Source organism: Hemiscyllium ocellatum, chromosome 30, assembly GCF_020745735.1.
Source record: "Hemiscyllium ocellatum isolate sHemOce1 chromosome 30, sHemOce1.pat.X.cur, whole genome shotgun sequence".
In the NCBI taxonomy this organism is placed as follows: Eukaryota; Metazoa; Chordata; class Chondrichthyes; order Orectolobiformes; family Hemiscylliidae; genus Hemiscyllium; species Hemiscyllium ocellatum.
In genome coordinates, this window is record NC_083430.1 from 28,812,135 (window position 1) to 28,952,065 (window position 139,931).

At 39.8% G+C, this 139,931-nt stretch overlaps 1 protein-coding gene across 3 annotated transcripts; it reads left to right on the forward strand.

Moving 5' to 3' along the window:
• Nucleotides 1–22,258: 22,258 nt before the first annotated feature.
• On the forward strand, nt 22,259–120,429 carry LOC132829878 (grainyhead-like protein 3 homolog). 3 transcript variants are annotated; one of them, XM_060847277.1, is made up of 17 exons: nt 22,259–22,424; nt 59,278–59,464; nt 60,423–60,503; nt 63,155–63,225; nt 64,297–64,618; nt 67,315–67,379; nt 68,539–68,695; nt 80,746–80,857; nt 82,701–82,795; nt 96,222–96,380; nt 99,682–99,760; nt 100,502–100,641; nt 101,961–101,998; nt 109,306–109,394; nt 113,148–113,233; nt 115,212–115,276; nt 117,543–120,429. In XM_060847277.1, the coding sequence occupies exons 1-17, from the start codon at nt 22,408–22,410 to the stop codon at nt 117,655–117,657; spliced, it is 1,878 nt and encodes a 625-aa protein (XP_060703260.1). In that variant the 5' UTR covers nt 22,259–22,407; the 3' UTR covers nt 117,658–120,429. The 3 variants fall into 3 exon arrangements, with proteins under 3 accessions (XP_060703260.1, XP_060703261.1, XP_060703262.1); XM_060847278.1 differs by having other exon boundaries at nt 82,704–82,795; XM_060847279.1 differs by lacking the exon at nt 60,423–60,503.
• The last annotated feature ends 19,502 nt before the right edge of the window (nt 120,430–139,931 follow it).

Below are 139,931 nucleotides of genomic sequence, written 5' to 3' on the forward strand. Positions count from 1 at the left end.
ACCTTATCTCACCACCACCTTGTCCAGAGCAATTACAGATGGGCAATAAATGCTGGTTTAGCCAGCAACGTCCATGTCCTATGAATGGACTTTTTAAAAATTCATTGTATTACAGTGAGTAAAATAAAGAAGAATGAAGAAATGGAAGGTCCAGAAAGATTCCATTCCTTTTCATTATAAAATGTCCCAGTGTGGTAGGCCACACTGATAGAGGAAAGGAACTACAGAAGAAGAAATGAACAGCATGGATAATCCTGTGCTGTTCCATCATATAGTGCATCTCTGCTGATTTAATTTCTTCCTGTAGACTTTATTGTTAGACTGTTGGAGAGTTTATTGGCTTACAGTGCCACAGATGTCAGAGCTCGGAGGATGTAGATTCACGATGGTTAGTTTCACAAGGGCTGAATAAACACAGTTCAAAATCACTCTAGGAACTTTGTTCAACCATATTGAACCCTGTATGTGTGCTACATAATGTATGCCATCCCCACTTTCTAGTTTCTCAATGATATGCAGAATTTGGTGAAAGAAGGAAAGTGCATGGAACAACTCCTTTAGATCAGTTTCAGTCCTCAGGCTTCATTTTTTAGATTCAATTACAGGGCAGATATGAGGCTGAAACAGACACACATGTCCCAGATTGACTCAGCTGATAGCAACCTTACAACTGAGATTGATTCAAGCAACCACCCAGGATTTCAACTCTTTTTCTAACCTGCAGAGGTACTGCACATTGGAGCTGCTGAGACCAGATAAGATGAGGCTTCATCTGCCTTTCACTGGATATAAAGATTCCACAAGGCACAAGGGATTTCTGTCTCTCTATCAGTTCTGGTCTTGTGTGTAGCTCTGATTTTACTCACTCTGCTACTGTTGGTCATATCTTCAGGTGCCCAGGCCCAAAGCTCTGTAATTCCCTCCCTAAATTTCTGTGTCTCTTTTCTTATCTCTTGCTTTAAACTTGCTCCTCAGACCTATTCTTATGAACAATCGTTTTGGTCACCAGTTCAAAGTCAATTATCTGGACTGAACATTTGTGATGGAGAAAACAATTTTAGGTTCTTTTTCACTCTTTATCTGTCCAGGAAGCTGCTAAATTGAACTTCCCAGTGTCGAGAGTATTAGATACCTTGAATACTCAAACATAGCTCCTAACACTTGTTTAAGGATCTGGCATCAGAGTTTGCAGATTTGCAAATGTCTACGTGATGTTTGCACTTGAGAGTGAAAAACTTTCCTTAGAACAAGGGCAGTTAAGGTCATTGTTCAAAATTATGAGGGATTTTGACAGAGTTAGTCAGTAACTGAAAGGTACAGGTAACTGGTAGAGATTTGGAGAATTTTGTTTCACACTAAGTTGTTAAGATCTGTGGCAAGTGTCCTGAATGTTGGTGGAAGGAGATTCGCCATTAAATTTGAGTAGACAATTAGATAAATACTTGAAAAGGCTGGAACAAAGAGCTTGGGAAGGAGGGGATGAGGGGTTTAGGGGGATTGACCGAGAGGCAGAGCTACCCCATCTTGGATGGGTACAGGTTTGGTGGTTTAGTCGTTGTGAATAGGGAGGCTAGCGGGATAGGATGGGGGACTGGGTCTGGGTGGAATGCTCTTCAGAGAGTCAGTGCAGACTCAATGGGTCGAATGATTCTAAGATTGAGTGGCTATCCGTGCTCTCAGCTTCTGGCCATTATTCACCACTGTAGCAGTTACCCTTTCGAAAGAAAAATACTGGAATTAAAATTTTGATACATTTATAAGTCATAGAATAAAAGAGATGTACAGCATGGAAAGGAATGGAATCTTTCTGGACCTTTCATTTATTCATTCTTCTATATTTTACTCATTGTAATGCAATGAGTTTTTAAAAAGTTCACTCAAAGGATGTGGACATTGCTCGCTAAACCAACATTTATTGCTTTAGTTCAACTTGTCCATGCCTACCAGATATCCTAACCTAATCTAGTCCCATTTGCCAGCACTTGGCCCATATCCCTCTAAACCCTTGCTATTCATATGCCCATCCAGATACCTTTTAAATGCTGCAATTGTACCAGCCTTGCCCACTTCTTTTGGCTGCTCATTCCATATACGCACCACCCTGTGTGTGAAAACATTGCCCCTTAGGTCTCTTTTACATCTTTCCCCTCTCACCCTAAACTATGCCCTCTAGTTCTGGACTCCCCCACCTCAAGGAAAAGACTTTGTCTATTTATCCTATTCATGCCCCTTATGATTTTATAAACTTTTGTCAGGTCATCCCTCAGTCTCTGACGTTCCAGGGAAAACAGACCCAGCCTATTCAACCTCTTCCTATAGCTCAAATACTCCAACCTTGGCAACATTCTTGTAAATCTTTTCTGAACCCTTTCAATTTTCACAACAGCCTTCTGATAGGAAGAAGACCAGAATTGCATACAATATTACAAAAGTGGACTAATCAATGTGACGTACAGCTGCAACATGACCTCCCAACTCCTATACGTAATGTTCTGACCAATAAAGGAAAGCATACCAAATGCCTTCTTCACTATCTTATCTACTGGCGACTCTACTTTCAAGGAACTATTAGTCTGCATTCCAAGGTTTCTTTGTTCAGCAACACTCCATAGGAAATGCACTTTGATGGTTTTGATGGGTTGTCATTACATATAGTAGAGAAAGTGAGGATTGCAGATGCTGGAGATCAGAGTCAAAGAGTATGGTGCTGAAAAAGTACAGCAGGTCAGGCAGCATCCCAGGAGCAGGAGAGTCAACATTTCATGCATAAGCCCTGTTGAATGTCGACTCTCCAGTTATGACACATGGTGGACTGAATAGTCTCTCTGCATGCTGCATGATCCTATGGACCTCTTTATGTTATTGTTTAATCCTGACTTCAGAAGATATTGGAAGTTGCCAGCATGGACACATCTCTATCCTGCTCGCCACCCAGCCTCCCAACCTCTCCGACGATCTTGCTCTGCTCAGCTTCATGGTAGAGCCTGTGGAACTTCCCACAGCTTGACTGGTGCACTGAATCGAACCACTTGACTGACATCCACCCCTCACTATTTCAGTTGAAGCCCTGCCCAAAACCTAATGTTCCAATTTGTTGGACATGTGATTTAGACATGACAGCCATTTTGCTTTTTGGTGCTGCACAGATCTCTCCTTCAGAAACTTCAATCATTTCTCACAATTCACATTGTTTGAACAGAAACTGCCTGCTGTGATTGTTAATATCATAAAATCGCGCTATCTCGAATTGCAGGAGTCCCAACCAAAAATCCATGTTAAATAGCATTTTGAGATAGCTGGGAGGCTCTTGTTCAATTCAGTTTTGCCAATAAACATAATTTATATCAAAAATAAAACAAACACAGCCACATAGTAAATATGTGGAAATTTTCTTTGTTATTTGTTCAAACCTCATAATGGTCTGACCTTTTCCAGTAAAGGCATTGAGAAACGTTGGAGCTGGCACTCGCTGAGGGTGCTGTCTACGGCGAACATGATACAGGTCACACCATGTCATGATTGCAACAAAACGTTTTTTCCCTGTGTTTCTGAGCTGAATCGAAAATCCCAGAGCATCTTTACAATCTTTGAAGGTTCAGCTAGGGGCAAACAATGGGTGGGTTCACTGTCCTTGGTCTCCTCAGGCTATTCTGTTGAAGATTGTACCTCATCTACAGCTGTCCTATCTGTCAGTTCCATTGTGCAGTGCACAATGTCAACCACCATGGTGTAAGATTGGAAGGTAGTGCCACGCCTTGTCTTGAATTGATCCAGTCATCCATCACCGCAGTCATCCTTATGGGCAACTCCCCTTTCCTGTAGGATGGATTGGAAGTGGGAATATTCTTTGCTCAAACTGCCTTCAATCGCTATAGCAATGCTTTGTCAATGCTGGGATAGCCAGCTATTCTCATCCTCTTCCTTAAGGAGAAAAAGCTTGCTTGTCAAACTGTTCCAAATTCTCCCTGCACTTCCAAACAGTTGACAAACTTGATGGTGGAATCTCCCAGTCCTGAGCAATGCCCATTGTTTGCTTCATGCCACGGTTTTCAGCTTGTTGTTGCATACCACTCTCTCTCCAATTAACAAGATGGTTAACATTCTCCTGGATTTAGTCCCAGTGCAGAGAGATCTTGGCATTGGCTAATGACTTACCCATAATTTCCCACTGAAATGTGTAATTAGTTTAATTGGTTGGTATGGTCGTATGAAAAGTGTGCATGAGATTAGTAGGTCCAAAATTACCAGTCCAGAACTTTATTTCTTCATAGACAGCCTTTGATTGGATTTTCTATTCTGCCTGTGGGAATGGCTGACAATTTCAACACAGCTGGAGGTTTGTTATCTGATTTTTGACTCATTGCAACTTCACTGCATGATGAAAACAGTGACTACACTTTGTAAATCTCTGAACACCAGTCTCTTTTTGTTCTCTTCTCCCTCAATATTGGAATTGTCCTATTTTTAAGGATATTAGCATATCCTTTCTGCAGTGATAATTAATTATTTCTGTTGATGTTCTTATTGATGCGATTGTTGCATGCTCTTCTCGAAAATAAGACAAGGCTATTTTTAGGAAATCTGTGTTGACAGGAATTAATGTACAAAGATGTAAATGTTTTAAATGAATACCTGGAATAGCCAGTTATCCAGATCATTGTTGAATATCTGGCAAAAGAACCAAACAAACAAAATTGTCTTCATTCACTTCACTAGGAGCTGACCACATACATATACAACCACTTCAGGAATAGTACCAGATCCACAACATTACACACATTAAAATGGAAAAGAAACAAACAGAAAGTAACCAGGGAAGGTGTTTCCGTAAATTGTGGAGATGATGATATGGGGAGGACAGTACTAGACCTCATGGAATTCTCTATACAATAGCTTTATTGATTCAAGCACCATACAGGTCTCCAATGTGGTTTGGCATAAACCCAGCCTTTGGAATTCACAATAGAAAACATTCAAATGCATAACCTTTGTCATCTTGAAGCTTGTATGAAATTCTATTGAAGAGGGTGTGGAGATGGTGTTATGGTAACAACTTTGAAAATGCATAGTTGTGGAGTCACTGCTAATTGAGACCCCAGTCCTATTTCCAAATGTCTACATTTGACCCAGTTCCAATCACCATGCGACCATGAGACATAGGAATAGAAATTAGACCCTTCAGCCCATCAAGTCTGCTCCACTATTCAATCATGGCTGATAAGTTTCTCCACCCCATTCTCTTGCTTTCTTCCACAAGCTCTTGATCCCCTTTACAATCAAGAAATTATCTATCTCCATTTTAAATGCACTCAATGACCTGGCCTCCACAGCCTTTTGTGGCAGTGAATTCCATAGATTCACTGCTGTCTGGTTGAAAATGTTTCTCCTTATCTCTGTTCAAAAAGGTATTCTCTTTATTCTCTTTATTCCATTGGGTCCTCATCTCTCCTACCAATGGAAACATCTTCCTAACATCCACTCTGTCCAGGCCATTCAGTATTCTGTGTGTTTCAATTAGATGCCCCCCCATCCTTCTAAACTCCATTAAGTATACACCCAGAGTCCTCAAAAGTTCCTCATATGTTAAGCTGTTCAATCGCGTGAAGTTCATTGTTAATGGATGTGAAATAACAATTCAACACCGTGCAAGTATAGCTGTGCCTAATTTCTCAATGCAATTTTATTAACTGAGAAATAAAGGTGTCAGGCCTTTAAGATAGCAGGAAGGTGCAGAAAATTAAAATAAATGACTTATATTAAATGATACAAAACCTGGGTTTTAAAGGCCTGAAACTTGTAAAAGGAGAAATAGCCTGAAGGAGATTAGAGATTCATAGTGATTGAGATTCCCTCAATAAGACTCTACAACAGTGGCACTTCTTCCCTTGTCTCCAATAGCAGCCTCAAAGTCTTATGGATCCATTCTTAGCTCTATTTGTTTTATTACTTAAGTACTGTTTCTTGGTATCATTGAAACCGTTCATATGTGTAACATGATGACTCCTAGTTGCTGCCTCAAAACCGCTATTGCTTCTGGACCATCTGACTATTTGCCCAAAATCCAGTCCTCTGGGAGCTGCCTGTTTCTCCAGCTAAATTTTGGGAAGACCAAAGACGAAGTTGGTGACCCTTGTCACAAACTTCCTACTGTTACATTATCCATTCCCCTTGCTGAGCAGTGTCTCAGGAAGAAGCCAACTGCTCACATCGTTGACAACTTGCTGCCTCACAGCACGGGGACCCGGGTTCGATTCCAGCCTCGGGCAACTATCTGTGTGGAGTCTGCACATTCTTCCCATGTCTGCGTGGGTTTCCTCCAGGTGCTCTGGTTTCCTCCCACAGCCCAAAGATATGCCGGTCAGGTGAATTGGCCATGTTAAGTTGCCCATTGCTTGCAGGGATATGTAGGTTAGGTGCATTGGTCAGGGGTAAAAATAAGTCAGAGGAATGGGTTTGGGTGGGTTACTCTTTGGAGGGTTGATGTGGACTTATTAGGCAAAAGGGCATGTTTCCACACTGTAGGGATTCTATGCTTCTATGATTCTATAATCTTCTATGGCACTTGATCATTGAGAGGGACCATATTTCAACCTGGCTGGTCATCAAATTAACTCAAATTAGGCCCGACTGTGAAATTGACGCAGAATATCCTGACTGACACTTTTAAGTGGTTTCACACACAGTATTCCAGCTGAAACTCTTACAAATTTTGACCTTAAAACGTTAGCAAGTTAGCTTTGTGCTCATGGGCTGCAGTAACCAGAGAGTGGGGGAAGATTTTCAAATGAAGTGAGATGGCCTCTTTCAGGTTCTTTCCTGCATAAGTCCAAATGGTGAACTTACATTTATTCTGGTAATTTTGTGCTGCTTTGTCATTAGAAGCTTAATTACATTGTTCTCTTCTATTTTACACAAGCTCTACTGACTCTTAATTATTCTTTTTCTCTAAACCTTAAATTAGGGAAAATGTTCTACCCAAAGTGGCTGGCCACTGCTGCTGGGTCTCTTCTTTCATTTGGTTAATATTTTTTCAAAAAAGTCTTTTTACATCTAGCTTTCTTTCACTGTTTGAAGATGAAGGATTTGCAATAATGCAGTAACTTGAAGGACATAGCAAAATGCCCCAATGTTAATTGATTACTTTGAAGTTTATTCACTTTTCATAATGTAGGTTATGAGCAACCAGCTCAGGTATTTACAGGGAAATAAAAATGGCTATTCAGCCCATCATGTTAACAAGGATCTGACGGTGTTATTTTCCAGTTTTTGAACTGGAGACAATACAATGCAACCTATGGCAATACAAGTGAATAATGTTATGAGTGTTTCTGGATCAAACTGACTTCGCGGTGCTGAGTTGGAGGGTTGAATCTGGGATAAGGTGGGGGGAGGGGAGATGAAGAAACTGGTGAAAATGACATTGATTCTATGTGGTTGGAGAGTCCTAAAGTGGAAGATGAGATGTTCTTCCTCCCTTCTTCCATCGGGTGGCTAGGATTTGGCAGTGGAGGAGGCCCAGGAGTTGCATGTCCTTGGCAGAGTGGGAGGGGGAGTTGAAGTGGTTGGCCACAGGGTGGTGGGGTTGTTTAGTGCGTGTGTCCTGGAGATGTTCTTTGAAATGTTCCGCAAGTTGGCATCTTGTCTCCCCAGTGTAGGGCAAACCACATTGAGACGCAGTAGATGAGGTGTTTTGATGTGCAGGAAAATCTCTGACGGGTGTGGAAGTATCCTTTGGGGCCTTGGATAATCTCAGATCCAACTCTCCAACTCAGCACCGCCCTTTTGAACTGTCCTACCTGTCCATCTTCCTTCCGACCTATCCGCTCCACCCTCCGCTCCAACTATCACCATCACCCCTCACCTTCATCTATCCATTGCCTACTCAACTAACTATCCCCAGTCCCTCCCTCCCATTTATCTCTCAGCCTCCTTGCCACCTTTTCTCCCCATTCCTGATGAAGAGCTTATGCTCTAAACATTGACTCACCTGCTCCTCAGATGCTGCCAGAGCGGCTATGCTTTCCTAGCACCGCACTTGTTTACAAACACCAGGAGTCCCAGCATTGAGCCCTGCATAACCCAACTGGAAACAGACTTTGAATTACACAAATACCTTCTGCTTCTTGTCTCTTCACAAATTTTGGCTCCAATGTGTCCAACTGGATCCTTGGATTTAACCAATTCTTATTTCCTTGAGGGACCTTATCAAAAGTCTAGCTAAAGTCAATATAGATGGCATCAATTGCAAATACCCCTATTGACACTCTAGGCTACCAGCTCAAAAAAAAGTGATCAAATTGTCAAATTTGGTCCATCCTTAACAAATCGATGCTGACAATCCCTGATTAATCCAGCTCTCTTCAAGTGCAGGTGTATTCTGTTTGTCCGAATAAGTTCTAATAGCTTCCCCACCACTAACACTAGACTCACTGGTTTGTAATTTCCCAGCCTATCGCTCCCTCACTTTTTAAAATAACAGGATAATGTTAGCTGTCCTCCAATGCTCTGGCACCTTACCCGTGGTCAGAGAGTATTTGACAATTACTACCAGGACGCATGACATCTCTTCTCTTCCCTCCCTCTTGCCTCCTTCAACATTTCAGTTAGACCTCCAGATTTAGTCACTTTTAAGGCTGCTAAACTATAAACTCTCTCTATGTTAATTTCTTTTAACATTTCACAATTCTCCACCCTGATATCTATACCTACATTGTCCTATTCTGTTTTGAAAACCAAAGCAAAGCATTCCTGAAGGACCCATGTTTTTCATGTCTGTGCACAGATGACCTCTATGGTCCCTAATGGCTCTGTTCTTTCGCTAGCTATTCTCTTGCTCTTTATAGATTTAAAAAAATCCCTTCGGGTTTTCCTTTACTCAACACCTCAACACTTTCTCATGCGCTCTTTTTGCTTTCCTTTTTTTTAAGTTCCCTCTGGCACTTTTTATCCTCCTTTGCAGACTGTGCTGTGTTGAGCCCTCAGTATCTGCATGAGCTTCTCTAATTTTCTTAATCCTAATCTTTAAATCCCTCGGCATTTCAATCTTACCCAGCCTTAATTCCACCCTTTGTCTTTACAGGAACAAATTTGCTCTGTGTTTATTCTATTTTCTCCTTGATTGCCTCCCACTGCTCTGACATCCTGAATTACGGCCTTTATCTCCAAAATGTCCCTCTACTGATACGTCTACCACCTGCCTGGGTTCATTTCTAAATATTAGGTTCAGAACTGTCCCTTCCTTTGTCAGTCTTTCTATCTGGTGTCTAAAAAGGTTCTCCTAGATGCATTTAGGAATTTTGTCCCCTCCCTACCTAAAGCTTAAAGTTAATATCCCCTATTACTGCTCCCTGAAATTTGATTACACATTTGATCTTCTGCCTGCCTGTGACTGTGTGGGAGTCTCCAGTAACTGCCCAACACGTTTTAGCCTTTTGTGTTTTTCTATTTCCACCCGTCCAGCCTCATTTGATGATGATTCCAAGATGTCATTCCTCCTCACTGCTTTTAATTGATCTCTTAATCAATATTGTAAACTCCCTCTTCTTCTACCCCCCCTCCCCCCCATCTGTCTTGTCCAAATACCCCATAGCCAGAAATGCTGTACTGCTGAGTACTCTTTGGCACTGCATTGATATATCAGCCTAGATCATTCATTCAAGCCTCTGGAGAAAATGTTGAACTCATAACTTTGTGATGCAGAGGGAAGGATGTTTGTCAAGCCAAGACAAAAACATCTTCATTGAAAATGTGTTGCTGGAAAAGCGCAGCAGGTCAGGCAGCATCCAAGGAACAGGAGATTCGACGTTTCCGGCATAAGCCCTTCTTCAGGAACCTGAAGAGGGGCTTATGCCCGAAACGTCGAATCTCCTGTTCCTTGGATGCTGCCTGACCTGCTGCGCTTTTCCAGCAACATATTTTCAGCTCTGATCTCCAGCATCTGCAGACCTCACTTTCTCCTCCAAAAACATCTTCGTCCCATTTATCTATTCAATCTCACTCCCTTTCTCACTTGTCATCTTCACGCTCAACAGATAAAGTTAATTTGATCAATTATGGAATGCCCATATCACATTGACAACTGACTTATTTTTACAAAATACTAAGATGTCTGTGTGCATTGTTTTTGGGAAGATTGTATGATCTAACTCTGCTAAGTCTGTGAATTTAGGTGTTGTCAATGACTTAGCAGAAATTGTGACAATAAAACATTACTCTAATTCTAATTCCAATTCTAGTTGTAATAGTGTGTAATTACAAGAAATCCATCCATGCATCTTTGACAGCTTTGTCATTTTAAGTGCATTGCATCTTGAACAATATTTTCAAAGTGATGAAGATGTAATTTTAGTGCAACTTCCAGGTGTACTGCTAAATCATTGGTGTATTCATATAGTCATTGCTAAAGAATGATATGTGATTGACCTGAAAAATCCCATTAGTTCTACAATAGCATTGTGTGCAAAGTCAATGCTTCACTTTTGAAAGAGTTTAGTTGATATGTTAAGTATGTGCACAAATGGTAATAAAAAGTACATACTGAGAATAAGTACCTACGCTGATTGAGTAACGATTCCACAGAATTTGCAGTTCAATACCTTTTGTAAACAATTTGTTAAAGGGGATGTTTTTGTTAGTTTTCTGTCTGGCTTGAGTACTGTTCCTTTCACTGACATGTTTGTACATCAGTGTATTTGCACTCCTGTATGTAATATTGAAAGAGATTATTAAGTAATCGTCCAGGGGGCTTAAGCTATGTTTAACAAAGTTAGCTAAGGCGTTTGCTCTCTGACATAAATGCTCTTAAGGACAACTTAGTGTTAGTTATGGTGGTGCCAATACGACAAGATCATACACACACAGTTAGGATATTTATACACCTATTATTTAAGAAGAGAGTGAGAGAGAAAGCAGGGAACTTCAGAACTGTCAGTCTTATATCAGTATAAGGGAAATTCGTAGAATTTATCACAAAGGACAGGATAAATAAACACCTGATTGGTAATGATCCGATTGGGTATCACCAGCATGGATTGAAAATAGAATACAAAATCATGTTTGATGAACTTGTTGGAGTTTCTTGGGAAATGTTGCATTCAAAATTGATAAAGGAGAGCTGATGGATGTATTATACTTCAATATTTACAAGGCATTTGATAAAGCCTCCCGCAGGAGGCTGTGTAAATAAATTAAAGCACATGGTATATGAGGTAATGCATTGGCATAGATTCATGATTGGATTGAAAATGCAAGATAGTGATAATTGGGTCATTCTTGCACTGATAGGCTGTGACTAGTGAGTTACCACAAAGATTGGTATTCAGGACCTGTTTACAATACATATAAATAATTTGAACATGAGGACTAAATATGATATTTCCAAATTTGCAGATGATACAAAACTATGTGTGGTGTGAAGAAGAAATAAAACATTTTCAGGATGATTTTGAAAAGTTAAATGAATGGGTAAGGACATTACATGAAATATAATGTGGCAAAATGTTAGGAAGAATAGATGGGCCACATATTTCTTCAAAGTTGCAAGGTTATGAAGTGTAGATGTCCAATAAGTCAATAAGTCTTGGTCCTGGTCTATAAGTCACTGAAACCTAACAGACAACAAGCAATTAGGAAGGCTAATGGAATGTTACCCTTTATTGCATGAAGATTTAAGTACAGGAATGGTGAAGTCTAGTTTCAGTTGCATTGGAGATTGGTTAGATTGCATCTAGAATATTGTATGCAGTTTTGGAATAAACATAGAAAGTGCTTGAGAAGCTCAGAAGATCTGGAAACGTCTGTGGAGACTGAAACAGAGTTAATGTTTTAAGTCCGGTGTCACTCTTCCCCAGAAGGGCTTGTAGGGCCATTTCAGAGGGCAGTAAAGAATCACCCACATTACTATGGGCCTGCTGGTCAGCTCAGTAGAATGTCTTTCCAAAACAAATCACTAGTGGGCCACATAGATTCTGGTATTTTCACAGTGACCATTACTGAGAATTTTTTTTTAATGGCAGATTTATTTAATTAGCTGCTATAACTCACCCAGTTGTTGTGGTGCAACTCACAGTTCCAGATCATTGAGTTAGTCTTCTAAACCATTAGTGCCGGAACACAATTACACCACTATACCTTACGTCTCTATGGTATGATATAAAATGAAGTAACCAACCAGTTCCAATTACAATTTGCAGAATTATCTTTTTATTGCCTTTTTCTTTGCAGTGCAATGGATTGTTTCACTGCATTTACTTCTAAATGTGTGTTGATCCAACCAACACCAAACATTCTTCCCCATGTGACACAAGAGATAAGTGAATGTTTTATAACTCTCCAGCAAAGTTATTCATGAAATGGTCACTGAGAGAATGTACAATTAACCTGGGACCAGATACCCTTTCATTGTCATTCGATGTTTTTTTGTGAAGCTTCCGCTTCCCTTCACTTGAGAGACAAATAAAATGTATCTCCTTGAAAGGTGTTACAGTGGTTGATGGATTAGATGTCATCAATATCCTCTTGACAAGGTGGAATGATTCAAATCAATGGAATTTATATTCAGAAGGATGTAAATTGTTTTGAGGAGCTTATATTAAAAGAAAAGGAGACAAATGTAGAAATATGAAGCCTACTATTCAGATATGTGCCTGAGAGGACATACAATACAAAAGTGTGCGGACTGTGAGGAAAGAATTTTTGTTCCTGACTATCAGCCCCTATTTCACAGTTATGTCCACAGTTGGGTGTTCCTGGAGAGGGAGAATTGCGTGTTCACACAAATGAAAGTGATCTTTAGAGACTGGTGTTCACTACAGGAGTTAGGGTACATCATCACCCGGGATGATGCTATTTTAATTGAGTATGTTTTGTTTCATTATAGAAGTTTCTGTTCAACTGTTAATTTGTGTTATTTGATGCAATGCCACAGCAGGGGTGGTTTAACTATTTTGTGACTTTCTGTTCACAACAGTAGAGGGATCTATAGCCTTATGCTGTCCTTGTCCTGGCTGCCTCCAATTAAACCTGTTGGATTATAACCTGGTGTTGTGTGTTTTTTAACTTTGTCCTGGGAGCATTTGATGGGGATAGTATTGGGGGTGTTTTACTTACATCATACTTGCAGTTTAAAAATGTAGAGCAAGCATTACTCTGTATCTAACACTGTACTGTCTCTGTCCCAGAGATATTTGATGGTGACCGTCTATATGAAATTGCTTTCTGTTTAAAAGAGCACAGAGAGCTTTACTTTCAGTTTAAAGCAACAAGGGAATTTACTGTTGTTAATGAAGGTTAGAGAACCAATGGGAACTCTGTGGCCCTTCTGTCTATGAGGCCATGTGTTAAAATGAGAAAATCAGGTTTGCGTTTTCTACACAATTTCACATCCATTTGAGTGAAGTAACAGGCCATTTTAGACAGCTTCTGTTCTGTGCTGAACATTGCATGTGTGGTTGCTTGGATTTGCTGTACAATTTCTATACAAGTAGCGGTGAGCCTCATTGCTATTTCTACCACAAGATCTGGCCTGATGTCAGACAATGAAGAATATTTAGAGTTAATGGAATTCTCTTTTATGACTCAGTTTATTAAAGAGCCAGCAATAAAAGAAAATATGTTGATTTCATCATGAGTAATTGGAATGATCAGCTCCCCAATACAAGAGTGGGTGAGGCTTTAATTAACAGTCATCATAGTGTAATCAACTTTAACATTATAAAAATTGCAGAGACCATTGAATCATGAAGAGTCACAGAGAAAGACAAACAAAAATCTTAATAAAAACAAAGTTTCACAGGACGAACGTCATACAGTTGAGACACCTTTTGAGAACAGGCCTCGAAAGGTTAAACATGGTTAGGTAATTGAAGATCCAAAGGAGGTGATTTTCAATGAAATGGACTAATGTTTAATTGTGAAAAGCAAAGGTACTTTGTTTAAAAGCCATCACCCACTTCACTGAACAAGAGAAACCCATAAAGGAAAATAGTGCCGAATTATGACATATGATCCATTTTATCCAGAAGTATGTCAGCAGGGTCCAAACAAATCAAAACGATAACTAAAATCATTGAATTTAATACGGCAAATAAAGGGAAGGATAATAATTTTTATATTAAATATTAAAAGAGAAAGGAAAACAAGATTTATACCTGGATATTATGGTCACAAATCAGGTGGTCTACCTCATGTGATGACACCGGCTCACCGATTCATTCGTCTCAAATATTGTGGATAGTGAGGTGTGGAAATCAGAAGACTGCTCGCAATATTCAAATAACCAATTAACAAGTTACTGAGGTTATTATTAAGCTGTTCTATGCTGTTTTCTGTTACTCACCTCATTTCTCAGGCATCAGAAGGAAAACGGTTTTGGAGTAGTTTATGACAGGTATAATGAGGCAGGCAGGGCCCTGCCATTGGAGCCACAGATTTATGTAGCAACAGTTCTGGCATTTCTTTACTCCAATTATTCACTTTTTTGAGTCTGTCTACAAAAGATTGGACGAGCAGGTAATCACAACTGAACTGTTGTTCGGTTTAATTTCCAAACTTAGTAGTCCAATTGGACATGGGCTTCCCTCGACACAAAATGGCCGTCTTTCAGCCAAGTACCAACCAACTGCCACCCATCACTGAGATGGTGAGGCAAGAGTGATCAGGGCACTCATTCCCCATTCTGTCCCCTTCGTCTGACTGATAACTGTAAAGTCCAGTCCAACAAGGGGGTGCAGTGAATGTTGGATTGAGTGTGGACATCACAATAGGTGCAAAAATTCATTCTGTGCTTCTGTTTTTATCAAGAAGCAAAGAGGTAATTTACTTGAACTGGAAAGAGAAGCAAAGAATTGTGCAGGTTTCCCCATTATTACTATGTTTAAAATAATTAAGGCAAATAATTCTCAATTCAACCCACAAATCCTTGAGGAACCGAATGAAATCTGGCTTAAAATCACTGATCACTGGAGCATTGCCAGAAACAGGATAAGGGTGGATATTATTCTATTTTGCAAAAAGGGTGGCATGACTAACCCAAGATACCACAGTCTAATATATTTCATATTCAGCATGAATGACTTGCACAACACTTATTGAAGATAAGATCACGGAATACCTGGATAGAAATAGAATTTTGAACGATTGCCAAAATTGGTACATATGGCTGTTTTGTTAACTCATTGTACTACATTTCTTTAAGGCTGTGACCAGTGACCAACATTGTTAGGGATCAGGCAGTGGATATAATAACTTGGATTACATCGATGTTTTAACAGAGTTCAAGAATGGAAATTGGATGTAAAATCAATGCAATCTTCCAGCTTAGGGAAAGAAAATAACACTGCTACAGTCATCAATGTCTCAGAAAAGTTGAGAGAGAGGCTTTTACTGAGATTGGAATACAGAGAGTTCCAAGCATCTCACAAAAAGACAAGGTGCAGTCAGTCCAAGTGTGGGTATTCATGACAACCTCTTTTATTTGGAAGAAGTGAGTGAAATTAAATGAATGTGACGACGTGTTCAGCCTGGTGGGTGAGGTTGGTGGAAGAGGACTTGGCAGGTTTCCATTCAAGGAAGAAGCAGAGAGTTCTAGGGATACAGAAGGATTGGATGTCCATGATGAGAAAGAAGTGGTTAAGGTCAGGAGACTGGAGAGTATTAAGGTGATAGAGGCCTTTGGAAGAGTCATGATTCGAGGTTGGAAGAAACAGAACAAGAGAAGAAAAAAAATAGGTTTAGCTCGGAAGCGGGAGAAAGTGAGGACTGCAGATGCTGGAGATCAGAGTCGAGAGTGTACTGCTGGAAAAGCACAACAGGTGAGGCAGCATCCGAGGAGCAGGAGAGTCAATGTTCCTGGAAAGAGCCCTTAAGGGGCTGCCTGACCTACTGTGCTTTTCCAGCACCCCACTCTTGACTTAACTAGGAAGCAAACAGATCAGTGAGATAGAAGTAGGCTGAAATGAAATGTCTGCCAGGGCAGTCTTGTTTGTGTATTATGTGAGTGCATCTCCATATTGAGGGAATATGAGATTGAAAAGAAGATCTCCAGAGTAGCTGAGGGTGTGAACTCTCCTGGGAACAATGTATTGACGTTTGGTGGTGGATACATAGTTCAGGGGAGAGGGAGCAGGTTTAGGTAGAAGGAAGTCAGAGAGTTGGCATTTGGCTTCTGCTAGGTAGACATTGGCATGATAAACAAAACCAGTAGCACACTTGTCAAAAGGTTTAATAACAATGTTGCGGTTGGACCTGAGAAGACAGAGAGCTGCAAATTTAGACAGCTTTAAGATGGAGTATATGAGGGGTGGATAAAAATTAAGTCATCCAATGCAATTGCTTCTACCTCTCAATGGAAAGAGAGAACAAAGCTCCAAGTGGAGGGGAATACACAGGAAATAGGTAAAAAGATATATTTTTTTCTATTCATTTGTGGGATGTGGGTTTTGCTGGTTGGTCAGCCTTTATTGCCAATCCCTAGTTGCCTTTGAGAAGGTGGTGGTGAGCTGCCTTCTTAAACCATTGCAGTCCACAGTCTGTTGTGCAGCGGGAGGTGTAGCTGAATACTTTGCTAATGTCAGATTGTTTAGCACCAGAGAGGGGAGGGTGAATTGCAAGAAATGACATCGAAAGAACCATGTGATATAGTTGGCATATTTAACATTGTAAAGGAATTAGATGACATAGACCATAATAAGCTATTTCGCCTTGTCCAGAGCTATAGAGCCAGAGACATGGCCTATGCTTGGAGCATAGTAACTTAAAACTAATCTTCAGACTTGCTATTGCATTTAGTTTGTGGTGAATTTGTGGAAATAGGTAATGGAAGCAGTTGATTCAAATATAAATTAGATAAATACATATCAGTAAATAATATTTTGAGTTATGGATGTGAGTAATTGGAGACATGTTATATGGTAAGTGTAGTATCCTTTAGGGTGAAGAAATGGCTTTGGACCTATTGTTCTCAAAGCTTTCCCCCACTGGATGTTTTCCTTGGTTCATGTCTGGGTCTGTTCTGAATTAATTGATAATGATTGATTGCTATGGGTAGTCAACTACTTCACTATTTTCTTTATCGTCTGAGTAGGAGAATGGTTGAAGGAGATCTAGATTGACCACAATTTATTTTCCATTGTTCTTAATCCAGGAAACAAAAAAAACATGAAAGTTTTACTTCACTGTTTGTTACATTTGGTTTTTGGTTGTATGATTACATTCTGAAGTTATCCAGATGTGTGAGTCAAGTATAGTGTCCTTTTCCTTAGCTTCAGTGCTAAGGAAATCTATCATGGCACTGTGTGATGTGCAAAATATTTCACAAGGGACTGGGCTTCATCTCAATATTGACATTTGGAAGCAGGCGAATAGTTCATTTCACAGCTTCTGCATATTCAGACAATTAAGAGCATTCTATATTTTATTTATAATGGAATGTACTGATACCTGAGACCAAGTGTTGCATTTATTTTTGGTAAGTATATTTGTGGAGATTCAGAGGCACCAGGTAATGTATTTAGAGACACGCCAGTACTATGACACAAGCAGTTTCCCAGCATATTTTAGTGTTTGTCAAAGGCATGATGAAGTCTTTTCATTTATCAATCGGACATATTTTAGAATGGGAACTGCAGACATGTCAACAGAAAATCTGAGCAGGCACTTATGTGAAATGCAGAGCGAACAGAGGTCTATCAAAAATGTTATCTCTCCAGTGGGAGGTCAAACTTTTCAGGAAGTTCTTAAGGAAGGTGCTATCCCAAAAAAGCAGGGAGTCCTGTGAACGGTATACTTGCAAATATTTACCTTTCTGCAACACAAGATGAAAAAAAAACAGAACACAGAGTCATGGAGTTAAACTGCATGGAAACAGACCGTTCAGTCTGACCAGTCCACGTTGAACATAGTCCCAAACTAAACTAATCCCACCTACCTGCTCCTGGCCCATATCCCTTTGAAACTTTCTTCTTCATGTATTTATCTAAGCATCTTTTGAATGTTATAACTATGCCCATATCCACCACTTCCTCAGGAAGAACATTCCACATGTGAACCATCCCCTACAAAAAAAAATTTGTTCCTCATGTCTTTTTAAGATCTTTTCCCTCTCATGTTAAAACCATGCCTCCTCATCTTTAAATTCTCCGTCATAGGGAAAAAGTACATATCATTAACCCTATCTATACCCCTCATGATTTTATAAACCTCTCTAAGATCAGCTGTCAACTTCCTATGCTCTAGTGAAAGAAGTCGCAGCCTATCCAGCCTTTCTTTATAACTTGAGCCTCCCATACCAAGCAACATCCTGGGAAATCTCTTCCGAACCCTCTTTAGCTTAATAATGCAGCAACCAGAACTGGACACAGTACTCTAGGAGAGACTTACCAGTGTCTTGCACAACCTTAACGCAACTTCCCAACTCCTATACTCAAAGGACTGGGCAATGAAGGCAAGCGTGGACAATGCCTTTTTAACCCCTTGTCTATATATGATGCAAGCTTCAAAGAATGATGTACCTGAACCTCTAGGTCCCTCTCTCCTGAAACACTACCCAAAGCCCTAACATTGATGTTATCAGTTCTGTTTGCTGTACCAAAATGCAATACCTCGCATTTATCTAGATTGAACTCCATCTGCCATTTTTCAGTCCATTGAACCATTTGATCAAGATCCTTTTGTAATCGTAGAAAACCTTCTTCAATGTACTATGCTACAAATTTTCATATTGTCCACAAACTTATTAACCATGCCTTCTACATTCTCATTCAAATCGTGCATATAAATGATAAACAAGAGAGGACCCAGAACTGATTCCTGTGGAACACCACTGATGACAGCTCTCCAGTCCAAAAACTAACCCTCCACGACTCTCTGGCTCCTGCCATTAAGCCAAATATGTATCCAGTTAGCAAGCACATCTTGAATCCCATGTGACCTAACTTTATTAATTAGGTCAGGCAGCATCTGAGGAGCAGGAGAATCTATGTTTCAGGCATAAGCATTTCACTAGGAATGAAGCTTGTGGGTTAGTAGGGGCTAAGAGATAAATGGAGGGGGGGGAGGGGCGGTGTTGAGAGGAAGATAGTTGAGAAGGCAATTGATAGACGAAGGTAGGGGAGAAAGTGATAGGTAGGAGAGGAAGATGGAGCGGTAGATGGGAAAGATGGTGGACAGATCAAGATGGCGGTGCCAAATTGGAGGCTTGAGGCTGGGATAATGTGGATGGTGGGGAAATAAGGAGACTGGTAAAATCCACATTGATCCTATGTGGTTGCAGTGTCCAAAGAATATGAGGCATTCTTCCTCCAGGCATCAGTTGGTATGGGTTTGGTGATGGTGGAGGCCCAGGACTTGCCTGTCCTTGGCAGAGTGGGAGGGGGAATTGAAGTATTCAGCCATGGGATGGTGGGGTTGGTGCAGGTGTCACAGAAATGTTCTCCAAAATGATCCGCAAGCTGGTGTCCTGTCTCCCCAATGTAGAAGAGACCACATCGGGTGCAACAGATACAGGAGATGACATTTGTGGAGGTACAGGTAAATTTCTGTCAGATGCGGAAGGATCCTTTGGGGCCTTGGATGGAGGTGAGGTGGGAGGCATGCACGTCTTCCGGTGGCAGGGGAAGGTGTTGGGAGTGGGGTGTGGGCTGGTGGGGGGTGGGGAGGCGTGGATCTGACGAGGGAGTTGCAGAGGGAATGGTCTCTCCGGAACACTGAGAGGGGTGGGGTCCATTTGTAGGTGGCGGAAGATGATGCGATGTATACAGAGATTGGTCGGGTGGAAGGAGAGGACCGGGGGTTCTGTCCTTGTTGTGTTGGAAGGGTTGGGTTTCAAAGGCAGAGGTGCAGGAAGTGGAGGGCATGTGCTGGAGGGCATTGTCGACCACGTGGGAAGGGAAATTGTGATCTTGGAAGAAGGAGGCTATCTGGGATTTTTAAAAGTGGAAATGGTCATCCTGAGATCAGATGCAATGGAGGCGGAGGAATTGGGAATAAGGGATGATGTTTTAACAGGAGATAGGGTGGGAAGAGGTGTAGTCTAAATAGCTGTGGGAGTTGGTGGGTTTGTGGTAGATGTCCGTGGTTAGTCGGTCACTGGAGAAGGAGATGGAGAGGTTCAGATAGTGGAGGGAGGTGTTCAAGATGGTCCAGGTGAATTTGAGGTCAGGGTGAAAGAACATCTCATAATCTGCCTTGGGACCCTGCAACCACGTGGGATCAATGGGGATTTCACCAGTTTCCTCATTTCCACTCGCCTTACATTATCCCAGTCCCAAGCCTCCAACTTGGCACTGCCATCTTGACCTGTCCATCACCTTTCCAACTTATCTGCTCCACCCTCCTCTCTGACCTATCACCTTCTCCCCCACCTTTATCCACCTATCGCATTCTCAGCTACGTTCCCCCAACTCCACTCCCCTCCCATTTATCTCTCAGCACCCCTGGACCACAAGCCTTGTTCCTGATGAAGGGCTTATGCCCAAAATTAGATTCTCCTGCTCCTCAGATGCTGCCCGACCTGCTGTGCTTTTCCAGCACCACCATCTCGACTCTAATCTCTAGCATCTGTAGTCCTCACATTCTCTTAACTTTACTAACTAGTCTACCATGCCGAACCTTGTTGAAGGCTTTACTAAAGTCCATGTAAATGATATCTACTGCTTTACCCTTATCAATTAGTTTGGTAACTTCCTCAAAAAACTCTTTCAGGTTTGTGAGACATGATATTCCTAGAACAAAACTATGATGACTATCCCTAATCAATTTTTTCCTCCCTAAATGTCTATAAATGCTATCCTTTAGAATCACCTCCAATTACTCACAACCAAAGTCAGACTCACAGGTCTATAGTTCCTTGGTTTCTCCTTACAAACATTCTTAAACAAAGGTACAACATTAGCCACCCTCCAATCATCAGATACCTCACACATAGTTATGCTGTAAGTGGTCTTGTAATTTCATCTCTTACTCCCTTCAGCATTTCAGGATACATTAAATCAGGTCCTAGAGATTTATCTACCTTAATATTCTCTAAAATCTCCAGAACTTCCTCTTCTGTAAAGTAAACTATTTTTAAAATATCAATATTTATTTCCATGAGTTCTCTAGCCTCCATTTCTTTTTCCACAGTAAAAATTGATGCGAAATATTCAGTTAGTGTCTCTCCTAACTCCTGGGCTTCAAAACAAAGATGACGTCCTTGAACTTGTAAGGTTCTTACCCTATCTCTAGTTACTCCATTACTCTTAATGTAATTGTGCAACCTCTTTGGATTATCCTTAACCTCGTCTGCCAATGCTATCTCATATCCCGTCTTTGCTTTCCTGATTTCCTTCTTAAGAATGCCCCTGCATCTTTATATTGGTTAAGAGATTCATTTGACCCCATTGTCTACATATAAAATAAGATTCTCTTTTATTCCTGATTAGAACCTGGATATCTCTCTTTGTCATTGTTCCCTGATCTGACGAGGTTTACCTTTCACTCTAACAGGAACATAATGCCTTCTAATCCTTGCCATCAACTCTCTTGAAGGTTTCCCATTTGTCAGTCGTCTTTTTTACCTGTGAACTATCTACTCCAATCAACTTTTGTATGTTCTTGTCTAATATCATGAAAATTTGTCTTACTTCAATTAAAAACATTAACTTTTACGGAAGGCTTATCCTTTTCCACAGCCATTTTGAAACTAATAGAATTATGATCGTTAGATCCAAAGTGATCCCTACTTTTACTGCAGTCACCTGGCCTGCTTATTACCCAAAAGAAGATTAAGTGTTGCTTTTTCTCTAGTTGGAGTACATGTTGACAAAGAAAATTTTCATAGCAAAGATGGTCTAATTGCAGAATTGAATCTAATGTTGAGAATTAAATCTCAACCAGCTCTGCTGCAGGTTTTGCAAGTGCAAGTTGGTTCAGTACAGTCAAGTACCTGGCTGTATGTGAACAGCCAAAGGGTATGCAGTGCACAAGTTCTGTACAACCAAACAACTTCTTTAAGAGGAAGAAATCTTCTGTAAAACACTTTAGGGATTTGAAGTCCTGGAAATGCACTAGAGAAATGCAAATTTTTCATTCTTCTTTTTTGTAAATATGTAGTATACAAAAGTCTGGGAAGGTAAATTCTCTAGTGGTGAAGGGGTTAAGCTGTTGCACCTGTTATTGTACACCTGTCTGACTCACCTGCAGGCGTACCTCTATCTGTGGAGACCAATCAGAAACAGGGCAGGAGAATCTACCTGTCAGCAAAATTCCTGCAGTGAACCTTAAGGGAAATAAATAGAGATCCATCACTGACACAGCTAGCTTTTAACTAGAAATATCACACAAAACCACCTGGATGTTTTTTTGACCTGGGAGAGTAACAGCAACTGTTATAAAAATATATCACTTGTGAAGGTGACTGTGAAGAGATAGACTATGTCCAAAGAGCTTGGGTAAGTGACTGCTCTGGCAGAGATAAGTGTCATCAGTTAAAGTTACTTTCTTCTGAGATGCTACTTTGCTCTTGGATAAGGAGTACATGTGCCAATTTAAACTATCTGCTAACGTTCCACAGAAAATGGGTGCTCAGTTTCTGCTGCTGTTTGATGGGTCTTTACTGTGTCTTTTTGCTTCTCAGCAGAAGAATTGAAAGTCACTCGAGTTTTCTCACAACTGTTTCATTCCTCAGGCTGTCATCTTCTTTCTTTGCCACTGTAAGAAACCTGAATGATGCAACTGAAAGGTTAAATCTGACCACATGGTAACATCAGAGCATCTTGCAGCTACAACTTCAGCAAATGTTCAGTTCTATGTTCGCAATAGTGATTAGAATTGAAATGTCAAAAAGGAGAATTTACAGGGAAATTGGACAAGTTTATACTTGATTTTATATTGACTCCAGGCATGTGAATGATCTGAGTTACTATCCACTGACAGATCATTCATGATCTAACTTGATAATCATGTTCCAGAATGTGCTTCAAAATTGGAAAACATTTCTTCTCATTCATTTCTGTGCCTGGTAGTGCACAAGGCAACTAATTGATTTCACTGCAGCAGAACCGTGCACCAGAATTTTTTCCATAATAAGTTTCTTTTTACCTGGACATTGTGTTGGCCTGACTCACTGTCCAATCTAGAACACTATTTAGACTCTATTTAGATGCAAAAGAGATTATCACCCCACTCCTGTCAGACACAATTATCTTGCTGAGTATAGATTTTGCATTCAAAGACTGGAGTTTTATTTTTTGTTCTCTGGGATTACATTGAATCCCTTACATGGACAGCATATATATATATAATTTGTATCTACTGTTGTTTCAGCTGCACTATATGGCTTGCATTGCATACTAGCTATTCATGAAAATGTAATTAAATGTGTTTATTTCAGAATAGGTATAATGCAATGCCACAAATATGAAATGTCATGCTAACTCTCTTAAGTATAAGTCTCTTCTATTGCACCTGTATCTTTGATATAGCTGTTGTACTTTCATTTTGCCACCTAGTTGCTAACCAAAATAAAGAAAGGCAGCAGGCAAATCTGAGCAGTAAGAGGTTAGAAAATGAATTCACATCATGGAAAACATTTGGACATTGGACGAAAACAACAAATCTGAAATTTAAAAAAAATTACTGAATTCTTTAATGCGTCTAAAAACAATGTGTGGTCTAAAGTGTCCTGGTGCATATCTAACTGTGCCATGATGCCTAATGTTTAACTTTGGAGCAGTTGTGAATCTGAACAGAACATATATTTTCCATTGGCTTGGGATTGGTATTCAATGATAAGGAAATAACAGGGACATAGACTAAGGTTGTCATTGAGACATTGTTGATCAAAGCAGATGCTCATTGTCAATAGGTAAGTGTCCCTTTAAGGCATTTGCTTTAGCTGACATTGAATGTTTGAACAGCAATGTTTTGTGTTTTTTGGTAAAACAGTGCTTTTTTAAAAAACATATTTCAGACCTCCTCCATCATGGGGTGCATGACATTGACACCAAAAGAATGTGATATGTGTCAGATACCAAGGAAACCATCGAGAGTTTTATGTGGCTTTATTGGAGAGGAGTTGTGTTTAGCTAAATCAAATCATATTGAGAGGTACATACAGTACTGCAGCTATGCAGAGGCAGAAAGCAAAACAGTAACTTTCCCCAAGTCATGTACTTCTTAAGCCATCATGTATATTAGAAATATTTGAATATTAATTAATTTCTACTACTGTACATCAGAGAAAAATAAATCCTTTGACATTAAAACCCTAGTTAATTTTGATCATTTCAAAGTTTAGTCTCTTCAACCTTTGTCTGAACCATGTTAAACTCTGGGACAGTTTTCAGTACCTATTAATCAAGAAAGAATGCCAATTTTTGCCTAACATCTGTCATTGAGAAAAAAATGCTTGAATCTATTATTAAGGAGGCATTTAGCAAAATCAGACAAAATCAACATGGTTTTGTGAAAGGGAAGTCATGTTAGACTAATATATTAGAGTTCCGTGGAGAGGTAACAGGTGGATGGCTCATGTAGATAGAGTGTGTTTGGAGTTTCAAGAGACTTTCAATAAGATGTGCGTAAAATGGTTACTCCACAAGATAAGAGCTCATGATGTTCAGGGTAGCATTTTAACATGGATAGAAGATTAGTTAGTATGAGGAAGCAGAGAGCTTGGGCATGTTGTTTGAGGTCAGCAAATCCTAACCAGTAGAGCATCACATGGATCAGTGCAGGAGCTTCAACTATTTACGATCTACATTAATGATTAGGATGATGGGATAATTTGCTGATAACAGGTCAGAAAGACATAAAGAATTTCCAGAGATAAAGATAGATGAAATGAGTGAGAAACAAATTCCTGATGGATAATAATATGGGAAAATGTAGGTTTGTCAAATTTTAAGAATACAAAATGCCAGAATTTTATTTAAATGAAGGAAGTCTGTAGAAATTTAGTGTAAGGGCAGATTTGGGTGCCCTGGCAAATTAAAATATATCCAAGTGCATATACCTGGAAAGTATACAACTTTGACAAAGAGCAGAAAGAGCAGCATTTATCTCTCCCACATTTCTGTGTCACTGTCTGTGCTGTCAAGAGTACAAAGATCAGGAGAATTTTCTGTTGGGTATTTTGTTATGCCATCTGCTCTTCCCATTGTAAATCTTGATGTGCTAATCACTTAATTGCCTTGCTGTCTGGTAGAATACAACCATTCTGTTCCTTAGTCTGCTCCCAGACTCGCCATTAGAAATGCAACTTATCTCATAAAATTGTGTTTTTAGTAAGTGGTGGGGGAGAGATGTTAGGCAGGTGCAGCCTGTATAAGCTGTTAGCAAATTTGAAATCATACAACTCTTCCAACACATATCTAGATTGGTGAGAAAATAATTAAGATATTTTTCACAAAAATGGGCTTTGTCATGAGAATAAGAATTGAGTTCAATTTTCAAGCCAATTTATGAGCCACATCGATACAAGCAATGCATCAACAAACAGGTGTTCTTAAAATCTTGTTCTCTAAATGTTGCAGTTCAATTCAGACCAAACTCTATAGCTTGTCAAATTACTGAACTGAAAATCACTCAGTATTGATTGGAGTAAAAGCTTTTGCAAATAGGAAATATCTTTTGGATCCAGGTAAGTTTGGAAGCAAATAAAATGGTGGATGATAGGCTCTTGCGCACCTTCTGATGCTGCTCAGAAACAGAAATTTGCAAGACTGTCTACAGCAGAGGCTGAAGAAACTTATTGCATATGGAATACAGGGAGAACTAGCCAACTGGATATAGAACTGGCTCAAAGGTAGAAGACAGAGGGTGGTGGTGGAGGGTTGTTTTTCAGACTGGAGGCCTGTGACCAGTAGATTGCCACAAGGATCAGTGCTGTGTCATCTACTTTTTGTCATTTACATCAATGATTTGGATGCAAGCATAAGAGGTACAGTTAGTAAATTTGCAGCTGACACCAAAATTGGAGGTGTAGTGGACAGCAAGAGGGTTACCTCAGATTACAACAGGATCTGGATCAGATGGGCCAATGGGCTGAGAAGTGGCATAGAGTCATAGAGATGTACAGCATGGAAACAGACCCTTCGGCCCAACCTGTACATGCCGACCAGATATCCCAACCCAATCTAGTCCCGCCTGCCAGCACCTGGCCCATATCCCTCCAAACCCTTTCTATTCATATACCCATCCAAATGCCTCTTAAATGTTGCAATTGTACCAGCCTCCTCCACCACATCCCCTGGCAGCTCATTCCATACACGTACCACCCTCTGCATGAAAAAGATGCCCCTTAGGTCTCTTTTATATCTTTCCCCTCTCACCCTAAATCTATGCCCTCTAGTCCTGGACTCCCCAACCCCACGGAAAAGACTTTGTCTATTTATCCTATCCATGCCCCTCATAATTTTGTAAACTTCTATAAGGTCACCCCTGAGCCTCCAATGCTCCAGGGAAAACAGCCCCAGCCTGTTCAGCCTCTCCCTGTAGCTCAGATCCTCCAATCCTGGCAACATTCTTGTAAATCTTTTCTGAATCCTTTCAAGTTTCACAACATCTTTCTGATAGGAAGGAGACCAGAATTACATGCAATATTCCAACAGTAGCCTAACCAACGTCCTGTACAGCTGCAACATGACCTCCCAACTCCTGTACTCAATACTCTGACCAATAAAGGAAAGCAAAGCAAATGCCTTCTTCACTATCCTATCTACCTGCAACTCCGCTTTCAAGGATCTATGAATCTGCACTCCAAGGTCTCTTTGTTCAGCAACACTCCCCAGGACCTTACTATTAAGTGGATAAGTCCTGCTAAGATTTGCTTTCCCAACATGCAGCACCTCACATTAATCTAAATCAAACTCCATCTGCCACTTCTCAGCCCATTGGCCCATCAGATCAAGATCCTGTTGTAAGTTGAGGTAACCCTCTTTGCTGTCCACTACACCTCCAGTTTTGGTGCCATCTGCAAACTTACTAACTGTTCCTCTTATGCTCGCATTCAAATCATTGATGTAAATGACAAAACGTAGAGGGCCCAGCACCGATCCTTGTGGCACTCCACTGGTCACAGGCCACCAGTCTGAAAAACGATGGACTTTCATTCAGATAAATGCGAAGTGCTGCATGTTAGGAAAGCAAATCTTAGCAGGACTTATACACTTAATGTTAAGGTCCTAGGGAGTGTTGCTGAACAAAGAGACCTTGGATTGCAGGTTCATAGCTCCTTGAAAGTGGAGTCGCAGGTAGATAGGATAGTGAAGAAGGCGTTTGGTATGCTTTCCTTTATTGGTCAAAATATTGAGTACAGGAGTTGGGACGTTATATTGCGGATGTACAGGATATTGGTTTGGCCACGGTTGGAATATTGCATTCAATTCTGATCTCCTTCCTGTTGGAAAGATGTTGTGAAACTTGAAAGGGTTCAGAAAAGGTTTACAAGAATGTTGCCAAGGTTGGAGGATTTGAGCTACAGGGAGAGGCTGAACAGGCTGGGTTTGTTTTCCCTGGAGTGTCGGAGTCTGAGGGGTGACCTTACAGAGGTTTACAAAATTATGAGGGGCATGGATAGGGTAACTAGGCAAAGTCTTTTCCATGGGGTCTGGGAGTCTAGAACTAGAGGGCATAGGTTTAGGGTGAGAGGGGAAAGATATAAAAGACGTAAAGGGCAACTTTTTATGCAGAGGGTGGTGCGTGTATGGAATGAGCTGCCAGAGGAAGTGGTGGAGGCTGGTACAATTGCAACATTTAAGAGGCATTTGGATTGGTATACGAATAGGAAGGGTTTGGAGGGATATGGGCCGGGTGCTGGCAGGTGGGACTAGTTTGGGTTGAGATATCTGGTCGGCATGGACGGGTTGGACTGAAGGGTTTATTTCCATGCTGTACATCTCTATGACTCTATGACTCTTGATACTGCAAGTTTGTGTTTTCCCCTTTCAAGAATACACAAGGTCTGTGGTTAAAAGTTAGCGTCAACATTGGACTGTGTGCTGGTGGGCAGATGTAATTGTGGTCTGAAGTGGGTTGGTGTACCAGCTTGGTTTCATGCACTCATGTGTAATGAAAGTTACAGTCAAACAGCCATCCCATGGTCACCTCTGCATTGCAGGCAAATTATTCTATTGCTGTGAGTGCTGGATTCCAGTCAGAAAGTCTGTGAAAAGAAAACAGAACAAAAGAAAGTCAATGAAACTTCAAAGCCAAGATTTACGCTTCACAAGTGAACTAAAGACTAATTCATATAACTTAGAATATTTTGGAATATATTTTTGTTGCTAATCTGTGTGTATGTGTTACATCATTATTTCATCTTTCATTCAGTAATTATTAAACATAGTCTTTTGTTAATAGAGGATGGCCTGGTTAAATTATCTCATTTTGCAACATAAATTCATTTCTTCTAGTAGAAAGGTTTCTTCAAGGGAAAGGATCTTTGGTAATTAATCTTTTTGCAAACCTTCAAGGGTGTAGGGATGGGGGGGGGGGGGGGGGGGCAGATTGTGGGGATGGGAAGGGAAAGTGGTTAAAGAAAATGGGTTTCAATTCATCCTTCCTCATCCCTCCAGGTTGAACACTACCTGGGATAGAAAAGGCAGAGAACAGACCCTGGGTGGAGAATGTGAATGTCTGTCAGCAGGAGAGGTTCAGCACTACCGATATTCACCAAGCTGGTTGAGTCTTAAAGGACATAACTGTTAATGTGGGTCTGCATCAGGTGGTAAAGAATCCAAATATATTTTATTTCATCTTCACCAATCTGCCAGCCACAGATGCATCTGTCCAGGACAGAATCCATAGGAATGACCACCACAAAGTGCAATAGTAGCAAAGTCTGGATCAGTCCTGGTTCAACGAACAATGCAGAAAACAGCAGCACCCCAACCATACCAAAAATGAAATTATCAACCTGGTGACACTATAAAACTGGACTATGTGTGTACTGAGCAGCATGTGCGGCATGTGATAGACAGGACTGAGCAATCCCACAGTCAATGGATCAGATTTATGTTCTGCAGTCCTGTCATATCCAGTTGTGAATGGTGGTGAACCACTAAATATTTCACTAAAGTTGGAGTCTCCTTAAGTATCCCGTCTTCAATATTGGGGGAACCCAGCACATCTGTGTGAAAAAATGCTGAACTATTCCAACAATTTTCAGTCATAAGTGCAGCGTGGATGATTCACCCTGGCCTGTACCAGTGGTTGAGAATGTGTTGCTGGAAAAGCGCAGCAGGTCAGGCAGTATCCAAGGAGCAGGAGAATCGACGTTTCAGCATGAGCCCTAAGAAGGGCTCATGCCCGAAACATCGATACTCCTGCTCCTTGGATGCTGCCTGACCTGCTGCGCTTTTCCAGCAACACATTTTCAGCTCTGATCTCCAGCATCTGCAGTCCTCACTTTCTCCTGTACCAGTGGTTCCCAGCATTATAGATCCCAGTCATCTGCCAATCCGATTCACTCCACATGATATTAAGAAACAGTTGAAGGCTTTGGATACGTCAAGTATCATGTGCCTAGACAATATTTAAACAATAGTAAGACCATTAAACCATAAGATTTAGCAGCAGAGATTAGGTCATTCAGGCCGTGGAATCTGCTCCACCATTCAATCATGGCTGATCATTTTCTCAAACCCATTTTCCCACCTTTTCCCCGTTACCATTGATCTCCTTTGATATTCAAGAACGTATCTATCTCAGTCTTAAATATACTCAATGACCTGACCTCCACAGCATCCTGTGGCAAAGAATTCCATAGATTCACTGGGTCTTTGCTTTGCTCTAAGGCTGTGCCTTCAGGTGCTAGTCTCTCCTACTAATGGAAACATCTTCCCAATATCCATTCTGTGCAGACCATTCAGCATTCTCTAAGTTTCAACTAGATTCCCTCCTCATCGTTCTAAACTCCATCAGGTATAGACCCAGAGTCCTCAAATATTCCTCATATGTTAAGCTGAAAACATGTGCTCCAGACCAGCTGTGCACCTGGCTAAAGTTTTCCAGTACAGCTATTACACTGGCATCTATCTGACAATGTAGACAATTGCCCAGGTATGTCCAATGAAAAAAAGCAGGGCAAATGTAAGCCAGCCAATTCCCATTCCATCAGCCTACTCTCAATCATCAGTAAAATGATGGATGATGCCATCATTAGTGCTGTCAAGCAGCACCTGCTCAGTAATAATTTGGACATCGATGCTCAAATTGAATTCTGTCAGGCAGCTCAGTTCATTATAATGATTCCACAAGCAACGGGTGATTGCATGTTCTGTCATCAATTGTTAGTGGTGATAGATAATTAAACAACTCACTTGAAAAGGATGTTCAACAAATATCCCCATCCTCAATGATGGGAGTAACTAGCACATCAATGCAGAAGATAAAACTGAAGCATTCACAGCAATCTTCAGCCAGAAGTGGAGAATAGATGACTCACCTCAGCCACCTCCAATCAGAGATTTGATTCTTCAGCCAATTCTAATCACTCCATGTGATTTAAAAAAATTGGTGGCTGCACCAGATACTGCAAAGGCTATGGGCCCTGACAGCATTCCAACACTAGTAATGAAAACATGTGCTTCAGAACTTTCCACACCCTAGCCAAGCTGTTTAAGTGGAGCTACAACGTTGACATTTCCCCAACATTGTAGAAAATTGCCCAGGTGCATTCTGCACACAAATCCAATCTGGCCAGTTACCACCCCATTTGTCCACTCTTGATCATCAGTATAGTTACGGGAAGTATCATCAACAGTGCTGTCAAGCAGCACCTACTCAGCATTAACCTAATCACTAAGACTCAGTCTGGCTTCTGCCAGGGTCACTCAGTACCTGACCTCATTGCAGATTTAGTTCAAACAGGGACCAGAGAGCTAAGTTCCAGAAGTGTGCAGAGTAACTGACATCGGCATCCAGGCTATGGCGTAATATCAAGGAATCATAGCAAAACTGGAGTTAATGGAACTAGAGGGATATCTCTCTGCTGGTTGGAGTCATACCTGCACAAAGGAAGCTGATTGTCGTTGTTAAGGGTCAGTCATCTCAGCTCCAGGACCATCACTGAAGGAGGTCCTCAGGGTAATGCCCAAGACCCAAACACCTTCAGCTTCTTAAATAAAAAGCAAAAAGAGCTGCCAATGCTGAAAATCAGAAACAAAACCAGAAATTGATGGAAAAGATGGCAGCATCTGTGGAGAGAAATGAGGAAAGGTCACTGAACCTGAAACAGTAACTGATTTCTCTCCACAGATACTGTCAGATCTGCTGAGCCTTTGCAGCAATTTCTGTTACTGTATCTTCAGCTTCCTTACTAATGACTTTTCCTCCATCATCGAATCAATAGATGAGTTGTTCGCGGATGATTGCACAATGTCCAGCATCATTTGTAACTCCTCAAAAACAGAAGTAGACAATGTTCAAATGCAGCAAGTTTAATTGGAAGCACTAGTTTACGGAGTACCACTCCTTCATCAGGTGGAGTACTCAAATTATAATTTCAGTTACATCACACTGTAAACTTTTGCTACAAATTCTGTGTCTTACAATTGTGTACTCCACAACTACCTGATGAAGGAGCAGTGCTACAAAATCTAGTGCTGCCAATTAAAAGTGTTGGACTATAACCTGGTGTTGTGTGATTTTAACTTTGTCCACCCCAGTCCAACACCAGGATCTCCAAATCACAAATGCAAAAAAAAAGAGAAGGTAGAAAAAAATGCATTCTTACAGCACCATTCATAACACCAAGCCATCTCAAAGTGGTTTTTAGCCAATTACATATTTTAAAAGGGTAATAACTGTGTTCTGTTGGAGCTGAGGGAGAGGCATGGGAAATATATTTTGTATAAAAAGAAGCTGAGACCATTAATATTCTTCTCATGGTATTCTATTTTTGAGACAAACTTCCATACTCAAATAAAACCAGAAGATACTTGATGTTCCCCGACAACGTGTGGAAAAATAAACAGAGTTAATCGACTGAGTGAATGGCAGTCCATCATGGCAGAACCATGGCACCCAGACCCATTTAATCCTGGGCGAAACTCATGCCAGTCTACCAACAGTGGCAAACTCTCCCCTCATTACACCAGAAGAGAGAAAGGGCTGGTGTGGGATTCACAGCTGCCTGGGGTGGGTTGTGAGTTAATCTCATCAATGTACGAATTGACACCCATTATCCATGAACCCACTACAATTCTGTGCTGGCTCAGGGATTATATAAGATCCATACAGACTTCCTGAGGCTATCACAAATGGAAGGATCCCTCGTTTTCTGACATTCTGGGCCACAGTGTCCTAATCCTTATCTCTGACCTCCATGTGATTATTGTTCTTCCCTCACCTATCTTTGACTTGGGGGTCCCTTGGCATTCCAGACTCTGGTGGGTGCATTCCCATTAGCCACCATTTCTTCACTAGTGGCATTGGGTAACAGTGAAGAGCTCCTGTCCATTTGGAACTTTTTGACAGGTTATAGAGTGGAGCTTGCATTGCCAAGTTCCTGAATTCCAGAGGGCAGCCACTTCAGTACTGAGGGACACTTTACGGTTTGGCGTCCTCCACGGTAACTGAAAGGTGATTTCCTGTCAGTGCTCTGACCACTGGAGAGAAACCCGCACCAAGCTACCTAAATCCAGACTGATCTTTCAAGCCTATGACCTTCCATGCAAATGGACTTGAAACAATGGCCAAAATTTTCTGGTCTCCAGATCAGCCAAGATCAACTGTGTGACTGAAGATGAGCGTCAAACGCTGTGAAATTCTTGACACCCTGACCTATGTAGCAGTGTCCCCAGTTAACTCTGAGTTAGACTTGGAGACTTCAGACAGGTCTGAGGTACTTACCCAAATAGTTACCTGAAATGTTTAACAGATAAAAAAAGTCTAACTTCTGGGTAACTCAAGAACTGACACTTCTGCTATAGTTTCTACGCCAAATACCTCCCCACTCATTATCTCCTGTCCTTTCTAGTACCCCCAACTACTGCTCTGACCCTCTGACTACCATCTGACATCTGGGTGTTCTCTTGCCCCACTGAGCCCTCAACCTCTCCCCTGACCAGTCACTACACCTGCGATCTGATTACCACCTCCGCCACATGCTACCCCAACACCGTGCCACCTTCACCTGCCATCCTACCAACCTAGCACCTCACCCACCTTCCTCCATCATCTGCCACCCTAACCATCTACTAACTTACCCACCTGCTACCCCATCCACCTGCTGTTCTGTTTATCTCTCCCATGTACCATCTCAGCCTTTGCCATCCTACCCACTTATTAGCTCACCCACTCTTCCCACCTACCCATTTACTCACTTAACTCACCTACCAACCCACATTATCATTCCATCCATTCGTTGATTCATCTCCTCACCACCACCACCACCTTCATTCTCTAATTGACCTTAAACTTACCATATGGCTGTTTGTTGCCTATCCTTTTTTATCCTCCAAACCTATCTTTTCCCCAGTGTTGTCCAACCATGATGGAGCCCTTTGAGGGACTCTTGGCTTCACCCTTCTGGTAAAGCTTGGCTCAGAAGACAGAGCAAGATGTGGAGCAGCATCAAGTTGGGAAGAGCTTTGGGTGGAGTGGCAATCTATCAATGGTAGCCACTCTTCAGAGGAACAGAGCCATGAACTCCCAAATGATCCTGCCAGGCTAACTGCGTATCTCTAGTGTTCTTTGTATTTGTTTCGGATTTCCCACATCCACAGTACTTTGCTTCCTTGGTCAAAATTAATTCTGTAGGAAAGAAATTACTATTCCTTTGCTTCATTCCAAATTCAACAAACAGAAATAGCCGATGTGTTTTGGGGAAAAAAAGCTGCTCTATGTTGTAATGTGGTTGAACTTGATTGCGTGAGTTGAGGAGAGAAGGTTAGGAAAATCTCCCTATTGTCAATAAACGTTTAGTTTCCTTAGTTTCTATTGTGATGTTGTAAGTCAAGGTGATCACAGATAACTTGTCACATTGTCAGACCAAGCCCCATTTGAATTAAACAAGTTTAAAGCACCCTGCTGTCACTTGCCGATGTCGACAGCAGAACTCTATTTTGCCAGAGGCAAATTTTTTATGCACACAGTTTTCTTCCTTATTGAGTGGGTGTTGGGAACTTGAAGACACTCATTAAAATGAAATAGCATTGTCTGCGTATGTGATTTCGACATGTGTGAAGCACTCAAAATTTAATAAGGTTTTTTTTCAACTGCTACAGGGCCCTTTCTAACAAAGTACTGTGAGTGGCTTTACCTGAGCAATACCAATGAGAGGGCACCTGTTTGCTGCTGTTTTTAGGGCTGGTGCCTCTTTTGCATGAGGCAGTTAGGCCTTGAGATGGACACAGATGTGCTTAACCTAATAATGAAGCTTAAAGTCAGAAATCACACAACACCAGGTTATAGTCCAACAGGTTTATTTGAAATCACAAGCTTTCGGAGCGTAGATCCTTCATCAAGTGACTAAGGAGCTATACTCCAAAAGCTTGTGATTTCAAATAAACCAGTTGGACTATAACCTGGCATTGTGTGACTTCTGACTTTATCCACCTCAGTCCAACTTTGTCATCTCCACATTATATTGTATGCTTAGATTGTTATCAGTTATTAAAACCTATCTTCCAGTTGCAGATTTATTTTATGGAGTTTTTGTATTAGCTTCAAGACACTTTTTAAAATCATGCATATTGCCTTGTTGGTGTGTACGTAGCAGACTTCCATTACATTCCCCACAGCCTCTGCCCGCGTTTTTATTGAACTCATTACCCAGCACTTAGGTTTGGTTTTTGGAGGTCCTCAAGACAAACTGGGAGATCTGATCCACACTTGGGGGATCCTGACACATAAGAGCAGAGGGATTCAGAATTTCAGGCCAATTACCTCCTTCAAAAGGAAGTAGTAGGAGTGAAAGAAAATAGATTTTCCACAATGGCATGTCATGTTTGAGCGAGTTGTGGTTCTGCATGTGGTTCAATAAATTAAAGATGACGTTCACATGTTGCAGCATTATCAGTAGCAGCAAGATTTGAAGCAAAACATAGTTCTGTTAAAACAGAAAGCCGAACGTATTATTTAGACAGGGATATTGAACACTAGAGGATACTCAAGATCCCACAAACTAACTCAAGAAAAGGTATGTATGTATGTGTGTAAACTAAATCAGGACAGTAGTAAAATCTGTGTATAACTTGTCTGAAATCTCACAGTAATGCATTTGTCAGAGGTGAACAAACAATTACAGCACAGTGTATTTACTGCATACTGAACAAGATGGGAACGATATGCAATTATGGCTTCTATTTTATAAAAGCCTGATTAATAATGCTTGTTCTTATACAGTACAATATCATATCACACAGTGAATTACTTTATAAGTGTAAAGAGCATTGCTGTGCAGGTAAATTTTAACTGGAAATAAATTCTTGTATACTGTCCAGTAAGTACTCTTTAATAGATAACCTGTTTTGTGGAAGTATTATTGACAAGTTAAATTTATTTGAAACCTTGGCTAGAGCACACTCGGAATGCCATGTGCAAGTTCTGGTCTCCATATTATAAAGAAAACATTGAAATCCTGGAAAAAGTGCAGAAAAAAAAAATTGCAAGCATGTTGCCTGTATTAAGAGGGTTCAACTATTAGGAAATATTGAACAGGTTTGACTCTCTCTGAAAAAAAGAGAATGAGGAACTTGATTAAGTCTTTCAAAATTTGAAAGAATTCAATATGAACAAGTTTTTTCTATACGTGGGTGAGTCTAGAACAAGAATATCAACTGAGATTTCCACAAACAGATTATAAAAAAAGAATTTAGGATGATTTTCATGCAGAATTTTGAGAATGTATAACGCAGTTCCAGATAACATCAACTCGCTTAGAGAGTATCTATGAGGGAGAAGGGCATAGGGCAGGGCGGAACAAGGTAATCCTGATGAAAGAAGGATGATGTGAAGTTTAAACAGCAGCATAGAGCTATTGAACTTTACTACCTGCATATGTGCTGTCAATTTACACAAGTGAAGGAAAGTTTGTCAGCATTTATTTGCCAAAATTTTATCTTAATATTTGTACCCTTGTCTTTATCAAATGCAATTTTTGGTTTCCATTTGAAAATATGAAATTTACAAATAATAAATTAAACATTATCTGAAAATAAATACAACATATTATAAAAAGATATTAATATATTGTGTGAATAAGCAAAACTGTGTCTAATAGATCTCAATGCACACAAATGTGAAATCATTCATTTTAGACTTAAAAGGTACGAATGTTACAACTAGACTTCTGGTGAAGTTCTCTCAGTTATGATGGTTTTAGACAGATAACAAATAATTGAACTCCTTAGTGCAGAGGGATGAGCTGCCTCCATTTGTTTACTCATCTCCTATTCAGTTAGTTGTGATAAAAAGCTTTAAAGGAGCCAATATAACCATGTTTTCCCCCTTAAGCAATAGAATGGTCTTAGCATGAAGTGGGTGCAAAAAAGATAAAAGTCAGAAGTTATATTATTCTAATTATATTAATTAGAAGTTTCTCTAGGTCATTCATGAAGAGTAGATTTAGAAATATTGATTGTTGGACAGTCAATTTTGTGATTTGGGGCTTTTACAGGTTAGTTGAAATCCTATTGTTTTTGGTTGATGCTAGGCTGGCAGCACCCAGAGTAAGAGTGTCACCTACTGACTCGCTGCTGGCTAGCTGTCTTCTAACACTCAGACAAAGAATATTTTTTTCACCTGAGGGCTGACTGTGACCTTCACAAAACCCAAGCTTCTCAGATCCAGGATAGTACACATGGCTGCCTTAGTTCACTTGCACACCTTCTCCTGTTAGTATAACTTCTACAATTAGCACATGCCAACTCAGGGTCGCAGTCAGTTTCTAAACACTCTCTTTATATGTTTCTGCAAAGCAAAACACCAAGAATGGCTGCAGGAGGTAGATTTTTCCAGAGGGGTGGGAAAGTAATCAGCCTCTAATTGTAAAATCGATAATCAGAGCTGGAGGAGGCCATTCAGCCTTTTGAGCCTGCTCCACTATCCAAGATAATCATGACTGATCATCCAACTCAATATCCTATCCCTTCTTTCCCTCAATCCTGTTCGATCCATTTAGTCCGAAGGACTGTATGTCACTCCTCCTTGAAAACATTCAAAGCTTTTGCCTCAACTCTTTTCTGTGGCAGAGAGTTTCACAGGCTCACTAATCGCTGGGTAAATTCCTCCTCAATTCAGTCCAAAGTGACCTATCCTATCTCTTTAAACTGTTACTCCAGCTTCTGTACCCGCAGTCGTCAGGAACATTGTGCAGTTCTATCAGAAGTTTATAGGTTTCCCTCACTCTTCTAAACTCTAGTGAAGATTGTCTTAACTGATCCAATCGCACTTTGTACATCAGTCCTGTCATCCCAGGAATCAGTCGGGTGAATTTTTGTTGCACTCCCTTCATAGTCTGAACAGCTTTCCTCAGATAAGGAGACCGAACAGTACACAATACTCCAGGTGTCATTTCACCAAAGCCTTGTCCAATTGCAGCCAGATATCCCAGCTCCTGGATTCAAATCCTTTCACTATGAAGGCCAGTATGCCATTTGCCTCCTTCACTGCATCCACACCTGCATGCCTAATAATCATTTTCTCTTCCTATTATGTCCCTTTCCCTGTTTTTGCTATTTGCCTGACACTTTACAGGTGCAAAATCCCATTGGTCTCATGCAGGACATTGCCAGAAAGCACTGATTTTACATTCATTTCTTTTATGTTACATTTTTTTTTGTCTGTAGCAGTTCATTTTTTCAAAACAAACTTTGGATCAGAAGTTCCAAATGAGATTCATTCTCATTTCATCACAAAAAGTGGAAAGGAATTAAATATATACAAAAACAAACCATAAAACAGGAGGTTGTTGAGGTACAGTATTAGGTAGGTCTACCATGATCTGGTTCATCAGTCTTTGAAAGGTGGCTGGGTCATTTCAGAATCTGCATAGCATGACTTGAAATGGGTATAATGTAACCAAAGTTATGAAAGCAGAGATTTCCTCTGCATGGGCAATTTGAGTAAATCTACCTTGGAAACATAGGTTGCTTTATCTACCCAATCCATGCAATTTCTCAGCCAAGTATTGCGTAGAGTTCGTCTGGTCACTGCGTTAACTTTTGGGTTGTTAACTTTTGTGGAGCCACCCAGCTTGGGCCCATGGACAACTGGGAGATCCTGGTGCTCTGCTAGGCTCCACTGTTGGTGTTCCACAGCTAATCTCTCCTGAACCTGGGATAGCTTTTCTGCTCCTATTGATGAGGATGTTGTCTTATGGGAAAGGCCTTCCCACAACATCTACATGTAGAGCTGGGGTGGTGCAGCCTGGCTTGTCTCTGTACAAGTCCTTGGATGTATTGAGTAACTTTGTTACATCTACTCTTTGTTCCTTGTCGATGTGAACATTTAAGGGGTCTAAGTTTGCTATTATTTTGGAGTTGGCTAACTGGATGGCAGGGGGAGTTCGATGTATGCCTCCACTACATCTCTTTCCAATTTATCCCCCTTATTCTCATGGAAATGGGGCTGAGCATTACCCATTCCTTTCCATCTTGGTCTCGATCTTGCTTTATCGTGTTGACATGACATACCCTTTGCTTTCCTTCCTGATCTGGAGTCTCAATCTGATATTTACTCCCCTAAGTTTTTTGCTACTCTGTACAGACCACTCAACTGCGCATTTATGGGTTCACCTGATTTTGTCCTAAAGTCCTAACACGTGGTCTTCTGGCTGAAAGGTTTGGGTCTCTGAAAAGTTTATCTTTGTTTCATCACTGGCTGGGAGAATTTCAAGTGTTCCCAGAATGCTTCACAGACTCTGAAGACTCCTCTTAGAACTCTGTTGTGTAGTCTAATATGGAGATTTCCTTCTTCTGTTCGAAAAACATTACCTTCACTCACTGTGAGGCCCTCATACTTGGTGCCTGCAAAGTAATCCAAATGGAATGAAATTAACTGAACCATTGGGTGAGTCCTTGATGGTGAATATAAGAAAATCTAGACCTTTATCCCAGTCATGGCTGTATAATCCAATCTTTCAGGGTTTGCTGGTACTGTTCTAATACCTCTGTGACTGTATGTGATAGGCTGAAGACTATAGCTGGAGCACGCTCAGATTAACTTTGACATCCTGGATGTGAAATGTGGGCGCTGGTTCAAATGTATCTCAGTGGCAAGATCATACTGGGTGAAGAAGTGGATCAAATCCTTCACTACAGTTTTGGTCGATATGATCTTGAATGGAGGCAAGCCCCTGAGTAGTCATCTTCATGCTGGGAAGGATCTACTAGTAGCACCCTTTTGTTTTGGCGGAGGTCCCATACCGTTTACTAACACCTTGCTGAATGGCTCCCTAAAAGCCAGCATAGGTCGAATTGCAGCTAAGCGTTTTCCTGGCAGCTGTGACACATTTTTAAAAACCTTACTACATCCTTGTGGAGCTATAGCCAGTAAATGTGTTGACTGATGCTTGCTTGGGATTTGCATTTCCCAAACACTGGCATCTTGTGAGCTTGTGGCAATATTTCTCAAAGACATTTCAGCAGTACCACTGCCTGGAGGATCAATGTTCACTCTTTGTTTGCAGGTCTTTGCAAGGCTTCTCCATTTCCTCATCAGCACCTTACCTTTCACATAGTACCATTCGGGGACTGCTTCTGCCTCAGCTTCAGTGTGAACAGGCTGAGCTAGAGTTTTTAACAGAGGGTCAGCTTTTTGGACTGCTGCCAAATAGGTCTATTTATTCCTCTCTTTCGGTGTCCTCAGATTTGTGAGAAAGGTGTCAGATAACCAGACCTGAAAATGACACTGAAGGTAGTCTGTGATGTTACAAATACATTCCTTTTTCATTGGTGGAATGGTCAATTTGGAGCACAGAATCATGCTTCAGAAATAAAACCCCAATCCATACTGTTACTGCCAGCCCTCTGGCAGGATTCCCCAGTTGGTTACATTTCTAGACAGGACACCTCCAATCATTAAGCTTCCAAGTAAAGAGGTATAAACTGGCTCCCTTTCTTTAGTCACCCCCGCACCCCCCCCACCCCCACAACTCAGTGGGTCATAACAAGATTAATTTAAAATAGATCACTTCCCTTTTCCCCAGATCAAGTGAATTCAAAAGAAATCAATTTAACAAGACTATCTTGAGTCAACAGAAGAGTCAATTTATTAATTACTATACATGAAAAGAAATACAATGCAACACATAAATGCAGCAGAATAAGAATATGAAGTGTGTCCAAACTTGCAATTTCATTTTTAAATTGGTTCAGACTGTCCATTGTTTATGAAGGGTAGATATTAGAAAGTTGTACCTATTACATTGGATGGTACTGGTGGGGTATATTAGTAGGAGGGCAATTGCTTGTGTGATTCTCAGCTTTGCAAGTTGATTAAAATTATTTTGCCTTGATTCCTTTCACCAGTGAAAAGCTGGCTACACCCAATTTGAGAGAGTTAGATTTTTTTCCTTTCTTTACCTGCAATGCAGAAATTTCAGTGTCTGCTCTAAACTATGATACTCACATCACACTAGTCCACACATAATCAGCTCCAGCCTACTTCCACATACAGAATAGAAGGTTGCAGTCAGTTTTCAAAGCCTTATTTTCACAAATATGTCTGTGGGAGATAGCTTCCTGCTGAGAGTAGTTTGAATGTCAGTATATTACAATCTCTTTCTTTTTTCAGTCTTCTTGCTTGAAGTTTCCCTAACTATGTACAGGTGTAACATTCCAAAGGGACACAAAAGACTGCCAGACAGTAACTGCCAGACAGTACCTTCAGTCATCTTTTGGTTGTAGCTATCCTCTTGTAAAAATACACATGTTGGAATTAAAAATTGAATACATCCAAAAGCACTCTGGTGTTCTGATCCATCGTTCTGACCATATCTTTAATAAGAGTCTTATCTGGTTGAACATTCTTGAGAGAAAATATATGGTGCTGTTCAATTTTGTGTTACTATTAATGCAGGATATACAATGCAATAAAATAGTATGATCATGAATCACAAGATTCCAGATTTCTTGTCCACTATCTTATTTAGAAGTTCTTATTTGAAGTCCATAATCTGTTGTCTGTGATTAGAAGTAGTTTTGACCATTGTACTAAATTGCCACACGATCATATGAATGTAAATGCAATACCTTTTCTATTTTGTGTTTATACCTGGATATTATACTTATGTGGTCAGCTTACAAATCGATTTGTAAGTAAACAGAGAGCACAACCTTGTGCAAGACTTTAGAAGGAGAAAAGTCAATGCGATATTCAGTTTATTAACAAATACACAATACAAGTAAGGAAACATCATATTATTAATTTTGTTATGAAACCGCCATTAATAACAGTGCCTGTACATTCATCACTATTATTAATTACTGGATTTATAACTGCCCTTAACAGAAAAGACCAAAGAAGCTGACTCTGAATATCAGGATTTTAAAGTTATAAGGAAGAGAATGGTTTTGCTTTCATTGGAAAGGACTTTGAGATTACATTATTTAGGTTTTCAAGGCTATGAGAGGGATTTGATGAGTGTGGTGAGAAGAATCAGTAGTCTCAAGTTAAGAATTGCAGAACTAGAAATGTAAATAGTAGAAACATTTTATGAAAAGGATTAAATTATTAGAGAGAGATTTTTGATGCAAAAATAATTCGAAGGTAACAAATGGATTCAAGGCTTAACCACGTGTTTTTTTTTATGAGAGAAAAATGATACAGAGATAGGATGCACACACATAGGTGGTTAGATATAACTCAAGAAGGACAGGTTTGTTGACCCACAACATGTTTTTCCCCTTTCCTCCATTCCTAAGACCTCTGTGCTATTTTTCCTCATTTTAGCAACAGCTATTAGCAAAGCCTTCACCCACGAATCAAGTTAAAATTTGTAAGATTTTAAGTTATTTGTAAGTTATTCACTTATATATAAATTAGGTTTTCTTCAAATTTGCACCTAAACATTGTGAGTATACGATCCTGTAAATAAAAATATTATTTTTCACAAGCTACCTTCTATTTTACTCCATTGATTGTTTTGAAATAGTTTCTGATATTTCTCAAAAATATTATAAATTGCTCACGTACTCAAAACCAAAAACAATTGAACACCTTGACATGCTGTGATGTCAGTAAAAGACTATCGATGCATATTTGGTGATAAGAATACTGGAAAACAAATGACCTTTTACCTGCTAATGTGATTGAGAAGACACACTGATTAATAGAACTGAATTAAAATCAGTAGGAGCTCACATTATTTGATGACTCAGTGTGTTGTGAAATCTTCTTGTCTAAAGTTACAACTTTCAAAAACTGATACACTAAGAAACAACTTTGTAACAATTTTTATTTCATTTGTACACTTTAGTGTACCTGCATCTTTATTAATAGGCACCCATACACATCGGAACGATTAAAGGAAACAATCACCATTGGAATGTGGTTTGGCACCACACAATAGCTGGAAGTAAATAATATTAACAGGGCAGACAAAATAGTATTGACTGGACAGACAAAATAACACTGATGAGGTGAACAGGATCTTTGTATCACCAATTTCCTGCTCCTTCTCAGGGTTGTTTCTCTCAAATATTTTCTCAGGATGGGAACAAAGCTGTTAAAGCTTTCATTTCCCAATCCTTGTTACCATATGCCATTTTTGTACTTCTGGGTGTTGGTTATACTCCCAAGCTGGTGACTGTAATGACCGTTTTATAACTGAGTGTCTTTTAGCAGGCTTTAGAGCCAACTATGTAGTGCCATATCTAGAGCAGATTGGGTAGGGATATTACCATCATTGACTGACATAGTGTACCAATTTCCTGATTATCCCAAATTATTGGATTTAATTAGCAAAGGTTTGTGATTAATTTAAAACCCTAAACTTGAAATTACTAATTTAGCATCATTACCACTAGACCATGATGATCAACCCTTTGGGAACTTCATAGATGCTGGTCAGCAAAATACCTAACTCATAACATTTCATTTGATTCTGATCACTTGCAAGATATACACCTGATCTGAATATTGTGCTTGGTGTTTTACTGCAATATTGCTAAATCAAATTAAAAACATCTAATGTGCTACCAAATGTAAGTCTTAAAGATAGCACTAAAACCTTGAGTTAGGAAATTCCTGAGAGCTGTTCCTGCTTTGCTATCTCAGTTTTGATAGAAGCTCTGCACTTTGGCGAACAAGATTTCCACTTTCAAAATGAAGCTCCACAGATTTTACCAGACATGCGGCGGACTCTATCTAGCATCACATGATCTGAGATCAATAACAATGTTCCATCCATTTTGATATATGGTGACACAATGAGAATATCTTTGCTGCAATCACTGAGGCAATTGGGGAAATCAATGTTATAAATGCCATAATTATCCAAATGTTGCCACATGATTACCACTAAGGCAGAATGATGGCTCAATGGTTAGTACTACTGCCTCACGGCATCAGGGGCCTGGGTTCAATTCCAACCCCCAGGCAACTATCTGGTGTGAAATTTGCACATTCTCCCTGTGCTTGTGTGTGTTTCCTTTGAGTGCTCTAATTTCCTCCCACAGCACAAACCTGTGCAGGTTAGGTGAATTGGCCGTGCTAAATTGTCCATAATATACAAGAATATGTAGGTTAGGTGGATTAGTCATGGGAAATGCAGGGTTACAGCAAAAGGACAGGGGAGGTCAGTCTGGGTGGGATGCTTTTCAGAGGGAAAGTGTGGATGTGTTGGGCCGAATGGCCTGTTTCGACACTGTACGGATTCTATGAGAAAAAATTCTGATTAAACACTTTCACATTTATCATTACCTCCGGCAGAAAACTGAACAGAATCTACAAATTGAGCAGTCAGACTAGATAAGATTAGTGATTATTCTGGTGAAGTAACACAATTTTAGTACATAACAAGTGATAATTTCCCTGAAAAATGAAGCTTACTGTTCCCACAAGTAACATAAATTCTTCCCAATATGTTTACAAGTGACAGTAGTGATGCATAGACCTTTGCAATACCTTCGGACATCTGTTGTTACAATTTTTTTATTTCAGCCAAATAAATAGATCATAGAATCATAGATGGAGCATTTTCATTGCCAGCACTCCATGAGTATTGCAGAGGAAATGTCAAAATATGACACAAATTGTCAGATTCTTTCATTCTGTGTTGATAAAAGGAAGGGTATCAATTAATACAAATAATTTTCATTTTTTGTCTGTGTTTTAGATGCTTAAACCTTAACACACATATGATTTCATTGGATTCCATTAGCTTTATGCACATGAGTTTGAAGGTGCAAGGAAACATTTGAGATTTGACACAAAAATAATGAGATGGAGAACTGCCATTTAGTGGATTTTCTAATCATTTATGTAAATCATGAATAATGATCCTATAATTGATTCTCGTGAAACTCCATTTTCTAAATTTTCCTCGTCTGAGGTAATCTGTAAAGCAAATGCAAAATCCTGTAGATAATGAAAATCTGAAAGACAAACAGAAAATATTCAGCAGGCATCGTTTGTGGAGGATTAAAAAGAATTAAACAGGCTGAAATTTAATGCTAGAGCAGCTTGATAGAGTGCTTTTGGGAAAGAGAAAGGGCAGCCCCACCTGACAGATCTTGAACATATCCACCATTTTACATTTGTATTATCTTCAGTCAAAATTCTGTCTTGTGATCAGTTAAAATTATGTACTTGCTTAGATAAACTTGGTGCTTTATTTTCGGTATTTCCATTTCCTTTTCCACTTAATGGTATGTTTGCCCGACATCACCACAGCACACATTGTTAATCGTGTAGTGTTCAATCTCACTCCATTCTGTGGGATAGTAAGTGATACGAGATTAGATTAGATTACTTACAGTGTGGAAACAGGCCCTTCGGCCCAACAAGTCCACACCGACCCTTCAAAGAGCAACACACCCAGACCCATTCCCCTACATCTAACACTACGGGCAATTTAACTTGGCTAATTCACCTAACCTGCACAATTTTGGACTGTGGGAGGAAACCAGAGCACCCAGAGGAAACCCACGCAGACACGGGGAAAATGTGCAAACTCCACACAGATAATCACCTGAGGCGGGAATTGAACTGGGTCTCTGGCACTTTGAGGCAGCAGTGCTAACCACTGTGCCACCGTGCTGCCCACAGTTAGGGCGGTCCAGCTCCCATTTCAGTTTACAACCCTGAAAATGAAAAATATATGGTCTCTTACAACTGGCATACATGACAGGAGCAAGATACAGCAGTTGTACACCTAACAGGAGCGGTATACAACATTACACCTAACTTGAGAGTTGTGTGTGGGAGCTATACACAAGGTACATTGAACAAACCGACAGAAAGTATCAATCTACTCACCAGTTATTCTATTGGTTACTATTTTAGCAATAATCTTACTATATTCCATTGCTGAAGACTTGACTTCTTACAAATCAGAAACACATATGGCTAATTTTAGAATGATTCGCCCAAATTTTAGACAGACAGCCTGCTGTCTCTGGATTGGATTGACCTAAGGTCACAGAAGAGAAGGAAGAAAACATTTAAGGAAATTCTTCGAATGATGAGAAAGGTGAAAATTTGGGGAGGTTCAACTCTAAATTGCAATGATATTGAGGGTGAATGCTACTTAAGCTATGCAGGTTGATGTTAACGGTGCTTTCTGCTAGCCCTAGAACCAACATAATCTGCTTGTCTCCAAAATGTTGCCAGACCCAGCTGGAGAAAGACCCAATTCTACCTTCTAAGCAGCCTGAGAGAAGGAAGAGATGACTTCCCCTGCTCTGCAGAATTAGCTCAGGTGCCTCGCAAGCTTTTCAGAAAGTGATTGAGACACCAAACGAGAAAGCAAGATTCCATCAATGGAATCTTACGACACCTTCTTGTTCTCTGATTCAATAGGCTCTGCAGGCAACGTTCCCACCTGCCCACCAGCTCCTATGTGAATCATGTGCTAAAATGTTCTGCAATGTGTTCCCTAGAGTACTGGATAGAGAAACCCTCCTCACATTGATCCCATGTGCCAGAATGTTATCATGACTGAAATTAGAGCCGGAGGGGAATTTTGATTTGTTATTTTTCTCAATTTGGCAAATGCTTGATTCACTTTCTGGGCCTTTTATTTCTTTCATGTTTATTCCTTTAATTTTCAAGGGTTGCACAGTTTCAGCATTCTGTAGTTCTTGCTTCAGCACACTCAATGCACAAGGGTCAGACTGCACAAACAGCATTTCCAATAAGTTCGTCACTTGGCTTGTAGCATCCAACAAGGTCAGCTCACTATTCTGCAACCATGGGATTTATTTCAGCATAATAATCATAGTAACTGCTGAATTGTTGTAATTTCACTGCATCATTACTGTTATTATACTGACCCATTGACCTGAATGTTGGCTCCTCATGTTTATTCAATAACATCCCACATTGGAATGCTGAGTGGGATCTTCTCCCAGCTGGTGGAGAGCTTGGAAATAGCAAGGGCACTTCATTCGGCAGGATATTGGTGTACCTAAACCCTGCAACTTCTTACCTCTGCTAGAATCCACATCTGGGCATTAAAGCCATGTTTGGGGTTCCTCAATGAAGAGCTTATGTCTGAAATGTTGACTCTCTTGCTCCTCGGATGCTGCCTGACTGGCTGTGCTTTTCCAGTGTCACACTTTTTGACTCTGATCTCCAGCATCTGCAGTCCTCACTTTCTCCTAGTTCCTCCTCTACTGTCTACTGAGGCCCTTAACTAATCATATTAGAATCACCTCTGGGGCAGGAATCAAAGGCAAACAGGACCTGATCATGATTCTGGACACTGGAGAGGGAGTTGCCTTTTAGGAACCTGGGTAACCCTCCCGCCAGCATCATCTGACTTTGTGCAATGTCCTCTGTGACACTCAGAATCCAGGAATCCACTTCCAACAATAACCACAGCTTCTTTCATGTGTTGCTGAGCATAAGAAATACAGGCCTCTGATTGGCCAACGTTCTTGCGAGGTAGGACCTTCATTCTGTGATGTTGGTTCCAGGGATGGACCCACCAGTGATGCTGCCACTGCCTACCAGCTTGTGGTTTGCTGGGCCTTCCCTGGTAGAGACAGCAGGTATCTCTCACCAGCTCTCCATCTGGCAGACAAAATCCTTAACACCTCAACAAGATTCTGGTCAATGCCTCCGCCACTTCTGTTGTGCACACTACAAACTCCAATTCCCTTTGAAATTAATGTTTTTAAATGCATCATAAGGATGTATAATTTGTCTTACTGTTGCACAAATGACTGAACATTTTGCCAATTCTCATTATAAATACTTTGATGTAGCAAAATGCAATCTTGTTAATTTGGGGAGTTCTGGAGAAAGATATTTCAAAGAGAGAGGTTAGAATGTGGCATTTATGGCCACACAGAATAGATTGGGGTCAATAGCATCAATGTAGTTAAAGGGCAGTGAGATGGTTATATGGGGCTGAAATAAATAGCAAGTTCTGTTGGTAGGTAAGGTGAAGAAAGTTGTGAAGAGATTTTATGCGGCACATACACGAACTAAAATCTGATGGGCCAAAGCGTCTCTTTCTTTAATGTACATTCTATGTAATTTGCTGTGAAGGAATGTTCAGTGAGCTGAAGTATGGGTGTGCTGCCCACTGTAACATATAACAGTTCAGGGATTTCAAGAGCCTGTGGTTTCGAACCACCCTTAGCAACAACAAGTCTATATCTGTCAGGTTTCGTTTGTGACTAATGCTTTAGACAATTGACGAGCCCTCCCTCCAAATCGTTCCAGAAGTTTAAAATTGTGCAATGGTTTCGGGACTAATTAAGCAATCTTGGCACTTCATTGAAATATTAAGTTCCTATGGGAGGGCTCTGTTACCTGACTGTCAAAATTCTAGACAGAGATTTAAAGGGATATTTTTGACTCCTTTCAACAGTTATTTGATATCTTTGATCCCAGAATAACAGAAACAAAACTATTGTTTGAAGTCATTGGTGGGTTTATACAGGTATTATTCACTGTACCTCAGAGTTCCTCATCTTCACCAAGTTGCACTGAATAAATCAAAATGGCAACCTAGTGGAGGATGAGGGTAAAACTAAGACTAAGTTTCCTACTTTGTAACATTAAAAACAATTCTAAACAAAAATTAAGTGTAAAGCGCACTGGGACACCCTGAGATTGGAAAGGTAGTAAATAAACACAATTGTTTCTTTCCTGTCCAGACTTATTCTAAGATCATTCTTGAGAGTCTATTAGGGCCAGCTCAGAACACCAACAGCATAACTCTTAGGAGAAAGTGAGGATTGCCGATGCTGGAGATCAGAGTCAAAAAGTATGGCACTGAAAAAACACAGCAGGTCAGGCAGCATTAGAGGAGCAGGAGAGTTGAAGGGCTTATGCCTGAAATGCCAATTCTCCTGCTCCCCGGATACAGCATAACTCTTAGGTCAACTTGGCCAGCAGCTCTTTACCTTTATGTTTATGGTTGGGATTCTTTAACAAACACCAGTAAGAAGGAAACTAATTAACCATATTGCCCTCTTTATGAAATACCTCTCTAATACCACCTAGAGATTATATTTCCTACAGCGTGGAAACAGGCCCTTCAGCCCAAAAGGTCCACACCAACACTCTGAAGAGGAGCCCACACAGCACTATAGGCAATTTAACATGGCCAATTCACCTGCACATCTTTGGACTGTGGGAGGAAACCAGACCACCCAGAGGAAACCCACACTGACTGTTGCACAAGGCAGGAATTGAACCTAGGTCCCTGGTACTGTGAGGCAGCAGTGCTAACCACTGAGCCACCATGTCACCCCTTAATGATGCTTGGATCTATTTCTGCTGTATGATAATGTCCACATTAGTGTTGTAGGATGTCCTGAGATTGTAAAAGCCACTTTATCCATGTAAATCTTTCTTTCTGTTTCCTATGTAATATATTTATCTATTATAATGTCAGAATTTTAATTCAGAGCCAGCAACTAACGATAGGAAGTGAAGTCTGTGGACAGGAACTTTGTGGTGCAAAATGATTAATAATGAGGAGATATTTCCTTTTTACTTTCTGTTCATCTAATCATTGGGGGAAAAGCTGGAATCTTTTATTTAAGAGTTGGCACTTAGAAAAATGTAATGATCAAACCAAGTCAACATGGTTTTACAAAAAGGATATTTTGTGTTTGACACATTTAGATTTAGATTTAGATTTTTTTTGTCATGTGTACTCAAATGTTAATTGCAAGAGTACATTGAAAAGGGTATAACGTGGCCACTCATGGTGCCATTTTAGGTTCAAAATAACTACATACAAAATCTTAGTTACAGAAGTAGAAAAATAAAGAAATAGGTTGCAAAGTTCAGCACTACAGTCATATTTGTATAAAAGTGGAAAAATAAAGAAATAAAGTAAAAAAGTCTGCCATTACGGTCCTTTCTAAAGCCTGTGATTGCTCCAAGCTGGGCTTTCTCCAACACGGCTTACAGTCCCCTGTGCTGGGCTGAGACCTGCTTGTGTTCGACAGCCACCTTCACCACTGATCTCCATCGGACAAGTCAGGCTTCACCACCACTCACAAGGCTTTGGCCCCGATTGCTGCTTAACCACTGATTACCACTGCCACTATCCATCATGACCAACCATCATTGCTACCATCTTTCAGCACTGACTGCTGCCACCATCTCGTTGCTGACTGCCACTTCCACCATCCTTCACCACCAGCCACCACATCACTGGTGTTGCCATCCATGCTCACACTGAGCCCTAGTCGCTGCCATGCTCCATTGCCACGTTAGCTGCCTCTTGACCAACCATCAAAGTTCCCCAGTTGCCGCCGTTGCCATCTTCATAACCAAGCCCCTCGGACCAAAGAACGAAAGGAAAGAAAGAGAAAAAGCAAGAAAAGAAGAAAAAAGATGAAAGAAAGAAAGAAAGCGATTGGAGTGGATGAGTTAGATTAGATTAGATTACTTACAGTGTGGAAACAGGCCCCTCAGCCCAACAAGTCCACACAAGAAGCCCTACTCTGCCGTCATCTTGATATATGACAATTTATAATTTTACTTTTTGGAATTATAATTTAAGAGTGTACTATTGAGGATGTAACTGGCAGGTGGATAAAGGGTAAGTACCATGGATGTAGGACTGTATACTTTAATAACCATAAGGCATATGATAAGATGCCATAATAAGCTTAATGTGCAAGACAAGGACTCATGGAGCTGGAGGTAATAGATTAAGGCGTTTGGTATGCTTTCCTTTATCGGTCAGAGTATTGAGTACAAGAGTTGGGAGGTCATGTTGTGACTATACAGGACATTGGTTAGGTCACTGTTGGAATATTGTGTGCAATTCTGGTCTCCTTCCTATCGGAAAGATGTTATGAAACTTGAAAAGGGATCAGAAAAGATTTACAAGGATGTTGCCAGGGTTGGAGGACTTGAGCTATAGGGAGAGGCTTAACAGGCTGGGGCTGTTTTCCCTGGAGCGTCAGAGTCTGAGGGGTGACCTTATAGAGCTTTACAAAATTATTAGGGGCATGGATAGGGTAAATAGGCAAAGTCTTTTTCCTGGGATCGGGGAGTCCAGAAATGGAGGGCATAGGTTTAGAGTGAGAGGGGAAAGATATAAAAGAGACCGTAGGGGCAGCTTTTTCACACAGAGAGTGGTATGTGTATGGAATGAGCTGCCAGAGGAAGTGGTGGAGGCTAGTACAATTGCAACATTTAAGAGGCATTTGGATGGGTATATGAGTAGAAAGGGTTTGGAGGGATATGGGCCGGGTGCTGGCAGGTAGGACTAGTTTGGGTTGGGATATCTGGTTGGCATGGACGGGTTGGACTGAAGGGTCTGTTTCCATGCTGTACATCTCTATGACTATGACTTTATTAGCATGAATAGAGTATTTGTTAGTGAACAGCAAACAGAGAGTAGGGATAAATGAGGCATTTCCAAGTTAGCAGGCTGTAATTAGTGGAATGTCATATGCATAAATGCTGGAGCTTCAGCTATGTACCAGCTATGTGAGTGACTTAGATGAAGAAACTGAGAGCACTATATCCAGGTTTGTCAATGATACAAAACTGCAAACTTTGTGAAGTGCAAGCTGTCGGCAAGGCACGAGGAGGCTGCAAGGAAATGTATCGATGGAGTAGAAAATGGGATATTTACTTTGGCAATAAGAATAGAAATGAAAATTATTTTTACATGAGATATGTGGGTATCCTCCTATAGGGAAACAGAAAGTGAGCATGCATGTATAGCAAGAATTATAGAGCAAATGACATGTTAATTTTTATTGCAAGGGGTTTCAAGTACAAGAATAAGGCAAGCTTGTTTCAATTTAATTGGCCTCACGTAGGAAGCAGAGCTGGGCTACTGAGTACAAAATTGCCCTATCAACGAAGAAAGGTCAATTTACTTTATAGGTGTTACAGCACAGGTTCACTAGCTGAGATTCTGGAAATGACAGAGTTGTTCTATGATGAGGGGCTGAGTAAATTGGTTCTAAATTTAGAAGAATGAGAGCTAATTCCCATTGAACCAAACATGATTCTGAAGCGGTTTGGCAATGTAGACGCAGAGTGATTTTTTTTCCAGACACATTCCCTCAGAAATCGAGAACTGAGGGACTCAGCCTCAGGATAAAAGGGTTGATCATTTGGCACTGACATGAGGAGAAATTTGTTAACTCAGTGAATTGGGAGTCTTCGCAATCCTCTCCCCTAGACGGTTGTGGATGCTCCATCATTTAAATATTCAAGAATGCATGAGACAGATTTTTGGACTCTCAGAGAATCGAGGGATATAGTGAATGAATGAGAAAATAGATTTAATGCAGAAGATCAACCATAATTGTACAAATTGGAGGAAAATCTTGAGGAGCTGAGTGGGCTAATGCTGCTCCCTTTTCCTATGCTCTTGTGTCCCAGTATTGCTCAATGGCAAAAAAGAAATGTGAGTGAACTCGGATTTCGCCTTCCCTAACCTACAGACATTAAAAACATCATAACTTTCAAGATTCACAAAGTTAGCATAGGTCATGGATAGATCCTGTGATCTTGCTGCTACTTGTGCCATGTCGACTAGCAAACTTACAGTCTGTGCTGAGTTTCCTAGCATGAGGGCAGCTCTGATTTTAGCTTCAATACACAATTTCACTGCAAGAACAGTGAGTATCCGGTGAGTAGGTCACAGATAGACAATTCATCAATCACAAGTGCCCTGTTATATTTAACCCTTATCTTGTACTCTTTCAGAGAGGTTGAGGTCAGATTCTTGTAGTAGATTTGTTTTTTTGGGATTGATTGGTCTGTGAGTGTCACTTCACCAATACCATCTATTTATTTAAACTGTTCTTTCTGCTCCTTCAGCATTTGTAATATTTGCATTCATGTTGGTGAATGCAAATTTCACTGGATTTCTATGTGTAGTGAAAGCCAGAAAACTCTGTTTTGTAAATCAAACGTATGATCACTACTTGCAAATAGATCAACCGAGACCAGAATAATTTATATCACTTCCTTGCCATAAAAATACTTGCAATGTAAATACAGAGAATTTCCCAATTTTGGGAATCAGATCCCATCCTCAACTAGTGATCTTACAAGCATGTTAAATATTTACCATTGAATATCACCAAAAATAAGTTTTACACTGAAAAGTATATTTTCAAGAATTTTAAGCCTTTAATGACATAATTTTATTTTTTTAAAAAATCTCCCTGAACATATAAAGTTTACTTCAAAGGTTTCAAATTAAGGACCACATTTTCTCTTCGTGAAATGCTTCAAAAATAGGCAGACATCAGGAATCACAAAAGACCACTAATACTAACCCATCCTTTCTCTATATCAATTACCAAAGACACAAAGGCTGTTTCAAATGTAGCTGTTAGCGTATTGACATATCTAAATTGAAATCATGTTAGTAGACCTTTTATTGCATTACTTTTCTCAGCATGATGCATGGAGGGAACTCTACTGCCTGCTGCAAATTACTTTATATTTATCACAAAATAAAAGAACAAAAAATTAGAAGGTAAATGAAACATAATATTATGCAATGATTGGTGCTTGTGATGTTCCAGCAAATGTACTGTCATGATAACTCAAATTTTATACAGTGTACTTAATAGGGCAAACATCCCTAGGCAACTAACAGGGTTCAAATTGGACAAAATGTAAATCTAGGGCTAAGGAAAGAACAATTGATATGAAGCAGGAGAGATGGGCTCAGGGAATGAGCTGCAAAGGATAAATGAAGGAATATATACTAATGTTGGGATGAAGGGAGAAGGGATGCACCACAAAGAATATATCCAGTGTAACAATAGCTTTTGAAATGGCAGTGTTGGGCTGGGGAAGAACACAGAAAGAAGTGGAAGGCCATGACAACACTAGACACAAGGATAAGAATTTTAAATTGGAGCTGTTGGATGACCAGGAACCATTACAAGTAAGGACAGTGCTAATGATTAAGCAGATTTAGTATAGATTAGGAAACAGCCAAACATCGATGAGCTGAAGGAAAGGCTGTTCTGGAAAACGATTGGAATAACTGAGTCTGAAGATGATAAAGAGATTAGGTTTTCAACAGCAGAGGAGCTGAGATTGGCATTGAGATTCCAGAGGGTGAAATGGATAGCAATTTATTTTAGAGATGCTATAGGGTCTGATGCTTATCTTGAGGTCAATGAGAATGTCATGGTCTGGTTCAGACTATGGCATTTGTAATAAAGATTTCTGTTGTTTTCTCATTTGGAGAAGGATCGTTTATATTTTGTACCAATATCCAACAGCCTGGTAAGCAATGGTGCTGTAGGCAGGGGTTGCAAGTCTGATGGCTCCTACTTGGAGTTTCCTGATGAGTTTCTGGAGGTGAAAAAAAAATGATTTGACAAAGTGAGTGGGCAAGTGGATGGCAAAGATTTTGTGAGTTTTGAAGTAATAGTTCATGTGCATTCCACCAGGATTTTCTCTGGAATAGCGACACATTCTTAGGAGAAAGCAGCATTTTGCTTTTGGGACTAGTTGTGTCACATTCCTTGCTGCCTGGTAAGGATACTGGAAAATCTACCACCCACTGCTTCATTTCTTGCGTGCTTCATAAATTGCAATTTCATGTGCATGTGTATTTCTTTCTGAGTGTTCCTCTAATTGAGGAAATTAACAGCGGTTAGTAGTAAATAATAATGCAACTGATGCATGCATGACAAACATCAAGTTTTTTGGATTAGTGCCATCAGTGCTGATTTAGTATCATTGCTTTCTGATCTTGCGAAACAATATATTGATCCAGAATTTTCACTAGATTTATAGTTCTAAGTTTGAAGGAGGTTATCTCCTCATAACTTCAACTGTCTGAACATTGAACTATGTGCTTCTTCCAGGACTTTGAATGACCCCTAGAATGACGAAGTTACTTAGGACTATCTTTAAATAGATCTTGGATTTGAATCTTGTGACATCCCCAGTAGCATTCCTTTGCTTGAACTTTAAATTTGTGTTGCATCAATGATATTCAGCAAAATCACATGCACCTGCCAATCTTTTGGAGATGCCGGTGTTGGACTGGGGTGTACAAAGTTAAAAATCACATAACACCAGGTTATAGTCCAATTAAATCTGTTGGACCATAACCTGGTGTTGTGTGATTTTTAACCTGCCAATCTGGGTTTGTTAAATTGTCCAATATCAATAACACTGAATAGTTTAGATGCTTTTAAAGTTCAATTTTAATTCCACCCTCATAAGATTGATGTTGGTAGAATAATGACATTGTTAAGCAACAATAATTGTTACTCTAATTTATTCAAAAACTACAAAAATATTTCTGAATCAAAATCTGTAGTTTAGCAATAGGGATATTTACTGAAAATCTAGTTCATGTTGTGAATTGGAAACATTTCTACAATTTGGATCTTGCTGGTTTGCTGTTACTGTGAAATATTTAAGACTAGGAATTTTACATAGGTGTATTCCACAGATACGTAACAGAAGTAAAACCAAAGGAGGTACTAATATTCAACACTGCGAAGGCCATTTAGTTCTCTAACAGTTAATTGCTGAGACACAATTGTGTTTAATGAAGTAGTTATTAAAGAAGGGACTTTACACCAGATCCTCTGATCCGTTTTCTGTGAGAGGGCATTGGTCATGCAATTCAAAATCACACTGTTCTACCCATTAAAATCAATGTGTGGGAAGGTGTGGGCTGTTTATGTCTGTCATTGAGAGGTATGCCTTGTTGAAACTTCCCACTGATAGTGCAATCCTGGAATTTTATTGAATGAATTCACAGAATGTAGGCTTCAGAATTCATTGTGGTTGTAAATCACTCATAAAGCAGCAAACCATCTACCTGACAACTGTGTGACATGCTAGGCCATTTAAAACTATGGTTAAAGGTCAGAGAGTCACAGAATGGTGACAGCACAAAAGAAAGTCATTTGGCTGATCACAAACCTGACCAATTTTCTGCAATGTAACCCACCAAATCACACAGTCCCACTTCTCTCCCCAATACTATGATGTGGAGGTGGACTAGAGTGGGAAAAGTCAGAAATCTCATGACACCTAGTTATAGTCCACAGGTTTACACCCTGAAAGCTTGTGGTTTGAAATACACCTGTTGGGCTATAACCTGGTGTCATGTGATTTCTGACTTTGTCCTCCCTAATGCTGGCATACCTGTAATTTTTTCATGTGCTTATCCAACTCCCTTTTTTGACAATCGTGATTGAATTAGCCTACACACACACTTAATGCATTCCACATCCTAACCACTCACGATGTGAAAAGTGTTTCCTCATATTTCTGTTGATTATTTTGCTGAGCACTTTAGATTGGTGTCCCCTCATCACATCCGCCAATGAAAATTGTCTCTTTTTATCCCAATGGTTTTGAACACCTCAATCATATCTCCTCTCCAATTTTTCTTCTCCATGGAGAACAGTCTCAGCATTTCCAATTCACTCAGTTGAGGCTGTACTGAAGTTTTATTGGAAGTCAACACTATTGCCGTGGATCTGGAAATGCATGTAAATCTGTTGAGTAAGTTTGGCAGAATGCCTTTGGTAATGGCCATCGGTGAACGAGACGGGTTACTATAACCATCCTATATGGTAACTTTACGGTCGGCAATGTTGATCATAGCTTTATTTCAAATTTATTTAATTAACTGAATTTAAGTTCTCTGGTTGATGTAGCGGGATTTGAACTCATTCCCCAGATCATTGGAATTACGATTCCAGTAATGTAACTACAATGCAATCATTCCAGAATACCACGAGGTACTTTTGGATTCAATTCTCAAAAATGGTTTGCTTTATTTTGCTAATTGATTCATTATTGGATTGTTGAAGACTTGTAATAAACATTTGGTTTTCTGTGGAGAGTATTTTTTTTCTGTGTCTAATGTGAATCCCATCAATTGCCACAGTTGTGTATTTTTATTGATACATTTTTATATGGAACTGTAAATCAAATTTATACATGATCTTGTTGAATTTAACTGAAAATATGTACTTTAAAAAATTATGAAGTTGAAGACTGGGTCTTCAACTATGATGGTGTCTTCAATCAGATCGGTAGGATCACTTTAAATCTAGTGTAAAGATTTTAATTAATATTCCTCAGTTCGCACAAGTAAGTATTATAATGAAGGGTTCAGCTTTCAGATTATAAGAGATAAGGCTTGTTTATACTGCCCACAATTGGTTCTTCACTTGCATATCCATCACCTCTTTACCCACTTTTGCACCATTATCTTCAGAGTTTTTCACCGTTCTATTGAGGTTTTCATTTCCTCATCTACAAGCTTCCCCACTAGGTGAAAGCATGTGAAAACATAAGAATTGAAGCTACACAGAGCTTTGAAGAAATTTTAAGATTTGGGACTACTTTCATGAACATAACATGCTAAGGGAATGTTTGATGGAGACTATCAATAGTACAGAACAGTTTTACTAAGAATGAGTAAGATGACAAAGGATTGCCAATTTAAAGCGGTCACTAAATTAATGAAAATGAGATTGAGAGAAGTATATTTACATAGGGTAACATGGAATGCTTTGTTGCCAGAGGCTACAGAGAGAAAAAAAATTGCAATTCTTAAGGAAGAATTGGTCAAATTTCAAACATAAAAATAAGTATTAGGGTATGGAGGTGGAATCTGGATGAGCAATGGAGTGCCAGAGGAAAAAAACTGGCAGACATACAAGGGGCTAAATCCTGTGCCTTGTGTTATATGCAACTATGGATAATTAAGATAAAATTAAATCATATTGCCTAAAATAAATTACTTCAGTGGAAAGTATAATTATGTTTGATGTAAAGCTGATTTTGATCTAATGCTGCCAGATTTCTGTTGGGTGAGCTTCCTTAAAATTAGTCCCTCTCTGTTTGTGGTTTTTCTCAGCTATATTTAGTATTTGATATTTCCTTCATTTATTCCAGGGACAGGACGACTAAGAGTTAGTAAGTGGACTGGCAGAAAGTGAGTGTTGAGAGTGTGGTGCTGGGAAAGCACAGCAAGTCAGGCAGTATCTGAGGAGCAGGAGAATCAACGTTTTGAGCATAAGTCCTTTATCAGGAATGAAACTTGTGGACTGGGGGCCTGAGAGATAAACGGGAGTTGAGTGGGGCTGCGGACTGGGGGGGTGGGGAAGGTAGTTGAGAATGCAATAGGTAGATGAAGGTGGGGAAGAAGGTGATAGGTTGGAGAGGAGGGTGGAGTGGATAGATGGGAAAGATGATGGGCAGGTCAAGAGGACAGTGTCGAGTTGGAGGCTTGGGACTGGGATATGGTGGGTGGAAGGGAAATGAGGAAACTGATGAAATCCACATTATTTCGGTTGGGTTGCAATGTCCCAAGGCAGAAGATGAGGCTTTCTTCCTCCAGGTGTTGGGTGCAGTCTATATGTCCACCTGGATCCTCAATGCTGTTAATCAGATACTCTGATTAAATAAGCTAAGGCCATTAAAAAATGTGCCTTTAGACAAGAATAAACCAGTTGTAAAAATGACCCAACTGTCATTTGTCTCAGTAAACTATTGTAAAATCCCAAATGTCTATCATGTTAAAGCAGAAAAGAAACTTATTTGCATGTCTAAGTTTGCAAGAAGAAAGAATCCCTCTCCCCCAACTGAATTGCATGTTTTATGGTAAGAACATGCCCTTTTGAATCAAGCTTATGTACCTCATACTTATTAACTGAATGCAGTTGTCTTACCACAGAAGAATTTGGTACAATGTAGGGCAGTACCAAAAGGAATATATTGTGTTGATTCAGGCTCAGGAATGAAACCATTATCTCTGAAAGATCAAAGCTTTGTAGATCGCATGCATGTAGCAAAATTCTGAGGGTATTTCATATTTTTCTTTAGAAGCTAGATTGGTGGACAAGATAGTTGATCGAAGCTTGAGAAAACAAAATGTTGGAGAGCAGCAAGGAGCCCTGTAATTAAAATGTCACTGAGGGGTGTGACAGGGCTTAATTATGGTGTCATTTTTATAAAATGGTGTGCAGAATGGATAACATTGAAATAGGGAAAGTTATCATCATGGGAAACATTTGTGCCTTTGAAGCCAATGTTGACAAATTACATTACATTAAAAAATATTTTTTTGTATGGCAGATAGCATTTTATAGCAACATGTTTCACATTTGTTAATTATTTCTTCATTTCTTAAAATTGTTGAAGTTCTCTGTCCTCACTTTTCTTCAGATCTTTTATTGCACATCTTGATCCGTTCTTAGTTCTTAAGTCAGTCTTCTTGAAAGTTAAATGTTTTGACCACGTCTTTGCTCCTGACATAACCAATAGGCTGAATGATACATTGCCACCTTGTCTTATGTATTCCTCTTGCTTTAGTGTTGGAAGGACACGTTCATCATTTCACTGGTCCCTTTGTAATAACTTTTTCCATGGAGTCTGGGTACACTGATCATGCTTTGGATCCAGTAGCCGACTCAAATTTCTGTGATTTGAGGCTTCTTTTCTCATTATTACTGATACCATCTGTCATGTAACTTGCAGTGTCCCAAGGCTCAAACCCACTCTTGAAATGTATGTTAAGAAGTAGGAAAAATACCCTTCTTCAAGCTGATCTCCCACCATGGCTCTTCCCTTAAGTAATTGTTCCCTGTATTTTTCACCTCATTTTCAAAAGCCATTTTAGTTCTATCTCAGTGACATCAGGTTGCTCGTTTTTCACTGAAATCCTATTTTTTTTTTCAGTTTGAGGCCTGTGATGGTTCTTCACAATGAAGCAGTTAATTTCCAACGACATTCTGTCAGTAACGAGGATGAAGCTTGGAAAAACTACCTGGAGAATCCACTAACTGCAGCAACAAAGGCCATGATGAGCATCAATGGTGATGATGAGAGTGTAGCTGCTTTGAGCTTCCTCTATGACTATTATAAGGTATTTGATTTGTTTAAAAAGTAAGTGATTGAAGGAAAAATTTATTTTGTATAAAACAGCTTTTACCTCAGTTAGAAAATCTTAATTAAAGCATCTTAGTGCTATTTATACAGCATCAAACTTTCAATGATATCAGAATGACTAACCTGACATGATGCAAATGTGAATAAGCTCCCTATTTGTGTCATTCTATATATATTCAAAAGTCATTGCTACACAACCTCCTGACTAAAAGGCTACGCCAGTCCAAGCAGTGAATCCTAATACTATGGCACCATAATTATCCAGAGGCCTATGAATCCCCAGCCATTATACAAGACAGTTACTTTGGGATAGTGTTGAAGGTAGATTTGAGGTAGAAATTAGCATATTCTGAATGGAACAGTAGAGCAGGCCCAAAGAGGTATATCTCCTACTCTTGCTCGGTTTTTGGAGGTTCTCTCATGTTTAAATATTCCTCGACTTATTTGCAGGAAACGTGGTGTCCACAAAATTGCTCACTTTATCTGGAAGTGAATTTTAAATTAGACTGGGAATTTAACTTATCTTGTCAGCATTTCAATGTTCCAAAACCAATAAAAACAAATGCTAAGAAAACTTTCATTGTCTCATTTAATAGTCAAATTGAGACAATGGTGGTCAAAATGTTTTCCAGCTTTCCAAGAATTAAGTAGTATCATAGGCCCTACAGGTTAAACATTCCTCTGATATATACTCCCCTATGAAACTAAACATTGTCTTTTATTATAACACTTTACCTAAAATATCTAAACTGACAGATTAACTGTTTTTAATTTTGTTGTTCTTGGTCTGAAAATCCTTTCAGTTGGCAAAAGTCAACATAGTTAGAAATTATCTTTTTTTGTGCTGCTTCTTTCATGGTACTGTACAACTCATCATTAATAAATTTCACACCACAACCAGCCACCCATTTTCCTTTTGTTTTTGCTATGTTTAGATGGTAGGAGAACACATGACAAATTTATCTGGAAAATCCAATATGGTTGAGTGTGAACTTCATGAAGTCTCATTGCATCAGGTCAGCGATGAACAAGGAAACTTCCTGCTGATTATCACATACTATCTTCCCTTAGTTAACGAATCAATACTCCTCAACATTGAACAGGTCTTGGAGGAAACCCTGATGGTGGCAAAGGCTTAGAATGAACTCTGGGTAGGAGACTTCCATGTTCGTCACAAGGAGTGGCTCAGCAGTGGCATTACTGATCAAGCTTGTTAGACCCTAATGGATATAACTGCTAGACTGAATCTGAAGCTAGCTACAAGAACGCTAGCAAAAAGGGAAAAATTTGCTTGACTTCATCCTCACCAATCTGTCTGCCACAGATGCATCTGTTCTTGACAGTACTGTTAAGAGTGACCAGTCCTAGTGGAAATGTAATCCCATATTCATACTGAGAATCTTACATGATTTTGTGTAGCACTGTCAATGTGCTAAATAAAATGGAGTTTGAAAAAATCTAACAGCTCAAGACTGGCCATTATGAGGTACTACTAGGGCCAAATACAGCAGAAAATTGTATTCCAACAGTCTAGAAACTCACAGCCTAGCATATCCCCAATTCTACAAATACTATCACACCAAGTTATTTGACAAGGTCCCTCATGGTAGGCTGGTCAAGATGTTTAAGTCATATGGAATCCATGGTGAGTAGATAAATTGGATACAAAATTGGCTTGGTCAGAGAAGGCAGAAGGTGGTTGTGGAGGGGTGTTTTTCTGATTGGAAGTCTGTGACCAATAGTGTTCCGAAAGGATCAGTGCTGGGACATCTGTGTTTGTAATTTATATAAATAAATTGGATGAAAATATAACTAATCTTGTTAGTACATTTGCAGATAACATGAGAATTGGTAGAGTTGTGGATAATGAGGAAGGTTGTCAAATGATACAGCAGAATATGGATCAGTTGGAAAGTTGGGCAGAGAAATAGCAGATATAGTTTAATCTTGACAAATAGGAACCTTGATAAATTTGGGAGGTCAAATGCAAAAAGAAAGCAAATGGCAGTACCCTTAGGAGCATTTATACACAAAGATCATAGTTCCTTGGAAGTGGTAATACAAATGGTGAAGGTGGTAAAGAAGGCAAATGCTTGCCTTCATTGGTTGGAGCATTGAATATAAAAATTGGCAAGTTAGTTGCACCTGTACAAAGCTTTAGTTAGGCCACATTTGGAATATTGTGCGCAGTTCTGGTTTTCACACTGTAGCAAAGATGTGGAGGCTTTGGGAGGGTACAAAAGAGGTTTACCAGGTTGATGCCAGGATTCAGAGTATATTAGCGATAACAAGAGGTTGGACAAATTGGATTGTTTTCGTTAGAGCATTGAAAGTGTACAATAGCAGGTCAGAGGCAAGGAATCTGACAATAGTAAGTTACTTCCTGACTCCCCAAAGCCCATTGCCATCTACAAGCCAGAAGTCAGGAATGTGATGGAATACTCTCCACTTGATCGGGTGTGTATAGCTCCAACAACACACAAGATACTTTACACCATCCAGAACAAACCAGTTCTTAATTTGCACCACATCCACAAACATTCATTTCTTCCACATCGATGTTCAGTAGCAGCAGTGTATACTCTACAAGATGCACTGCCGAAATTCACCAAGACTTCTTAGACAGCACCTTCCAAACCTACGATGCCATCCATCCAGAAGAACAGAACAACAGATACAAGGGAATCCCATCACCTACAAGCTCCCTTGCAAGGTACTCACCATCCACTCCTTGACATATATGTGTGTTGGTTCACTGTCATTGTGTCAAAATCCTATACATGTCCTTCCTAATGGTATTGTGGGTTTACATACACCAATGAATGGCAGCAATTCAGTAAGGCAGCTCACCACCAACTTCTCAAAGGTAATGAGGAATGAACAATAAATATTGGCTTAGCCAGCATTCCCACATTTCATGAATGTATTAAAATAAGGTTGAAGATTTGAGATGCCATGGTCAGGAAAAACGTTTTATGCCAAATAAGATTTTGCTTAATTTAAGATACAGTTCATACATTCATTTGTCCCATTAATGGTTGGCACTGGAGCAAAAAAAAAGGACAAACCTCTAATTCATAGGATGGGCAAGGCTCAATTGGAGCACAAAATATGAAGAAACTTCTCATTCATAAGATGGGCAAGACTAAAGTGGAGTATAAAATACCGTTCTGGACTGGTTGGGCTGAATGGCTGTTTCTGTGCTTTAGTGATAAGTTTCAGCATGTTATGATCCACTGAGAAATTCATTGTGACATCAACAGCCTACATAAATGAAACCTTGGGCTGCTACATGACTATTTGCTCCCCGTACTCCAGGACAGAGACATGTGAATGTGAGGAAGCAAAAAGAGGCTTTTTCTTATGTCTCTGAGGTGTGTAATTGAACTTGCAATTGGAAATAATGAGACCAGTATAAAATGTGTTTCAAAATTCGAGAAACACACACATCACTGTTATCTCATTCTCAAATGTCAGATAAGATCTAGTTACTCAGCTTACAACAAGTCATATGAACAAGCTAATGAATTATCTGACATATTTGTTATTCTACAATTGCTATCAGCAAATCAAGCCAAATCCTGTTGACTGAGTTTGTTTTGAATCTCAACAGTTTATGAATTTTCTGTGTCCTTTATTTAAATGTGTGATGTTATTTCTTTTAAAGGTCCCAAAGCAGGAAAGACTTATTCTGCCTGGTAAAGTGCCTCGCCCATGTGAATCGAATTTAGTAAAAAGGTACGAGATATTTTTAGATTTTGATGGCCACGTCACATTTTGCTCATTTTTTTAAAAAAAGAAGAAAATGCTGAACTGAATATCCCTTTGGACAAACATTTGTTTCAACTTACCACCTCAAGTGGCCTTTGATTACTGAGCCAGGGTCTTCTCACATTTTCAAAGACTCCCCTCTCTAAGTTTCAGAATAGAGAAAATGTCACTTCCCAAACATTGCTTAAATGTGGCAATGTGTCATTTCTTTTTCTCTTCCCTAATTAGAACATAATTGCATATGGCAGACTGCACAACCACATCACAAATATTCCCAGTGGGAGTCCTAGTCCATGTTAGCATTTGACTGGCAAACTGCTGATGGGAAACAATTCCCAAGAGACAGACCAGTGGCTACTATAATATTGTGTGTAAGTGGGTGGAGCAAGGTTGTTATCTAGTCCTAGGAATGGTGGTGTCAGGTGGGTTAGTGGCCCAGTTTAGTTTCATAGAGCATGCTCCTTCTGTCTCCACAAATTTAATGCCAATCTCCCCTTTAGGTTTATCTTGTTATCATTTATGTACTATTCTAAAATGATAGTTTGAGGATTCCATGCAAGCTTCATTAAAGAAAGTGAGAACAAAAGCCATCAGCAGCCTCTGTTCCTCTTAGAAAGAAAGCCAAAGCTGCCTCCCCATACAGGCCAGTGTCAAACTGTTGCAGTTTATTTGCAAATCTAAAGATGGACTTCAGCCAGATGCTTTGGCCATTTATTGAAAATAATCAAGTTAAAATCAGGATCAATGCAAATGTAACAGAGGATTAATGGGTCAATTAACTGTGAGTATGCCTGGTAAACACCAGCATGTGAGGTTAATCTGCTCTTAGAATGGAAGGAGTCTGATGAATTAGCTCCTCAGTGATTAACTGATCTGCTCCCTAACTGGAAGTCAACTGAGGATACAAACTAAGATTCACTGTCTTCCACATTGAAGTGGATACTTGAAGTTGAAAGCCATCCAGGAAATGAAAAATCTAATAAAATGAGAGGAAAGACTAGACTGTGTCTTTTTCACAAGTTCATTTCTTTTCTACAGGAGTAACACTGGAAATGGATTTGAATTCGATGACATGACGTCTCTGGATTGTTCTATTCAAAGTATGAAACTTTTGCCTGAAGATATCATGATGTCAACAGAGTACCCCAATCCAGACAAAAGATCCCACCGGCTCCAGTCAGATTCGATCTTTACAGCTTCTAAATCTCAGCCACTGTTGGATAACTATACCAGTATTCCCATGGACCTATATGACTGCAATCTAATTGATTCATTTGATAATATTTTAATGACTCAGCTACCACAAAGGTGGGCTCCTGAGAACAATTTCAAAGATACATTTAAAGACATGTCACCTGAGGTAGGTTTAATGGAAATAGCAGTCCAAATATTTCCTAAAGTAAATCGTTATGAAAATGACTCAAATTGAACAATGTTGTAATATGTGTTAAGACCCAAGTGACTAATTATATCAATTATTGTGTATCAATGGGTTGGGTGATAAAGCAGTTGTATAATTCAGGTTCAGGCCTGTGTTTCTACTCTTGACATGATTTTAATCTTGATTTGGTAACTGTGAGGGGATATAACAGTCAAGGTCATTAATCTTCAGAATGGAGAAAATGTTCACACACACTACTCCTGATGGTTGTCTAGAATGTACTTTGACAGGAGCGCTGAAGTGAATCATCAGGCAGCTTTCAGCTAAGTGATGATGAAGTATGAAGAAACATATTGTCTGACAAAATAGCTTCAAAGAAAAGATTAAAATAAAAGATTACACTTACGGAATTAAGTAAGAAAGCAGACGTGGAGCACTATCGTTGTATTGCTGTAGTGAAGGAGGGACAGACAAGGAAGTTGATGGTAGCAGAAGAGGTTTGAATGATTCTGGAGTTTTGCTTGATCATCTTTTCAGTCCAATGAGGTATTTATGCAGAAATAATGTCTATCCAAATCTACCTTGTGAAATTATAGCCAATGGTAATGAATCAGTCCTGACTATAAAGCTCGCAGGAAGTGACCAACTCGAATTATTTAACTAACACTGAAGACAGAAATTAGAATAAAGTTGAAGGTTTAGCTACTCGATTGCCAATAATAGATTTTGAAGAAACTTTAATTTTTGAATCTGAATGTAGCAAAAAGGGAATCTGCTACACGGCTGAATAAGAATTTGAAAGCTGTCTTTATGAACTGAAGTTACTTTTTTTCTATCAATGCTAATTAATTTATTCAGCTATATAGCTCCTATCCCTTAGTATTTAACTCTCATTGGTATTAAAGTGCTCTTAATTGGTTTTAGACATTTTTATAAAACAGAATCTAAATCACAGTTAAAGCATTCAAGGCTCCAACATGCAAACTAATCACTTGTTCAGGTTTTCAACACATTGATGCTGATGTGTGATCTAATCAGAGCCACTGTGTTTTGATGCTAAGCAAGACGGTCTGTAATTTCAACCACTACATCAGGAAAAAGTTTCACTGAGGCATGAAGGGATTATTTTACCATTTTAATGTCAACAACTCTTAGGCTATCAACATCCTAGGGCTCCCATTGGCCAGAAACTGAACTAGCCTAATAAATACTTTATCTACAAGTGCAGGCCAAAGGCAAGGAATCCTGCAGAACGAAACTCCCCTCTTGAATCCTTAAAGACCGTCCACCATTTACAAGGCACAAGTCGAGAGTATGATAGAATACTGTCCACTTGCCTGGATGAGTGCAGCTTCAACAACACTCAGTTTCATACCATATCCATAAACATTCACTCCTTCCAACACTGATACATAATAGTAACAGCAGTGTGCACTATTAACAAGATACTAAGCAGAAATTTACCAAGGTTCCTAAGACAGCATCTCCTAACTCAACTCCATTACCATCTAAAAGAACTAGTTCCTCAGATAAATGGGAACACCACCAAGCATCTCACCATTCTAACGTGGAAGTATATCGCTGTTGCTTCAGTGCTACTGTTTCAATATCTGGAACTCCCTGCCTAACAGCTTTCCGGGTTTACCTGCAGCACATGGATTGTAGCAGTTCAAGAAGACAGCTCACTGTCACCTTGTCAAGGGGAACTAGGGATGGGCAATAAACATTGGACTGGGCATCAACAAAGCCAAAAGTGTGGTGCTGGAAAAGCATAGCAGGTCAGCCAGCATCCGAGGAGCAGGAAAATTGATAATTTGGACATAAGCCCTTCATCAGGGATTCATGAAGGGCTTATGCCCAAAACATTGATTCTCCTGCTCCTCAGATGCTGCCTGACCTGCTGTGTTTTTCTAGCACCACACCTTTGACTCTGATCTCCAGCAGCTGCTGTCCTCACTTGCTCCTAGGCAACAAAGCCCACATTCCATGAATGAATAATAAAACTAATTATTTATGGGGTTATATTTTTTGAGCTCTCTTCATGTGTTATCACAGTTGTGTTGGGAGGCAGAACTATAATAATAAAACCTGAAATTTTCTTCCACAACATCTCACTTCCAACGAGGAACACGAGATACTAATGAGGAGTCAGAACCCTAGCAAACTGCTTCACTTCATCCTAAATGAGACCTGTGGTAACATTTGGTTTGTTGCCCCTGGATCAAATAATTCAATGCAGCCTTTTGAATGAATCTAGGCTATTCCTAATTTGGTTGCTTCACTTACACACTGCTCAGTGGCAATATTTATAGCATAGTTTGATGTTTAACAATGGAGCTATCTCCATAACTGCACTGCCACAGAATTTAATCCTCAACCAAAATCAGCTATATTCCAAAACACGATTTTTACTTAATTTAGGAACATGATTTTCTCAATGGATAAGCTTACTGGCCTTCTATGAAATGAGCAATCTATGAAATGCTGGGAAAAGCTTCTTCTATGTTTAAATCTACCTGCTGCACATTGACAAAAGATAATATAAGGTTTTTTGGCTCAATTGCACTGCACATAGACCGATTTTACTAAAATGAAGAGAAAGGCCTGAAACAGGAACCTTGAAGAAATAATACAAATGTAACTAACTGAACAATCTTTTCCATTTTGTTATCTAGGCCTTCCTCAATGATTTGATAAAACCACCCTGTGTTGAGGAAAATGTTACACCTGATAAACTGAGGTAGGTATACCCACCAGAATTTGTACCATGAGGTAAAGTAATTTACAGAATTGCATTTTCCAATTTTTTAATGAAAACACAACACTTAAGGTGTGATGAAAAGACACAAAATTTATGTTTAAATCCACTTGAGACCATATTTTCATAAGCACAAAGTATTTTTATGATACAAATGATGCTCTCATTTAAAAAAAACTGATATTACAAACAGAACGCTGAATCTACTTCAGTTTCATACTGTGTAGAATCCCCTCTAATTACAGAAAAGATCCAGGAAGCAATTTCTCGCACAAAATGGAAAATAACCTAAATAACATATGTAACATATCTATCAGAATTGATATGGAAATTCAGTTAAATTCAAGACAAGATGCTAATAAAAAATGAATCTTAATCCTTCTTTTGGGATTAATTTTTTATTTACAAGCAAAATATATGACAATTCTGGGCATAGTTTAACTGGGACTAATTGGAGTTGACATAATTTCCTCAATGGAAACTGTAGAGTACAATTTAAAAATATCAACAATGATTAGTAAAGGTTTCTCATTTTCTAAGTTTCTACATCACAGATGTATAATCATAAGTCTGCTTTTTTTTGAGAAAATGCGATGGAGACATTATTCTGATTTTGTGTTGTCAGACAGAAATTCAGCATTGAAGCTTACAGAAAGAATGAGGTCATTCAACTCCTCAGACTTTTGCTGACACATATTTAAATTGTCAAAAGGTTACCCACGCATTGCCAGATTTAGATTAGATTAGATTACTTACAGTGTGGAAACAGGCCCTTCGGCCCAACAAGTCCACACCGACCTTCCGAAGAGCAACTCACCCAGACCCACATTTCTCCTTCACCTAACACTACGGGCAATTTAGCCTGGCCAATGCACATTTTGGACTGTGGGAGGAAACTGGAGCAAACCCACACAGACAATGTGCAAACTCCAAACAGACAGTTGCCTGAGGCAGGAATTGAATCCGGATCTCTGGTGCTGTGAGCCACCATGCTGCCCATGAATGTAAATGTTCTGATGTAAAATGCAGTAGCCACAGCAGGAAGGAAGGATAAATTTGGAAAATTAGCTCTAATTTGTTCTAAGAAAAAGCAAAATATTCAGCATTAGTGTATTCAGACTTTCTTCCTTCATTTTTTAAGAGTGGATTTTGAATATATGCTTGAAGCACCTAAATCTGTCAACCAGAGACCAGGAGAGGAATCGATGGGTTACCTCAACAAGGGACAGTTTTACCCCATCACTTTGAAAGCTATGCACAGTGACAAGTGTCTGCAATCATCCTCAACCAAAGTTCGAGTAAGATATTTTGGATTTCTCACCTCAGCTTCATTAATGTAGACTTCCTTTTACACAGTTAACGAGATTTGCTGCTCAGTTGATGTGCTTTCTTACCCACTTGATCTTCTAGCAATATTTTAAATTGGTGATATGTTTTGTTAACATGGACACCAGATGTGTTGTTTGAAATAGAGCCTGTCGTGCTGAACTTGCTAATATGTTCTCCTCGGCCATTTCCATCCTTTAATTGCAGACTACAAACTAGAAGAAATGGGTCTCTCATCAGTGAGTGTTAAAATAGACACACCATCACCCTGAGTTTCAGGAATGTGTGGTTTAGATGTATATCCATATCAAAGGTATGGTCTCATGGGGAAGGAAAAGTTTACCAAACCTTGATACTTGCTGGCAAATCTAGAATGTTATGTTACACGTAAGAACCCTCCCCACCTCCACCAAGTACGTCTTCAGGATTAATTGCAAACAGGCAGGTTAAGTGCTTCTCCATCTATCAAGTGCCACATCTGGTGCTGTCAGTCATTCAGAGACTGGTGAATATTGCGAGTTGCAGAGGATTGTTGAAATAACTCTACAGAGGTCGGTATCCCGCCACCAAGTCACCCTTTATTTACACATGGAGTGTCTGTGATGCTGATCCAGCTCCCTTAGAGCCAGCTGTCAGAGTGATCAGGATGTCTGACAATCCTATTCTTGTCGGTCAGTCAGGGGTCCCTGATTGGGGCTGTTAGTCTGGTCCAATCAGGGAATTCAGATTCTATGAGGGTCCACCTGTCTCATCTATTACAATCACTGCACTTGGCAGAGGCCTAGGCTGCTCAGCCCTGAAGACCAGGACTGGAGAGAAGTAAGTGCTTTATTTTGGGGGAAGTCACAGAGTGAGAAATGCAGGAGAGAATGTTAAGAGTCAAGAGTGTGGAATTTTACAATCAGCCTCTGCTCCATTCATGCTCCCAACTATTCCCAGACTGGGGCAAATGTAATCCCTCCACTCTAATTTATCAGGCTGGTGTCCACCAGGAAGGCAGTCATTTCTCTCACCTCCCAGGATGCCAGGTAATTGTCAGAGTGTGAGAAAGTGAGATATATCAGAAGACAATAACTAAGAGCCAGGTTCTAGGGCCCTTGGGGCACATAGTGCTGGGGTTGTGTGGTGGAGTTTCTGTGAGCTGTTTACAGACTCGGGTGACAGGGAGGGAGGGTGTGTTAGGGCAGAAACAGCACTGGGCCTGCCCCAATAATTGATCCTGTTATCACTTGAAGCTTGCGACCCTTAAGTGGTCATTAGTTAATCACTTAAGGAAATCTATTGGCAGGAGGTTGGGAAGATTGTCCATGGATCTCATGCCACATCTTGATTGATGAGGTGAGGGGAAAGTTGGCAGGTGTCTGTCTGGTGCCAATCTGCCTGATTACTTGCCCTTTTTGCCACCTGTGCTGTCACTTCTAGGAAGGGGAAAACATTGCCCACAAATCTGCATTTCCACTCGTTTTGTGAACCAAGGGAGGTTACTGAATTTAATAAAAGGAAGCATCTTCTAATGGGAAAAAAATATGCAAATCCATCTTTTAAATCTGCACTGAGAAGTATGTGAAGAATTTAAGCTTCATCCTGATTTAAGAATCAAACAATATTTTTCATGTTATCTTGGGGAGTTTTTGAATGTTGGAAATATCTTTGGATGGAGTCAAGAAATCTTATTGGTTCTTGTTATTTAAGAACTTCCGAAACTGTCCATCACGTGCGCTGTTGTTTTGGGGTATCCCTGTGTGAATTTATTACTGGGCTTACAGTAACTTATGTGTTCTCTTAAACTGAAAACAACATTATACAGGATTAAAAGTGAGGGCTGAGAGCCTTTATCAGGATGCTAACTTAACTTTCACCTTCAGAAAGCAGAATGTGCAAATGTTGGGAAATCTTAAAAGTAAAAGCAGAAAATGTTGGAAGTGCTCAGTGGGCGAGTCAGTATTTATGGAGAGAATGTGTGATGATTGGGTGGTTTCCTTCACAGAAAAATATACCAAAATAACAATCAGATTATTCCCCCATAGGCATTGTACAGCTGCATTGTATTTAGTAACATATAAAGTTAAAAATCACGCAACACTATAACCTGGTGTTGTGTGATTTTTAACTTTGTCCACCCCAGTCCTTCAATGGCACTTCCACATCCTAGTAATGCATGTCAAAGGAGTGCTACTTTAAACTTTAAACCTTAAACATTTGGATCCACACTTCATAATCTAAATGATAAACTGTAGTTTAGCATGTGAGATGTTCCGCCATCTGCTACACACTCAATGTTAGTTTGCCCTGAGAAAGTAATGACACAATAACAACTCAAAGTCAACAGTGAACATTCATAGATGATTAATTTATCCCTTTCGTACATGAAAAGTCTGAGCTCATGCTCTTTCTGAATTGAAGAATGGCATGAACATCATATGAAACTGGCTTTTCATATTTACAGGAGTTAAGATCTGGTTCACATGAACCATGTATTCAGTCATTTATCATTCCATCACCAAGGCACTAACATCATTATTAACCAGGCTAAGTGTCAGCAGCACAAAAGCTGGAGTTAAACTAGGAAATTCATAATTGCCATTGATTTCAATGTGAACACAGCTACTAGCTTTTCACTTCCTCTGACAGCACCCAGACAGTGGCTCAAAGGTGCAGAGAACTTTGGTTTGGTTTAAATAGTGGCATTCAGTTTTGTGTACCATTCAAGAGCTTTTGTGATTTTGAAGTGTCATTACAAAAGTGCAAGTTTCTATGAAGTTCTAGGCCATTAAATGCATTTATTTCCAGCAAATGGTTCAGCAGGGATACAAATATACATACAGATCTTGTTTTTGTTTTTAGTGTAATGCATACATAGTTCCTAATGAATTGCAAATTATTAGGAAAAAAAGTACAAACTATTGAAAATTGAACAACTGATCTATCAGGATTGGATTAGAACAAAAACAAGCTAAAAATTATGGGCCAGCATTTTTTAGGGACTGATGAGCGATTAAATGTCCATATTACAGAGGAGGGAGTTCTGGATGTCTTGAAACGCATAAAAGTGGATAAGTCCCCAGGCCTGATCAGGTATACCCGAGAACTCTGTGGGAAGTTAGGGAAGTGATTGCTGGGCGTCTTACTGAAATATTTGTGTCATTGATAGTCACAGGTGAGGTGCCGGAAGACTGGAGGTTGGCTAACGTGGTGCCCCTGTTTAAGAAAGGTGGGAAGGATAAGCCAGGGAACTATAGACCAGTGAGCCTGACATTGGTGGTGGACAAGTTGTTGGAGGGAATCCTGAGGGACAGGATGTACATATATTTGGAAAGGCAAGGGCTGATTAGGGATAGTCAACATAGAACATTACAGCGCAGTACAGGCCCTTCGGCCCTTGATGTTGCTGTCGACCTGTCCTACCAATCTGAAGCCCATCTAACCTACACTGTTCCATGTACATCCATATGCTTGTCCAATGATGACTTAAATGTATTTAAAGTTGGTGAATCTACTACCGTTGTAGGCAAAGCATTCCATACCCTTACTACTCTCTGAGTAAAGAAACTACCTCTGACATCTGTCCTATATCTATCACCCCTCAATTTAAAGTTGTATCCCCTCGTGCTCGCCGTCACCATACTTGGTAAAAGGCTCTCCCTGTCCACCCTATCTAATCCTCTGATTATCTAATATGTCTCTATGAAGTCACCTCTCAACCTTCTCTCTCCAACGAAAACAGCCTCAAGTCCCTCAGCCTTTCCTTGTAAGACCATCCCTCCATACCAGGCAATGTCCTAGTAAACCTCCTCTGCACCATTTCCAAAGCTTCCACATCCTTCTTATAATGCTGTAGCCAGAACTGTACACAATACTCCAAGTGCGGTCACACCAGAGTTTTGTACAGCTATAGCATAACCTCATGGTTCCAGAACTCGATCCCTCTATTAATAAAAGCTAAAACACTGCATGCCTTCTTAACAACCTTGTCAACTTGGGTGGCAACATGGCTTTATGTGTGGGAAATCATGCCTCACAAACTTGATTGAGATTTTTGAAGAAGTAAAAAAGAGGTTTGATGAGGGCTAAGCAGTAGATGTGATCTATCTGGACTTCAGTAAAGCGTTCGATAAGGCTCCCCATGGGAGACTGGTGAGCAAGTTTGGATCTCATGGAATACAGGGAGAACTCGCCATTTGGATACAGAACTGGCTCAAAGGTAGACAACAGAGGGTGGTGGTGGAGGGTTGTTTTTCAGACTGGAGGCCTGTGACCAGTGGAGTGCCATGGGGATCGGTGCTGGGTCCATTATTTTTCATCATTTATATAAATGATTTGGATGTGAGCATAAGAGGCACAGTTAGTAAGTTTGCTGATGACACCAAAATTCAAGGTGTAATGGACAGCGAAGAAGATTCGCGCAGCAGGTCAGGCAGCATCCAAGGAGCAGGAGAATTGATGTTTTGGGCATGAGCCTGAAGAAGGGCTCATGCCCGAAATGTCAATTCTCCTGCTACTTGGATGCTGCCTGACTGCTGCGCTTTTCCAGCAACACATTTTTCAGCTCTGATCTCCAGCATCTGCAGTCCTCACTTTCTCCTAGCGAAGAAGATTACCTCAGATTACAATGGGATCTTGATCAGATGGGCCAATGGACTGAGAAATGGCAGATGGAGTTTAATTTAGATAAATGTGAGGTGCTGCATTTTGGGAAAGCTAATCTTAGCAGGACTTATACACTTAATAGTGAGGTCCTAGGGAGTGCTGCTGAACAAAGAGACCTTGGAGTGCAGGTTCATAGCTCCTTGAAAGTGGAGTCACAGGTAGATAGGATAGTGAAGAACGCTTTTGGTATGTTTTCCTTTATTGGTCAGAGTATTGGGTATAGGAGTTGGGAGGTCATGTTGTGGGTTTACAGGACATTGGTTAGGCCACTGTTGGAATATTGCATGCAATTCTGGTCTCCTTCCTATCGGAAAGATGTTGTGAAACTTGAAAGGATTCAGAAAAGATTTACAAGGATGTTGCCAGGGTTGGAGAATTTGGGCTATAGGGAGAGGTTGAATAGATTAGGGCTGTTTTCCCTGGAGCATCGGAGGCTGAGGGGTGACGTTATAGAGGTTTGTAAAATCATGAGAGGCAAGGATAGGATAAATAGACAAAGTCTTTTCTCTGGGGTGGGGTTGTCCAGAACAAGAGGGCATAGGTTTTGGGTGAGAGGGGAAAGATATAAAAGAGACTTAAAGGGCAACTTTTTCACACAGAGGGTGGTACGTGTATGGAATGAGCTGCCAGAGGAAGTGGTGGAGGCTAGTACAATTGCAATATTTAAAAGGCATCAGAATGGGTATATGAATTGGAAGGGTTTGGAGGGATACGGGCTGGAGGCTGGCAGGTGGGACTAGATTGCGTTGAGATATCTGGTCAACATGGATGAGTTGGACTGAAGGGTCTGTTTCTGTGTTGTACACCTGTTTGACTCTATGACTCTATGATTTGCCCATGCATCTGAAAAATGATGCCTCCTGGATCTTGAAGTTTTATATTTGCTCAGCTGACTCTCAGACTTCAATCATGACAAGCTGTTTGCCATTATTGACACAACTACTCCTGTGTCATGATTAAATTCTGTTTTTAATCTTGTACCTTCAAGTTGATGGTCAAGAATCTGTTCTGAGTTCCCTTGATCTCCCTCTGCAATGTTGTCTTGACCTTTTACCGTGTAAGCATAACCTCTTGAATTTTGTCATTGTTGCATGATGTAACCAATTGTGAACAGTTTTGACTTCCTAATCTAAGGAAAGATATATTGCCATTGGAGGCAGTACAGTGAAGGTTCAGTAGGTTGATCCTGGGTATGGAGAGATTTTGTTATGTGGAAAAGTTGCATTGTTTGAGCCTGTACTCATTGGAATTTAGAAGTATGAGAGGTGACCTTATTGAAACAGATAAGATTTTTTGGGACATTGACAAATGAGATGCAAAAACTTGTGGACTGTTGTGGGAGAGTCTAGGAGCAGAGGATATAATCTCAGATTAAGGGGTTGGCCACTTAACACACAGAAGAGAAGGAATTTCTTCTCTTGGAGGGTATTGAATCTGTGGACTTATTTACTACAGACAGCTATGGAGGCTGTTTCATTCAATATGTTCAAGGGAGAGATAGACAGATTTTTAATTAGCAAGGGGAACAATTGTTATAAAGAAATGGCAGGAAATTGAGATTGTAAATTACAGATTAGTTATGACCGGACTGAATGGCTGAGCAGACACGATTGGCTGAATGGCTTCCTACTTGTGGTCATATGATTTATATTTCTCAATAAATTTTCCTTTTGCAGGAACTCTTCTTTGTTTGTGAGGTGATAAGGGGCTGTTAACTGGCAACATTTTCTAAACTTACCCAGATGGCCACACTCATAGCATATAGCTCCACTTGCTGGGCATTCGTTGTATTTGTAATTCTATTTGGAATCTCATCTTGAACAATACAGCATGACCAATGGTGTTGATTCCCTCTCTGACATTTTTTTTGAGCAAATTGAATCTCATCTGACCATTTCACTCGAAGCCCTGGTGTTCCCTGGTAGTACTGCCCTGTTTGGAGTCTGATTTCTGCCTGCATTGTGAATTGGATTTTGTTTTCTGAAGTTAAATCTTCCATAGACAGTAGAAAGTCTGATACTTTATTACTCCTCAAACTGATTACTATCCAACCTGAAATCAAGTCATCCGTCAAAGCTCTGGATTAGCAACATGCTGTTGATGATATAAATCCATTTAAGAGGCTTTGATTATTCTTCCAAAACACTGAGGATGTTCATGAAATCTCACCCAATTCATCATTCAATGTTTGTATATATGTACCTATGGTTTATTTGAAGAGAGGTAAAACTGAGTGGTGTTTTCACTTGACAATTAATCCAGAAACTCAACTAATGTTCTGGGGACTTAGGTTCAAATCTGCCATAGTCGATAGTGAAATTTCAATTCAATGAATGTCTGGAATTAGGAGACTAATGGTAAACATGAAACCATTGTCAAGAAAAACCCATCTGGTTCACTAATTTTCTTAGGGAAGGAAACAGCCATATCTGGTCTGGCCTACACGTGACTCCAGATCCACAGTAATGTGATTGACACTTAACTGCTCTTTGGGCAGTTAGAGATTGGGAATAAATACTGACCTGGCTATCACTGCCCTCATCCTGTGAATAAATTTTTTAAAAACATCTGCTTAATAGCACCTTCATTCCTTGCGCATGTTTTTTTTCTTTACATCACCGTACCCTTCCTGATGGGCATACAAATAAATATTAGCATGTATTCACTTGTAAAAGGGTCCCTAAGTGACTCATGTTTCAGTTGAGTTTTAGAAGGTGGATGAACTAGTGACAATTTTCAATGGGTTCTTTTATTGGCACAGGAGGTTGTTATTGTTTGCTTAGTTTTCACATCTCTGTTACATTGAAATCTCCATCTAAATAATTTCTATTTATTAAATAAGATCAAATAGAGAATGTTAGAAATAGTTAACTGGATATTACTTGCCGAGTGAAAATAAAGCCATTAATATTTCAGTATAAACCCTTCATCGAACAAGTGAGGTTTTCGTTTTACATTTCCAACATTTACATTTGATTTTCTGTTTCATAAAACTTTTATGGAGCAATTGTGTTGGTTGATGAATTCAAAGGCAATTTTGATTCTGTGTTCCAAGATAAACTTTGAGAGCCTGAGCTGAGGATTTGCACCCACCTCTGTCCTTCCTGCTGACTTCACCAAAGACTGGGGTGAGCAAAACCAAATCTTATTAGCAAGGGATAAGTGGACACAAACCGATATTGGCCTTGCACTCGGGCATCTCCAGCACGAGACCCTGACCTTGTCTGTCTCTCCTCCCTGTATTTGAGGTAGTCAACCTGATTCCTTTTCAAAGCCATGTTAAGATTAAATTAGATTGTGGACGGCACGGTGGCACAATGGTTAGCACTGCTGCCTCACAGCGCCAGAGACCCGGGTTCAATTTCCGCCTCAGGCAACTGACTGTGTGGAGTTTGCGCATTCTCCCCATGTCGGCGTGGGTTTCCTCCGGGTGTTCCGGTTTCCTCCCACAGTCCAAAAATGTGCAGGGTAGGTGAATTGGCCATACCAAATTGCCTGTAGTGTTAGGTGCAGGGGTAAATGTAGGGGAATGGGTCTGGGTGGGTTGCACTTCAGCGGGTTGGTGTGGACTTGTTGGGCTGAAGGACCTATTTCCATACTGTAAGTAATCTAATCTAATCTAGAAAAAAATGTTTGGAGGATCCTAGCAGTCACCCACCACAGAGAAACAATGATGAATTTCAGCCTCTTGACCTTTCTGCCTAAACTGATATAAAGCAAACTGGCAGAACAGTGAACTAACCGCCAATAATGTTCCCGGGTCAGCTCATTTCAGGAACTATTGATGGCTCTTTCTGTAAGAACCTGAGAGATTCAGGAAAATTTATCAAGTAGATTAAATTGAAAGGGATGTGTACGATAACAATGGAGAGATAATATAAAACCAAGGCTTTTTGTTTTAGAGAATAGAGAATGTGGAGGAGTACAGAGACCTGGCTAGGTACTATATGTGTAAAGGTAACAGGAAAGGTAGAGGAAGTAATAATAAAACATACAGAATCCTGGGTTTTATTGATAGTGGCATAGAATACAATATCAGGGAGGTTACTGCTGAACATTTATAACACATTAGTGAGACCTCAGATGGAGTGTACTGTACAGTTTTGGAAGCCACATTTTGAGAAGACTGTGAGCACATTGGAGTAAGTGCAGCATGAATGGCAACTCGATGATAAACCTCAGTTATGAGTTGGATAATCACCTGATGAAGGAGCGTTGCTCCGAAAGCTAGTGTTCCAAATAAACCTGTTGGACTATAACCTGGTGTTGTGTGATTTTTAACTTCAGTTACGCGGATAGATTAGAGAAGTTAGGACTTGTTCTTCTTGGGAAGGAGAGTTGATTGAAGTTTTCAAAATCCTGGGAGTCCTGGACAAAATAGATAGGTAGAAACTGTTCCTGTTTGTGGATGGCTCAAGAACGAGAGGGCACAGATTTAAAGTGATTAACAAAGAAGTAAATGTGATGTGAGAAGAAACCTTTTCATGCAGTGAGTGGTTCAGGTGTGAGATGTGCTGCCTGGAAGTGTGGGCGTTGGGTACAATCAAAGCAATCAGGATGGGTTTAGATGATTACTTAAATGTTGCTCAGGATTACGCATAAAACCTAAAGTTATGATGTGTATTCAGAGAGCTGCTGTAGACGTAATGGGCTAAATGGCTTGCTTCTGCACAATAACGTGGCATGGTGGCTCAGTGGTTAGCATTGCTGTCTCACAGCGCCGGTGACCCAGATTCGATTCTAGCCTCGGGTGACTGTCTGTGTCAGTTTGCACATTCTCCCTGTGTCAGCATGGATTTCCTCTGGGTGCTCTGGTTTCCTCCCACAGTCCAAAGATGTGTAGGTCAGGTGAATTGGTCATGTTGAATTGCCCATAGTGTTTTGGGATGTGTAGGTTAGGTGCATTGGTCAGGGGTAAATTTAGGATAATATGGTAGAGGAATGGGTCTGGGTGGGTTTCTCACTGGAGGGTCGGTGTGGACTTGTTGGGCCAAATGGCCTGTTTTCACACTGTAGGGATTCAATGGTCCATGGGCAATTTGTGATTCTGTGATAAATAGCTATTTATGGAGAGAGAAAAGAAACAATGTGTTGGTTTTATAAAGTTAAAAATCACACACACCAGTTTATTGGAAGCACACTAGCTTTCAGAGCGTCGCTCCTTCATCAGGTGAAAGCTAGTGTGCTTCCAATTAAACTTGTTGGACTATAACCTGGTGTTGTGTGATTTTTAACTTTGTACACCCCAGTCCAACACCAGCATCTCCAAATCTTGGTTTTTATAATGTTTCAATGTTCAATTTAATTGTTTGACAGCTTGGGGAATATGATGCAGTTGGGGGGGTGGGAGGGAGGGGAGGGTTGGAATGGAGCATGGTGGGAGGCAGGCAGTGGGTAAGAGCAGGAGAAACAACATGGAAAAAGTACAAAAGGAGGATGTGAAACAGCTTTGGTGGGCAAATGACTGAATGGTACTGTGGCCGCATACCTATTGCTTGATAGTTGAGAGAGGAGAGCAGTGCACTTTTTCTTCCAGCATGTGGTATCCAACCTTGGATGATGCGACATACAGTCTTGGGCTATTTACTGTGTTCCACATTTTGTGCTCTATGCTGTCAAACCCTCGCGACTGTACAGCTTTCTCATTGCAGTCGAACAAGATTTGTGTTCAATTGAAACCCGAGGCACAATTATACCTTGAGAGCCTCACACATTGAATCACTGTAAAACAAGCTGTCCATCATTCTACAAGTGCTTCCTTGACATCAGAAGCATAATCACAACCTGTAGAGAGACCTCACTTGATATGTTCAAGCAGCTGCTGTAACGTTTGTAGAGTTGTATAATTGAACAATAGCACATTAGTACAATGTGCCTCATGTGGTTCAGATCTCCCTTAGATTGTTTCTCCACAATTCCTTCTAATCCTGATTTGGAGATGCCAGTGTTGGACTGGGGTGTACAAAGTTAAAAATCACACAACACCAGGTTATAGTCCAACAGGTTTAATTGAAAGCACACTAGCTTTCAGAGAGCCACTCCTTCATCACAACCACCGAAAGCTAGTGTGCTTCCAATTAAACCTGTTGGACTATAACCTGGTGTTGTGTGATTTTTAACTTTCTAATCCTGAGGCTGTGTGGAAAGCAGGATTTCCCAAAGGGAAGGCCAAGCCTTCAGTGGAGTTTACATTGAGAGTCAAATTCCCTTCAGTGATTGGTCATGAAGAAATAAATAAGTTAAAGCAGTACAAAATTATTTCCAAATTGTCCCTGAAGCTAACATATCTCGTTAAATGGACAAACCATGTAATAGTGAAAATGCAGCACTGTTTAATGTATGCAAAGTTTAGGTAAGTGAATTGTTAAATATTCCCATTGAAATGTATCTTTAGCAATAGCATTTCAGAAACAACTCTCAAACAATGTGGAATGGGAGGCACTGCTGTGTTTGCTGTGGTTTTGAACCTTTAGTAAGATCAGCGTGATATTGTTGAGCAGTGCAGCCTGGTCAGAAAGCAGTCATTCCTAGGCCACTTCAAGGCTTCTCTGGTGGAATTCAATTGTCTCCACCTGAGTGAGTTTGATAGAGCACGGGGTGGGTGTGGGGACTGAGCCACCTTCCTATTTCTGACAACTGGGACAGCTTGTGGGCAGACTTCTTGTCCTGCTGCCAACAGAGCCTCCTGATTGGGCAATTAATGGTGGTGACTCACTGGAAATATGAGTTTCTCTGTGATCCCAAGTGTGTGGTTGAATGCATTATTAGCAACAGCCAGCATTGCCTGGTGCCACTGCTGAGCAATGTACACTGATTGGCCTGCGGCTCTTGGGGTGGGATTTCTGCACCTACGGTCTTTGATCCTGAGGAATGTCTGCTGCTGCCCAGTTAAGAGGTTGATTGGTGGGCATTCCGGAAAGGAGATAATGGTGGTGGGGGGATTCTCACCAGCTCTTCAGTCAGTGGGTGAGACTCTGGTCACCTCAATTAAATTCCAGCTTTCATTCCTCCTGAATTAAAAGGACTGTGTAGACTGTCAGTTGAATTGTATTAATTAAGGCCCAAATTATTTCTGTTCATTTCTTTCCAATTTGTATGTGATAATAGTGTGATGTAACACTTTGCAGTCTATTTATAAATAACGAGCAATTCATTTTATTTATATATATACCCATATTATTTTGAAAATATTCATCCCCGCATGCCACTTTAGCACTTAATTATTTAAGTAGTTTTGGTATTCCACTCAGTGTCGACACTAACAAATGACAACTTCACAATCTGTCCTATCGATATTTCTTGACGATGTGTTACAAGGAAGCGTATAATAATTAAATTGATAATAATCGATCAATAATTGCATTCTCTCATGTAGAGTATGATCATGGCTGTTTTTGACAATGCAAAGACTCCGGAGGACCAAGTGAAGTATTGGAAACACTGGCATTCCCGACAACATACAGTTAAGCAACGGGTCATTGATTTTGGTAAGAAATTGGTGCTATCATGACCTAAGCACACTCAATCAATGCATTTTATTTTTCAATTCCTTTTGTTTTCCAGTTTTAATTTGGGCTGAGCATTGATACCAATCTATACTGTACATAACATTTAATATCAGTTGTCATTAATTTTTATTCATGTGTTCAAAATCCATTTTACACGTGATCCATTCAACATCCCTACAGCAAGGATTCCACTATATTAGTTCTTGAATAAGCCAATTGATGAAGTCAAATGCACAGGGAAATTTTTAGAATACTTAATCATGTAAAACAGTCATGGCTCTTAGATTTAAAGGGAATACTATAATTGGTGATTATGTCTTTTGTCACATAAAGAACCGAATGATACCTCAGCTAAATTTGTGCCAAGAGTGTTAGAGATATCAGTGCTGTTGAGGAAAAAAGTTCTCCAAGGTGACAATACTCAACCTTACAAAGGTTGAATATTGTCAGAACAATCTCCTGACATGAATTGGGCCTCATATCAACAGCATGATAGGTTGGGGCCACTTAAAGGTTAGATCAAGAAATATGAAGCTCATGTGGAGCCTAATTATCAGTGCAATGTAATGAGCTGAATGGTTTGTTTCTTGGCTGTGATTGCAAAGTCATACAATGCAACGATGAAGTTGACTAACAGGGGAACCAAAGAGTATTGGGGTAGGCAAGAATGTAGAGTTGAGTCCACAATTAAATCAGTTGTGATCTCATTAAATGTTGAAACAGGCTTGAGGGACTGAGTGACCTATTCCTTCTCCTAACGTGTGTGTTGTATGGAGCTTAGTGGCTGTGCTTGGTGAGATGGTTTGCTTGTTCCACTCACTTGTTAGAAATGAACTTTGTACCCCTGACTTTAGAAAGAACAAAGTCAATTCCGAGATCACCAACCAAGAGGTCAATACGGGGTATCTGTTGAAATCCCACACAAATAACTCAAGCAAAGACATTTAAAACTAACCTCAATCACTTTTGGGCTTATCAAAACCAAAATATTCCTTACTTGATCAGTTCAGATATTAGTGGACAGTTTTCCTGAAGGGTTAGAAGATGCAAGAGGCCCTATGTTCTTCAACAAGTAAAGGAAGGCTTTTATATAAAACTAAGGAAGGGTACAGCACCATAGAAGTTCATTCAGTTCACATCTGTCAAAGCCTTTTCTTGATTAAATTAAAATGAATTTCACTGCCTGGGATTCAAGCACCCAGCATAATTTCAAGTTTTATACAAGTGGAGTAAAAACAATATCTTGGAAATATATTATTATGAAGAGTTGGGGCTGGATTTACCTACACAATAGTAATGGAAAAGGATAGCGACTTTGGGCAGTGAGATCCTAGTACCTCGACTACATTTCCCTTGTCTTCTCTCCCCCACAGTGTCTACCACTGAGTGCTCCTCCCCTGTCTGCCCCATATAAATAATAGCAGGAGGGAGGGCCCAGGATTCCAATGGATAATCTAATAATCCATGCATGTTTCTGCCACCTATCATGCCTGCCCCAAAACTGGTGGAAGTAGGCCCAGGGATTTGATCTTCAGGCTCTCCTGCCCCTTATCCTGTCTGTGGTCTCTTCTGGTGTTGCATTGGCAGTCCAACTACCAGGTTCTAGCAGCCAGGGGATAGCGAGATAAGTCTTGGAGTGGAATTCCATCAGAAATGTGGTGTCCACCAGGAAACTGGGCCAGAATAATGCTGGTGTATGGGAAATGCCATCTCAACAAAATGAAATCACTAGGAAGACAGTGCTGACATTGCTCTCAAAGGATTGTTTTGTTCACCATTGCATACATGACATGGCTGATTTTCTGACCATTTGTTTTTATAGCAGATTACAAAGAAAGCAACAACACAATCAACTGTGTGGAAGAAGTGGCATTTAATGCTCTGTCTTTCATCTGGGATTCCAACAAGGAAGCAAAGGTAAAACAGATGTATGAGATTTGACAGGCTAACCCGAGTCACCAATGATATTCATAAAATGATAATAGTAATTTGATTTAACAGAACCAATATGTCATTGCTTTGAACAAGATATTACCCAAAGCATACAGTCTACCATCCATATCTACCACACTGTCTGGCTCTAGATTTATGCAATCAGTCATATTTCCAAACCTCCATCTGAAATATGATATGTAAATTTCACTTCGCTTCTACTCATTTGCCTCAATGTTTTATTCAGAAAACAGCAATAAATCAATGTCACCATTATATGAGATTACCAGGAATGAAAGTAGAAGCTTAGTCAATCTAGAGAGTTGTTAAAAAAAATCTTTTTAGTCACAACAGTTCAGAAATCTGTCCCAGAAATGAGATCAACCAAACTTCTCAAAATGGCTTCCCGAAAATATTTTACCCATGGTATATATGCATCAAAAATGTAGCTACTTAAGCCTCAAGAATTGAAATATTACATACATACTTAATAATCCATGCTTCCAAAATGATGTTTTGATGTTAGTTATTTTCAATTATGTTTTTTCATAAGATTCCAACTTTCTCCACAGCCTGCTTTTGGTCTAACTGTCTGCCTCAAAGCTGTTACCCTGCTAACTGAAAAGCGTTATTAACTACACCTTTGCATACAAGTTCCCACAGTGTGTGTGCACATTCAGAATTGCTCTGTCTGCATCAATATGATTTACTATTGATAATTTGAAGTGCTCTTGTTTTATGTTAGAACATGATCTTGGAGGTACGGTATTTAAGGGAATGTTTGCAGCGTGTTGCACTGTTGTCTGATATACCCACTCTCACAAATCCATCTCCCTGTCACCTGTCTTCTCGCCCCACCCCCCTCCTACCCCCACTTTTACCACTGTATCCACACACTGCCTTTCCCTTCCACCAAAAACCTCAATATTCTCAGTCCAGGGGTCACAGCAATACTCAAACATCAAATGGGGTAACAATGGGAAAAAATGTTTTGGAAAGCAGTAATGTAGGCATCACTGACAAGGTCACCAGTTACTGCCTGTTCTTAGTTCTTCTAATATAATTGAATGGCTTGCACGTCCAGGCCAGAGACTAGTTAAGGTATATTATTGCCTGCCACTAATTAGCTGTGCCCTGAATGCTGCAGAGGTCCTATAGTAGGCTTGCAAAGTTGTGAATAGAGCTGAACACTCTAAATTGTTAGCAGAGAGCCCCACTATTAACTTATGAAGGAACCAGCTGAAAATCTGGAGTTCTCTCCCACAAAATTCCAACAGCTATAATCTGGAGCTAATTGTGTTTGGCTTTGAACAACCATAAATACATCATGCGATTCCAAATATTGAAGACTTTTTTTACTGACCTCATTAATTTCATTTTTGTAAAAGCGATTTGTGATCATAATCCGTAAAATATGTTAATGGCAAGGACAACCACTCTGAACTCTCCCCCACTCTTCAGCTCTTGTCACCTGGCTGTAATGAGTTAAGAATCTGCATAGATCTCTCAGATTCTTAGCTAATTATGGATGTGTATGTTACTAATGAGTTGGTGAGACCTGGTGATACGGCTGATTACTTCTTTCATTATTGTATGGCTGTTTGAGAAGTTACAGATAGAACAGTAATTATGAGTTGGATTTGTTCAGAATTCTGTGGACATAACTGTGCAATTTGTCATATCAATTTTGATACGGTAGACTTGTAATTGCACTGATGTAGCTTAGCCAAAAGATCGACTATTTCATTCCTTTCACTTTTGACAAGTTTTAAGGCATAAACATGAGGTCCCAGAGAGTTTCCTGCACTTAGTGCACTGAGTTGTTCCTTATTGTCATGTCGACCACGACGAACTGAATGATTGGCTCTGTGACTGTCAGCATTTCAGGAAGAGACTGTGTGTATGACACTTTTGGAAGAAGCAATTATGTATGTACTTCAGCTTTGCCTCCTGAGCTCACCTTTTATCTAGAATGTGATTGTGAGTGACAATGTTCATGGAGTTTCCTCTTCTATTTGGAAGCTTGATTCTTCACTATCATTGAAGATGTAATAGGGCTCAATTCAGATCTTTATTCTTTTTTTTCTTATTATAACTATTATTATCAATATGAGATGTGGGACTATTCAGTTATATCCATAAGCTAATGCTTGGCGGTGTTGCGTGTCATTAGTTTTGAGTTGTTGTTTCATTGTATTGGTGCCTTATTTTAAGGTATCCATGGCATTATTCTTGGCGCGCCAATATGTGCTCGTTAATGAAGCAGGATTCACCACCTACTTTGATAGAGGAGTAGTATTCATGGATGTGTGAAATTACAGATTGTGAGGGTATTCAAGTTGATGCTGTTGCTGTGGCCCAAACCTCATTGATGAATTGATTATTGGATTGTGAGAAATGTTCTTAACCTGTCATGTTAGACAATATCACCAGTGTGAAAACAATGTCCATGTCAACAAAAGATAATGTGGTGTCATTCTTGTCAATGTCATGTGGAAACAATGAGATAAATAGGGTAGTGAGGACATTTGAATTTCCACTGAAAGTATACTGAGAGATGACCACTCCCTCACTCCTTCTTGACCATACTTTCTGAGAGAACAGATGATGTTGAATCTTTTCTCTTCTGCATCTAGTTCAACTTAATAAAAACACGTATCTTCTAGAAATATTCAAATTGACATTGCTGTTACCCCAACACTTTGCCATCTATGTTCTCCTTGTGTCTGTATGAGTTTCTGCCGGGTGCTCCGGTTTCCTCCCACAATCCAAAGGTGTGCAGGCCAGGTGAATTGGCCATGCTAAATTGCCCGTAGTGTTAAGTGCATTAGTCAGGGGTAAATGTGGGGAATGGGTCTGGGTGAGTTACTCTTCGGAGGGTCGGTGTGGACTTGTTGGGCTGAAGGGAATCTAACCTAATCTAAAATTAATGAATAATAACTCTATTTGGAATCAATGATGATTTACTGACTTCATCTTGGTAGAATGGTTATTGTATTCACTCCAAAATTTAGGTTTTGTGAAAGATTACAACCCATAGGGGCTACTTTGAAAAATAAATTAGCTGCTTTTTTAGTCAATTGACCTAAGTTCAATATTGAAGATTAGAATTAATAGTCATTGTGAATTGTGACAGCTACCTTCTTTCTGACAGTCATGCCTGTTATTGGAAATACAATGTCTTTGCCAGTTTTGACTGCGAAACCACCTTGAGATTGGAATATGTGTCCACTTCTGGAATATTTATTGATTATCACAACACTGTCATAAATTGGTTAGTGTTTTTAATCCTTGGGGAAACAACTTCAATGCTTAGTTCACAATTATAGAAAGGATATAATCAAGTTGGACAGGGTTCAGAAGCGATTTACCAGGATGTTGATGGATATGGAAGGTTTGAGTTATAAAGAAAGCCTGGATAAGCCTTTTCACTGGGATATTTTTCACTAGAACATAAGAGGTGAAGAAGTGACCTAATAGAAGTTTACAAAATAATGAGAGGTGTAGATAGAGTTGATGGTAGTTGTCTTTTCCACAATTTGGAGAATTTCAAGACCAGGGGCCACATTTTTAAGGTGAGAGGAGAAAGATATAAAAAAGGCATAAGAGGTAAATTGTTTACACAGAAGGTAGTTCACATGTGGCGTGAACTTCCTGAGGAAGTGGTGGATGCGGGTACAATTATAACATTTAAAAGACATTTGGATGGATGCATGAATAGGAAAGGTTTTCAAAGGAGATAGGCCAGGAGCAGGCATGTGGGACTAGTTTAGTTTGGAATTATGTTTGGCATGGATTGGTTGAATCGAAGGGTCTGTTTCTGTGCTGTTTCCGAGTCTGACTCCATGATTCTATAATGCTTTCCTCACAGTGAATACTGAGAACCACACCCATTCTATTATAAGAATGTGGAGGAGATAATCAGATGTTTTATCAACTCATTTTCTCCTGGTGAAGAAGAGTTCTTACCTTCCAGTTAAGTTTCAAATTTTACATAAAATCAGGAAAATGACAGGAATGATGTTTACTGTCAAAAGGAATAAAATTGATTATAAGCTAATTTAAACATGAAGAGGTTTTAAGAGATATGCATTAAAATAAACTCATACCTTGATTTTAAATCATGGAAGTGATCCAATTATCGCATATGAACAAATATCTAAGAAAACTTATACAAATAGGATGAGTTAATTTTGCATTAAAATAAACTCATTTTAATGCAAAGTTAACACGTCCCACTTGTATAAGTTTTCTTAGATCTTTGTTCATATGCAATAATCGGATTACTTCCATGATTTAACATCAAGGTATGTACCACTATTGCCTAGTAATTACCTTTATGATAGCATAACCCAAGGGTCTAACAACAGAATCCTTTAGTGATCTGAAGCAGATGCCATGTCATTCACATATTCACCTTCTCAAGGACAGTTTGGGTTGGGCAATAGCACCGATCTAGCTGGTGACACCCACATCCCATGAAGGAATGATTTTTAAAAATCCTCAACAAAACAACATTACTGAGATTAAGGCTGTTGTAAATGATTATGCTGCTGAATTTCATAGAGAGCAAATTAATGTCATGAACTAATGTTGTACTCAGTACTGACTACAATGCATAACCTCACTTCAGTTAGTCATCTTATTTAACTCAAACTACATCTAATTATCCTACATTCTAATCTCATGTCTGGTGTAGGTACTCCCTGCAGCCATTTGCTTACAATCTTATTTTTTAAAGTGTATTTTTGACCTTCTTATCTCCTTCTGTTCAGAATCAATGGGACAGCATCCACCTGATTATCCTTTTGAGTGTTCATGACGAGGAAATTCCTATTTCAATCTGGGAAAGGGGAGGAATATTTGTTGATTATCACAACACTGTCATAAATTGCTTAATGTTTTTAATCCTTGGGAAAACAACTGCAATGCTTTAGTTCACAAGAATGTTAGGGCTGTCTCTTCACTTTTTATTTTTAAAAATTGCATGAATATATTTGACTTTGAAATCCCAAAAAATAAATATAATTATTTTCCAAAAGTTTTCTGTGAATAAACAGTTAGAATATTCCCAAAATATTACACATATGCAAAATAATTGACCTATTAGATTCCTGGAAGTGTGGAAACAGGCCCTTTGGCCTAACAGGTCCTCACTGACCCTCCGCAGAGTAACCCACCCCAGACCCATTTCCCTCTGACTAATGCAGCTAACACTATGGGCAATTTACCATTGTCAATTCACCTAACCTGCACATCTTTGGACTGTGGGAGGAAACCAGAGCACCCAAAGAAAACCCATGTAGACAATGTGCAGACTCCACATAGAGTCGCCCAAGGTTGGAATCAAACCTGGGTCCCTGGTGCTGTGAGGCTGTAGTGCTAACCACTGAGCCACCACGCCGACCTCTTGCTATAGTTGTTGAAATCCAGATCTTTTCAGGTTTGATACAACTGAACCACCTATACTGCTTACTGCAGTTTAGAAAGGAGCTCAGTTCTCTCTTCAGATTCAAAATAAATTAAAACAGGAATTCCAACCTTTTCAGCCAAGACTGTGGTTAGAACGTGGAACTTGTTGACCCATGGGATATTTAAAATATAGAGTATCAATGCCTTTAAGGTAATGATAAGCAGATTTGATGCAGAAAGGAATAGAAGGATAAGCTAATAAGGTTAGATAAAGTAAGCTGATAGGAGGCTCATACAGCATAGATATAAGAACGAACTCATTGGGACAAACAGCTTGACTCTGTCCTGCAAATTGTATTTATTTTATTTTTCACTAAATTATTAATGTGAGCATTTTTGTAAACCGAAGATAAACTTTGTGCTTCTGATACAGAGAAGATAATGTTTATCTCACTCTGCCAGTAGGAAACTGCTGACAGCACTTTTATCATCTAACCAAATGTCTCTCAGTTATGTCCTAATATGTATCAAACTGTGAGAAACGGGTATTGTGATGGCTAATGCAACAGTTATCATGCACAGGATTAAGCAGTTTCTCTGAAATAATGGTTGAAGATCTGTTTGAAGTATGATATCTCACAAGCCTAATGTGGTGCACCCCATCTGATGATACTGCACTATGAGCAAACACAAACCTCTTTCACTTTGAATATCAATTAAAATTAGATGCCATTGAATTTTACAACTCTTGGGAAGGCTCCATTCCCATCATATTAACATAAAACAACAGGGGGAGCTAAAGATAAATTATTTCCACTGGATGGGGATTCTAGAATTTGAAGCATAGTCTAAGAATTAGGTTTAGTCTTCAGAAGAGATGTTAGGAAGCACTTCCACACAGAAAGGTTGTTAGATGTTTGGAAGTCTCTTGGCAGTGGATTATGGATCAGTTATTGTTTTTAAACTGAGACAGATACATTTTTGTTAAGTACTGGTACTAAGAGATACAAAGACGTTAAGGAGTTATGGATATGGAGTTAGGTCAAAGATCAGCCATGATCCTATTGAATGATGAAACACACTGGAAGGGCTGAATGGCCTACTCCTATTCTATGGTCTTTTCATTTAATAAGTTATTGCAAAAGTCTGGAGCAAAACCTGCTTAAGTAATCATTTAAAGGAAGATCAATGAATCTGAGTTGATTTTGTTCTGAATTCTCAACTTGAGGTGGAAGCAGATTCAGTAATAATATTAAAAAGAGAGTTGGGTAGATAAAAGGAAATAATTGTAGGTTTATGGGAAAGAGCAGGGGAGTGGCACTAATTATCACATTTTCAAAAAATTGGCACAGGCACAAGAAGCAGAATGACTTCAGTCAACCTTAAAATTTTATGGCTCAATTATTTGCACTATTTTCCTGCCAAATCCATCCTTCCTCTTTGCTACCACCAATTAAACAACACTGAGGCTAACAAGATTAAATTATGAGGACAGGTCATTGTGACCTGTTATTCCTTGTATATTGAAGATTAATCAGTAATTCAGTTGTTTGAGATTATTAAAGACGTTGATATGCAAGATGGAGAAAAAATATTTCCTCCAGCACGTTCATGGTAGAGGAACAGAAAAAGTGACAAATAAGACTATAGTTCAAACAAGGTCATTCAGAGACGTTAGAAAGAACTATTTCTGCAGAGGGGAGTGACAATCTCCATCTCAACACCCAAGAGATTTAGTTAGTTGAAAATGTAAGGATAATGGATTTTCATGAGGCAAAGGTATTAAGGGACATGGAACAAAAATGTGACAGATATTGTGTTACAAATCAGCTGTGGTATAATTGAATAACAGAACATGCTTAATTGGCTATAGGGTCTGCTATTATGATCCAAAGCACAGCGTGTTCGAGATGAGTTCAAGGTGGACTATATAAACACAGGATGATGCCTGAAGTATTTTGTCTGTACCTGGCACTGCTCTGAATCTATTTATAAATGCCCTTCTCGGGCATCAAAATGCACCTCTATCATGAAAGATTCTTGGGAGTGGGTGATACCTCACAAGCACTATGCTTCTAATTCTAGCATCCCCAACCAGTGGAAATAATTTATCTTTAGCTCCCCTTTGTTTTATGTTAATATGATGGGAATGGAGCCTTCCCAAGAATTGTAAGATTCAATGGCATCTAATTCTAATTGATATTCAAAGAGAAAGAGCTTGTGTTTGCTTATAGTGCAGTATCATCAGATGACATGCATCACATTAGGCTTGTGAGATATCATACACTCCCAAGAGTCTTCCATGATACAGGTGCACTCTGAGGTATGATACCTCAGGAGGCCTGGTTTCATGACCCACCTGCTCCAGAGGTGTGTCATAACATATTTGAACAGGTTGATTATAAAATGTCTATGTCTCCATTACATCTACTTCACTAGAGGCTCTGTCACAGATTTGGACTGTGCTGCAGACAAGATCAATAATTTTCACATAAAATTGCAACAAACCAGACCATGAAGCCTTCAACCTCACTGGATCTTTCAACACTAATCTAGGTAGAAGCTGCCATGTAAAGGGTCTGCACTATAAGCATGTTTCATGGATAAATTGTGTATTTGTAAAAGAAATATCTTTATCAATCTCTCTGTGGCATCATCAGTTATATAGGATGCATAGCTATTATTACTTAACACTGCAGAGTTTCAAAAACAATGTTATTCGCTAGTGTCAGATTAATCCTATCGTATATATAAACAGAAAAAAAATGCAGTCAATCAATTTGACATTGAGCTTCAGAAACACCATTAAGGTCAGAAAGAATTCACAGAGCCTTCCTTATGAAACTCTCATATAGAGCAATTAATTTGCAGGAGGTGTTAGAGATGTGACAACTCAAAATACCAGGATTGACCTCTGATATTGACTACTTTAAGAAACCTCCTAACAGCACAGCATTGCAATTTTTCTGAAGATTTGTAGCTCAGTTTGAGGTTCAAAGTTGTAAGTTTGCTTGCTGAGCTGGTAGATTTGTTCTCAGATGTTTTGTCACCATGCTAGGTAACATGAATGAACCTCTAATGAAGTGCTGGTATTCTGTCCCACTTGCTATTTATCTGTCTTGGTCTGTTGTGGTGGGTGATATCACTTCCTGTTCTTTTTCTGAGAGGTTGGTTAAATGGGGTCGGAATCGATGTGTTTGTTGATGGAGTTCTGGTTTGAATGCCAGGCCTCTAAGAATTCCTGTGCACGTCTTTGTTTAGCCTGACCCAAGATGAATGTATTGTCCCAGTCGAACTGATGTCCCTCATCATCTACGTATAAGGATACTAGTAATAGTTGATCACGTACCAACAACCAGCAGAATAAACATTGGAAGCAAACTAAGCTGCAAGAACTGCAACAATCATTATATTGGACAGACAGGCAGGAAACTAGCTACCAGGATACACAAGCACCAACTAGCCACCAGGATATATGACTTACAAGCGAGCAAACTTACAACCCGAGCAGTGCATTCCCTCAGTCTAGCTTCCTGAGTATTTGCTTATTGTTACGTGGCTGCAATTCCAACCTCAAGGAGAGTGTGGAACACTGTTTTGGTCAGATGAAAGACTGCAAATAAAATATGACGTGACCTACTTTCTGTCCCATGACACTTACCAAGAGTCATTTTTGTAAAATTGGCAACTAGTTGCCATGAGTTTTACTTAATACAAATTGTCACTGCTGCAAAAAATACAATTTCTATCACTGCTTCATAAACAATGAGGATTTTTTTGATGAGAGTTTCTCAAATATTTAAATTACTCTGATAGTGTTTGATTGATTGTTCATGAACTGAAGATCACTATTTAAAGTAAATGACTTCTGACTAGACCTTTCACAACAATCGCAGGACAGAGCTACATTTACATAAATGCCTGGATATAATCATAGACTAGACTGATAACCTGATAGTTAAGTTACTTTGAGGAGTAGGAATGTGGGCATCAGTCTATCAAAAACACTTCAGGTATTTAACATTCCTGAAGGCATTTATTTTGAAATGTAGCACTAAGGGATGCACTAAAGCTGGGGCAGCTGCCAGCAAGGGTGCGGTGTAGAAAGAGGTCTATCTGCTGAAGTTAAATGGGGATCTATTCAGCTATTGGACCCCACCCCCCTGATGCCTCAGATATATGCAAATGTAGTCTTGCAAACATAAGAAATGCCTTTTGTTTGTTTTGATGGATAGAGTCAAACTCCAGCGTTTGTTCTGTTCTCGAGTTCTGAGGAAGGATCACCAAAACTCCAATTTCTCTCCACAGATGCTGCTAGATTTGCTGAGCCTTTCCAGTAATTTCTGTTATTGTGTCTTTTTCCTCAATGTTTATTTGTTTCTCCATATGCTACTGTACAGAACCAAACTGCTTTAGGGCCTATGTATGTATATAAAGATATTTTTATGAATAAAGTATATTTTTGAAATAAGAGAAATGTCACCTTGAAGAGCTATCTGAAAGGTTAGGAACATTTTCTCTCTATAAGGTGTAGTGTGTGGAATTGCATGCTTAATTCAAGCTAGAGATAATTACAGATGTGGACAGATGAAGGAAAAAGCAAACGTTCTATCCCCTATGTTCCTCTTTCACGCTGACACCTGTGCTTTGCCATTCTCGTAATTTGGAACTATATCCTGAACTGCTTCATGGCAATATCGAGATAGTTGCGCAGCAGGAAGCTAACTTTTAACACTCACTTGTTATGTCCCTGTTCATTTCTGTCAAACAGAACAAGGAAATAAAGGCAGAGAAAAAAATTCCCATCCAGCTGTGACAGATGATTTAAAACTCCTCTGACAGCAGAGTTTATAAATGTGTTTGAAACGAAACCCCTTCAGGGTCTGATTGTAATCATTCTGCAGCTGGCCTAATTTCATCTGTTGAAAGAAACTTGAGTAAGACGGTGAGAAAAGCCAATGAGATCACATGATTGGAGCAGGATTACTTTGTGGTCCAAATCTAAAAGCAGCTTACAGTTCAATCAGTTTTATTTCACTGGGAATGATTTTTAAAATACCAAGTTGTGAGACCGGATTGAAATAAAGCTCTGTGATTATAGCACATGAGCACTTTTCATTTGTGAAGTCACATCACAATTTTTAGGGGTCTAAGATACAGATAAGAATTGACCTGTGAGATTGCTGTTCATTATGATAATACTGTTGGTTTGCTTTGTTTTGTAATTAATAAACCTCTCAGATAACAGTTCATTTCAGGGTTCCTGGAAAATTATTTAGCCCATATTAATTCACATTGTGATTTTACACAGAGACAAAATATTATGGACTTCTAATAGCTTATTTCCACTTTTTAACTTATATTAAGAATCTTATTTTGCATTCTTTTGTCACTAAGGACTGGACTATACCCAGCCTTGGATTCCACCCCTGAACATCCCAGCTAAAAAGAACATTTTTCATTCACTCGTCGGATGTGGGCATTATTGCCTGGCCAGCGTTTATTGCCCATCCCTAGTTACTCTAGAGAAGGTGGCAGTGAGTTGGCTTCTTAAACCACTGCAGTTCATTTGCTGTAAGTTGACCCACAATGTTCTTTGGAAGAGACCTCTAGGATTTTAATCCAGCAATGGTGAAGAAACAAGGATATTTTTTCACTTCAGGTATTGGGGGGATGAGCTCATTGAGAGGAATGTGGGTTGCCCTGGTTAAGTCATAAAAACATGAAATTCTGGAATCCACATTATAGAAGAGATGTGTTGCACTGATGAGTTTGTAGAGAAGATACAACAGGCTGTTGCGAGGGCTGGAGAGTTCTTGTTATGAAGAGACATTGGATAGACTGGGATTGTTTTCCTGGAGCAGATAGCACTGAGATGGTGTATGATTGGGAGGTATAAAATTATGAGGGGCATTGACAAGGTGGACAGGAAGGAAGCCTTCTCCTTGATTGAGTGAATCAATGACCAGGCTGCATATATTTAAGGGCATGAGGTTTAGAGGGTTGTAAAGAAAATTATTTTCACCTGGAGAGTGGTGGGAATCTGGATCTTACTGCCTGTGAGGATGGTAGAGGCAGAAAGCCTCTTAACATTTAAGAAGTATTTAAATGTACACTTACATTGCCAAGTCGAGAGGCCAAGTGCAGGAAAGTGGGATTACAATAGGTAGTTGGTTGTTTTTGACCAGTGCAGACTTGGTGGGCTGAAGAGCTCTTTTCCATGCTATAGACCTCTATGACTCTAATATCGCTGACCTTTGTTCATTGGCAGCGTTGGGCTCTGGACCCCCAATTTTATCTTAATACCAGGGTTTCGAATTCCACAATAAAATTAAGACCATGAAAGACATTTGAAACATACTGTTAAAGGTTAAGGTTGTCCTGCCAAAATGAATTATATGTGGGTTCGCTGATTTAAAAGAAAGTCCAGTGAACTCTACAGCTTATTTTTTTTAATTGCATGGAGAGCATGGATGCTGATTATCAGATAACTGAAATTGAAAGACAGTTCATTCAATTGGTTGATTTTGGATGTTAAAACCCAATTGGTCTCTAACCTCTTTAACAGTCATGAATGATGCAGCCAGAAACAATTCCAATGAAGTGATTGTCTAACTGAATCTAGTTGTTTGATGTGTGAACCTGAAAAGAACATAGCAAGCAGTTGACTTTAATTTCAATATTCTTACATGATTCGTTTTATTATAGCTCAGACTTTATTATCCTGAAGGCAAAGCAGCAGGTGTTGTGTGCATTTTATACAATAAATACTCTTCAACTAGGTTTTATGATCCTGTCATATTGTCACAACTGTCACTTTATAACTTCAGTTATGAATGTTATTTAATAAGTCAAATAAAATGACAAATCAGGCTTAAAAACAAAATCACACCATGCAGATTCCACAGCAAGACAACCCTTGAAATTGTATCACTGTTGTCCGATTATTTCTAGAAATAATAGTGTTCAGAAACATCATCATCGCCAATAAATAATGTTATCGCATTCTGTATTTAAGAGAAATGGAAGTAGGTATCAACTCCTCTAACCTGTTCCATCATTCCACAATCATGATCGAACTTCTGACTTCACTCTACTTTCTCACCAACTCCCAAATCTATTGATTCCAAGACACCAAAAGTCTGTTTGTCTCAACCTGAAACATATCCAATGATGGAGCAACTGCAATCCTCAAAGACAGACAATTCTGAAGTTTAACTATCTGTTTTAATGGAGAAGGTTCGCACTCATCCCAACTGATCTTGTGCACCTTTGTTGCTGGCCATCAGTGCAAGTTTTGGATATGGAGACCGAATTGTGCACAGAGCACCAACTTTGATATTGTTCAAGTCCTGTACATTTATGGCAAAATCTCTTATACTTCAGTCCCTTGGCAATAAAGTGTTTTATGTTTGCTTGCTGTAACGTGTGGGAGAAAGTGAGGACTGCAGATGCTGGAGATCGGAGCTGAAAATGTGTTGCTGGAAAAGTGCAGCAGGTCAGGCAGCATCCAAGGAGCAGGAGAATCGATGTTTCAGGCATCTCATGCCCGAAACGTCAATTCTCCTGCTCCTTGGATGCTGCCTGACCTGCTGTGCTTTTCCAGCAACACATTTTCAGCAGATGCTGTAACCTGTGCTAACCTTCTGTGATGTTTGAATAGAACATCCAAGCAAAATGCTATTTGTAATCTTATTATCAAAGTGACTAACCTCCTCACACTTTCCCACATCATACTCCATCTGACACCATGATCCCAATTCATTTTATCCTGTTTAGCACTGTGTTCATTTAAATATCTATAGAGTTCACTCATAAGGAGTTCATTTGATTTACCTTTAAAGATTGAAAACTTTGATATGTTCCCCACTCCCAAGTAATAAATAATTTCTGAATCCTCAAAAAAAACTGGTCGACCTCAAATGGCATGTATTTTTATTACAAAAGCATCGATCAGAGTGCAAGAAATAATCTTTTGATTTGCTTGTCTTTCCAATAGGTTTACATTGGAATTAATTGCCTTAGCACAGATTTCTCCTCACAGAAGGGAGTCAAAGGCCTTCCCTTGAATCTCCAGATAGACACCTATGACTGTGAAGCCAAATCAGAAAAGCCTATTCACCGGGCTGTCTGTCAGATTAAAATATTTGTGGACAAGGTACAGTTTCTTCTACAGTTCTGTTTTTTTGAAAGCTACTATGTTTTGTATTGAGGGAATATGGATATTTAATAGTATGACTATCAAGAAATATGGAAACAGAAGTATAGAAAATTAAAAGTAGAAAAATTGTAAAAAGAAGTTCTGACATTAGTAAAAAGAAAATGGTAAATTTTGCTTGTCTCAATCTACCTGCCAAAGAGCACCAAACTACTGCATTATTATATCCTCCCTTCACTCCTGACTGGGACAGAGTTGTCAGCCTAGCTATGGTTTTAGACAAGTGTCAAAGGTGGAGATGTTGCAGCTGCAAATGTGTTGCTGGTCAAAGCACAGCAGGTTAGGCAGCATCTCAGGAATAGAGAATTCGACGTTTCGAGCATAAGAACCAAGATTTCTTTTGAGTTTGGAGATTAATTCAAATTTTTGAGAAAATAAAGAGAAACATTATTTTGAAGCTGATAGTAATAAAATTTGTAGAATTCGTAGAAAATGGTCTATTTATTTTCTTAACATAATATCCTAGTTGTGAGAATTCTGTCAAAGTGGACTGGCTGAGGTAGTTTATTTTAGCCCAATAACAGATTGTAGTATGTATTTGCAATAAACTTTGTTTAATTGTGTGATTTGTTATGTTTAAGTGTCATAAATTATACCTTGTGGTGCAAAGGGTGAACTTCATGGGATAGTATTTATCCTGACCCATCCCTTTGTGAAACCCTTATTGGTGTCTGTCAATAAAGATTCTTTCTTCTTATGTATAAGATAAATCTCTGCTGCAGGGACAATAGTATCAGCAATCAGAACATATGTTGCACAACTGAAATTCTGAAACTTGCAAAATAGATTTTTTTGAAGAGTTTGGATGAGTGAAGTTGAGGAATGCCCCCTGACTTGTGCATATATTGTTTGTGTGATTGAGTTATGTCAACTCTTTGTAGCTTGATTGGTACATTGAAAATGATGAAATGATAAGCAGAAAATACTGGAAAAGATCTGCAGGCTTCTCTTCAGGTCATGTCATGTTACCTGTGGGCAAGCTATAAATAAAAATGTGAAATTATCATTGGTTTTCAAAGTATGCTTCTAGGACCTGTGCTTTACAGATGATATCTGGAACTAAATGTTGTAGGCACTGCATTAGACTGCAAACCTAATAATGAAAACTTTGCATTTATAATAGTGTGACACTGCTGCTTTCTGGATGTGAATATCATCTATTTCTACACACATTTGATTTTCTTGTACATAGTATTATTGTGAATGTCTTACTCATGGAATATTATGAAAGGGTGATTTGTTAAAAATGCATAGAGGCTGCAGATAGTTTCTAAAAGAAGTATCAATGATTAACTTAAGTTGAATGGAGATTATCTGACCAGTGCATTAATAGATATTCAACTGTACTATCATATTCTTGGGACAGTGATTGAATGCAACGGAAAGGTTTGCAGCTATTAGCAGTACTTAGTTAGCAATTTAGTTATGGTAGGTAAATATCACCTGGTTGACTGCAGTATCTACAGAGTATTGTGTTAAACTTGCACTGGTTAACAATTCATCACATCTCTCATATATTATAGAGGGTTTTGGTGTAAGTCTGTTTTTCTTTTCCATTAAAAATGAAAAGAGATAGGATCTGTTTTAAAACCTAAGCCTGGATTACTGAAAGATGTGTAATATATACCTGAGGCATCAACCATCACAAAATAACAGATGAAGTTGAAATGGAATGTGACAGTGAAAGAGAGAATGGGTGAGAAAGAACTAATTGGAGTTTAAGGTGCACCCAAAGTACAGAGATAATCTGTTTTGTTTATTCAATGATATGGTACGTGGTTCTTTACCCCACCCGTATATTTCAAAAGCCATTTAAGTGCATGATTTGGAAACTAGCAATAAGGTGATGGTTTGTCTCCTAGTCATACATAGACGGGTAGATAATAGATTGAGATAGATTAAACACTTTTTGGCTCCATCTTATTTTTTGAGTGTTTGAAAACAGATTAAAGTAATAGATTAGCAAAGCTGGAAATCAAATGATGTGAAGAGATCAATAGAACTGCTACAAGAAAAGTATCTCTATCTGCACTGTTTGAATTTTATAATTCGAATATAAATACAGGACTCGATATTAGGATTTATGTGCATTTGGTATATGCTAATAAGATTAAGATTAATACAATATGCATTCATAGCCTGGTTTTGGGTATATGAGATAGAATATCAAAATTTGCAAATAATATAAATTTCCAAATGTAGAATGGCAATGAGGAAAATAACTAACTTCAAACAATCAAAAGCAGATAGATGGCAGATGAAATTTTAACTTTGAGACATGTGAAGTGAAAAATTTTAATAGGAAGAAAGGGAAGAGGCAATATGAACTAATAGGCAAATTTTAAAGACAATGCCTAAATGGGGAGAACTGAGACGTAGACACGTGTCCAAGTTTGTGACAAGACAAGGAGTAAAGGCTATTTTTCAAAAAGTTGCCTTTGCATTTATTAATAGAATGCAAAACGTTTATCTCCCCCTGCCCTCTAATGGAGCATGGCCTAGGTTTTGGCAGAGCTAATATGCACAATTCTGAAACGATACTTGATGAGGGATGCTAAGACCTTGGAAAGGGTGCAGAATGGATTCACATAATAGTGACAAAGATAAAGAACTTTAGTTATGTAAAAATGCATGAGCAACTGGAATGGTTTCTCAGAGCAAAAGAAGTTAAGAGGGAGGAAATTTGTTTAAAATGAATGGTTTTGATAGAGTACATAAAGAGAGATTAATTCCCGTGAGTGTTCAGCAACAAGGGACACAGATTCAAGATGGTGGGCAATAGAACCAGAGGTGACATTGGGAAATATTTATTTACAGTTAGTTAATATGATCTGGAATGCACCGTGTGAAAGGGTGGAGGAATCAAATTCAATAAGAATCTTCAAAGTAGAATTAAATAAACACTTTAAAGAAAAAGATGAATAGTTAATGGGAAAGATCAGAGGAATGGATAAATTGGTTGCCTTTACTAAAGAACCAACACATGCATAATGGGATGAATGGCATTTTCCTTTGCCGAATCATTCTGTGATAATATAATTGAATGATTCAACAGGAAATAATGTTTAGATCTTTTGACAATAATTAAGGAGAGTTTGATTTTTAGTACTTCAGTGCTTACTGCTGTTACAATTAACTATTTGATGAATTTTATACATATTGTTTACCTTCTGTTAACTGATCCATCTGCAATTCAATTTCTGGAGATCACTAGATATTCTTCTCATATCCATCATTCCAGGGTGCTGAGAGAAAAATGAGAGATGAAGAGCGCAAGCAATCGAAAAGAAAAAGCAAGTTTCCTGATTCTACCACAGAGAGTGAGTAAAATAATGTTTGAGATGGAGTGGCAGAGTTCCATAGAATTGAAGAATGAAAATCGTTCATTCACCAACAATCTGTCCTGGTCCATCCACGTCAACACTACAGTCAGGACTGCACACCAATACCTCTCCTTCCTTAGGAGGCCAAAGAATTTAGGCATGTCCACAATGTTGCTTACCAACTTTTATAGATGCACCAGAGAAAGCATTCTACCCGGATACATCACAGCTTGGTATGACAACTGCTCTGCCCAAGACCACAAGAAATTAGAGAGTTGTGAATGAAGCTCTGTCCATCATGAAAACCAGCTTTCCTTTCATTGACTCCATCTGCACTTCCCACTGCCTCAAGAAAGCTGCCAACACAATCAAAGACCCCTCCCACCCTGGTTATACTCTCTTCCACCCTCTTTTATTGGAAAGAAAATAAAAAGTTTGAGAACAGATACCAAGAGCTTTAAGAATAGCTTTTTCCTTGCTGGTATCAGACTTGTGAACAGACCCCTCATATATTAGAGTTGATCTTTCTCTGTAGCTGTAACACTATATTTTACATTTTGTTCTATTATGCTGATGCACTTATGTAAGGTATGATTGGTCTTTGGTATAATTCTTTTCATTGTATCTTGCTGTATGTGACAAACATACATCAAATTATCTGATGAATGATCAGTCTACAAATGGTAAATTCTTAATACCTAATTCTTAATCTTCTGTCTTGTACTTCTCATTTAACAGACACTGATAACAAAAGGATTCCACTGTCAGACCACAAAGGAAGTGACACCACTTATTTTAAGCCAGTGACAGATCTCATTTCTCCTCCTATTCTCTTCACCCCAGAAGCCCATTTTCTGTATTCACAACGAACTGGATTGGTATGTATATATGATGATAACTGCAACAATACAATATAACAATAATAGGAAACCCAGCCATCTGGCACTTATCCTGTGGCACCCTATCAAATATCCACCTGGCATCTGAGTTAACCCAGCACCCTAGCCACGTGGTACTCTACCCTCCCAGCAGTGCAATCTCACACTTGTGAACTTACAACTTGGTAACAATAGTCAAAGTGTCTGCCTGGACCCATAAACTGCTGACTGCTTTGATAAAGGGAACACAGTATGTCTTTCTTCAATTTTTTATGCAAAATGAGAGTGTTGTCAAATGGAAGAATGGCTCTGCATTTCTGAAGGAGCACTGATCTGTCATTACATAAGAGTAAAGGTTTGCAGTAGAAATTGGCACAAGATTGCTACTCTTTGGAAAACTCAACCAACAAATATACTCAATTCCTCAGGTGACTGGTAGAAGCTGGGAGGATGTTATCCCCAGCCTGACCGTCCCCAAATCAGAGCACAGCAGCAGACTAATGGGTTGGACATTTTGAATTGAGTTGGGGATCTAATGTTTTCTACTCAGTGACCTATTGGTGCTTAGTTGTTGAGCATATTCTAGTCAGAAATCGATACATTATCACATACTGAGAAAATCAATGTATATGGAGATAAAACAGAGGTGGAAGATGAATTTAAACAAAACCCTGTCTCCAAGTTGTTTGGAATCTAGGGGTCAGAGTAAAACTTCCTTATTGAAAATCTACCCTACTGTTGTTCGATTACTGAATGGACTCATAAACTCTTAACTTTCGCCTGTACCTGTGTTTTTGTTTTTGCCGCTGTTTACCTGTTATTTACAATCTATGATACTTAACTCTGATCTGCCTGTATTACTCGCAAGACAAAGCTTTTCACTGTGCCTCGATACACGTGACAATAAATTCAATTCAATTCAATTCAATTCGACTAGAGGTACTGCTTCATGTTAGAAAGTGTCACTGTATTGCATCAAGTGAATCAATTGCCTGCCCGAGCTTCATTCTCTGCACAAACAACACAAAATTCTAGGCACTGCAGTACCTCTGCACAACTGCTTCTTCAAAGCAGGATCCTTGTTTGCCAGAACATTATATTGAGTAACACCACTAGCAGTGAGCATTAATAAACCACTCTAGCAATATTTTCAGCAGCTTAAAACAGCTTTTAAAAAATGGCCAAGTTCAGACCTCCCAACTTTCAATCTGTGACTCACAAAGTTACTTCTACTTTGCTGTTTCGATTGTATCACTAGCTGCTGTTTTTGAAGTTCATAATAATTGAAGATTGTGTTAAAATGATGCTCTATCTTGTAGGGGCATTCGATGAGTTGTGAAGTCACAAATCCTGACAGGTAAGGAATACTCTCTCTTTGTTCTAAAGTTAAAGTGATTTGGGATAGTTTTGTATGTAAATGATGCTATGTATGTGTATTGTTGATGATGTTTGCCTCTGTACCTTTCCAGGGATGTGACTCCCTGCTATAATTTGATCATCAGAAGATGTTGTGTACGGCATTGAGAAATTTTAAATAGACTTATGCATTGACACCATCTCCTATAGGGGATGAGGAAATTTAACTTCTTGCATCGCACTTCAATGAATTTAAATGATTGTTAAGTATTTTGGAAAATCATTGCATCCTGAAAGGAATCATAGAAATGTAAATCTTTTTTAACTGATGGGTGAGGGTTTATCTGACAATATGTAAGAAAGGTAAATTTCAAACAGCAACAATTTATCCTGCATGATACAGTTTCAAAATCAAAATATTGAAGAAAATTGAGATAGTTACACTGCAATTCATGTCAGTGTAAATAATGGAGAAACTGTTTTTCAGTACTCATTATAGAATCATACTACACATCTTATGAAGTCAGAATAATATTCTGAGTGTCTATGCAGCAGATTAACCAGTTCTTACTGCAAACTTTCAAATGACTCTGAAAATTAAACTGACGTCACCAGAGATTAACTCTCAATTGCAAATTATTGTTTGATTCGTCTAAATTATAGTGACTTTGAAGCTGAATAGTGGGAGGACTGTGAAAAATTGCAAGACTGTCTACATTTAGAAAGTATTTTAGCTTTAAAGAATTTTAAGAATAAGCCACAGGTTTGAATTGCAAAATAACGTTGGAGCACATTGGATAATATGTGGTATAAACTCCACCAGCTGAAACTAGAAGTTAGAATGTTTTGGCCCATGTTTGGGTGAGAATAATATGTTTTACAACTTTGATTTCATTTTCAATTTTAAACCGCTTCAGTTTCAGCAGCATAATATAGGCTAAATGAGTTCCACAGTTTTGGTAGGCCACAGGCAAGACTGTAGATTACATGGTTTACAAAAATGTATTACAGTTCTTGCGGCTTAATTAAAAGATTAGATCATTACTTGCTAGATCCACTTTCACTGTCAATTTGCTGTCAGTATGAAGTCAATTTAGCTTTAGACTGATGTGAAACTAGCAATGCAAATGTGAAGTTAGAACTTGTCCTAACATTAGAGCAAAGCAAGGTGAGGCTGGAGGGGATGGTCTCACATTGTTTCGGTTTGCTGCAAGAAAACTCTAATGTAGTGACAAACATTACTTTTGTGTAATGTATTATTGTGATGTGAACATTAGCTACAATGCTAGTATTTGTTGCTGTTCCTAGCTGTCACTGAGAAGGCAATAGAAGGCCTTTTTGAACCAACTCATTGGAAATTTTACATTGTTTTGTAAATGGAGCAGTTCCACTTAACAGCTGATCTTCTAATGGTATGTGTGCTTTGTTGCTGGTTATCTGCTTATTCCTAGTGTGATTTTCTTTCTCTGGTGAGTGTTATTTATGTGCTGTTTCCATTGTAACTATTGTTGCTGATCGATTTATTTATTTGGAGATTGATAAACCTCTGGGACTGATGGTTGTTCTGTACTCTGGGCCAATGTTGAGATCACATCTTTCTGATCAGCTGTTTGCAGTGAAGGAACAGATTTGTTAGTTGTACGTATCTGTTTAAGGCTGCAGGGATATAACTGGTCATTCATATTCAATACATACAATTAAGGTGCTCTGTGCAGGTCTATATAGGTCTCCAATTGCCACGCATGCTAATTCTTATTGAAGACTGTTGAACATCTGCACTCTGATTGACTCTTCAATCCTCAGCTCTGGCAATGCTTTAGCATTTTTATCAAAGTGAAATTTGGCTCTCTGTTGTTTCACCTTGATTTTGTCATTCAATCTTGTTACTAGTTCTTGTTTCTTTAGTATAATGTTAGCCTTTGAAATGGACTACTTCCCATACTTTCATTAAACATGTTTCTCATTGAAGTTGTGTCTTGAACAACTCTCTGCTGGATTTACTTGATTTATTTATGAACTCTTCAGCAAGTTTCACTGCCACCTTAGTCCTTCTGTTTAATGAGGGATAGAGTGTGAAGATGTATGGTCTTGAAGTTCCTAATCCTTTATGAAGCAGCTGAATTCTACATTGAGGACCGTACTGCTCAGATTCATTACAGCCCATAAATCGACAGCCACGCTCAGCCAACAACTCATCAGAACAAAAGACCCTATACCCAACATGTGTAAGACTAACGTAATTTACAAGATCCAGTGCAAAGGACAAACAAGCAGACAACTAACAATCTACATCCACAAACACCAACTAGCCACTAAACACTATGACTAGCCATACACACAGATGACAAGGACCACAAGTTTGACTGGACAACACAACAATCATAGGACACTCATCCACAAACTCATTGATAAACACATAGACCTAAACCCCATATACCAGCCACTACAACAAACAACCAGAGCCAGCAACCAGAAGCAGCAGGAACAGCATCAAATAAATTCCAGGAGATACAGTACAGCAGTGCTTCACAGGAGGCTCCAAAGTGCTGAAGGTGTTACTTAGATAGGGGACGAAACATCTGCAAATCAACATCCCAGCTCGGCCAACATATCCACATCTGCAGATATCATCAGAATGTCTGGAATGCTGCAATGACTAAAGTGCATTTTCAGGAATTCTCCAATCTCACTGGTGGATGTCAGTTGCTTTAACTCTCAATAGTCGGAATAATAATCAATAGTGACAAAATAATCAGCTCTTCTGAGAATGAACAGATCTACTCAAGCTTCATCACTGCCCTATCAGAGGTGTCATTGATTGGTTTTGTATTCAGTACCAAACATTGCACTGGATGATACTGTCTTCAATATCAGTGCTCATGTTGGGCCAGCAGAACACCTCTTTTGTCTTCCTCAAGCACAACTTAGTTCCTTGGTGGCTAACATGGATGGATTTCACCATCTCTTTTCCCATCTCAGATAGATTGAAGATATTTTGAAGTGGTTTATTGTTGGACTCCAATGCCACTTAGTCTCTCCCAGATAGGTGCAGATTAAAATGCTAAAAACGAAACATAACTGCCAACCACCTTTTCTCAATCTGAATGTAATGTCATTAAGTTTGCATAACACCCTGGATGCAGTTGCAATTTGTTGCCGTTGTTGCATGAGGCATGCTCCTGTCTCACTGGCATTACATTGCAAGGTAACTTCATCATTCAGATCATAGTACCTCAGAACTGGCGTTGTCTTTACTGATTAATTCTAGTGAAAGCTCCTTTGTGTTCTGTGCATCAAAATTGCTGCGCATCCTTAGCACTGAGTTTTGTATAGAGTTTTACTGTGATGACATGTTAAGTAGGTGCCTTGTTAAAAGCACAAATCCAACAAATAATCATACTGCTTTCACATCTGTTAGTCACTTCATTTCTGTTACCTTTTCAAGATCAGGTACAGTCCTTTTGCTGTCAGTACATAACCTATGCATTTGACTTCAGGCATTTTAATTGCATCATTTTTCTTGTTCAATTAGCTTTCTGTCTCTAACAGTTGCACTAGATTCTGATAGTGCTGTGCCAAGGCTTCTTCCAGTGTGTCTTTACATGCATAGCCTTGCCGATCAGCCCCAACAGATCATCCATTTTAGGAAGATGATTAGATTAGATTCCCTAGAGTGTGGAAACAAGCCCTTTGGCCCAAAAAGTCCACACCAAACCTCCAAAGAGTAACCCACCCAGACTTATTTCCCTCTGAATGATGCACCTAACGTTATGTGCAATTTGGCATGGTCAGTCCACCTAACCTGCACATCTTTGAAGGAAACTGGAACACCCAGAGGAAACCCATGTAAACATAGAGATAATGTGCAAACTCCACACACACAGTCTCCCAAGGCTGGAATCAAATCTGGGAGCCTGGTGCTGTGAGGCAGCAGTGCTAACCACTGAGCCACCATGACTGTATCCTTCTGTTTGCATTAATATCCTTCTGGGGCAGTGGAAATGACAATTTGCATATACAACTACCTATATCAATTGAATGGAGTCCAGAATACACTTAGAAAACCATTGCTTTCCTCCATCTTCACTTGCCAGTAAACATACATTGCAACAAGAGCAGTCAAGACCTTTGCCTTAGCCAGTGTGACAAGATGTCTTCATTAATTGGCATGACACACTGAGATCTGTTCAAAGCTTTACAGAGATCTTCTTAGATCTATATACACTCTCAGTTTTCAAGGGTTCATTTCATTGCTACCATATTGCTAACCCAGTCTGTAGTAGTTTTTGAATCCTCCATTCTTTTCTGGTTCTCTGACATATTTTTCAGTCTAGATTTGAGGGCAGCTTTATCTCTCCTTGCGTTGGTCTCACACTCTCATCTACTTAGAAATGATTTTCAGTTGGAAGACCTTCAAGATGTATAAGAATATTATTGTAATCTTCTTGGATTTGTTTAGCTGTCAATAGCCTTCAAAATGCTGCAAACCTTTGCATTTCTAAATTCTCTTGAGCAAATATGAGGTTACAAGCTCAAACTTTAGACATGGTTCAGCAGAGGCAAGTGGATTTTGTTTAACATCTACTGTCTGGAATTCGAGATCTTCATTCTTCACATTGTATTGGGCACTTGGATTTATAGTCCTTTTTGGATGAGGGTTATTCCATCAGAACATTTCAACCCTAACCTTGATGGTTTCATTTCTGTGTCACCATCTTGAGCCACCTCATACAGATCTGTAAAGCTCATGGTGTTGCAAAAAGCTCCAGTATCTATCTGATACTTCACATTGACTTGATCCTCTCCCGTTGCCGATATTATTCTAACAGTTACAAACTAATAACCACCTATAGTCCTGATAATGCCAATCTTGTTTCATAATGTTGAATGATTCATCAGAATCATTGACTGACATCTCTCCAGTAGCCATTCTTTTAATCTTGCTTGGCTTCTTTACAGCAAAACTCTTGTCTGCAAAATGACTTGGCTTTTTGCAGTTAGAGCACTGTTCTCTATTTTGGACATACACGTGTTTTTGATTGTTTGATGTCCTCCACAATATTTGTATCCTGTCCTCTTACCTTGATGTTTTTGGTAGCTTTCCCGCAAATGTTTCTTCCTTTTTTCTCGTACATTGTTCTCATTCAGTCTGGAATGTCTGTCAGCATATCGCAAATTCCCCCATCAACTGGACCTGAGTGATGATTGATAACTTCAGAGCTTCTCCACATATCCATAGCTTTCCTGAGAGTTTCTCCTCTCAAAGCAGGTATATTGCTATATCATGATCTCTTATACTTAAGAAAATGCTACTTCTCATGAGATAATCTTTTACTTGTCTAATTTCTCAAGATTCAACTAAATGTATCAATATGATCACTTGCCTCCCTTTGCTCTGTGCTCCAAGAAAACATACTGATAACAACATTACTAGAGGGTTCAAAGTATGTCCTCAAAGCTATCAAATGTCTCTCCTGCCTGGGTTCGCTGCTCTGCAGAGAGGGTAAGGGTTAGCATGCTTTCCCCAGCATTGATAACAAGGTTGTTAGTCTTACTTGTTTGGTCTTTTTAATTTAATTCTGAAACCTTTCTGAAAGACTGGGACAAATTCCATTCCCAGCTCTTATCTCCTTTCATTTTCATGGCAGCTAGGAGTGGAAAATATACAGCAATTCTGACTCATTCAGCAGTAAAATGTTGCAAACTGTGGTCTTAAATCTTCCTTGATGTTGTTTTCCTTAAGTTGACTTTCTTATAGTTCTAAATGTTTACTCAATATCAGCTTCACACTTCAGGTTCCAAGTAATGCCTTTAATGGCTGCCAAAAACTAAAGTGAGAGCAAGTTACAGCAAAGGTAGAGGTCCCATGCCAATGGCAAACCAACAGATACAAATGCACTTCTCTCAATTTTATTTTAAAATATGATCCCCAAAGTGTGGAAACAGTCATTTGGCCCAACAAGTTCACACTAATCATCTGAAGAGCATCCAACCCAGACCCATCCTAATACCCTATTCCTGTAATCCGGCAGTTCCCATGGCACCTAATCTACAGATATCTGAACACTGTGGGTACTTTAACATGGCAAATCAACCTAAACTGCACATCTTTGGACTAGGAGGAAACCAGAGCACCGAGAGGAAACTCGCACAGAGACGAGGAGAACACACAAATTCCAGACAGACAAGGCTGGAATCAAGCCTGGGTCCCTGGTACTGTAAAGATTAGAGTGGTGCTGGAAAAGTACAGCAGGTCAGGCAGCATCCGACGAACAGGAAAATCGACGTTTCTGACATCAGGAATGAAGGGCTTTTGCCCGAAACATCAATTTTCCTGCTCCTCAGATGCTGCCTGACCTGCTGTGCTTTTCCAGCAGCACTCTAATCTTGACTCTAATCTCCAGCATCTGCAACCCTCACTTTCATCCTGGCACTGTAAGGCAGCAGTGCTAACCACTGAGTCACTATAAGAGGAATTGTAGGTTCCAAGCATTCACTGCCTCTGTGGAAGTTGGGGGTTTGGGGATTACTGTGGAAGAAACCTCGGTAATTTGCTGCAGTGCATCTTGGACACCATACAATTGTAATGATAGAAGGAGTGACTGTCAAAGCAACCTGCAATATCCTCAATGTAAATGTACCAGAGATTACTCTCCCACCTGTTCCGCAAACATTTACATTTGCAAATGTAAGAGCCAATCGTGCATGCAGATGTTTGCAGAGTCTTCTTGTAAACAGAATCTAACCAGGCAGAAGTCAATTAATGGAGGTAGTGTTGAGTTTGATTGAGCCTACACACTAGCAATCAGTCTCAAATGGGTAGCTACAGTGTAAATATGCTCAAAATATTGTATTCGGTTATGACATGTACTCCCAATGTTAGACTAAACGGATACATTTTTGAGACAGGTATTATCAATAATTCATACAGATCATCAAATCATCCCATGGGCTCATATTGTGGGCTGCATTTGGTGTAGCCCTGCTCTGCACTGATACAGCAAAGGGAATCCGTTTAGGACGGGCACTTTAGTTGAATACGAGAAGGCCTGAATGACATGTGGTCAGTGACCTACATACTAACTTTTGCCACAAAACAAAGAGTCACACTGGATACAGCCATTTAAGAATCAGATTTAACTCATCTAAAAATCACATCAGGTGACTGATATCTCAACTTCCATTACACACATACTGGAATGTAAAGGGATAATAGATGCTTCAATTGACAATGATTCCATTCTTATGTGGCACCTAATAGTATAATGCATCACTAATAATCAATAATCTTGTGCTTTAAATGTACAGGTTTCCAATAAAAAGGGATAACAAGACTCTGTACAAAGATGAATTGGACCCTCCAATCAAACAAGCTAGACTTTGTGAACCAGAAAGAGGTACAAAGAAAAATGTCTTTAAAGCCATGTGTTCAGGCTGGGCAGGAAGCAGGGAATCTCCTAAAGTGCATTATTTTGTTTGTCTCATTTTAATCTCTGGGTCTCACTCAAATAGTGGAGCACTGTCCCTACTTTGTGGCTTCAAGCCTGTATGAGTTACATTAGCTCCAGTAAACTGGAGTGGAAATTTAGGCTGGGAGTCCGGCACCCCCAGAAATATATCAAAACAATTTATGTCATAAAGTTAGTGTGGCAGAGTGTGCGGAGATTTGAGAGCTAAGGTCAGCTATTGCTGGGAAGAAGATGCTAGATGAGGGATAGGAATGTCCAAGTATCCCTATCGGGTAAGTGGAGCAGTCACATTTCTCTTGGAGTCATAGAGATGTACAGCACAGAAACAGACACTTCAGTCCAACCTATCCATGCCAACCAGATATCCCAACCCAATCTAGTCCCATTTGCCAGCACTTGGCCCACATCCCTCTTAAACCCCCTCCTATTCAAACACCCATCCAGATTTCTTTTAAATGTTGCAATTGTACCAGCCTCCACCACTTCCACTAGCAGCTCATTCTATACATGCACAACCCTCTATGTGAAAAAGTTGCCCCTTAGGTCCCTTTTAAATTTTTCATCTTTCACCTTAAATCTATGCCCTCTAGTTCTGGAGTCCCCCACCCCAGGGAAAAGACTTTCTCTATTTATCCTATCCATGACCCTCATAATTTTATACATCTCCATAAAGTCACCCCTCGGCCTCTAATGCTCCAGGGAAAACAGCCCTAGCCTATTCAACCTCGCCTTATAGCTCAAATCCTCCAACCCTGACAACATCCTTGTAAATCTTTTCTGAACCCTTTCAAGTTTCCCAACATCCTTCCAATAGGAGGGAGACCAGAATTGCCCACATTATTCCAAAAGTGGCCTAACCAATGTACTGTACTGCTGCAATGTGACCTCCCAACTCCTATACTCAATACCCGACCAATAAAGGAAAGTGTACCTTTCTTCATTATCCTACCTACCTGTGACTCTACTTTCAAGGAGCTATGAACCTGCACTCTAAGGCCTCTTTGTTCAATAACACTCCCTAGGACCTTACCATTAAGTGTCTAAGTCTTGCTAAGATTTGCTTTTCCAAAATGCAGCACCTCACATTTATCTAAATAAAACTCCATCTGCCACTCCTCAACCCATTTGCCCACCTGACCAAGATCCCATTGTACTCTGAGGTAACCTTTTTCACTGTTCACTACATTTCTAGTTTTGGTATTCTTGATCCATTGCAGAAAAAAAAGCCATGAAAATACTTAGCATAGTTTTTTTCCATGTCTTTCTTACAAGGCTTGCCAATTCCAGCAAGAAGTTTGGGCCCCTGTAACTTTTAAAGATAAAGGAAGCCTGTGGCTGATAATCCTACTGTGCCTATTTTATTGATGAGTGGTGACAAACAGGAATGTATCAGAAAATCCTGCCTGAAATAGCAATGACCTGATAGAGCATGCTGGGTTAATAATAGATTTTCAGTTAAAAACCATGACATCCACAGAAGTGGATCGAATTGAACAAACACTAATTTTGAAACCTAATTGCAAGTTTATAATATTAACGTGGATGATCGCTGTAAGTGTCAGCTTTTAGCATGGCATCACCTCAGTAGTTCACTGTGGCTTCTCTGTCGTCCTTGTAGATGATTTAAAAAAAGGAGACAGGTTTCATTGCTTTCCCTGCAGGCCGCAATAACCTAAACAGTAACAACATCAGAAACTGGAATAGCTGTCAGAAGCACATTTGGCCATGTATTAGGTGGTTTCCTGCTGCCCAGTCTACTGAAACAGCTATGTATCCACTTACAATACAGACCTTCCCCAGTCATCAGGGAAAATAATTGATTGAGTGTTCCCCTAATAAACAGCCATCTGATAATGCAAGTAAAGGTTGTGAAAGCTGGGTGTATTTGATTTCTGACATTTAATAACAAATGTAATAAAAATCAAAAGGAAGTTCCGAGTAACGAGATAGACAACTAGTTTTGATGAGGCAAAGATCAAAATTTAAAAGCTTGTAAATGCTTTTTTTTCTCATTGAATGTGTTACTGCCTTGAAATTACTCTGAAGACTGGATTTTATGGACGGGTGCATTGTAGCCAAATGGGCCAACTTTTAAAAAGCCTGCGTTACAACATTAAGATGTTCGTGGCTACATAAAAAGGCTGATGGTTGGAATTTTGCCCCTCCATGTACAGATGGTCCCCAGCAGCTGCTGACCAAACTATTGGCCACAGTGCCAGACATCCACCAACTCTGTCCTATGCCATCAGATTGGTACTATTAAAAAGTACAGTCAAACCTTTAACAAAGAATCTGTTCACTCTGACAATCTATATAAATTGTGTACATTAGTACAAGTTGTCAAGAATAAATTCAGTACTTTTCAGCCACAGGCAAGTGTTTTGTCACTTGCTGAAGATTTCCCAGATGCAGGACTTTCCTCAGGCAGCTACTGGGATTTAATTTTACTACTTTCCTACATTGTTGTGTTGCCATAGTCTTACCAGACTGTAGGAGCTGCTGTCTCATTAGAGAGAGAAGCAGCTGGTGGTGATTTAACCTGAGGGCCACCAAGCCTCGGGCGAGGAAAGAGGTTGAGAAGGAAAACCCTTCAAAGTAACCTCAAACCAGTGATGGGAATCAGACCCATGCTGTTGGTATCACACTGCTCTGTAAATCATTGATCCAGCCAACTGAGCTAAACCAACAAATTCTGTTTAAATTCTGACTGTTTCTCATGGACGATACACAAGTGTTAGTGAATCAAGCTGCTTCATATATCACTGTTTCATATATCACTGTTTCATAAAACTCATCTTTGTGATTGTTCATCATGATTAAATATTGTCATTAAAATATATTTACCCACATGAAAACTGAACAATTAACAAATATTACAGAAAGTATATGATTTGTGTGTGTATATATGGACTGTATCCTACTAAACACAAATCAGTTAAAATATTTATGCTATATAAAATACTAAAAATACATAATCAAAATGAAATTTTAATTTTAATTCTAATTACTGTATACTATAAATTTCTCTGCAGATACCCTTATTTTAGACATTTGCTCCCAAGTTGAAAGCATAAAGCATAATTCATTTTTAAGTTTTTTGAAGATTGGAGGTTAAAAAAGCTATATTTTGTTTAATACCACTGATGTTTTAATTATTGGACAACAAATTTATATTACATAATGTAATCTCATCTGGAAAACATATCAAAAACAGAACAAAGTCCTAATAGTGTTATTCATTTAGAAGATAGCTTGTTATCAAGTTCCTCGCTTTGCAGGATAGAATGGATGTTGTGCTTAAGCAGTTTGGATTGCAACCGACATGATGTGGTGTGCAGTGTAGATTATTATTGAATGTACAGTGTCAAACTTAATACACTGTGCACAGACGTTAACCATTTTAATAATATTTGTTATCATATAAATAATCAATTCATAATCATTATTGGCTATTGTGCAGTTTTGAAAGCTATTGAAAATAACTCAGCTCTCCAATTTTTAAACTTTCTTTGATTTAACTAATTCAATTGTTCCATAACTCTGACTGGTTAAATATAATGCACTAAGACAATCTGATATTGGTACTGATTTCTCCATTTGCATGGTTTCCATTGGAAGATGGGATGAGCAATGACTAAATTTAAAGTTTAATGCAAGTCGAATATTTATTTTCCTTTCTAGTGCTGTTGTATGTGCGGAGGGAGTCAGAAGAAGTTTTTGATGCTCTATTGTTGAAGACGCCGGACCTTAATGGATTGAAGAATGCTGTTAGTATCAGATTTCCTACTTCTTTTATTGAGTATATTGTTTCAAAATGTGGAGTCATTTATGGCACAGAAAGAGGCCATTTGGCTGTCTTATACAGCAATGGTGTCAGTCTCATTACATGGTTTCATCCCCAAAGACTTGCAGGATGTCCATCCAATTTCCTTTTTGAAATCTTTCAGCGCTTCCACCTCTTTCTACATTTGTGGGGATTGAGATTCAGAGGCAATCTAACATAAGATTTTAAACAGTTGAAAGCATGGCAGATGGATGCAAACATTCTTCCAGGAGTTGCAGAGTCATCAATGAGGGGGCAAGAGAGACAGGATTAAGCACAAGAGATTGAAACTAGAGGGCAGAGAAAACTATGGCAGAGCATGAGGAGGGGTGGGGGGCATACATATGGACACGGTCGGGGGGAAAAAAAGAACGTGTGCCAATAGCCAGCTTCAAATAGGATAATGGGAGAAGGAATAGGGATTTGGAAAATGTAATTAGAACTGTTTGCTCACAGAAAGCATAAACACATAAGCATAATTCGATCCATGCTAAAAGTAAAAAATCATTTTTGAGGTGAAAATGCAATATTGCTTTAGGAGTGATTGAAAATGGTTTCTGGCGTACTACTTTAATGAAGGCATTAACATTTTAAAATAATCGCAGCCTTACTTTACTAAACATGGTGACTTGCTCCACATCCCCACTACTCACCTTTCACCCTATCAAATTAAGGTTTTCATTAACTTTTCGCAATGCTCAGACCATCCAGAAAAACTCAAGTTCTTCAGCCCCCACTTTATTGAGGAAAGTTAATGACTGTTCATAATTTGTGCTAGAGCAACAGATCCAAAGGTGTAAATATTTTGATTTCTTTCAATACTTGGAATTTTCTTCACTAATATTATGCATGTGGCAAATGCACCTATCAAGCTTTACAAAAAAACATTTAAAATTGTTACAGAAACATTCCTTGGAAAAATAGAAAAACAAGTGATCCTGCACTGAATAATGAACTGGGTTTGAAGAAACGATACGTCAGGAATGTTTTGTTGCCTGTGTAAGCTTGAGGATATCCAATGTTCCATATTTTCATGCTCACATCTATTGATTGGTTAACCAGCAGCTTGATTTTAATATTCTCCCCTTTGTTTATAAGTCCCTTCATGATCATACACCTGCCCACCTTTTTTGTGACCTTCTAACAACCCTCTGAGGTACCTCTTCTAATTCTGGAGTCTTGAAAATTCCAGATTTTAATTGCTCAGTTATCAGTGACCAGATCTTGACTTTGCTAAGACCTAAACACTGGAATTAGAACATAGAACATAGAACAATACAGCACAGAACAGGCCCTTCGGCCCACAATGTTGTGCCGAACATTTGTCCTAGCTTAAGCACCTATCCATGTACCTATCCAATTGCCGCTTAAAGGTCACCAATGATTCTGACTCTGCCACTCTCACAGGCAGCGCATTCTATGCCTCCACTATTCTCCCTGTAAAGAACCTACCCCTGACATCCCCCCTTCACCTTAAATTTATGTCCCTGAGGAGCATAAATTGTCTTCCCATATCCACCTGGCTTTCTACCTTATTTTCCTCCTTTAGGATACTCATTAAAAACTTGTCTATTTACTCATGGTTGTAGTTATCAGCCCTATTATCCCAATAATATGGCATATTTTGTTTTAGTATAAATCTCTGAAGTGCCTTGGGATGTTTAATTACATTAAAGGTCCTATTTAAGTACTTGTTGGTTTTGTCTTTGACTGTTATCCATCATTTAGGAAATGTATGGAAACATTAAGGGTCACAACTGATGGTAAAAAGCCTCCATTAAATGTTATGTAGTCTTTCTTTCTTATCCATGGTTCAACCCCTATTAGGACTCACCAATATAAAGCTCTAAGCACAGTTGACTTTCTCAGATACAATTTTGCTTGACCATTTTGACAATTGAATTTTGATGTTCTTAACCTAGATTTCAGAAAAGTATGGGCTGCTTGAAGAGAGAATTTATAAAATATACAAGAACTGTATAAAAGGGTGAGTAATCAAAAAGATCTTATTTCTGTGTTTTAAGTACCTCATTCACAATCATGGAGTCAGGACCAGTACAGGAAATTTTCTCAAACTGCAGTTTTCAAGCCAATTATACTTTGATGTCAGAGTAATGTAGTTATTGCTTGCTTCTGTGGAGTGACTTTCCCTGTCGGACAACAGTGGAGTGATTTCAGCTATCATCCAACACTACTCTCATAATGGTATTTTGTTAGGAGTGTTATTTTGTCCAAGAACATTTTTGCAATCCTGAGGCTGAATTCTGGCACAGCTTAATAAGAAAACTCAGACAAAGTAGTTACTTTAAAATATGCAAGAATGTAAAAATCAAAAAGTAACGAAAGTTGAGAAACAAATTCACCATGCAACTAGGATGGTGTGGTCAGAATAAGAAAGGAAGGGTATGGCTGAATTAACATTATTGTAAAATTACATACTAGCAATGAAGAAATTGAATGGTTTGAAAATCAAACAACATTGTAATATTTTTAAATTGACTTTCTGCCACTACATATTGGTACAACTGGGAAGCTCTGATATTGTGAGCTATCAGTAGTTAGAGAATTTTAGCTCATGGGCAGGACTCTCATTTCAGTTAAACATTTTGGTGAGTCATTCACTTGTGACCTGAACTGTTTAGTTGATTGATTGGTATGCACTTACTGTCATATTTATGTTTCTGGATATATAGATAGGTTTGCACTATGTGTAGTAATGTATGAATTAATTGTGGGCATTCACCAGGCATGAATCTGCATCCTGTTTACTGTTTTTAATTTGTATCATTATCTAACCAGAATTATAGAGTATTCATTTTTGCACCAATAAGATGTGGAATTGGAGAACAATAGCTGGTAACATAATAAATAAGGGATGGAGAGAGAAGATGGAAAAAGTCTATCACCAGTTTTGAAACTCCTTTAATGAAGGGAAGAAGATATGAGACTAAATGTAAAAAATTAAAAACAAACAGAATGGGAAACACTTTTACAGAGATGTTTATGAGGTTGTGGACTTTTTCTACTAAGTTGATAATTAAGCTAAACCATGTTAACATTTAAGAATTGGTCAGGGCATCCTTAAAGACAAATATTTTTAATGTTCACCTCATACCAGCTGTTGTTGTATTGCAACAACAGCATTTTCCATCTGCTTCCTCAAAATGGTGCCATACAGAATACCATCTAGTTGACTTCACTCCCAAATTACACAACACAGCTTGTGTAGCTGAAATTAACACCACTTCAGATCAACACAAATGTTAAAACACTGGAAAGACGCACAGTAATTATGAAGTCCCAAAGTAATGCTGGTGTTGTTCCAATAAACCACTTTTCACTCATTTGTCTGTTGCAATTCTCAAAGCAAAATGTTGATATAGGTTCCAAAATGTCAAAGTTTATGTCTGCTTTTTTTCTCAAGTGATACATTGTTTGTTAATTTTTATGTGTGCTTCATTTGTAAGATAATTAAGAGAACATTGTTGTAACGTATGAACAATAGGCAAAACAGGAATGCAAATATGTTTCTGAAGCTTTCCTTGAGGTGTTTTTCCTCAACCTTGTAATGAAAATGTCAATGTGGGAGCTTTATTTAATTTTAAATTAAGATAATTTATGGGTTGATAGATTTAATGTGAGTGTGGCAAGACAAAAGGTATTGTAAGTGAATAAGAGGAAATAATTGTGCACAAATAGTTAATATGTTTGGAATGTTTGTTCGTGACTGGATTGGAATGTGGCCTTGCTGATTTGAGCACTGATTTTGGTCCTTGCTCAATGACTCATTGCAAGAACACAAAGCAGGTGCTCTGAGTTCATTAGAAAGAATTTGGTATTTAAATTTAGAAATCACAAATGTTGTAAGCTAGTTTGATTATTTTAGCTCTGATTTTCCAAGCAAGTTGCTACTTGTCTTGGTGCAACTACATTCGCAACAGCTAGAGACCAATTAGAGGAGAGGTGCAAATCGCATGTTCAAAGTATTTTCCATAAGCATGTGTTCTATTGCTTCGTGAAAGATCTGCCATAGCACAAGTTAGCTGGCGAACTGTGGTTTTACCCACTTTGCACTGTCATGCAAAGGAAGGTTAGACTTAAAGATTATTTACAATACATTTGAATGTTCTTCATATGATTCATATGTGATGAGAAGCTATCCCCTGACAGCAGTTCTTCTTTTGTAAGCATCAGAGTTTTGACCACAATTAATGAGCTGTAATTGACATTCATTTTCCTTCTTCCTCCTACAGAATCTTGGTAAACATGGATGATAACATTGTGCAGCATTATTGTAACCATGCTGCATTTTTGGTGGAAATAAAGGACGTAAATGGAGGCTGTCAAATAACACTTAAAGAAGTTTAAAGAGCCTCAACATTCATGGACAAACTCAAAGAAACCTCAACATTAGGAACAAACCAGTTACTGCTCTACCTCTTCCCTTTCTCTCCATGTACATATGCTTTTGGCTGCTTTCGATATTTGAATTCAAGATCTTTGTGCCAATATTTTCTACTGACCAGGTGTATAAATGAGCTAATTGAAGCCAAGCATGAAGAACTGAACATTTTTAATCTACATTCCTGTTGGATGAAACCACTTGAAGATTTTTTTTTCTGACCTGTTTACACTGCTGGTTGAAGGACTTGTTAAATCTCCAGTGTCAAAGTGCTAAATGCTTTCAGCTCCACAACATCTTATTGACTGTTGGACTATATCCGTGAAATCACTTGTCAGTTGATGTCCATGTATGTGTATTTCAACATGCGATACTTTTTAATTATTCATCTTTTAATGCAATTTACATGTGCCAGTTGATATTGCAATTTCAATTAATTTCACATTTTTAGCAGATTTTTCAGTGTGAAATACTTACATGAGGAATATCAGTCTTTTCTGGTGCTCATGAAATATGTGGAAGATTGCATTGCTCATTTGAAAAAGTTCAGAAAAAAAAATTCTTTTTGAGGGACGTTAATATCAAGATAATTAAAAAGTTGTCTTTCCTTGAAATATTCATTAAGTTAATGGTTTCAAAATCATATCCTTCCCTTTCACACACTTTGAATCTGTGAGATAGTTCCCTCATGGTTCAGTCAAGGAAATATTCATACGTACTCATTTTAATGCCACAGAATGATACTGGGACCTTCTGGTATGATCAAGAATTTCCAAAATCTTTAAAACCATCCACATACAGAGGTCATGTGTGATTTTGAATCATGGTGTGCTGGTATCATGTCATGATTTGCAACATTAAAATAATGTTCTATGGATACATGTAAAATATTGTATCCTGGATTCATTTAACTGTCATACACAATGACCTGACATCCCTCATTTATCAAAATATAACTCAGGTGGCTAGATTTAAAATATTAGGAGATATGTTAACTGCCTACTTTTTTAAAAATCATGTATACATTCTTTATTTTTGTAGCAAATATTCTCTGGTATTGATACTTGTCAAACTCAGTGCAAAAGAAGTGTTGATTTACATTGCAGTAAACCCTTGATTGCTATTGGCTCATTGTCTTGAACTTTCGCATTTTAACTGAGCTTCCAAATGTAATTATAGGTTTCTTACAAAGTACTTAAGGTAATGCTACATTTCTATGCTTGAAGATATGACAAATCAAAGTGATTCAAGATTTTTGTCTTTCTCTAAGTATATTTTCCCTTCTTAAGTAATGTATGTGAGAGTATTTCCTTGTCAAAAATGTCTATTAGGTTGACACTTAGGTTGCCATCAAATGAAATTCCTGGAGTTGGTACACCTCTCTTTGAATTAGTTAATTGAGACTCCTACTGTGTCTGTATGCAGGAGCAAGGACAAATATCACAGGCTCCAGTGTTGCTTCTATTCTGGGTCCCAGAACTGCCCTGGTCCCAGCAATCCTCTGAGAATCACAGCCCTGGTTATTGCCCTATGAAGTACCTCCTGTCCTGGGATTTGTCTATATGCCATTGTCAGGCATTCATCTCTCACATATCCATTGAGATGCAGTTTACTAAGGTCACAATTGCTAAAAATGTGCTTTTTTTTCAACATAAACTGTTTCAATTAAAATAAATTTCTATCAAACACCTGTATAATGCATAAATAAGCAGAATTCTGTTCTTCCAACTCTCCCTTCCTCCTTCACTTGCTTCATATACAACATATGGAAAGGCAGTGGATGCTTTAGTGATATTGAATTTGATGTCAGCTCATTGCTATGGTCTGGAATCACCGATAACTCAGATCCTGGGTAAAGATTGTAGGTTGACTTCCCTAAAGGACAGTAACAAACTAGATAGATTTTTTTCAACAATGTAGAAGTTACTTGGCCACTGAAATCTTGCTCTTCTCCACACCAGGTCCATAACTGGTGCAACAGCCTCTTTTGCTTTTTGTAAAAGGAGGAACAATAGTTTGATGTGTCTCAAAAGAAAATGATGATGACATCTGCCACAACATTGAAAAGCCTTGGTTTTATATGTTTCTTATATTAGCAAAATGAGTTAGTTACTTCCATTAACATTTGCTCCACAATTTGCTCTGGAGGGAAATCTGCCAGCCTTGCCTCGTCTGGCCCATGTGTGACTCCAGTTCTGAGGTTTACCCTTAACTGCTCTCTGTTGGGTCTAGCAAGCTGTTCAGTTCAAGGGCAATTAGGGACAAGTAATAAATCACAGGCTTTGCCGGTAATGCCCACATCCCGTGAAAAAAAAGGGAAACTAAAAATATCCCATGTACTACTCATAGCATCAGATCCTAACCTTTTGGCTGGTGCTGGTCATTGTATTTGGGCGGAGAAATATTTCCTCAGGCGTTGTGAATCTTTTTTCTCCTTCAGTACTTGGGTCACAGGCTTCCACTGCTGCACAAAAGGAAACATTGACTAAAGCAAATAATGGCAATGACAGACATCAGCAGTTAAAGCATCAACATTGGAAATTTAAGGTCCATGGATGATTACCCTTTGCTGCATGATGTTTATGAGTTAATCTTTATTTGTGGGTAAACTACATATCCCATTAATCCTTTTGTACCAGGTACTGTGATGTTGAATTTACTGGATTGTGAATAATGTTAGAAAATTGCAGATTATACAAGTTACAAACAGATTTTATTAACTGGGAGACAATTGTTATGTGAGCAATTTTTTTAAGTTTTAAAAAAATAAATAAAACATGTAATTTATAGTTTGCTGTGTTATATTTACTCCCTGCTGAGCAAGGGATGCCATCATGCATGCAGATGCAGATCATTCGTAATACCAGCTAATGGGCGCGTGCCATTGCTGCCATACATGTGTGAAACCATGCACGTACTGGTGGATGCTGTGCAGGCGAAGGGTATATTCACAACTGTTCCTTCATCTGACCAATTAACATTAGGCATTGAAGGGCTTTGGAATGCAAGTGGCCAACAAGTTAATATGCAATGTTATTTGGGAATAGCAGTATGCTGGACCAGGTTTGTGAAATACTGTTAATAATAAGTGTCACAGAGATCAACGACAATATAGAATAATTTAATCCATGGCACACTATATTAGAAAATAGAACATAGAACAGTAGAGCACAGGAAGAGGCCCTTTGGTCCACGATGTTGTGCCGAACATGATACCAAATTAAACGAATCCCTTCTGCTTGCTCATGGTCCATACCCCTCCATTGCCTACTTATTCATGTGCTTATCTAAAAGTCCCTTAAACTCTCCTGTTGTACCTACCTCCACCACTACCCCTAGCAGTGGTTCCAGGCACTCTGTGTAAAGAACTTGCCCCTCACATTTCCTTTGAATTTTCCCCCTCTTACCTTAGATGCATGCCCTCAAGTAATAGATATTTCAATTTGGAGAAAAAAAAATCTGACTGTCAATCGTGTCTATGCCTCTCATGATTTTATAAACTATTATCAGGCATTAACATAGAATAATAATAAGCAGACACTAACGCAGAGGTCTATTACCAGCTAGAAGCTTTTGCCTAGAAGTCTATTACTGTCTTACGGGGTTTTAAGAGCACGTGTGTACATAAAATTATTTACAATTGCATATGCTTCAGTTTTCACTTTTGTTACTGCGATGCTGTAGCTTTTACCAATGGCTAACAGCATGTGCAACTAAAGAATATGATTTAGGAAGAAACTTTGATGTGCTCAACCTTGGCCGGTTGTAGATGTTCAGTCATTGACTATTTTCAAGACTGAATGTTGACATGTTTTTGAACTCTACCAGAATCAAAGTAGTGAGATTACTCAGGGAAGTAAAGTTGAAGCTAAGGCTGAGCCATAATCTCATTAAACACCGGAATAGGCTTAAGGGCCTAATTCTGTTTCTGATGTTCCAATGAAGGAATTAAACCAGGGACTTACAACTGTCCAGTACATTGAAAGCAATTTGTTGAAATGACTTTCACAAGTAGCTAATGCAATGTGAAAAGAGAATTTTAAGCAAATATTTGCAGCAGTTAAGCAATATTTCAGAGGAGTCAGGTGACCTGTAGGAAATTGCTTGGCAGAATCTTCTCTTTTAGATATTTGTTAATTATATCCATTCGTTCTTAACTTGGAAGACATTTCAAAGCTGTGATGGAAATTTCTTTAGGTTTGATTTTGGGCCTAAGATCAGTGTAGTGTCCTGGGTCCCATGGCACAATCATTGATATTAGGGTGAGCTGAGAAACTCATTGATATTAGGGCGAGCTGAGAGTATCACACAGACTTCAAGAGGTTGAACATCATGACACGTAGCACACTGACAGCAACTGAAAGGAAGGTCATGGAGAGATGAGATATATGTAATGGAGCAGTAAGAGCAGCTGGAAGACATTGGGAATGTTGTTGAAAGCATTGTACCTGACAAGGTTAGCTGACATCGTCAGATAAGCTCTGCCCATCAGGACTGTTCCTGAAAGGAGCTAACCAATGTTTGGCTTTTGTGTACCAGAGTATTTCAGTAGCTGTGACCTATACCTCCTTCTAAGTCTACTCTGAGGTCTTACCAATGACTTTCATGAACCTCAGATGTAATGTATGAGCTGTTAAATATAATGTAAAATACCTCTTCTGTTTATCACTATTGAGCCTGTATTCTTTCAAAGACTTTGTGTGGGCATCTTTCCCTATACATTATCAGTAAATGAGACGAACACCAAGAAGAAGGATTGCTTACAAGAAATCTATCTCAGACATCCCAGATAATTAAGGTGTGAAGGACCGCACTGTATATCAGGGAGTTCTGTGGAGCTGAAGCAACTTTCTCTTCAACTGATGTGGCTTTAGAGTCATACAGTATGGAAACAGACCCTTTGGTCCAATTTAACCATGCCGATTAGACTAGGTTGGATTCCCTACAGTATGGAAACAGACCCTTCAGTCCAACAAGTCCACACAACTCTCTGAAGGATAACCCACCTGGACCCATTCTCTTACCCTATGTTTACACTTGACTAATGCACCTAACATTATGGACAATTTAGCACATCTTTGGACTCATGCACATATGGGGAGAATGTGCAAACTCCACTCTGACAGTCACCCGAGGCGGGGATCGAACCTGTGTCCCTGGCGCTGTGAGGCTAACCACTGAGCCACTGTACCACCCCTTTTCTAAAAAGCAAAAACAGACTAGATAACCCAATCTGACCTAGTTCCATTTGCCATCATTTGGTACACATCCCTCCTATTCATATACCCATCCAGATGCTTTCTAAATGTTGTAATTGTACCAGTCTCCACCACTTCCTTTGGCTGCTCATACCTGCTCATTTCACATGCACCATCACCTGTGTGCAAAAATTGCTCCTCAGGTCCTTTATAAATCTCTCCACTCTTACGTTAAACCTATGTCATCTAGTTTTGGACTCCCCCACCCTCAGAAAAAAAATACCTTTGTTATTTACTGTATGGTTTTATAAACCTCTATAAAATCACCCCTCAGTCTCTGATATTCCCAGGAAAAAAGCCCCAGCCTATACAGCCTCTCCCTGTAGCTCAAAGTCTTTAACTGTGGCAACATGCTTCTAAATCTTTTCTGCACCCTCTCAAGTTTCACAATGTCATTTCAGTAGCAGGGAGACCAGAACTGCATGAAGTATCTCAAATGTGGCCTCACCAAGAACAAACGAACAAAGAACAAGGAAAATTTACAGCCCAGGAGCAGGCTCTTCAGCCCTCTAAGGTAAAAACAATGACTGCAGATGCTGGAAACCAGATTCTGGATTAGTGGTGCTGGAAGAGCACAGCAGTTCAGGCAGCATCCGAGGAGCAGTAAAATCGACGTTTTGGGCAAAAGCCCTTCATCAGGAATAAAGACAGACAGCCTGAAACATGGAGAGATAAGCTTATCCCTCCACGCTTCAGGCTCTCTGCCTTTATTCCTGATGAAGGGCTTTTGCCTGAAACATCGATTTTACTGCTCCTCGGATGCTGCCTGAACTGCTGAGCTTCTTTAGCCTCTAAGCCTGAGCTGATCCAAATCCACTTTCTAAACCGTATCAGCCAAATCCTAAACATCTGTATACCTCTGCTCTCCACCTACTCATGCATCTGTTCAGATGCACCTTAAATGAATCTACCATGCCTGCCTCTACTACCTCTACTGGCAATGCATTTCAGGCACCTACTAGCCTCCATGTAAAGTACTTGCCGTGTGTATCACCCTTAAACATTTCACCTCTCACCTTGAACATATGACCTCTCGTTATTGAATCTCTCACCCTGGGAAAAAGCTTACCTCTATTTACCCTGTCTACACCCTTCATGATTTTAGACCTCAATCTGGTCCCCCCCTCAATCTCCATTTTTCTAATGAAAACAATCCTAATCTACCCAATCTCTCTTCATAGTTTGCACCTTCCTTACCAGACAACATCCTCGTAAACCTTCTCTGCACTCTCTCCAGAGTGTCCACATCCTTTTGGTAATGTGATTGACCAGAACCGTATATGGTAGTTTAAATGCAGCCAAACCAAATTCTTGTATAATTTTAACATGACCTGCCAGCTCTTATACTCAATACCCCGTCTGATGAAGAAAAACATACCATATGCCTTCTTGCCCACTCTATCCACCTGTGCAGCCACCTTCAGTTTACAATGGACCTGAACTCCCACATCTCTCTGCTCGTCAACCTTTCCCAAGATGCTTCCGTTTATAGTATAGTTCACTCTAGAATTATACTTCCCAAAATGAATCACCTCACATTTTCTGGATTGAACTCCATCTGCCACTTCTGTGCCCAACTCTCCAGTTTATCTATATACTCCTGTGTTCTTTGACAGTCCCCTATGCTTTCTGCTACTCCACCAATCTTTGTGTCATCTGTAAGTTTACTGATCAGACCAACAATGCCTTCTTCCAGATCATTAATGTATATTACAAACAACCGCAGGGGACATATGCACTGCCTTCCTACTCTATCTCTGCCTTTTGGTCACCTATTCACTGTCATCCTCAGCAATTCTATCCTGCAGTGTGACCAGTTCACTAAACGTGCTATCCACGACCTCCTCAATATCGCGGATGCTCCACAGTGAGTCCATCCGCAGCTCCAGAGCCGTCATGTGGTCAAACAACAGCTGCAGCCGGACTCAGCCACTTCCCTGAGCTCCCACATCAGGCAAGAGGCATGGGTCTGAGGTACCCTGCCATTGTAAGCTTTAGCTTTATATCAACTAATTAAAACCAAACAATGCATTTAAATATATGAAAGAAAAGAAAGATTAAAGATTCTCTTCTGGTTAGAGGGAAATATTACACGTATAGTATCTCAGCTTTAGCCGCTGCTCAAATTTATACTAAGTCCTTACCTTCCCAGCAACAACCTTGTCTCCAATGTCACCTCCGCTCTGTCTCCCACTGCTCCTGGACAAAAAAAAGGCTGCGGGCTTCGAAGGTAAGAATTAATACTGTTCTCTTACCTTCCCAGCAACTTCCTTATCTCCAATGTCATCTCCGTTCTGTCTCCTTCTGCTCTCGGACAGGAAGAAAACACCAATGTACAATGTACACTAATGTTCTGTACTGCCACAACTTGACATCCCAACTCCTACACTAAATGTTTGACCAATGAAGGCAAGTGTGCCAAATGCCTTCTTCACCACCCTGTCTAACTGTGACTCCACTTTCACGGAACTAAACACCTGCGACTCTAGGTCTCTTTATTTGGCAGGACTCCCTAGTATAAGTCCTGCCCTGATTTGCCTTACAGTGTAGATTCAGTGATGGTAATACTGTTGAACATCAAGGGGCAGTGGTTAGAATGTCTCTTACTGGTGATAGTCATTGTCTGGCATTTGTGTGGTGCAAATGTTACTTGCCACTTGTCGGTCAAAGCCTGGATACTGTCCAGATCTTGTTGCATTTGAGCACAGACTGCTTCAGAATCTGAGGAGTCGCGAATGGTGCTGAACAGTGTAATCAATGGCAAACATCCACTTCTGACCTTAGGACAGAGGGAAGGTCATTGATGAAGCTGCTGAAGATTGTGGGCCTCTGACACTACCCTAAGGGACTCCTGGAACTGAGACGACTGACCCTCCACAACCACAACCATTTTCCTTTGTGCCAAGTATGACTCTAACCATTGGAATGTTTGCCCTCTGATACCCATTTATTGCAGTTTTGCTAGGGTTCCTTGATGGCATAGTCAGTCAAATGCAGCCTTGCTATCAAGGGCTGTCACTCTCACCTCACCTCTGGAATTCAGCTCTTTTGGCCATGTTTAAACCAAGGCTGTAATGAGGTCAGGAGCTGAGTGACCCGGGCAGAACACAAACTGAGCATCACTGAGCAGGTTATTGCTGAGCAGGTGCTGCTTGATAGCACTGTTGATGATGTCTTCCATCCCTTTACTGATGATGGAGAATAGATTGATTGGGCAGTAATTGATCAGATTGGATTTTTGTGTCCAGGGCATACCTGGACAATTTTCCACCTTGTTGGGTAGATGCCAGTGTTATAACTGTATTGGAAAATTTTGTCTAGGGGAGTGTCAAGTTCTGGAGCACACGTCTTCAATACTATTGCTGGATTGTTATTGGGGCCCATTGCCTTTGCAGTATCCAGTGTCTGTAGCTGTTTCTTGATATCATGTGGAATGAATCGAATTGGCTGTAGACTGCTATTTGTGATGCTGTCCTCGATACAGTCCTACCTCCCACCATTCCGCCCCCCCCCCTTCAGTCCAGGAACTCTCCACATACGCTCAGGACACCACCTGCACCCTCCACCTCTTCCAAGACTTCTGTTTCCCCAGCCCCCATCACCTCATCTTCACCATGGACATCCAATCCCTCTACTCCTCCATCCGTCATGACCAGAGCCTCCAAACCCTCCGTTTCTTCCTCTCCCGACATCCCCAATAGTACCCGTCCACTGACACTTTCATTCATTTGGCTGAACTGGTCCTCACCCTCAACAATTTCTCTTTTGAATCCTCCACTTCCTCCAGATGAAAGGGGTAGCCATGGGCACCCGTAAGGGCCCCAGCTATGCCTGTCTCTTTGTTGGCTACGTAGAACAATCCATCTTCTGGAGTTACACCGGCACCACTCCCCGCCTTTTCCTCCATTACATTGATGACTGCATTGGTGCCACCTCGTGCTCCCATGAGAAAGTTGAGCAGTTCATTAATTTCACCAACACATTCCCGACCTTAAATTCACCCGGACCTCTCTCCCCTTCCTAGAATTCTCCATTTCCAACAATGATGAATGACTCAACACCAACATTTTTTACAAACCCACCGACTCCCACAGCTACCTGGATTACACCTCATCCCACCCTACCTTCTGCAAAAATGCTATCCCGTATTCCCAATTCCTCCGCCTCTGCTGTATCTGTTCCCAGGAGGACCAGTTCCACCACAGAACATAATTTCCCTTCCCACATGGTTGAAGATGCCCTCCAGTGCATCTCATCCATGTCCCCAACCTCCACCCTCAATCCCCATTCCTCCAACTGCAACATGGATAGCACCCCCCGATCCTCACCTTCCACCCCACCAACCACTGCCTAAACCGCATCATCTGCTGACATGTCTGTCCTCTCCTGCCCAAAATCCACACGTTTCTACCTCCTGCCCAAAATCCACACGTTTCTACCTCCTGCCCAAAATCCACAAACCTGCCTGCCCCGGCCGACCCATTGTCTCAGCCTGCTCCTGCCCCACCGAACTCATCTCCTAATACCTCGACACGGTCCTGTCCCCTTTAGTCCAAGAACTCCCCACCTACGTTCGGGACACCACCCACGCCCTCCACCTCCTCCAGGATTTTCGCTTCCCCGGTCCCCAACGCCTTATTTTCACTATGGACATCCAGTCCCTGTACACCTCCATCCCCCATCACGAAGGACTCAAAGCCCTCCGCTTCTTCCTTTCCCGCCGCACCAACCAGTACCCTTCCACTGACACCCTCCTTCGACTGACTGAACTGGTCCTCACCCTGAATAACTTCTCTTTTCAATCCTCCCACTTCCTCCAAACTAAAGGAGTTGCCATGGGCACCCGCATGGGCCCCAGCTATGCCTGCCTCTTCGTAGGATATGTGGAACAGTCCATCTTCCGCAACTACACTGGCACCACCCCCCACCTTTTCCTCCGCTACATCGATGACTGTATCGGCGCTGCCTCGTGCTCCCACGAGGAGGTTGAACAGTTCATCAACTTTACTAACACCTTCCATCCCGACCTCAAATTCACCTGGACCATCTCAGACTCCTCCCTCCCCTTCCTAGACCTCTCCATTTCTATCTCGGGCGACCGACTCAACACAGACATCTATTATAAACCGACTGACTCCCACAGCTACCTGGACTACACCTCCTCCCACCCTGCCCCCTGTAAAAATGCCATCCCATACTCCCAATTCCTTCGTCTCCGCCGCATCTGCTCCCAGGGGGACCAATTCCAACACCGCACAGCCCAGATGGCCTCCTTCTTCAAGGACCGCAGATTCCCCCCAGACGTGATCGACGATGCCCTCCACCGCATCTCCTCCACTTCCCGCTCCTCCGCCCTTGAGCCCCGCTCCTCCAACCGCCACCAAGACAGAACCCCACTGGTTCTCACCTACCACCCCACCAACCTCCGCATACAACGTATCATCCGCCGCCATTTCCGCCACCTCCAAACGGACCCCACCACCAAGGATATATTTCCCTCCCCTCCCCTATCAGCGTTCCGCAAGGACCACTCCCTTCGTGACTCCCTCGTCAGATCCACACCCCCCACCAACCCAACCTCCACCCCCGGCACCTTCCCCTGCAACCGCAGGAAATGTAAAACTTGCGCCCACACCTCCACACTCACTTCCCTCCAAGGCCCCAAGGGATCCTTCCATATCCGCCACAAGTTCACCTGTACCTCCACACACATCATCTATTGCATCCGCTGCACCCGATGTGGCCTCCTCTATATTGGGGAGACAGGCCGCTTACTTGCGGAACGCTTCAGAGAACACCTCCGGGCCGCCCGAACCAACCAACCCAATCACCCCGTGGCTCAACACTTTAACTCTCCCTCCCACTCCACCGAGGACATGCAGGTCCTTGGACTCCTCCACCGGCAGAACACAACAACACGACGGCTGGAGGAGGAGCGCCTCATCTTCCGCCTGGGAACCCTTCAACCACAAGGTATGAATTCAGATTTCTCCAGTTTCCTCATTTCCCCTCCCCCCACCTTGTCTCAGTCGGTTCCCTCAACTCAGCACCGCCCTCCTAACCTGCTATCCTCTTCCTGACCTCTCCGCCCCCACCCCACTCCGGCCTATCACCCTCACCTTGACCTCCTTCCACCTATCCCATCTCCATCGCCCCTCCCCCTAGTCCCTCCTCCCTACCCTTTATCTTAGCCTGCTTGGCTCTCTCTCTCTCTTATTCCTGATGAAGGGCTTATGCTCGAAACGTCGAATTCTCTATTCCTGAGATGCTGCCTGGCCTGCTGTGCTTTGACCAGCAACACATTTGCAGCTGTGATCTCCAGCATCTGCAGACCTCATTTTTTACACCTCCAAACAGACCCCACCACCAGGGATATAATTCCCTCCTTACCCCTATCCACTTTCCACAAAGATCATTCCCTCTGTGACTACCTGGTCAGGTCCATGCCCCCCTAACAACTCACCCTCCTGTCCTGGCACCTTCCCCTGCCACCGCTGGAATTGCAAAACCTGCACCCACACCTCCCACATCACCTCCATCCAAGGCCACAAAGGAGCCTTCCATATCCATCAAAATTTCACTGGCACTTCCACCAATGTCATTTATTGTATCCGTTGCTCCCGATGGGGAGACTGGACACCTCTACATTGGGGAGACTGGACACCTCATTGCAGAGTGCTTCAGGGAACATCTCCGGGACACCCACACCAATCAACCCCACCACTCCGTGGCCCAACATTTCAACTCCTCCTCCCACTCTGCCGAGGACATGTACGTCCTGGGCCTCCTCCACCACCGCTCCCTCACCACCAAACGCCTGATGCTATTTGACAGGAACTTCCTCCTCGGAACACTTCAACCCCAGGGTATCAATGTGGACTTCATCAGATTCTTCATTTCCCCTCCCCCTACCTTACCCCAGTTCCAAACTTCCAGTTCAGCAACATACTCATGACCTGTCCCACCTGTCAATCTTTCATTCCTCCTTTGCACTACGCCCTCCTCTCCCACCTATCACCTTTACCCCTTCCTCCATCCACCTATTACACTCTCAACTACCTTCTCCCAGCCCCATCCCTCCCATTTATCTCTCCACCCCAAGGCTTCCAGTCTCATTCCTGATGAAGGGCTCCTGCCCGAATCATCGATTTTCCTGCTCCTCGGATGCTGCCTGACCTGCTGTGCTTTTCCAGTATCACTCTAATCTTGACTGATACTTATGATGCTGGGCAGCACTTGAGGAAGCCGAGATGGATCATTCACTCAGCACTTCTGACTGAAGGTTGTTGTGAATGCATCAGCCTTATCTTTGATGTGCTGGGTTCCTCCATCATTGAGGATGAGGGTATTTGTGGAGCTTCCTCAGCCAGTGAGTTGTTTAATTGTCCACCATCATTCACAAATGTGAGAAACTATTTCCCACACACAAAGCCATGTTGACTATCCCTAATCAGTCCCCGCCTTTCCAAATCAATGTATACTCTATCACTCAGACTTCCCTCCAAAACCTAGCCACCACTGACATAAGGCTCACTGTTCTATAGTTCCCTGGCTTTTTCATAACAGCTTTTCTTCAATAATTCCACTACATTAGATAATCTCTAGTCTTCTGGCACATCACTATGGCTATAGATGATATAATACCTCAGCAAAGGGCCCAGCAATCACTTCACTGGCTTCCCTCAAAGTGCTGGGAAATACCTGATCAGGTCCTGGGGATTTATCTATCTTCATGCTTCTTAAGACCATCAGCACCTCTTCTTTAAGAACGACATTTTTTCAAGATATCACAATTTATTTCCCAAAGTTCTCTAGCTTCCATGTTCTTCTCTGCAGTAAATATTGATGCAAAATACCCATTTAGTATCTCATCTATCTCCTGTGGTTCTACACGGAGATGGCTTTGTTGACCTTTAAGGATGCTTATTCTCTCCATTGTTACTCTTTTGCTCTTAAATGTATTTACAGAATCTCTTTGGATTCTCCTTAAATCTATTTGCCAAAATTATATCATGTCCTCTTTTTGCCGTCCTGATTTTCCTCCTGGAAATATACTCCTACTGCCCTTATGTTTTCTCAGGATTTACTCGATCCCAGCTGTCTATACCTGTTCTTTTTCTTGACTAGAGCCTCAATGTTTCTAGTCATTCAGCATTCCCTACACCTACCAGCTTTGCTCTTCACACTAACATGAATTGATTACCTCTGAACTCTTGCTATCTCATTCTTAAAGGCTTCCTAATTTCCAACCATCCCTTGACCTGCAAATAGCTTCCCCAAATCAACTTTTGAAAGTTCCTGTCAAATAGCATCAGAATTGGACTTACCCCAATTTAGAACTTCAACTTTTTAATTAGTTCTATCCTTTTCCATAGCTATTTTAATAGAATTATGAACCCTTACCTAAAGTTCTCCCCCACTGACACCTCAGTCACTTGCCCTGCCTTATTTCCCAACAGAAGGTCAAATATTGCTCCTTCTCTCGAAGGTACATCCACAAATTAAATAAGAAAGTTTTCTTGTATACACTTTATAAATTCCTCCCCTTCCAAGTCCTTAACACTATATAAATTCAGTCCATGATTGGAAAGTTAAAATCCCCTATCATTACAACTCAATTTTTCTGACAGATACCTGAGATCCCCTTACATATTTGCTTCTCAATCTTCCACTAACTATTGGGACGCTTATAATACAACCCCAATAAGGTGATCATTCCTTTCTGATTTTTAAGCTCTACCCATTTTTCCTTTTTGGGAAATTGCTTTGGTGATTGAAAGATTTACTTTAATTTCACTCCTGTGAGTTGGGCAATGCCGGCTGGGCCAGCATCTATTGCTTGTCCCTAGTTGCCCTTGAGAAGGTGATGCATGAATTATCTCCTTGAACCACTGATGTCCATGTGCTTTAGGTAGACCCATAATGTTATGCTAGGGCTGGTCTATGTGACCGTTTCCAAGGCTGATTCTTTTTTGTTAGGAATTGATGTGAATGTATGAATTCTTCACAATCATTTACTCTCCCAAGAAATGACCTAAGCTCCTAGACACACGTTGGAGCCAAGCCTCCATAGCTTTCGTGCGTCACTTTACATTCTAACAGGTGTAACCGTATCTTGTCGACTCTGTCATCCATGTACATCATTTGGGGTGCCTGGAGCACATATTGTTCCTTTCTTAAGCATATGCCTGCCAGAAAAAAATGCCTTAGGATTATCTCCAAGTTCTCTAGGTGTTTCTTATTTCTTTTCCCTGTTATTAGGATGTCAGCTAGATAAATGGCGACCTGAGGTAAACCTTGCAAAATGTTCTCCATCATCGTCTGAAAAATTGAACAAGTTGACAATACCTCAAATGGCAGTTTCATATATTGGTATAAACCCTTATGTCTATTAATTGCAGCATACTTCTGGCAATCCTCATCTAGCCGCAATTACAAATACACATGGCGCATGTCCAACTTTGTGAAGGACAGATCCTCCACTCTAGCTTTGCGTATTAATCCTCTATCATGGAGTTAGGTCTTTATCCAGTTGTGAAAAGTGGCTTACCATTTGGTTAAAATCCCCACAAAGGCAAACCGACCCATCAGGCTTCAGGATTGGTAAGACCGGTGCTGCCCATTGTGCAAATTGGACTGGTTTAATGATTTCTTCAGCCTTCTTATTTCTACCTCTACTTTTGCCTGTAAGGCAAATGGCACTGAACAGACCTTGTCGAATTGTGGGATTGACTCCTGGTCAAGGTGCCTGTCTGCCTGCGTATAAGATTTGGCATTTTATCCATACATGAATATGTAATAACCTGTGAAGAATGAAATCATGTGGAAGAACCCATTCTGTCCCTTCAGCTTTTAATCTGCTTCCACATTTAGTTTCAAAATAAAAAACTCTACCAGTTAGTAGGCTCAGAAATTGGCCAAAAAGCAAGGTATGCTGGGAATATCTCAGCCAAGACATATGGACACAGAGTCAATTCTACCTGGGAATGCCTTTGCAAGATTCAAGCTCAGACAATAGAGAGGCACCAGAACACACTAGCAAGAGTAAAAGGGCAGTTCAATGTTTCCTGACAAAGGAAACAAGACTAAATGCATGGGGCAGACATGCCTCGATTTCCATGTTGCATGTCTCCATGAGTCCATGACTAAGTACGCAAAACATTCTCGGATGAAGTATAATGTTGGCAAGTATGAACTTTCCATTTTGGCGGTGAGTATAGAAAGACAGCATATTACTTAAAGTCATAGAGTCATAGAGATGTACAGCATGGAAACAGATCCTTCAGTCCAACCCGTCCATGCCGACCAGATATCCCAACCCAATCTAATCTCACCTGCCAGCACCTTAAATGAAGAGACTGCAGGGCTGGTGATGAAAAGGGACATGGGTATCCGGAAGTATGAATCAGGGAAAGTTAGCACATAGGTATAGCAAGATCAGGAGAGCAAGAGGAATGTTGTCATTTATTGCAATGGAAATGAACTATAAAAGTAGGGATGTTGTACAGCTGCAGAGATTACATCAAGTGTACAATTTTGGTTCTGCTTATTTGAAATAAAAATATAATTGATTTAAAGCAATTCAGAGAAGGTTCTCTCAGCTCATTTCTCAGGAGAAGAGCTTATGTTATGAAGAAATGGTGAACAAGCTAGCCTTATATCCATTGGAGTCTAGAAGAATGGGAGGTGATCTTATTGAAATATAAGATCTAGAGGGGACTGGATGGGGTAGATGTCTCGAAGATGCTTCCTCTTGAGGGGGAGATTGAAAAAGGAGGACATAGTTTATGAATAAAATCTATTTTAAGATAGAGATGAGGAGGGTTTTTTTTTCTCTGAATGTGTTTAAGTGTTGAAACCTATTCCCTAAAGTGGAGGATGAATCTTTACACATACTCAAAGTTGAATTGGCTAGATATTTGATATCCAAGCAAATCAAGGATTATGATGGACAAACAAGAAAGTGGAGCAGAGACTATAACCAGATTGGTTATGATTGTATTGAACTGTGGAGAAGGTTGAAGGGCAAAATTGCCTACTGCTGCTCTTAAGTCCCATGTTCCCATAAACAGTCAATGGACAAATCATTTGAAACACCTCAATTACTGAACAGTTCAAGTTTAACCAATTGAGTCAAAATGATGATATTGCTTTTCAGATTATGACAGAACTGAGGAACTTTGACATTATTGTGTTTCTGGATGATGCCACAAATGGCCACTTAATTTGATTTGACAGAACCATTAGTCTGAATCTTACTGTAAATTATCTAAGTGTTATTTTGTTGTGTTTCAGGGAGGTTCCTCTCCACGAGAGTTCTTGCACCACTATCCCAAACATGCCTCATTAACTATGTACCATTCCCCAATATCACTCAGCTTGTCTGATGCTAGCCCAATTCTCTCACTCACCATTGGCAGAAATACTCACCACTGCAGGATACTTCAGAATCCCTTGTGCCAACAAAATCTTTGAACTCCAGCTGGGCATTTGATCAAACATTGGCAACCTGGAGTTGTCTTTCATTGTGCAGACCAACAATTCTCAGGGCACACAGGTGCCACAGCTGACACTTCCTTACCAACACAACTGCCCATTCCTGCATCCATTGCTGCTTAGGCACCATGCCACACCATGCCTGTCCATAACCATATCCCATTATGCATCACTCTCAAAGTCACTGCCGTTCTGTCGCCCAATGTTGTCTTTAGCTTAACATCATATCATGTTCAATGTGGGATTATTATATACAGCAGAGCCTTCAAATACATGAGGTACATTACTTTTATTCCCCAAAACTAAAAGCTAACATAAAACAAACAAAACCTGGAGCTGTATTTCTTTCTTGGCACTGCTTAACATTGAGCACTAATAATTCTACCATTAATGAGTGATCACTGCACCCAGTTCTCTGTTACTGGAACCAGGTGCCAAAAAGTCCTGTCTGGCTCATAGCATCTGATGCTGCGGTGTTCTACCATACAGAAGGTGATGCTCTTCCTGATCACAGTCTTCATCCTCCTTGGAGGAGGATTGATCTCTTTCTCCCAGCTTATCAACCTCCACAACATCCTCCTTTTGAGTATTCCAATGTGTAGAGCTCAGTACGCTAGGATTATGTAGCACACTCTGTCCTGAGTGTGTTGTTAGGTCTCCCCCACCCAGAGCTTTCCATGGAACACGCCCTAAGATGCTGGTGCTGGGTGGAGGTCCACAGCAGTAAGCAGCGTTCTTCATGTTGGGAATTTTTGGCATTTAGTTTCCATGTGGTGGGTGGGAGAATGGGAAACTGCATGTTAATAAGATGAGACTTGGTAGTAATGAGGGTGATAATGAGTGATGATCCATGCAAATAAGTTTCTAACAGCTCAGTAGCAAGAATCTTGTTCACCATTCAACATTTGGATGGAAAATGAAACATTTGCTCTTGACATTGAAAAGATCTTCCCTGGACACCTCACCTAATTTTCCCAAATTTCTCTCCATAGCCCATGTTGATCAGCAGCTGGGAGATAATACTCATTGACATCAATGAAGTCTTTAGTAGAAAATAGACTCCCATCAGCTAAAACTCTCAAAATAACATTTTGGGTGTCAACTGCTGCCAGGTTTGCTCGTGAGTTAAGTACCAGTGCATTCAACAGACTCAGAGTGAACACATTTCTCAAGCCGTAGTCAGGTGAACTCTCCAATACTTTACAAGTATTGTCCAAGGGCTCAGGCTTTTTCAATTCTTTGTGAATTTTAGAAAACAGTTAAATAGTGAACAAGAAGTCCTTGATGATCCTAAAAAATAGGAAACACTGAAACAATTCTGAGGAATTTGAACAATACCACTGCTATTTCAATCGTTAGTGAAGCAGGTTCTAGAGCCGACAATTGATGTCAAGGGTATAATTGTTACAATGCATTAGAAAACTTCAGATCATTTGCTTATGGCCAGTATAATGATTCAACCTTGGGTTAAGACATGATTGTGATGTGAGCCCTTGACAATAGGTGCCAAAAAAGCTTTGAACACTGACATTGCTTTTTTTTGTATTTCCACTTATTTTGTAAGAAATCTGGTTTTTGTATCTTAGATGGCTGCTTTGGTTTTTGTATCTAGGTGATTTTTTTAAAAAATCAGGCTTTTATACCTGAGATAGTGCTGGTGAGTGGTGACTTTGTACACCTTTCACGATACTCCTGCACTTGAGTACAGTGACAATAAAACCTAATTTTAAATCTAACTTCTGAAAATGAACCAGAGAAATGTTAATATTTACTGCTCTCGTTTTGAAATCCATGAAATCCATTGTCGATCTTACTGAGAAGTAGCCACACAAGTTCAGGAAATCTCAACATTTTTTAAATCTGTATAGATGAGTTGAAATAATTTCTGCAATTATGATTACAATTGTTTCCATTATAGTTCTAGTGTTGCATAACCTGTCTTTCCTGCATACTCCTGAATGAGTGTTTCCTTTCAGAACTATGATTGCAAGATACATTTTTTTTAGCTTTGAATTATGACTGTGGGAGTAAGACTGCCTGTGATATGCTAATGAGACCAGAATATATCAGCACAGGAAAAGATACAATGTGACATGATCTAGCTCCCTCTTGCAGCCTTGTGAAGAAACAAAGTGGCATCTCTCTTCAACCAAGTTAATGTTTTCCTCATGTTAGGAGAATCTTTAGCAGCACAACAAGATCAAGATTATGTGATGACAGTGAGTGAAAGAGCAATACAGAAAAGTTTCTTGCATTACCATAAAACTTGAAGTGAGCTACAGGTCCCAACCAGACAGATATGTGCTGAATTGTTGTTGAAGCTTTGTTAGATATCACATTGTAGCTGGCCTTGATATGGAGGTGCCTGTACTGGATTGGGGTGGACAAACTTAAAAATCACACAACACCAGGTTATGATACAACAGGTTTATTTGGAAGTCCAAAAAAAGCTGTTGGACTATAAGCTGGTGTTGTGTGTGTGTTTTTTTTAAAACTGCATTTGGCCTGGCTGTGAAGTTGAGGGGTTAACCTGTTCATATACGATTGCATACAATTCATGGATGTGCAGACAATGCCCTAGTCAGGCAAAGGATCAATTAAAAAAAAGCCTATGTACAAAAAAATAATAAAAACACAATGGCTATTTCATATCAAGAGTATTTTTTTTCTGTACTGTTGAATGCACACTGAAATGGGAAAAGTTCTACTAAAAACAAGTGCTGTGGAAGGATTTGCTGCACTTCTTCAAAATAAGTTACTGAAACTCATTGTCAGTGCTCTTTACACTGCTCCTTTGTTCAAGCAGTGAGAGAGACTAGTTACAGGCATCAGGCAGTGTGTACAGAGTGAAATTTAGCCAGCAACGAGTAGCTGATTGGTTTGTGAAGTTGTGGCCAACTGTGGATGACAAAGGCTGCCACCATGTGATTGGCTCCTGGGTAGTTGAAGAGCATGTGAATGTGAATGATATGGCCAGATGCCTTTGGACGTCCAGAAGTGGGTGATGTTTGTTCTGCAATAGAAAATACACAAATACAGAAGGACGCTCATTGCTGTAAGCTGTAGCCTTTAACCAATAATCTAGAGAACAAGTCACCCTGTGCTTCCTATAAGGATGTGAAATGTACTTGGAGAAGAGAGATTGAAGAACAGCAAATCCTAATAAGGAATAAGATCATTTGAATGAACCGTGTGGACAGAGGCCATTGAACTACCTTCCCAGTATTTTTCCTCCACCCATATACGGGTAATACAGTGGTTAGCAATGCTGATTCACAGTGCCAGGGACCCAGGTTTGATTCCAGCTTTGGGCAACTGCCTGTGTTGAGTTTGCATATTCTTCTCATGTCTGCGTGGGTTTCCTCCGGGTGCTCTGGTTTCCTCCCACAATCCAAAGATGTGCAAGTTAGCAGAAATGGGTGTGCTAAATTGCCCATAGTGTTCAGGGATGTGTAGGTTAGGTGCATTAGTCAGGGGGTAAATGTAGGATAATAGGGGAGGGGAAATGGGTCTGGGTGGGTTACTCTTTGGAGGGTTAGTATGGACATTTGGGCTGAAGGGCCTGTTTCCACACTGTAGGGATTCTATTCTATTTATACATCAATGTTTTTCACTGCATGTATCTATATTTGTGTAAAGGAGGAGTTTAATAAGGGCTTTAGAGCTTTATCTAGGATTGCATGTTGACAGTTCATTTGTTTACATGTAGCTGAAATTTATAGTAATTCTTGTTAAATACAAAACCTGGTCTGTGTGTTCTGCTTGCCTGGATCTAAACAGACAGATCAGTTGGGGAACTTCAGTGTACTTTGGTAAAATCATGGAATTGCAGAGCTTGATTCCCAGTGTGCTATTCCAGTGAAACATGGCATTCAATCTTTGTCAGATGGCTTTTAACAAGCATTCCCAATGACAAGAGGAAAATATTGATACATTTAATAATGATCTGTTTAGACTTGAACAGAACTGTAAATTTGGCAATTTACTAAATCAATTTAATTAAGGACAAAATTGATGTATTGGATGAATCATTGTCTGGGCACTTGTAATTGATGGATGACAAAGGCACTTCAAATGAGTGAACAAGTTGAAGCCAGGAAGTAAGATTGACTGGTGATTCAAAGTGACAAGCAAAACCATTACCTCAAAAATGACTGAAAAGTATGTTAAATGTAAAAGTAGAGACATGGCTGTACAAAAGCAGGGGAGGCAGGGAAATATTTCATCATGTGTTTGTGTATTTAGCCTGTATATTGACTCTGGAATTGGGAGAAGTAATCTCATAGATACTTACAAAATTCTTACAGGGACAGACAATGCAGATGTCAAAAGATTACTCCTCTGTGGTCTAGAACCAGAGGACAAGTCTGAGCATAAAAGATGCTCCATTTAGGACAGAAATTTGGAGAAACTTTGGAATTCCCTACCCCACAGGGCTGTGGAAGCTCGCTCATTAAATTACTTCAAGGCAGAGATTGACAGATTTTTAGTTACTAATGGCATCACGTGATGTGGGGGTAATCATCGTAGAATCATCACGGAATCCCTACAGTGTGGAAACAGGCCATTAGTAAACATCTGGTAGCATCCACGGGAAGAAAGTGCAAACATTTCAGGTCTGATGACTCTTCTGATGACTGATAACCCTGCTTTTTTCCCACAGATGCTCCCAGATCTGTTGCGTTTCTCTAGCAATTTCTGTTTTGATTGAAAAGATTTAGCTTATTTCTGGTTTAGAAAGAAAGAGGGTTTGATTTTCAGTTTGATTAAGGAAAAAGCCCATGCCTTGGAAAGCTTTTGATTTCAGTTTGGAGAGGTCCAGAAGAGTCAGTTTCTCCTGAAAATAGAAGGTAGCTCAGAACTGATATAAAATAGGTTATTTCGATGTAAAGGGTGTTAGTTTATAAGTTCCAGACCAGAAGAGTTTGGTTAGAACCCTATTTGAAGTTGATGAAGTCTAAACTCAGCTGTATGAATAATCAAGAAAGAGATTATCAAACTGTCAAGACTGGGACTTGAAAGAAACAGATAATTCAAACTCAGCATTCAGTTTGTGACACCAACCACTAAGACTCACCCCTGAAATTCCAAACATGATGGCTGGCACATATCAATATCCCTTGCACAAATAATGATGGCGTTAGAATGATTACTACTTACCAAAGGTATACCAATGCCAATATTGTTGAGGTTTGGCACTTGCTAAGTTCAAATATGTAAGAAACAGCTGAAGCATTACAGAAGGTTTGAGCGTTATCAACTAAGGTGGTATTTCTCATTGACGTAAAAAATGAAGCTGACATGACGCATTACATATATTCAATAGCTCAAACACTTCACAGCCTGAAAGTAATCGCAACATCCTTGCAAATGATCAGAAGGCACTGTGCAAACAGACACTGAATCTTACAAATGTCTTTCTATATAGTGGGTGGCAGGCTGACAATACAACTCATCTACAAGATGGGTTCTGATGGAAAGTGGCA

What these genes read in the sequence shown, in the direction of transcription:
- LOC132829878 (XM_060847277.1), top strand. An exon ending in TCCTGATTCTACCACAGAGA is followed by an intron (nt 99,761 to 100,501) that starts GTGAGTAAAATA and finishes CTCATTTAACAG; the next exon opens with ACACTGATAACAAAAGGATT. An exon ending in ACTTTGTGAACCAGAAAGAG is followed by an intron (nt 109,395 to 113,147) that starts GTACAAAGAAAA and finishes TTTCCTTTCTAG; the next exon opens with TGCTGTTGTATGTGCGGAGG.